General features: G+C 45.4%; 2 protein-coding genes across 4 annotated transcripts; both read right to left on the reverse strand.

Annotated features, from left to right (window-relative positions):
- Nucleotides 1-7,399: 7,399 nt before the first annotated feature.
- On the reverse strand, nucleotides 7,400-15,930 carry TSSC4 (tumor suppressing subtransferable candidate 4). Of its 2 annotated transcripts, none has more exons than XM_073658734.1 (3): nucleotides 15,743-15,930; nucleotides 14,106-14,178; nucleotides 7,400-9,540 (listed from the first exon to the last, which is right to left on the reverse strand). In XM_073658734.1, the coding sequence occupies exon 3, from the start codon at nucleotides 9,463-9,465 to the stop codon at nucleotides 8,584-8,586; it is 882 nt and encodes a 293-aa protein (XP_073514835.1). In that variant the 5' UTR covers nucleotides 9,466-9,540; nucleotides 14,106-14,178; nucleotides 15,743-15,930; the 3' UTR covers nucleotides 7,400-8,583. The 2 variants fall into 2 exon arrangements, with proteins under 2 accessions (XP_073514835.1, XP_073514836.1); XM_073658735.1 differs by having other exon boundaries at nucleotides 15,721-15,930.
- An 8,392-nt stretch (nucleotides 15,931-24,322) lies between these two features.
- On the reverse strand, nucleotides 24,323-100,756 carry ANO9 (anoctamin 9). 2 transcript variants are annotated; one of them, XM_073658736.1, is made up of 25 exons: nucleotides 100,317-100,756; nucleotides 65,606-65,662; nucleotides 63,867-63,980; nucleotides 60,952-61,088; nucleotides 60,080-60,129; nucleotides 54,346-54,404; nucleotides 48,887-48,972; nucleotides 47,474-47,608; nucleotides 46,146-46,242; nucleotides 43,545-43,605; nucleotides 42,790-42,872; nucleotides 38,628-38,732; nucleotides 38,364-38,528; nucleotides 36,659-36,695; nucleotides 34,633-34,744; nucleotides 32,127-32,184; nucleotides 31,949-32,046; nucleotides 30,649-30,803; nucleotides 30,401-30,553; nucleotides 29,043-29,187; nucleotides 26,638-26,745; nucleotides 25,824-25,914; nucleotides 25,495-25,607; nucleotides 24,630-24,707; nucleotides 24,323-24,472 (listed from the first exon to the last, which is right to left on the reverse strand). In XM_073658736.1, the coding sequence occupies exons 1-25, from the start codon at nucleotides 100,320-100,322 to the stop codon at nucleotides 24,445-24,447; spliced, it is 2,331 nt and encodes a 776-aa protein (XP_073514837.1). In that variant the 5' UTR covers nucleotides 100,323-100,756; the 3' UTR covers nucleotides 24,323-24,444. The 2 variants fall into 2 exon arrangements, with proteins under 2 accessions (XP_073514837.1, XP_073514838.1); XM_073658737.1 differs by lacking the exon at nucleotides 24,630-24,707.
- Nucleotides 100,757-144,179: the final 43,423 nt, after the last annotated feature.

Consider the following 144,179-nt stretch of genomic DNA (forward strand, 5'->3'; position numbering starts at 1 on the left):
GACCCCCGGCTGCTGCCAGCACTTGTCGTGACGTCAGCGGATGTCAGTGCTGGCTGCAGCCAGGGGTCACGTGATGCCTGTGAGCGGCCAGTGATAGCGCCGCTCACAGGCAGTATCTGCAATGTAAGCCAATTACAAAAATCCTTAGAGGCCCCGGGGGATACATTGGGAGAGTAATCTAAACTACTGGACAACCCCTTTAATTGAAACCAGATCGTGATAATGTTTTTATAATACGTATTTCTGATTGCAGAATTATTGTATTGTTTTCTGTACATTTATGGAAGCTGCTCTTTTGCCTGTTTGGAGGTATGGACATATGCATGTACAGTGGGTACAAAAAGTATTCAGACCACTTTAAATTTTTCACTTGTTTCATTGCAGCACTTTGGTAAACTTTAAAAAGTTTCTCTCATTAAAAGTACACTCTGCACCCCATCTTGTCTGAAAAAAACAGAAATGTAGAAATTTTTGCAAATTTATTAACCCCTTCGTAACCCTGGGAAATTCCGTTTTTTGCATTTTCGTTTTTTGCTCCCCTTGTTCCCAGAGCCATAGCGTTTTTATTTTTTGGTCAATATGGCCGTGTGAGGGCTTATTTTTTGCGGGACGAGTTGTACTTTTCAACGCCATTACTAGTTTTACCATATCGTGTGCGGGAAAAAAATTCCAAGTGCGGTGAAATTGCAAAAAAAGTGCAATACCACAGATTTTTTTTAATTATTTTTTTTACCACGTTCACTGAATGCGAAAACTGACCTGCCATTATTATTCTCCAGGTCATTACGAGTTTGTAGACACCAAACATGTATAGGTTCTTTTTTATTTAAGTTGTGAAAAAAAATTCCAAAGTTTGGTAAAAAAAAAATGAAAAAATGGCGCCATTTTCCAAGACCCATAGCGTCTCCATTTTTCAGGATCTGGGGCTGGATGAGGGCTTATTTTTTGCGCACTGAGCTGACGTTTTTATTGATACTATTTTGGGGTAGATCCGATGTTTTGATCACCCGTTATTGCAATGTTGCGGCGACCAAAAAACGTAATTCTGGCGTTTAGAATTTTTTCTCGTTACGCCGTTTACCGATCTGATTAATTCTTTTTTTATATTGATAGATCGGGCGATTCTGAACACGGCAATACCAAATATGTGTATGTGGGTTTTTTTTTTTACTATTTTATTTTGAATGGGGCGAAAGGGGGGGGTGATTTAAACTTTTATATTTTTTTAAATATTTTTGAAAACTTTTTTTTTCACTTTTTGCTTGCTTCTATAGTCCCCATAGGAGACTAGAAGCAGCACTTGTCTGATCGCCTCTGCTACAAAGAGATGATCAGCAGATCACCTGTATGTAGCAGAAATGGTCCTGTGCTATGAGCGCGGACCACTAGGTGGCGCTCATAGCGACCAGCTCATGACAACCACTGGAGTCTGCAGCAGACCCAGGCTTGTCATGCCCACCCATCGGTGACCCGCGATCACGTGACGCGGTCACCGATGGGTGGGGTAAGTGATGCGCTTCCGGCGCGGCGATGTTAAATGCCGCTGTCAGAGATTGACAGCGGCATTTAACATGTTAACAGCCGCGGGTGGATCGCGATTCCACCCGCGGCTGTTGCGGACACATGTCAGCTGATTCTTACAGCTGACATGTGCCCGGATCAGTGCGGGCTCAGCGCCGGAGCCCTCACTGAACCGGGGGTTACAGCCTGTGCGTACAAATACAGCACAGGCTGTAAAGGGGTTAAAAAAGAAACTGAAATATCAAAGTATTCAGACCCTTTGCTCAGACCCTCATATTTAAGTCACATGCTGTCCATTTCCTTGTGATGGTTCTACTCCTTCATTGGAGTCCAGCTGTGTTTAATTATACTGATAGGACTTGATTTGGAAAGGCACACATCTGTCTATATAAGACCTCACAGCTCACAGTACATGTCAGATCAAATGGGAGCTCAAAAGGAACTGCCCAAGGAGCTCAGAGACAGAATTGTGGCAAGGCAAAGATCTGGGCAAGTTGACAAAAGAATTTCTGCATTACTCAAGGTTCCTAAGAGCACAGTGGCCTCCATAATCCTTAAATGGAAGAAATTTGGGACCACCAGATGTCTTCCTAGACCTGGTCATCCAGCTAAACTGAGCAATCGTGGGAGAAGAGCCTTGGTGAGAGACGAACCCCAAGATCACTGTAGCTGAGCTCCAGAGATGCAGTAGGGAGATAGTTGACTTTGTGGAACTTTCTCCTATCACTACAGCCCTCCACCAGTCGGGCCTTTATGGCAGAGTGGCCCGACGGAAGCAAGACATATGAAAGCCCACATAGAGTTTGCTTAAAAACACATGAAGGACTCCCAGACTATGAGAAATAAGATTCTCTGGTCTGATGAGATGATAGAACTTTTTGGTGATAATTCTAAGCGGTATGTGTGGAGAAAACCAGGCACTGCTCATCACCTATCCAATAGGGAAACATGGTGGTGGCAGCATCATGCTATGGGGGTGTTTTTCAGCTGCAGAGATATCCTAGATGAAAACCTCTTCCAGAGTGCTCTGGACCTCAGACTGGGCCAAAGGTTCACCTTCCAAGACAATTACCCTAAGCACACAGCTAAAATAACAAAGGAGTGGCTTCAGAACAACTCTGTGACCATTCTTGACTGGCCCAGCTAGAGCCCTGACCTAAACCCAATTGAGCATCTCTGGAGAGACCTGAAAATGGCTGTCCACCAACGTTCACCATCCAACTTGACGGAACTGGAGAGGATCTGCAAGGAAGAATGGCAGAGGATCCCCAAATCCAGGTGTGAAAAACTTGTGGCATCATTCCCAAGAAGACTGATGGCTGTACTAGCTCAAAAGGGTGCTTCTACTCAATACTGAGCAAAGGGTCTGAATACTTATGACCATGTGATAGTTCAGTTTTTCTTTAATAAATTAGCAAAAATTTCTACATTTGTTTTTTTTTTTCAGTCAAGATGGGGTGCAGAGTGTACTTTAATGAGAAAAAAATGAATTTTTTAGAATTTACCAAATGGCTGCAATGAAACAGATTAAAAAATTTAAAGGGGTCTGAATACTTTCCGTACCCACTTTATATATTTCACAAGATATTATAGGGGACTCTATTTCCCTGGGAGTTTTCTATTCATGTTCTCATGTTTAGTGACATGCAGAAGTCATTGTGCAGGAAGGGGGAAGAGGAGAGATGTGACACTACCTACTGTGAATGGTGGATTCTGTTATTTCTCATGGTAATCCTTGTTATGATGAGGTGACTGTTGAAAAGGGATCTCTTCTGGACGTGTTAAGTCTATTACAAAAGCAGTTTCTGCTTATTTATTATTTTATGATATAAGTGGTGACAAAAACTATAAACTATGATTAAAAGGATTGGCCATTTTCAGGTTATTGTTGACCAATGTGTTTGAGATGATAAGGCACTTACTAATATGGCCCTTCTTGAATTTCAGCACTAAATATAAAAGGGGGTGGGCAAATGGGAGATTAGATGGTGAAAAGGGAGGTCAGGCAGGCCCTCAACTCCTGCATATAATGTGCCGCAAGGGCCCAGGGCGGGCCAGCAGCTTAGGAACAGAGGGCGGGCCAGCAGCGCCTGACATCACTAGTGTCAGACACGGCCGGCCCCATGCGGCAGCTAAACAATGTACGTAGCTGCGGCTGTGAGTAACTGGGCCCCCTGGGCTTAATAAAGCAAAGTAATTAGCCCAGGTCCCAATGTGCCACGCAGTTTGCCAGGTCGTTCAGACAGTGGCTCGCCTGTGCCGCCTCAGCGCAGGCTGCGCAGCATGTCTCATCCAGTCCGAGCCCCTCCTCTTTGCTTCTGCTCACCGAGCCCCATACACCAGTAATAGCCGGATGGTGGCCCTGATTGTAATCATATTATAGCACTGTGTAGTTACAATTGCTCATTTTGCCCTTCTACCCAACTAATTCTTCTCCTTTCTCTGCTCTATGTAGAAACAGGAAGTCTCTTGTCCCTGCAGAAATCATTCCCCTCTAACGCCTGACCCAGCTGCTCCACCCCCCCACTCCACTAGTGACTTTTGCTGTGACTCATTAATCATTCAAGAAAAATTGACCTCCTGTTTCTACATGGAGCTTAGAATACTTCAGCTAGTCAGTTTTAAATCACATGTCATAGTTCTAATGGAAACGAGACGAATAAGCTGGATAGAAAAGCAAAAGGAGCAATTGTAAGTACACAGTGCTATATAATATGATGACTGCAATATTTTAAGAGGATAAAAAAGTTGATGGGGAGAGGAGTGCTTGTTTAAAATATAATTTCTCTGAAACGCTGGAGCCTTTCAGAGCAGTGTACCTGGCGGCAACCATGCAGGAAGGATCGGATTCATGCGGCCCACAGTTTGGGCAGCATTCAATTTTCTAAAGTATATTAGAAATTATTTAACTTCGGGTTATTCTGCAAGAAGGGGCCGTGGCATCTTGTAAATGGTTAATTTAGAAAGGAAGGAATCAGCTACCTGTAATCTGAATTTCTCAATATATCCTGTTGACAGACACATATAGAAGTCTATGATAAGATTTACCTGTTGCTGTTTCTACCTTCTCCTCCAAAATACACAGGAACCAATTTTATGTTGTCTCTTTTTAATATTGACAGCAGCACACATCTACCCTGTGATTCCATGCTGCACGCTCCCAGTCTCCCCCACACAGTGGTATCTATCAGCTCAGATGCAGGAAGTCAAAAATATTTCAAAATAGTGAGACAGCAGAGAGCCTGACTTCAGTTTCGCTTCCTTATAGGACAAGAGCTATTATCACTAAATTAAACATGAGTTTTTTTCAGAATTACATTCAGTGTATTTGAGAACATTTTTAAATTTTGGTCTTCGTTTACATCATTCATTCAGTTTTCCATGTGATAGGTGCTCTTTGTCAATCTTCTGATTTAAAGGGGTTGCCCAGGTTTGTCACAAAAGTCTGCAGTCACTATGTGACTGCAGCCTTGTGACTCCTCACATCACATACAGCTCACTGAACCCTGAGGTCATCAGAGGACCTCAGGCTGATACCAACTATCAAAGGGAGCAGATAGTGTCAAAGAGGGAGTCCTCTCCCTCTTTTAACCATTTAGATGCAGCTGTCACGAATCACAGCGGCATCTAAAAAGGTGTAATTGGGTCCCGATTAGCTCCAAAACTGATCTGAACCGATGACGAAGTGTCAGCTGTCATATACATCTGACACCACACGGCTTTTTTGCCCGTTGGGGGGGCGCTATACACTTCTTCCTGAGCGCTGTGAAACAGTGTCATTGAGGAATAAAGTCCTTTGATGGCCGCTGTGAAAAGGCGCATTAGTAGTTAAGGGTTTAATAACTGTGTTTAAGAAAATGTTTGCTACAGTGGCAAAGGCGTGTTTTTATGCCAACTGCTGAGCTACATACAGTACAGACCAAAAGTTTAGACACACCTTCTCATTTAAAGAAATTTCTGCATTTTCATGACTAGGAAAATTGTACATTCACACTGAAGGCACCAAAACTATGAATTAACACATGTGGAATTATATACTTAACAAAAAAGTGTGAAACAACTGAAAATATGTCTTATATTCTAGGTTCTTCAAAGTAGCCACCTTTTGCTTTGATGACTGCTTGGCACACTCTTGGCATTCTCTTGATGAGCTTCAAGAGGTAGTCACCAGAAATGGTTTTCACTTCACAGGTGTGCCCTGTCAGGTTTAATAAGTGGGATTTCTTGCCTTATAAATGGGGTTGGGACCATCAGTTGTGTTTTGCAGAAGTCTAGTGGATACACAGCTGATAGTCCTACTTTATAGACTGTTAGAATTTGTATTATGGCAAGAAAAAAGCAGCCAAGTAAAGAAAAAACAAGTGGCCATCATTACTTTAAGAAATGAAGGTCAGTCAGTCCGAAAAATTGGGCAAACTTTGAATGTGTCCCCAAGTGCAGTTGCAAAAACCATCAAGCGCTACAAAGAAACTGGCTCACATGAGGACCGCCCCAGGAAAGGAAGACCAAGAGTCACCTCTGCTTCTGAGGATAAGTTTATCCGAGTCACCAGCCTCAGAAATCGCAGGTTAACAGCAGCTCAGATTAGAGACCAGGTCAATGCCACACAGAGTTCTAGCAGCAGACACATCTCTTCAACAACTGTTAAGAGGAGACTTTGTGCAGCAGGCCTTCATGGTAAAATAGCTGCTAGGGAACCACTGCTAAGGACAGGCAACAAGCAGAAGAGACTTGTTTGGGCTAAAGAACACAAGGAATGGACATTAGACCAGTGGAAATCTGTGCTTTGGTCTGATGAGTCCAAATTTGAGATCTTTGGTTCCAACCACCGTGTCTTTGTGCGACGCAGAAAAGGTGAACAGATGGACTCTACATGCCTGGTTCCCACCGTGAAGCATGGAGGAGGACGTGTAATGGTGTGGGGGTGCTTTGCTGGTGACACTGTTGGGGATTTATTCAAAATTGAAGGCATACTGAACCAGCATGGCTACTACAGCATCTTGCAGCGGCATGCTATTCCATCCGGTTTGCGTTTAGTTGGACCATCATTTATTTTACAACAGGACAATGACCCCAAACACACCTCCAGGCTGTGTAAGGACTATTTGACCAAGAAGGAGAGTGAATGGGGTGCTACGCCAGATGACCTGGCCTCCACAGTCACCAGACCTGAACCCAATCGAGATGGTTTGGGGTGAGCTGGACAGCAGAGTGAAGGCAAAAGGGCCAACAAGTGCTAAGCATCTCTGGGAACTCCTTCAAGATTGTTGGAAGACCATTTCCGGTGACTACCTCTTGAAGCTCATCAAGAGAATGCCAAGAGTGTGCAAAGCAGTCATCAAAGCAAAAGGTGGCTACTTTGAAGAACCTAGAATATAAGACATATTTTCAGTTGTTTCACACTTTTTTGTTAAGTATATAATTCCACATGTGTTAATTCATAGTTTTGATGCCTTCAGTGTGAATGTACAATTTTCAGTCATGAAAATACAGAAAAATCTTTAAATGAGAAGGTGTGTCCAAACTTTTGGTCTGTACATCGCAGTGTTTTGTCTCATTCCTATCTCGTCACTTGAGAAATTGACCCTTTGAGCCCTGAAACGCATTGTCTTTGGAAAACAATTGAAGAAATACTATCGTTTTCTATTTTTACTCAGGACATCACCCATCCTTTGCGCCTAATACAGTCCATTTTTTAAAATTTTTTATTTAGAAACGCTGGTCCTTGATGCAAGATTCACTAAATTACAGTAAAACAAGGACCTCTCTTACAAAGGTAAGAGGCACAAAACAGGTTCATCCGTATGAAACGCTTATTGCTGGATCAATGTGAAGGCTGCATTCATACCGACTTACGTACTCAATAAAGGCTTAAAGATTTTGTCAAGGTTGCCCTTTAATAGTAGTTTTCACGAAACACTTAACAAAAAAGAAGAAGAGCCTTGATAGAAGTTCAAACTCTTCACATCTACACAAATTTCTTTACCGAACACACCAATCCTATTTGTACTAAAGGGAGGTGCCTGGTTATTCCTAAATTTACTAGTATGGTCCAGGAAAGCAATTTTATTTGGCCATATTGGGTTTTCCTGGGTGGGCAGTTACCAAGGGATTACACTAATTCTGGGATTGTTCAGAAAGACGTCCTGGAGGGAATTACACGTACACATTACGAATGCGGTAGGTCCTTGGGCCGCCTCTTCCTTTCAAGCCTTTTCAATGTTGAAGATCACCTGCCCTAGTAGTGGGATACACAGCAACTTAGGCCACTGGTATATGTACCATAGAGGGAACTCATTTGGCTAGGAGTCCCCGGGAAAGAGAAGTTCGATCTTTACTACTGGGTGGGGAGAGCTTGTGCAGGACTCCTTTTACCAGAAGAATTGCATTACTAGCAAACAAGAAGTAGGGAACGACCTTAAATGGAGAAGAGAGCAGCAAAAAGGTGTCGCAACACGTCATCATAAAAGGTGCCCCCCCCCCCCAAAAAAAAAAAAAAAGTTCTTCTTTAAGGAGACTGGGCAAACTGATACTATGATGGATGGAAAGGGTTCTACGGGAATCTGTTTAAATCTTTTATAAAGCAATCCAGTCCCCAAGAGCAAAAACCGTCACATAAGTTCTTCTTCCATGGAGGTATAGGATGTAGACACAGATGTCATTACGTAGGGCATGAAGCACACATTGCAATTAAAAACAATGCACTCATTTAAAAAGGACCACACCTAATCTAAAAAGCCCCCTCTAATACAAGGAAGGCTTATATAAAGAGCTGCTGGTTTTATTCACATGTATGGATGTGATTGCATCAGGAGGGTCTCAGATCTTGAGGTGTGGGACACATTATGATCATAGTAGGAGACATTTATAAGTAAGTCAGGTTCAGTGTCTCCTTAACTCTTTCTGGAAATAAGGTTTGATGAGTCGATGGCATCAAGTTGGAACTACAGCAACATGCACGACGTTACTAACTTTTTCATTACATGACTACATGAGAGATTGATCTTTGATGAGGTTTTCTCTTCGAAACCCCACCAGTCCAACCAATCATCTTCAACCTCTTTAAGAAGCGTCTCCTTCGTCTTCATGAACAGTTTTAGGTCTGATATTTTTTCGGACTCGTTTTTTAATTCCGTGGAACCCCAAGGTTTCACCCTCCGACTGCTCCGCTGGCTCCTCATCCTGATCTTCATCGATCAACGCCTCAGACTTGTCCAGAGATCCTGAGTGCGAGAAACTTTTTTCACTGCTCTGCTGCACCTTTTTGGTGGGCTTTGAAAAGAGAATTCGGCCCTCTCCAGAACTGGAGGAGTCTTGGTTGTAGGAGCGTTTGCTCGTTTCTTTGGGGCCCTCTTTAGATTCCTTTTTCTGCTTTAGCTCTGTTAGGAAGGTTAGAGCGGTATTGCGATTTGTGCGATCACTGGTGTCTGGAACATTCTCCAAGCTGTATTTAGTCCAGCGTTCTGGATGTGCTAAATAATCTGGAAGTCGTCCACTTGGAACCAAGGGTTTTGCACTGGTCGTTCTCTTGCTGGTTGGCTTGATAGATTCTGCTTCTACACCAGTACTAACTTGCTCCGATTTCCCCCCTTTTGTTTCATCCGGTGGACTATCTGCCACCTCACATTTTCTATTTTGCTGGCCAAGAGGTGAATTCTTCTGTAAGTCAAGTAGACCTCCAAAGATACCATGGCTGCGCTGGGAGAAACCTGCATTGGTTCCCTTCAGGGTAAATGGAAGCACTGAAGGTTTTTGACCTCCTTCCTGTCTAGCATCTTCTTCATCATCCTCTTCTTCTCCAGGACTTAGAGACGTCACCTCTGCCTCATCTGACAAGGCAGGGTCAGAATCACTCAGCGAGAGTGTGTCAGGATCATTTTGGGATTCATAAGCAAAAGCACTGAAAGGTTTTGGGGGACTGTCTTTTTCTTCTGACTCCGACATAACTCAAGAGGTAGGGGGCGGTGGTGGTCCGGCAGCAGAAAACAGTGTCTTCCACACGGATAAAGATTCGGATGCCTGGAAGCAAATGTATAATTATTACGTTAAACATCTTAGGAATGAGAATTTTTTAATTTGACAAATGCAGTAACACCTTTGCTGCCTGGGCAATTAAGAAGCCAATAAAACCTCAATTTGAAAAAATAAATTATTCTGCCATACCCAGACACATTTTCTGGAACTAAAAGTCTAACACTTCATAATTTTGCATCAAAGTATACAATTTTGTTAAATATGCATTAAAATTCAGGTGGCTGTCCACTTCTAGATAACCCCCCCCCAGCTTAACTGGCCCAGATAAAATGAAAAAATAAAAACTCCAAAAATACACACTTACCTTCAGGACCGGCTCCGTTCCTGCCATGTCATCATGCAGTCGAGGAACGTCTGCAGCCGTTCAGTATTCTGTCAGAAGGGATGTCGGATTTGATAGAATAGTGAAGGCTGCAGCAGATCAGCGCCCATCGACTGTCTACAGCGGTCACATTATAAAATAAGTCTTGTGACCACCAGGTGACAGAACACAGATTGCAGGAACAGCACAATTATGAGAGGCGGGGATGTGTATTTTTTTTTCTGAAGCACTTTATCAATTAAGACAGGGTTGTCCAGTAGTGAACAACCCCCTTATGTTTATGGCTAAAAGTCTGACCCAAGCGGGGCATGAGACACACAACACCTCATAAAGATTCAGGATGTGTAAAGTGTGACTTTGGTTTTTTTTACATTGCGTTCTGTGTTCCCATCAGGGCATACGTCCGAAATCCCCCGGGAAACGGTGTCCAGACGGGGCCATAGACTATAATGGTGTTGGCATAGTGAGCGTGGGCTCTGCCGTGCATCATTTTCAAGCATGTACACCTACTGAAGATGGACACCCAGATGAAGTCCACTACGTCAACAGTGTCCGCTCACTGTCAAGTAATAAATTCACTACCTTATAATACCAAGAATTCACCATTGATCATTAAATACCATTATGCAGATTTAGAATTAAAATATAACTTTTAATAAATAATTAACCCCTTCGCAACCCTGGGATTTTCGTTTTTTTGCCCCCCTTGTTCCCAGAGCCATAGCGTTTTTATTTTTTGGTCAATATGGCCATGTGAGGGCTTATTTTTTGCGGGACGAGTTGTACTTTTGAACGACATTACTGGTTTTACCATATCGTGTACGGGAAAACGAGAAAAAAATTCCAAGTGCGGTGAAATTGCAAAAAAGTGCAATACCACAGATGGTTTTTTCTTATTTTTTTTACCATGTTCACTGAATGCTAAAGATGACCGGCCAATCTTATTCTCCAGGTCATTATGAGTTCATAGACACCAAACATGTATAGGTTCTTTTTTATTTAAGTGGTGAAAAAAAATTTCTAAGTTTGCTTTAAAAAAAAATTAAAAAATGGCGCCATTTTCCAAGACCAGTAGCGTCTCCAATTTTTGGGATCTAGGGCCGGGTGAGGGCTTATTTTTTTTGCACGCCGAGCTGAAGTTTTTATTGATACCATTTTGGGGTAGATCCGATGTTTTGATCGCCCGTTATTGCATTTTATTGCAATGTTGCGGCGACCAAAAAACGTACTTCTGGTGTTTAGAATTTTTTCTCGTTACGCCGTTTACCGATCGGATTAATTCTATACACAAATATGTGTATGTGGGTTTTTTTTTTTGAATTTTATTTTGAATGGGGCGAAAGGGGGGTGATTTAAACTTATATATTTTTTTAAAAACATTTTTTTTTTTTTTTTACTTTTTGCTTGCTTCTATAGTCTCCATAGGAGACTAGAAGCAGCACTTGTCCGATTGCCTCTGCTACATAGAGGTGATGAGCAGATCACCTCTATGTAGCAGAAATGTTCCTGTGCTATGAGCGCCGACCACTAGGTGGCGCTCATTGCGATCAGCACATGACAACCACTGGGGTCTGCTGCAGACCCAGGGTTGTCATGCCCACGTATTGGTGACCCGCGATCACGTGACGGGGGTCATCGATGGGCGGGGTAAGTGCCGCGCTTCTGGACTGGCGATGTTAAATGCCGCTGTCAGATTGACAGCGGCATTTAACATGTTAACAGCTGCGGGTGGAACGCGATTCATGTTGCAGGCATATGTCAGCTATAATAATCAGCTGACATGTCCCCGGTTCAGTGTGCGCTCACCGCCGGAGCCCGCGCTGAACAGGAGGTGACAGCCTGGTACTAATACGTCCCAGGCTGTAAAGGGGTTAATAAAATACAACAGACAAACCACCCAAGTGGAAAACCATATGTATAAAAAGAACTATAATGTCCCTATTAACCACTCAAACTCGCCCCTGCCTAACAGCGGAGGTTGGCACCCTTATTCCTACACCAGTGGCGCCCCCACTCCTCAGCGGCTCTCCCTGCTAGCCCTGTAGCTAGATAGAAAAAAAACAGTCAATATCACATATGCCTAGTGCAGCTGGAAAGAATGCTTATAGGTGCAAGAGATGCTTGGGATGTAGGTGCAATCCCTAGTAGATATATATATACCAGAGTAGCAGACCAAGAGATTAGGTGTCACTCTGTCACAGCAAAATGTGGTTAATTTGCCTTCATATAGGGATATAGTACACCCTAATGTAGTGGGAACACACGTAGGTATAAACTCCCAAAAATGATGCACAACAGAGCGCACGCTCGCTCTGTCTGCATATTTACAGTCTATGGCCACGTCAGCACATACGTCCGGACCCCGTTTTGGGGGGATTTCGGACGTATGCCCCAACAGGGACACAGAATGCAATGTGAAAGCACCCTGTGTCTACATACATACTTTACTCATACATACAATATTTACATCGGGAACAGAACATATTCAGGTGCCACCAGGCAATTTATCGACATGCATAACAGTAAGGCCGGTTTCACACGTCCTGATTTTTCCGGTACCGGAAAAAAACAGTACCAGCATATCCGTGTGTAGCAACCACGTGCCGCATCAATAGCGCACATACCGGCACCTGGGAATCAGTGTACAGTTAGCGCTGTTCCCAAGCGTCGGGTGCTGAACACTGCCCTCATCATTGTCCCATTGTTGGAAGTAGTATTCAGCTCTCGCAGTGTCCATGTGTGAAAATAAGAATAAAATCCTCACCTGTCCGGAGATGTCCCCCGCCGTAATCCTCTGACTCTGTGGAGCATGAGCTGCTCCAGAGAGCGGGCCCCTGCACTGAGCGGAGCTCAGAGTGACAGGAGACCGCTCCTGAGCTCAGCGCAGCTCCAGGGCCCCGCTCGCTGGAGCAGCTCATGCTCCACAGAGTCAGGATGACAGCGGGGGACATCTCCGGACACGTGAGTATAAGGATTTTTATTATTTTATTCTTATTTCTACACAGGGACACAGTGGGAGCAGACTACTACTCCCAACATTGTCCTTTGCTCGTGCTGATAACAGCGCGAGCAAGGGACAATGATGAGGACAGCATTCAGTACCCGGTGTTTGGGAACGGCGCTAACTGTACACCGATTCCCAGGCGTCAGTACATGTCACACTGATGATACACGGATGTCATGCGTGTGTTCAGCGTGGAAAATTTTGCAGACCGAGCAGTGTGTAAAAAACAGACATGTCAGCGTGTGGAGCACATGGACACACGGTCCGTGGAAACACACTGACACGTGCGCAAACCCATAGATTTGAACGTCAGTGTCTCCAGTACGTGTGGAAATTGTCATCACACGTACCGGACACACTAACGTGTGAAAGTGCCCCCAATACTAATTGTTTTTCATTTTTTAGTCTTGAGAAAGTCACTTCACCAAATGGAGGAGACTGGAAGAATTAATTATTTCTTAGGGAAGCCTTTTGGATCATCAAATTGGACTCTAAATTTCACAAAGGTATGAATTACAAGAACGATACAATGTTTATTTAGGGGGGTCAGGTCAGGGTTGGACTGACCCACCAGAGAACCGAAGAATCTTCCGGTGGGCCTTGGCTTCTCCTTCAGGAGAGTTCATAGTGCATAGGGCCCTCAAAATCAAATCTTCTGGTGGGCCCAATGTTCTTCAGTCTGACACTGATTGAGATCATATGCTGTTCCCATATTCATATAATATTACAGTACTATTTTAACATCTTTCTTCATTGTTATAATTTTGCCTAAGGATTTGCGCATTTTGTTTTTTTTTTGATAAAAAAAAATGGCTATTGATGTTGACGGTGTGAACCATGTTTCACGTTGGTCTTTTTACACTTGCACTTTATGGTACATTAGGTGGTTTAAGGTAATGACGTTTAGTGATGTTTTGCAATCATATCCTATATATACACACATGGTGTTGTGTTTGTACACACGTGGTCAAAATTGTTGGTACCCCTCGTTTAATGAAAGAAAAACCAACAATGGTCAGAAATAACTTGAATCTGACAAAAGTAATAAATTAAAAATCTATGAAAATGAACAAAATGAACAATCCTTATATCCTACGACAATCTGCCAGGGACAGTCGGAAGGACGCCAGAGACATTAGAAGTTTGGCGGATCCCAGTTGGCAGATTGGGCTGACTTATCTAATGTGCATGAGGGGGGCCTCAATTCACGTATGACAAGCTTACCTGGCTGTGGGCTTTTACCAGCTCTCCTTTTTCGGGGTCTGTGAATTCCACCAGTTGTCGGAGAGACTGGACTCTACAGCAGAAGAAAAATACAAAGTATGAAGGTAAGACTGAGCAAAGCAAAGGTGCACGAGAGCAAAGAGTCTCAAGTATTTAGGGCTTATGTAGACATCTGTGCAGATTGGTCCCGGCACGGACTGGCAGCGGGTCTCCTGATCTGAGTATGACAGCCTCATAGTATTATACAAAGTCATCACTGTCAGGTCAGGAACAAGGCGGCCAGTCCGTGCCGGGACCAATCTGCATGAGCCTTTATAGAGTATTACGAAGGGTGGTCTTATTATGGATCTCCCTTTCCGATGATTTTTGGGCAAAACTGCGGCTGGCAACACAATTCTACAGGCCGAGCCTTTTTCACCTATCGGTGGCGTCTGCAGCAGCTCAGCCCACTCTCCGTATTCAGAACACAGGCGCGCCCGCCAAGCGTACATGTACTAGCGTAGAACGGCCCGACGGGGGGCAGCCTTGTGAACGAGGGCCTAAGGATACATGTTTCACGTGTGTGTGAAAGTAGCCTCTGGGCAAGTAGAAAAAGAGATCATCCTATAGGGCAAACGACACAACAGGAGAAAAAAAAATTGCAATCGCCGGGCTTTGGTCACCTTGTCTCACCCCCTCCAAAAACACAATAAACATTACAGCTCCCCCCGCACAAAAAAACAAGTCATCATACAACTATCTCCAGAAAAAAACTAATGGCTCCGAGGATAAGGCAACTAAAGCCAAGTTATTTTATAGGTTTTAAATAAAATAAAAAAACCCTATATACAAGTATAGCACAGAACAAAGTCACCACAAAGTGAACATAACCCAAAATACAATGGAAGAATAGGGCTCTGTGCACATGGGGAGTACTTGAAGCAGATTTCAGGAAAAACATTCAGTAAAATATCTGCATTTTACATTTTTCAAATGCTGAAAGAGTCGACACAATGCAGATGGGAAAAAAACGCTCTGACGCTTCAAATCTGCAAGGAAAAAATAAGCCGCGGGGGCAGAAGGATTCACAAATCTCATGCACTTTGCTGCTGCTGGGAAACGATTTTTTTCCCTATGTTAAAACTGCAACGTGTGAACAAGCCCTGGCTTTTTTTTTTTTTTTTTTTTTTTTTTTACACACTTGGATTTTTTTTCCCGTTCGACATGAGGTAAAATACATGGCGTCCTTCACAAGTACAACTCGTCCTGCACAAGACAAGGTCTCACACCGAAAAATAATAATATTACAGCAAATGGAAGAAGGCGCGGGAAAGGCAAAGAGCAAACATGGAAAACTGGGCAAAATGGCTCTCTAGATGGCAGATGTGTGAGGAAACCGCGCACTACTGCCCAACTACTACCCCCTGGTGACATGCTGGGAGTTGTGGTGCCACAGGCCGTACATGGCAGCCATTCTCTCCTCGGTTCCACCTTATACTGTGCTCTGGGGTGTATCTACCTCAGGCACTAGGAAGATACTGCAGAACTACAATCCCCAGCATGGCCTGCGGGGTGCAAGACTGGGACTTGTATTTGCACCGAAATGAAATGGCGGCTTCACGGGATTTACTCGTACTTAGGTGAAGATGGAACCTTACAGACTGTCCGTGCTGCTCTGGATCGCTCTCAGCTCAGCGATAATTGCTTCTCTCTGCTCAGCCTCCATGCCGCAGGGTGAAAGGTCACCGATTCCCGGGGTTCAGGGCGCCTGCAGGAAAACTACATTTCCCGCAGTGCAGTGCGGTGGCCGAGGAGGTTCGCGTCACCTCCGCTTTCTGCTTTATAACGAGCGCCACCTGCTGGGAGAATGATGGTAAATGCACCTCGTGTTTGGTTGACGTACAGGGGTGACAGCCTACTTTGATGCTCTGTAGTGCAGAGGCGGGCGCTGCTTTTTAGTTAAGTTTCACTTTACCTCAGGCAAAAAAATGAACCGTATTTGATCATTTGCTGTTTGCACCGATCATGGTCGGCTCGTTTGTCAGCTTTCCACCCATTTTTCTATTTTTTTTTACACAAATTTAATTTCAATTTTCGTTTGGGTGAATGTGTCCTGTACAAGTTACTGACTAAGGCTACGTTCACACGTGTTTTTGCTGCGTTTTTTTCTGCTGTGTTTTTTTTCTGCAGGCAAAAACCTGCTGTCTTGGCAAAAGAGGCTGCTTGGAAAAAGCAGGTTTTGTTGCGTTTTTGCTACATTTTTTGGGTCAGATACCATGTGTCATTTGCCTATAATACATGTTCATTCATCAAACATTGCACTTTTCCCCCGTGTTTTTGCACTTTTTCATTGCTTTGTACGGTGAAAAAAACGCCAAAAGAATTGACACGCTGCAGATTTAATAATGAGCAGCTTTTAATTTGCATAAAACAGCAGCAAAAACGCATCGTGTGAACAAAGCCCAAAGTTTACAGTTGAAGCCCAGAAATCATTAGTCCCCTCGCCTCCTCAGCCTATTTTCCTTTTATTACATTGTCGTTTCTTCCTCCCTTTTTCCAAGAACCATAACTTTATTTTTTCCCGCCATCGTAGCGGTATGAAGGATTGGATTTTTTTTTCGCCATACAATATACTGAAAAATGGGAAAAAAAATTTCAAGTGAGGTGAAATTGTGAAAAAAAAAACACCCAATCCCACCATTGTTTTTTGTGTTTTGTGTTTATTGTGTTCTTTGTGGGGTATTAATAACCTGGAAAGATGATTCTCCGGGTCAGTGCCATAAAGGCAAAACCAAACCTGTTCAGTTTGTTAAGAAGTTTGTAAAAAAAAAAAAAGAAATATACCGCATTTTGCAGACCATAAGACGCACCCCAAATTTTGGGGACGTAAATACGAAAAAAAAAGTTTTTAATAAAATGGGGGTCCGAATTTATGGTAGCTTACCGGAGAGAGGGGGCGGCGGCGGCTGCTGCAGGAAGGTGGCAGGAGGGCGATGCAGCGGGCCCTGGGCTGGGAGGAGGGGGTGTCCTGGCAGTGTGAGGCAGCGGGCCCTGGGCTGGGAGGAGGGGGTGTCCTGGCAGTGTGAGGCAGCGGGCCCTGGGCTGGGAGGAGGGGGTGTCCTGGCAGTGTGAGGCAGCGGGCCCTGGGCTGGGAGGAGGGGGTGTCCTGGCAGTGTGAGGCAGCGGGCCCTGGGCTGGGAGGAGGGGGTGTCCTGGCAGTGTGAGGCAGCGGGCCCTGGGCTGGGAGGAGGGGGTGTCCTGGCAGTGTGAGGCAGCGGGCCCTGGGCTGGGAGGAGGGGGTGTCCTGGCAGTGTGAGGCAGCGGGCCCTGGGCTGGGAGGAGGGGGTGTCCTGGCAGTGTGAGGCAGCAGGCCCTGGGCTGGGAGGAGGGGGTGTCCTGGCAGTGTTGGGCAGCAGGCCCTGGGCTTGGAGGAGCGGGTGTCCTGGCAGTGTGAGGCAGGGGGCCACGGGCTGGGAGGAGGGGGTGTCCTGGCAGTGTGAGGCAGCGGGCCCTGGGCTGGGAGGAGGGGGTGTCCTGGCAGTGTGAGGCAGCGGGCCCTGGGCTGGGAGGAAGGGGTGTCCTGGCAGTGTGAGGCAGCGGGCCCTGGGCTGGGAGGAGGGGGTGTCCTGGCAGTGTGAGGCAGCAGGCCCTGGGCTGGGAGGAAGGGGTGTCCTGGCAGTGTGAGGCAGCAGGCACTGGGCTGGGAGGAGGGGGTGTCCTGGCAGTGTTGGGCAGCAGGCCCTGGGAGCTGGGAGGGTCCTGGCAGTGTGAGGCAGCGGACCCTGGGCTGGGAGGAAGGGGTGTCCTGGCAGAGTGAGGCTGCAGGCCCTGGGCTGGGAGGAAGGGGTGTCCTGGCAGTGTGAGGCAGCCGGCCCTGGGCTGGCAGGAGGGGGTGTCCTGGCAGTGTTGGGCAGCAGGCCCTGGGAGCTGGGAGTGTCCTGGCAGTGTGAGGCAGCGGGCCCTGGGATGGGAGGAAGGGGTGTCCTGGCAGTGTGAGGCAGCGGGCCCCGGGCTGGGAGGAGGGGGTGTCCTGGCAGTGTGAGGCAGCGGGCCCTGGGCTGGGAGGAGGGGGTGTCCTGGCAGTGTGAAGCAGCGGGCCCTGGGCTGGGAGGAGGGGGTGTCCTGGCAGTATGAGGCAGCGGGCCCCGGGATGGGAGGAGGGGATGTCCTGGCAGCGGGCCCTGGGCTTCAAGAAAATGTCCGAGACAGGTGCGGAGTCCATTGATTTCACGGCAGTGGGCTTAAGGAAAATGGTCACCGGAGGCGGGGCATGTGCAGAATGAGGTTTCGGTTGAGCCTTGGACATTTTCTTGAAGCCCAGGGCCCGCCGCCTGGCACCGCAGGGATGCCCCATCCTTCCAGCCCGGGGCCCACAGCATCGCCCCACTCCTGCCGCCACCGACTTCTTCCAGCAGCAACCCTGCCTCCTGTGACTCTATTCCATCGCCGCCCACCCCCATCTTCCTCCCAAATTTTTTGGGGAAAAAGTGCGTTTTATAATCCAAAAAATCTGATTATATATATATATATATATATATTTTGTGTTGCCATTTTCTGAAACCCGTAACATTTTTATTTTTCTGTCGATTGAACTGTGGGAGGGCCTTTTTTTTGCTTGGTGAGATAATGGTTTTATTGATATCACTTTCAGCACGTGTGACATTTCGGTCGCTTCTCATTTCATCTCTTTACAGGTGTGGTAATCGGAAGAGATGCAATTCTGCCATTTGGACTTTTTTCTCTTTACAGCATCTATTGTACAGTTTAATTCATTTTGTATTTTGAAAGACTGGAGTTATGTGGACGCGGTGATAACAAATATGTTTTTGGTATACATAAACTGTATATACTAGCAAGTAGCAAGTAATGAATATACTGGACACAGAAAGTCAGGGTGGCCCATAATATGCATAAGGTTGAGGCAATGACATTTATCACAACAGATTATAAGGGTAAACATACACACTGACATACTATATGCAACACAGAAGTTTATTCGCATTTTATACATTTAAATTTGTTTAACGCTGTTTACAAATGTCTTCCATCAATGCTGCAACATTCCTCCAACCTGTGCAGTACACTGACACACTGTACAACATATGTTCTGGTCTGCATCAAAATCCATAAATTCTTTTAATGCATTCATTGTATGAGGCTTCTTCTCAAAAACCTTATTCTTTATTACACCCCCAAAAAGAAGGCCATAAGGCCATCGGTGTTAAGTCAGATGAACGCGGTGGTCATTCAGTCCTACCACGTTGTTCAATCTAATACTGTGGGAAGGTGTTGTCAAGATAGTTCCTTACTGCAAAAGCGTAATGAAGAGGTGTCCCATCTTGATGGAAGTCTGCCACCCTCTAACAAAAATTGAAGACTTGTGCTTATTAATTTTCAGTGAGTGAGTGATCCCGGCAGCTGTATGGAGAAGCGGCAATGGCCCCATAGGTAAGTATGTTTTCTCCCCTCTTTTTTTGCCTCACTTTGGGCCTATAAAGTGTTTACATGTAATGGAGAACCCCTTTAACTATATTGTGTGGTATGGCTATCTTTTTTCAATGCAAAAAAATGAATGTTTAAAAGCTGCAAATTTTTCCAAATTTTTGTATATGTATTTTTTTCTATAACTACATATAATTATATTCGCAAAGCATATTACCCAAATTTACTATTATTGTAAAGTACAATGTGTCACAAGAAAATCTCAAAATACATCCAGGTATTTTTTATGCACCACTCCATATTTCGTGCTGACTTGGTACAACCCTCCACAAAGTTGTTAAGCTGCAGTCAAACCCAAAATTCCAAGGCACCGATAATTTGATAAAGGCCCTGAGTGGCCGAAACGTCACATGTTTTTTCTGTATGATTTGTCACTTATGTGTACACTGGGATCAATACAGTTTTTGTGAAGGAAGATCATAGGTACGTTGGATTTTTGAATTTGACAAGAAAATCTCAAAATTACTAGGATGAGTAGATGTATTCTAAAGTCATATTTGACAAAGGGGGCTGTGTCCACCAGGTAAACGCTGTCTGTCATTAAAGGAGTTAATATTTAATAAAAATAATATTTTTTATTTATATAGCGCCAACATATTCCTCAGCACTTTACAATTAAGCTTGGACATGTACAGACAATAAATTCAATCTAATTTAACTGTTTAAACTGTCTTAAATTGTGAGTGAGGTCCCTGCTCGCAAGCTTACAATCTACAAGGGAATGGGGGGACACAATAGGTGAAAAGTGCTTGTTATTTCAGGTCTGGCAATTATAATAAATAGGGATTTTCATATAAAGCTGCATGATCCGGTCATCAGTCAGTATGCTTAAGTGCAATAATCAAGTATCAAGTGCAGTTATCTTGTGCATGGAGGGTGTGGAGACAGATGAATAGTAGGGAGCAGATTCTGAATAATATCTAGAAGGAGGGAACAGGGGAAAGTTAGTTTACTGAGTAGTTGAGGTGGTAGGCTTGTTTAAAGAGATAGGTTTTTAGCGCGCGCTTGAAGACGTGGGGGCTAGGCATCAGTCGGATCGCCTGGGGTAGAGCATTCCAGAGAACTGGCGCAGCACGAGAGAAATCTTGGAGACGAAGGTGCGAGGTTCGGATTATGGGGGATGTTAGTCTTAGGTCATTTGTAGAACGGAGGGCAACGTGTAGAGCGATAGACAGAGATGAGAGAGGAGATATAAGGCGGTGCAGAACTGTGGAGAGCTTTGTGGATGAGAGCGATGAGTTTATATTGGACCCTGTAGCGAATGGGCAACCAGTGTAATGACTGGCACAAGATGGAGGCATCGGTGAAGTGGCTGTACAGAAATACGACCCTGGCTGCCGCATTCAGGATGGATTGGAGAGAAGTTGTTATAGGATCTGTTCTTCAGCTCCCGACAGCAGCCACTACCAGTGCAGATCCATTAAATATGTTTACATCTGCCCCCTGCCAAAGATTGCAGAGGTTGATCAGAGGGGGTGCCTTGGTGTTAGATCCACACTGATCTGATATTAATGACCTATCCTAAGGATAAGTCATAAATATATTCTGATCGGAGAACCCCTAAAAGGTGTTAAACTTAGGGCAATTGTATCATACATTTAAAAGGGGCATACCCAATCTACTTCCCTCCACGTTTTATATTTCGGATTAAACAGTTATCTTGATTGACCTCCTGCTCAACCAGTCAACATGCTGATTGTGACGTCAATCGGCTGAACAGTAGACATGATTGAACAAAGGCCATGACTGTTCAGTATTACGCTCCCCACTGCTGAACACAGTCCAATTCTAAGTTTATTTTGTATCACATAGACGTGATCTAGATGCAGTTTATTCCCCCATCCCGCACTGCCTTTATTTAGATAGGGAATTATGACCTGACAGGTTCCTGTTAAATGCCCTGAATTTTGCATTCCCAATAGTGTGAGTATATGGTGAACAGGTGCATAAAATCAAGCACACAGTCATGCTGTCTCCATGAACGTTGGGTATTATGGAACGTATAAGAAGCTCAGAAAGTGTAAATCTGGCACAGAGACAAGACGCCACTTTTTCCACAAGACAGTGTGTAAATTACTGATCTACTATATTTGCCAGATTGTATCTGTTGTTACTTCTGGATGTCACCACTTCACAATAACAGCTCAAGCTTGAGGCCACACAAATCTAGGCCTGTTTCACACATCTTGATATTTCCGTTACTGGAAAAAACAGTACCGGAGACATCAGTGTCCATGGGTACCTGTGTGGCAGCCGTGTGCCGCATATGGATCACACGTATCGGCACCTGGGTATCAGTGGTACAGGTAGTGCTGTTCCCAAGCACTGGGTCTTGAAGGAATCTCTCTACATTGTCCCCTGCTGACATTACAATCAGCACCATCAGGGGACAATGTTGAAAGTAGTATTCTGCTCCTGATGTCTCCAAAAACTGTAAAAATAAGAATAAAATAAAAAAATCATTATACTCACCTGGCTTGAGGCGACCGTACACACTGAGGAGCAGAGGAGAATGACATGCTGCAGTGAGTGGGCCCCTGAAATGTGCCGAGTTCAGTGAGTGACAGGACACCGCTCAGTGAGCTCAGCGCAGTTCAGTGAAACACACTAACATGTGTGCAGACCCATTCATTTGAATGGGTCTATGGTGTGTATGTGTCTCCAGTATGTGTGAAAACTGTCACCACACTTACTGGATACAGTGATATGTGAAAGAGGCCTTACAGAGCGGGATCCACCAGTGCTGAAGAAGTGAGGGCTCATAAAAATCACCTATCCAGACTACACTGTGTTGTATAACTCACTACAGATTTGCAAACTGCCTCCAGACGTCAGCACATAAACAGTTCATCAGGAGCCCAATTGCTTTCTATGATTAAGTGACAAGCCAAAAAGTCAACATGCTCCATGTCAAGTATTGTCTGGACTGGTGTAAAACACTTTGCCACTGGACTCGAGTGCAGATGTGATCTCTGAAGTGATTCATCACGTTTTACTATTTCTCAGTTTTATGGATGAATCACAGAGAATGTTACTCGCCAGTATGCTGAGAATTTGGTGGAGTAGAAAGGTTTGGGTTAGGACCATTTTGAAGGGTAATGTTAATGGTTCAACATACCAAGATATTTTGGGCAATTGTATAATTCCATCTTTATGGCAACAGTTTGGGGAAGACCCGTTCCTGTTCCAGCATGGATTTATGCAATGTTGTAAGAAACAGAATTCGTTCAGAATGATGTGAGAAAGTCATACAGAAAATGATTACTTCAAGTTATTACTGCTAAAGGTGGTTCTACAAGCTATTAATTCATGGGTGTACTTAGTTTTTAACATACTGCTTCTGCATTTTGGCCTAGTTTTTGTTAAATATGTAATGAGACGGTGTAATTTGTCATGTGGGATTATTCATGTGAGGTTGTATGTACCTAATATTAAGATCTTCTAAGGACCAGATGCTTTTTTACTATGTCCTGATACATAAAGACATAGAATTCAAAGAGGGTGTACTTAGTTTTTCTCACAACTGTATTTATTTATATGCATGCCGCACAAAGCTCACATATATTTAATTTTGATGTGAGGAGAATATGGGGCACTCACAACTGCGAATGAAAATAAGCTTTACTTATGGTTCCAAACACAGATTGTGGAGACAATGTGGCTGACAGCCATTTCGCGTGTAAGTCACGCTTCCTCAGAGCCATCATGATGGCCACATTGTCTCCACAATCTCTGTTTGAAACAATAAATCAAGCTTATTTTAATGTGCAGTGATGAGTGCCCCATTTTCTCCTTACATTACTATTGGACTATTTCCTGGTGAGGATCATCGAGAAGGTTAGTGTAATCATTGCTGGTTCAATGCACACAATATGAATGAAAGCAGTGCCGGATCCGTGTTTTTCTACAATTAGTATATGTAATTTTGATTTCACTGATGCAATAAGAAAGACAAGAAGTGGAAAAAAATGTGTACAAGTTATACACAAGTGCCTTGTAAAATGTGTGTTAGTAGCAAAGGTCTTGATGTGATGCTCCGCTATGGAGCCTGTTTAGCTTCTTTTTGATAAGTTAGAGTCTGCTGATGTTTAATGGTTAGAAATACACTTATTAAGGAATCCCTTGGCTTGAGGAAGTAGCACAAGAATCATACATTTATGTATTGTGGATTCTCCACCAACTTACGGAAGATGAACCAACACTCACTCATTAGCAGGATCTAAAAGTTTTTAGTTTCCAATTGATATACATCTCCAGTTGACAAGCAATGCAGACCGTGGCACTCTAAGCTTCAATAAGGTCAGTGTCAAATGGTCTTGCTGTGCTCTAGTTTATCCATGTACTTTTTGAAATGAAAACCCACGTGTGTCCTTCTTTTTCTCACCATTATCCTCTGGGAAGTGGGCATTCACAAGGCCTCTAAGCACATAGGATCATCAGCCAATCCAGGGTTCTGATGACTTATCTTCTATATGTGGTCAACGTAATGCTGAACGAGCACAGTTACGAGTGCATATATGTCTATTTAAACTACGGATATGAATATATGTGATTCCATGTGGCACATTATGTTGCATAGGCCTTTGACGTTAAACAGCTGTTGACATGACAGGGATCATTGTCATGTTTTCACAGGTTTTGACCGGGTGATCATCAACCAGTGTAAATGGAGGGCCCAAATCAGACTGTTGTACTCTTTGTTTATTCTCAATAAAAATAATTGATATGAATATTGCTTGTTTTTTGATATCAGAAAAATAATTTTATTAAAAAAAAACAATATTTACAGCTGAGTAAATGTAATACACCTCTACACATCTTCAGGTTGTTATTCATTGTCCAAGCACTTTGGTTGGAATTAAACTTCTGTTGAACGCTCGATCATACTGAAAAAAACAGAGCAAAATAAAGTTTAAAATGCCAGTATATCTCATAACTCTTGTGAGTAATGCCATTGTGAAATAAATAAGCAAGAAAAAAAAGTATTTAGAGGGGCATTTATAGCTCTGTGTAAGTGGGGGCTTTACGGTCATGGAAAATTACCTGAGGTCCACTAGTAGGTTTCTGTAGGGGAAGGGAGATCTGTCATGGGATAACTCATCCTCCTCCTCTGGCATCTCTCTGTAGGATGGATGAGGGGAGAGTTAGTTGCCCTTGCAAGGGCTATAAAGTGTCTTCTTTGTTGCAAGGAATTCTTATGTGGGGATGGTGGGGTTAGGCTACTAGCTGGGAAACTCAACTTAAATGCAACATTTCATTTTTAATATATGAAGCAGATGTGAGCTCAGACTAATGCCAGGTCCCAAAAGAAAGGGGCCACCTAGAGTCTGCAGAAGCTGCACTTGGCTTATATATGACCTAGGGCTTCTACCACCTTGGGGACAGGAGACCACTGTGACTCTGATGAACATTCATTGATCTTATCCAACAGAGAAAACCTTCCGAGTCCCCCCCTTTTTTTGAAGGCTTAGAGAGTCTCTGCCATAGCTAACTCCATTGCTGGGATTAACTGCAGCAGTGTCACTGGAGCAAGGAGTACAGACATTGTTGGGAGACTGGGTTGTGTTGGGAAACCGTAAGAGGAGTAGGGCTTCTTTTGTTATTCGACATCCTTTTAAACAGTTTGAAAAATTGTGGTTGAACAACCCCTTCTTTAAAACAGGGAGACTAAGTCCTGGATGTATATGTCGGCTTTGGGCCTACAGGAACCATGTTCAGGCCCTGCTGGTGAAAGTCTACTTTTGCTAAAAGATGCGAAACTTATTGTAGGTCACAATAAAGCAGTCCGTTATTAATGAGGCTTTGTAGGAGATGCGTGTCATTTTGGCTTGGGATATTCTGGTAAACATGACATCTATTGGCTATAATATGCATTATTGTACAATCTTGGGGACTTCTGGAAAATTACCCGAGCTCGTTCAAAAGATCTTGATGTTTCTTCTCTAGGCTAGTATTCTTCACTGACTGAGGGATATCTGGTACAAACCAAGCAGCAATAAACTTTATGCATACAGCCACGTGCTGAAATTGTGACAAGAAACAAATCAGCACAAGATTAAACAAAGGAAAATGAGATAACATAATAACAAAGTAAGATATAGAATATCTTAGTTATTTTCTGAGGGATAAACACTGAAGGCCTATATTTAGGTTAGGACATGACTCCCAGAAAACAACTTCCAAAAATACACAGCATAAATCCAGATCCACAGAAACCACATATTACACACTGCTCACCTCAAATATGATGACAAATGCAAGACGAGCAGCAAAGATATGCCAGAACTGCACAGAAAATGAGTAGTCAGTATTACGGTAATCACGATATCTGAAGAAAAAAATTGTAAAATTAAAAAAAGTGCAAATTGGGTAGATGAGATGAAAATACTATACCAATATAATAAAAGAAGTGTGAAGAATATTACTTTAGTCCAATACGACAATTGTTTTACAAAAATGTTGGTTATGAAAAGGGGGGAGGTGTTACGGTATTTAGTGTTATATTTTAGACCAGCAAAATGAAGGGGTGTTCAAAATGGCAAACCCTGTTTAAAAGGAGGCCTTCACTCCCAAAATGCATTTTCAGTGGGCTATACAGTGTTGTAGGTGACTTAGCCACTATAATAACCTTACTAGCACTGTACCTGTTACTCATACAGTGCCTGAGAAAATAATTTTAATTCTTATGCAAATGAAAAGTTTATTACTGTCTGTGCCTTCTTGTCCACTGTATACACAGCACTAAACAAGCATTGTGTATACCATACACATTAGACTAACACAATGTAATGTGTATGGGGCCTCCGGCAGATGATGTCAGGGAAGATAAGGGTCCGACGGGTCCAATTTTGGACTGCCAATCCTTACTATAAGAAATGAGCCACCAGAGATGTCTGGCAGCGTCTCTTGCATACAGAACACAGGAGTGCTCGGCAGAGCAAGTGTTCTTGTATATGGGAAAGTCTGATGAGAAAGCTGCCAGCCGAACAATCAGCTGAACCATCGTTCATCCGACAGCTAGGTAAGTGTATGGGGTAGGCTTTAAATGTACCTGCACTCTGTGGTGTTTGGGTAGATGATTTCTGACACTTGTGTCCGCCTGTCAAAGTCTTGTGTACGAAATACTGATAGACTCTGGTTAATATATCCGGTCAGACAGCTGAAAAGGAGAGGGAAAAACCATTACTAAACAAATTGGCATCATTCTATTAATGGCAGTCTGCGACTATTGTAAATGTATGGCTATATAATGGCTTGTAGTATGATACTTATAGTGGTGCTTGAAAGTTTGTGAACCATTCACCATTTTCCATATTTCTGCACAATTTTGATGTAAAACTACATCACATTTTCTTACTAGTCCTAAAAGTTAATAATTGGAACCAAATCAAACAAAGGAGTCAAAAATATTAGACTTTGTTCTTTTTTATTGAGGAAAATGATCCAATATCACATGTCTGTGTGTGGCTAAAGTATGTGATCCTTTGCTTTCAGTATCTGGTATAACTCCCTTTTGCAGCAATAATTGCACCTAAATGTTTCCAATATTTGTTGATTAGTCCTGCACATCGGCTTGGAGTAATTGTGTAAAAATGTTCTTGAATTTCCTCAATTTGTACACAATCTGTCTGACTGTGGATTGCTGGAGTCCTAAGTCTTTAGAGATGGTTTTGTAACCTTCTCCAGCCTGAAGAGCATCAACAACTCTTCTGAGGTCCTCAGAAATCTCCTCTCTTCAGCCCATTATACACTTCCACAAATGTGTTGTAAAGATCAGACTTTGTTAGATCCCTGTTTAAATAATACATGTCACCTACTCAAACGTGATTGTAGTCCCATTGATTGAAAACACCAAACTCTAATTTAACCTTCAAAATAATATCTAATTCTAAAGGTTCCCATACTTTTGTCAAACTCAGACATGGGATATTGAATCATTTTCCTCAAAAAAAAAATAAATTTTGTACTTATTTGTTGGATTTTATCTAATTTTAGGACTTGGGTGCAGAAACATGGAAAATTCTGAAGGGTTCACATTCAGAGCCTTTCATGCACCACTATACAGCCTCCATGTATCTAAAAAGCTATTAATGAGAGTCAATTGGTGCTTGTTAGGTATGGGCATTACAGGCTATGTCTCTACCAGCTTTGCACCTCTATGGGCTGAAAGTTTTGCCCTCTCTTCTTTGCACACGCGCTCTAGCTCAGTGCGATTGGATGGAGGAGTCTGTGAACAGCAATTCTCAAGTCTTGCCACAGATTCTCAACGGGATTTAGGTCTGGACTGTGACTGGGTCATTTACACACATGAATATGCTTTGATCTGAACCATGTTTAGGGTTGGTGTCCTGCTGGAAGGTGAACCTATGCCCCAGTGTAAAGTCTTTTGCAGCCTCTTAACAGGTTTTCCTCCAGGATTGCACTGTTTTTAGCTCCATCCATATTACCATCAACTCTGACCAGCTTTCCTGTCCCTGCTGAAGAAAAGTATCCCCACAACATGATGCTGCCACCGCCATGTTTGACAGTGGGAATGGTGTTTTCAGGGTGATGGCAGTGTTATGTGTTCTGCCACACATAGCACTTTTCATTTAGCCTTAAAAGTTTGGTCTCAGCTGACCAGAGCACCTTCTTCTACATGCTAGCTGTGTCCCTTTCATGGGGCATAGTTTCACCTTCCAGCAGGACAACAACCCTAAACATACTGTCAGAGCTACAATGGATGGCTTAGATCAAAGCATATTCATGTGTGAATGGCCCAGTCACCGTCCAGACCTAAATCCCATTGAGAATCTGTGGCAAGACTTGAAAATTGCAGTTCACAGACATATCCATCCAATCTCACTGAGCTAGAGCTATTTTGCAAAGAAGAATGTGCAAATATTTCAGCCTCTAGATATGAAAAGCTGGTAGGGACATACCACAAAAGACGTGCAGTAGTAATTTCAACGAAAGGTGGTCCTACAAAGTATCAGTCTATAGGGCGTTGAATTCGAATGCACGTCACAATTTGCAGATTTTTTTAAAAAATAATATTTAGAAAACCCTGTATCATTTTCTTTACACTTCACAAATACTTACTACTTTGTGTTGGTATATCACATAAAATCCCAATAAAATAAATTTAAGTTTGTGGGTGTAAAATAAAAATTTTTGGAAAAGTTCACATGATATGAATACTTTTTCAGAGCAGTGTATATCATATCTTTGCATGTCTATGACAGATAAGCAAAAAGTCTTGATTACATAGTTTCAGACTACAGAGAAACCACGTGTGGTCTGATCCAGCTGCCATATTCCCATTCATCTATCTTCTTGATAACATGCATTTGATTTATTGCAAAATTGTGCAAACCTCCTAAGCATAGGAATGGAAATGTGTGTACATGAGTGTGATTAGAGGGAAAGGGTAATAAATAATACATTTAGAGAAATCATCACTGTACTATGTCTTACTCTATTTCATTTTGCCCCTGTGCACAAGGTCCATATGCATATTTATATATAAGCCTGGGGATGAAGTCAGACGTAATTGCAATGACCAGACCATTAGTGATGACCGCTAAAACACCCACTGCTTCTAAAACTTGCAACCAGATACCTGAAAAACAAGCAAACAGCCATTGTCACAATACTTTACTGTACTAGATAAAATGGACAATAAACCTAAAGTTTTATCTATAGTTAATTCAATATATCCTACACTGCTATCAACAAATTTAAGCTGGAGAGGGCAATTGTGTTTTTTTTTTTTTTAAACAGGACTTTTCATGATCTTTCCTTAGTCTACTACTATATCCTCCTCCAAGAGCCCAAGTGTGGATTTAGACAAGCTCACCCATGGCATTGAATGACCCGGCAGTCATTTGATAGCCTGTTTTAACAGGCCGACCACTCTACCACACGCACAGAATGTACCGTAACACAATTGTTCTTTGCACATTGACTGTCATTGGACTCGGCAGCACATGTTGTGTTTACACAGGACAATGTGCCACCGAGAACGGTGATGTTTAAGGAAGCTTAAAATTAATTTCACCAGATGAACGAATGTTTTGTTCATTAATCTATTCATCGGCAGCCTGGTTACACTGCCTGATTATAGCGAGATGAGCATTCCTAGGAATGAGCATTCTACTCTTAAGATCCATAGGTATCGGCTACATGAGCAGCTCTTTTTTTTCTAGAGCGCAGCCCATACTTTATTCAAGCATGCACCACATTCTATTCTAGAATAGATTAAGTGATAACTACTATGAAGGAAGTGCATGCTATAATGAAGCATAGGCTGCACCGTAGAAATGGAAACTATTCATGCAGCCGAGTGATATATCTGCAGATGCTGCAGCTAACTTTGAAGTAAAAACACAAGTGTAGGTTGGAAGTGTTGGAAGGACAGAAACTGATGACCCATTTGGACCCACCGCTCCCCTCTGCCTGGTAGTCAAATGGTATACTTGGCAGTTCTCCTAGAACATCTGGGAAGCTCCTGGAAAAAGAAGAGATCTCTCCTACTCCCAGAAGATTTTTTGTACCAAGCAATGGAAGGAGTGGAGAAGGACTTGTAATAGGGATCTTTCTACAGTTTCTGAAAGTTACTCATCTCCATGAAGCCACATGGCTAAATATAGCAAGTATGCACATCAGGCAGGGTAAATTCCCACCCATCAATCAAGAAGGACGAAAAGGAGCCACATCAGGGAGAATGGGGCACCAAACAGGTCAGACTAGGTGATCCTTCAGTAAAAACTCATGCAAGTATATAAATGTATAAAATAAGAACCATGGTAAGTCCAGCCCTTTAAACATCTCACCAATGTCATTTGCTTTTCTTGGCACCATGCGGCGCTGTAAGCGAGTCATTTTAATGGCATCAAGACGGATTTCCAGCACATTGTTGATGAAGGCAAGGAGTGGGGCAAGAGGGAAGGCAGCCACAAAGATGGTTGTGAAACTGTATTGGATGACTATTGAGAGTGGCACAAGAGATTGATCACATGTTACAAAATGCAAAACATAGGGCAGACAACATTTACTTTTTCATTACATATGCAAGGCTCACCCATTTCCAGAAATTCATCAAACAAACTGAAGATATGGACTTCACCCAGTCTGTAATTTGTTCTCCATGCTTCAGTTATATGGTCTTCTGATCCCTGCTCACTGTGCACCCGACTCCGCCTATCCTTCCATTTGCGGAACTTATATTTTAGGAATCTATAGAGAAAAGGTTAGTTGTTAGATATTGATGAGATCAATTATCCATATGGAATAACACTGCTGGGTATACAAATTCTAGTTTATGGACAATTATTTAGATTACTTTATTCTCTTCAACTAAAAGTTGACGATCTTCATTCAATGTCTAAGCATCAAAGGGAAAACAATTCTTACATAAACCTAAAAAACATGATCACTCAAATACAGTTAAACCTCTTCGAGAAGACCACCATTTATCCAGGCCAGTTTTACTGACACATATTTTCATTTTCATCATAAATGATGCATACTTGCCATCTTCTTTGAGAAGACCACATCCTAGAAGACCACTTTACAATGTCATTTTGGGTGGTTATCTCAAAGAGGTTTCATTGTATGTACTGGATCTCCCACAATTATACATTCCTGGTGTTGTGACATAAAGGGATCTTGGGTTTCTCCTAGACTCCAAAACATGACACCTTGAGCCTTTAAAGTGAACCCGTCGAGTCATTCATGCTGCCTGAACCATGGGTAGCAAGAAACAGGAGGAGGTTCCAATGTTTTACACTAAAACACTAAGTCATTTCAGAGAAAACTGTTTAAGCAGAAACAAGGTGACCAAGAAGACTAGTCACTGGTGTGTGTTCCAACAAGAAGACTGGGGTGGCACCAAGACTAGTCACTGGGGGCCACCCTCCCACCCGCTGTGGGTGAGCCACCCTCCCACCCGCTGCTATCTGCAACACTCAACTAGATTGATAAGTCTCTCCCTATACACAATTAGGGAGGGACCTGTCACTCTAGTAGAGACTGGTGGGGTTAGGTCAGCGGGGACACATCCCAGAGACTTGTCTTCTTGTTCCTGGCCCGTGTTTACATTTTTTTTCCTCTGAAACACCACATAGGATCAGTGGAAAATATACGCGTTTGCAAGGTGAAAGACTGTCCCTGATTCATACTGCTGACCACTGAGACACCAGACTGATGTATTATGTATTATGGACCCTGGAAGGGGGGGGGGTATTAATTTATACTGAAGGTGCCAAGTACTGGTAATGTCATAAAGCCAGACACAAGGACCCCAGAGATCTCTACATATCAGGGCTCCAACAACGAAAGGTTTCACATTACATCTTGCACAAGTGATGGCTTATACTCACGGGGACAGAAATTCCATGCAATTACTGAGCGTCTGTTTAAGGATCATGATAATACACATCTGTATAAACAGGTCGGTGATGCATCCACTTGGGTGACACTGAGAGAGTCATGAGAGATGGATGTTAGAAACTACACAGATCCTCTGACCCAACAAATCCCAAAGATAAGTGCACTCACTTCTTCGAGCCTCCACTCTCCAGCAATACGAATATAGTTTCCTGGGTATCCATTAATTCTGTTAATGAAAGAAAGGTTTTAGTTAAATTTCCATATTTATTTAGGAAACTCAAAAGTCATATTGGGCTAAAGGATTAACTTTAAAGGGGTTACATGATTAGGACAATCCCTTTCTGCTTGAGGGGTCCATCAAAAGTTAAATTGTAAGCAGCTACAGACCTGTCTCTAACCTGCCCTACCTATGGAAAGTTATTAAAAAAACTGTTACTGTCCAACTAGCTACCAGATTATTAGGCGATTGCATCTATGGCCCTTTCCGATCTGACATGAGGAAAAAACAGCAGAATCAGCACTCATACGAGTAATAAAAGATCGGCTCATGGCAAGAGACAAGGGTGACTTCACCATCCTGATCATCTTAGATCTCTCTGCAGCCTTTGACATAGTTGACCAAACATCTTAATAAAAAGACTTAAACCATCAATACAACCTTTTTTTTCATTTTAGCGCTGGACTGGTGCTACTATTCTAAGTCCCCTGAGCCTAGCATTATACTCACCAGCTGCCATTTTCAGCTCTTCCTGGTGCCGCTTCGTTCCTGCGCCTGCAACTTATGTATGACCGGTAGTCAGAGGTAGCGGTCACAAGCTCTCAATGCAAGTCTATGAAAGCCTTCTTCTAGCTCTCATAGACTTACATGGAGTTGTGACTGGAGCGATCAGCAGGTCACAAACTGCTGGAGGCCGACTGCAGCGGCACCGATAACAGCTGAAGACGGTGGCTGGTAAGTATGAGACTGGGGACAGGGAAATTAGTTTAGTAGCACCACTCCAGCGCTGCAATAAAAAAAAAAAACGCTAGAGAGGCGCTTTAAAGGGTACCTGTCACCCCATTGGAGCATTTTTTGCTAATAATATGGGCATACAGGTCGTATAAAGCTGAAACTAGTCATACCTGTATGCCTCCTTGATGATGCCTTGTTCATTAAAAATCATCTTTTTTAGTTTTGTTCTTCCAGGCAATGCGGCGTATGCTGCCCAAAAGATAACACTGCCTCCTCTCTCATTATACTAGACTTCTCCTCCCCCTCTTCGCTGCTTGCCTTTGATGTCAGGTGCGCGGCAGGAAATCCTGCACCTGACGTCAAAGGGAAGCAGGGAAGAGGGGGAGGAGAAGTCTAGTATAATGAGAGAGGAGGCAGTCTTATCTTCTGGGAAGCGTACGTCATAGCCTGGCAGATCAAAACAAAAAAAGATGATTTTTAATGAACATGGCATCATCAAGGAGTCATACAGGTATGACTAGTTTCAGCTTTATTCAACCTTCATGCCCATATCATTAGCTAAAAATGCTTAAATGGGGTGACTGATACCCTTTAAGGAATTCTACTGAATTGATGACATAGTTCTTCATTGGGTCAGTTTCTTCTTGGCTGAAAGACCCAAAGAGTGTCTATTGGTGCCTCATCCTCTTCACTAGGCCCTTCAAAATACAGAGTACCACAAAGTTTGATTTTGTCCTCAATGAGGTTTGTAAATTACATGCTTCCATTAGGCATAATATCCTAGAACTATGGATCTGGCATACAACTGCTCTGCTGATGTTTCCCAGTTATACCTGACACAACCCTGAAGCAAGAAATCAAGGACTCATTGCCAGCAGTACAGCCCTGCTTAGCTTAATTACAAGAATTGATGAATGCCTGCTGACTACAACTGAACAGGACAAAACCGAAGGTCTTTTTGTTGGAGATCAAACCCTAATAACCCTTCAAAGCTCAGATCAGGCATGCAATTTGAGTGTAGTTATAGATGGGCAAGTTTCTTAGAAACCAAATATTAACCACTTTTAAGCCTTCATTTTTCTGCTCTCTGGTCCACGAGACGTGCAAATTTTATCAGAAGACCTATCAACACTGGTATATGCATTCATAACCTCCCCCGCTGGACTACTAAAATGCCTGTTGGCCTGTTTAACAGCATAATTTTTATGCAGTTCGGACTTATGTTTATTGCTAGAAGTAAAATCAAAGAGCCCGAGTATAAGGCCTGTTTTCAAGTTTCCAATTTCCAGAAAATCCAGCAGGGATTAGATTATGAAACAATCTGAACTATTATTAATATTCAAGAAACGTATCATGTACTGAAGACATAGCTATGTCAGCATAATCACCATGTGATTAATACATGTATAAATTAAAGCTTCATGACCAATAATTAGTTCCTCAACCTCTAATCTAAGAAACAGACAATGGTATTTAACTAACAGATGTAAAAAATACCCAACCTACTCAATGTATATTTTCATCAATTGCTATGGTTCACATCTAGGAGTATTATTATAGTCATATTCCATGAGGTGACCAACATAAGACCACAATATAGCACATCATTTATTTCTAAATTCAAAAGATACCTAGAATTTATGGCAAAGGACACTTAGCGTAGGAAAAGCATCTTTCAAAGATAATATCACCCATCACATGGTGGTAATAATAGTCAGTTACCTTCCCAGGAAGAACGCCACGTAGAAGAGGGACGAGAAGTGGGTGACGAATTGAAATGTAAACACTTTGGATGTGAAGCTGTTTTCTCGTTCAGTAAAAGTCCGAGGTTTCTCTTGAGATAGAAAAGGAATGTTATCTTGCAAATGTGATCTGTATAACCGCACCTTATTTTATAGCGTCAACGTCATCATTGCCAATACTGATATTTACAGTATTTCATAGCCATCCCAAAAACTTTCTGTTCCTCTTACAAGCAGTCATAGATTCCCGATATGTTGCTCGGTTTTCTTGTCAGTAGGGAGAACAGTAACATGAATGACCTGGCCATAGGTATTAAATATTTATTCTGCTAGATAAGGATTTCTTTAGCCCATGTGATAATTCCATCACCTGCACAGGCAATTATTCCATCACCTGGGCAATACTTAGGAAATCCTGAAAACATGACCTGTTGGTGGCTCTTGAGGACTGGAGTTGGGGAACCCTGTAGTAGAGCAACAGGTGACTTTGGGTTTTCTGCTACAGAAGAAGAGAACTAAAAAGAGCTCTCTAATAGTGAAATTCTAGATCCATGCATAAGACTGGATTTTGGATCTGTGTCAAACAAATCTTGAACAATGCACCCACTGAAAATCTATTCTCATACTATGCTTATGATTTTACACAGAGCCCACCAAGGTTTTTTTCTTCCCAATTCCGTGAGAATTAGTGAGTAATAATTTGTGTCATGATGCCACACATGCCAATGCCTCATATTGTGGTGTAGGGCAACGTACCTCAACTCTAGTCCTCAAGACCCGCCAACAAATCATATTATCTTGATTTATTAGTATGGCACCGATGATATTTCCAGACATGATCAGTTCGGTTTTTGCACTTGCACTTTATTGATTATTCCTTTCGATCATACATTTTTGAACACCTTACTCATTTTTACATTTTTTTGTATTGATTCACTTTTTACAAAGTCATCATGTATTCCCTTTTGCAATTATGATTATATTCTCCTCTTCCGTGATGTTTTTATTTATCATATGACTCATTTTTAATGTTGCCATTTTTATATGGATACTAATTAACAAATATTTTATTATGACATGTGTAGCATCGACGTCTCTGCCTCCTGCCGGACAGAAACGCCGTTCCCCTCACTGCCACGGCCCTGCTCTGGCGTCTTCCGGCTCCGGTCGTGCAGCTTCCCGGGCACTATACTTAGGGCGCGCGCTCCCTCCCTCTTAAAGGGACCGTGCGCGCCGTCCTAAGAAGTCCCCGGCCAATGGCCAGAGGACTTCCCCTATTTAAAGCACCTCCTCCAATATGGAGGTGCCTGTGCAAGGTTGTTGTTCTGTGTGCTAACACTTGCTTCATCCCTCAGGTCCCGCTGCCTGTCAGTCCTGCCCGCCAGTCTGCCTGCCAGTTACCTGCCGTGTCCGCCAGCCTGCTTACCTGGAAGCACCTGCCTGTTACCTGTAGTGCATACCAGCCTGCCTACCTGGAGCACCTACCTGTTACCTGTCGTGCCTGCCAGCTTGCCTACCCGGAGCACCCATCTGGCTATCTGCCGAACCAGCCTGCTTATCTATCCAGACCACCCGTCAGCCTTTCTGCCGTGCGCATCCGCTGTACCAGTCAGTTCCTGCCATCTGACCCATGGGAGTCACCTGCTCTCACACAAGGTCGGTCCCAGAGTGGCACCTGGTCCCCCTGCTCGGTCCATCCCTGGTTCACGGAGTCGATTGAGCCGCCGTGCGACCTTGGTCAGGGCGAGTAGGCACTTAGTCACGCCCCTCTAGTCCCTCCTTGCACTGCAGCACAGAGGTTCCACCACCCGGACCGGTAACAACATGCATTAATTGCTCATTTATTTTGGTTTTAGATCCATATTAGGCTTATGCTTTACTTCCATGCACCATTTGGTGGACACACAATTATGGTATTTCTCTTATGTTTCTTACATTTATGTGTAGTGTTGTTATATTGTCTATTTTGTATTACTTCAAAGGTAGAGTAAATTCAAGCAACTCACCCAAGTTACATAAATGAGTGGAGATTACACGATTCACCTGCAAAGATAAAATGGATCTCAGATAAGAAGTGCTAACATAATTAAACTTTTACTAAAAATCTCTACAGTAACCTCCCGCCAAACTAAAATGTCCCGAGTTCCTGGCACACAGATTTAATAGGTCTTTTTGGCCTGATACCTAAGAAGAATAGAACGAAGCCCATTTAGATGAGCCAACAATTGTCAAAAAATGTTTGAACGCTGGTTGCCGACTATCAGTCCATTTAAACAGAACAACAATCAACCTAAGAATGAGCAAAACACCTGTTCGTTGGGTGCATTCATAATAATCAGCATTATTGGCAGCATATCGCCCTGTTCTGCTGATAACATGATATTCCATGTGTACAGAACGATTGTACTAACAATTGTTCTGTGTCTGTAGATTGTTTGTTTGCTTGTCAGGCCAGAAGATGACCGCTGATCGGCTTGTATGTAGCCAATTTTGATGCACTGCCTGATCCCAGCCATTGAATGATCACTGATTGATTATACCGAAGTTGTTTAATGTCCTTTATAGACAAGCTGACAAATGTTCTATGCATGTAGAACGATTGTTAATACAATTATTTTGTGTGCCCACAGAAAAATAATGATCCCACCAGATCATTTAAAAAAATGTTTCCACCAGATAAGCTGGCGATTTTGCTCATTTGTTGAGTAATCGCCAGTCTGTTTAGATGGGCCGAGAATTGGGAGCAACCATTATTACCAAAATCTTAATACCCATCCAGTTGGGTCATTGATTGGGGAACGAGTGTTCATAAGGACACTTATTCTCAATTATCAGCCCATCTAAATGGGCCTTAAGATTTTGGTTGTGAAAGCCATATATACATATGTACATATTTGGGTTAATAAATTTCGTATTGTTATTCAACAAGCAGCTAAACTACAGCAACAGTTTTAGCTGTACGATGGCCGCCATAATTCAAAAGTGCCACACTTGATGACATGCACTGCTTTTTCCTTTCCATAGCAGTCAATAGAAAGTGGATCCATTAAAAGGCAACTCCTGTCAAGTGCTTTATCGAGGCATTACAGAAAGAGGATCCATGTTCTAGATCAGCGTTCTCCAACTCCGGTCCTCCAGAGCCACCAACAGATCATGTTTTCAGGATTTCCTGAGTATTGCCCAGGTGATATCTGCTCACTTGCACTGGCAACAATTTCATCAGCTGTTTAATACTAAGGAAATTCTGAAAACATTACCTGTTGGTGGCTCTGGTGGTCCGCAGTTGGGGAACAGTGATCTAGATCCACCTCTGAGCCAGAATTGGGAGCCATTCTGTACAAGCAACTACTATTCTGGTAGGCTCAAGCAGTCTTTGCTTTCTATGGATGGGCATTCAACAGAGTAGTATACTTCCCAATGCAGAGGGATGCCTGGCTGGCCCTGGCATCCCTTTGCAAAATGTGCGTTTTGCTGGGGTTGCCAGTTTGGTACCTGGGGGTATCAGCTAATCTCCCCAAGTCAACACATTTTAAATGACAACCTCTGATACTTGTAGTGTGCAAATGATATAGCAAAAAGTAATTTTTCATGGCTGACACATCACAAATACATCAACCCCACTCATTGCCGTGACTTTTGCATGGCAAAGATCATCAACTATGCACTAGCCCAACCCTTGCAAGATCTACATTGTACTTCTGAACCAGCTACCTTAGTCATGATGACAATAGTGAGGTAATGAAGGACAGCTCCAGACATGACAGAAGCAGTATTGGCATGATCGCTTAGCCATTGCCAAGATGAACGCATGAAGAACACAGTCGCTACAACTCGGTATACCACTAGAGCTTGTGCGATGCCAATCAGAATGGCTATCTGGAGGACAGAGATGAAAAAAAGCACAGGTTAGGCCAATGTTACTGGCACAGATCAATGCCTATATTGGCTTTACATATAGTAATGTGAAATCCATACCACAGCAGCCACTCCCAATAGAACTAAAGTAGAGCGCAGATAAGAATGCTGATGTGTCTGAATGCTGCAGTCTGGATCATTGATCAGCTCCAAAGCCAGCTCCTCCTGCACAAAAACAAGCGGTGCTTACTATGTACAGTATGTGCTAAAGGAACTACAAAAAGTTTATTATAAAAACACATTTTAATGAAATTCGTGAGATTAGAGGATTATCTGTTCTAACTAGTGATGAGCGACCATGCTCGTTACTCGAGATTTATGAGCATGCTCGTGTGTTTCCAGAGTATCTTCAGCGTGCTTGGGTGTTATGTTTTAGTCAAGCTGTGTGCATGATTTGCGACTGTTTGACAGCTTTAATACATGTGAGGAATGCTTGTTTCTTAGGCATTCCTCACATGTATAAAAACGGTCAAACAATCGCAAATCATGAGCACTAAGTGACGAAAACATAACACCCAAGCACGCTGAAGATACTCGGCGAGCACCCGAGCATGCTCGCCGAAAGGGTTGATAGAAAGGTTAACTACTGCTAACATTACAATAAAGTTATTGCTGGCAAATAGGGATGCCTTATTAATAACCATGTGATCTCTCATATCATTGTTTGGGCAACCGCTCATTGGAAATATACTATAAATTATTGTAACATGTTAAAGGTAGACTGTCAGCACAAAATGACTGTTCAGTACAAGCACATGCGCTTGGTGTGGCCAAACAGTTCAATACACCTTCCCACTTATTTGTTTTCCCATCTATCACTGTCCTTTTCCGGCTTCTGTAAAGCCAGAGCTGTCAATCAAGGAAGAGGGGTGGAGATCGATGAAAAACATGTAGGAGGGAAAGTGTACTGTTTTTTTTTTTGCCATTCCAAGGCTGCACCGAACGTAAGTGCTTGGTTTGAACAGTCATTTTGTGCTGACAGATTCTCCTTAATGATAGCAAACGAACACCAATCAACTTGCTTGATTATCAATTGGTGCTTGTCACGGGCATGAGAAAATTATGCTTACTTTTTTTTTTTGTAAATCAGATAATTTTTATTCGCTACCAAGAACATTTCACAATTTCAACAACATAAAAAAAGACATTAAGACAATTCGTATAGACATACAGTACAGACCAAAAGTTTGGACACACCTTCTCATTTAAAGATTTTTCTGTATTTTCCTGACTATGAAAATTGTAAATTTATACTGAAGGCATCAAAACTATGAATTAACACATGTGGAATTATATACTTAACAAAAAAGTGTGAAACAACTGAAAATATGTCTTATATTCTAGGTTCTTCAAAGTAGCCACCTTTTGCTTTGATGACTGCTTTGTACACTCTTGGCATTCTCTTGATGAGCTTCAAGAGGTAGTCACCGGAAATGGTCTTCCAACAATCTTGAAGGAGTTCCCAGACATGCTTAGCACTTGTTGGCCCTTTTGCCTTCACTCTGCGGTCCAGCTCACCCCAAACCATCTCGATTGGGTTCAGGTCTGGTGACTGTGGAGGCCAGGTCATCTGGAGTAGCACCCCATCACTCTCCTTCTTGGTCAAATAGCACTTATACAGCCTGGAGGTGTGTTTGAGGTCATTGTCCTGTTGAAAAATAAATGATGGTCCAACTAAACGCAAACCGGATGGAATAGCATGCCGCTGCAAGTTGCTGTGGTAACCATGCTGGTTCACTATGCCTTCAATTTTGAATAAATCCTCAACAGTGTCACCAGCAAAGCACCCCCACACAATCACTCCTCCTCCTCCATGCTTCACGGTGGGAACCAGGCATGTAGAGTCCATCTGTTCACCTTTTCTGCGTCGCACAAAGACACGGTGGTTGGAACCAAAGATCTCAAATTTGGACTCATCAGACCAAAGCACAGATTTCCACTGGTCTAATGTCCATTCCTTGGGTTCTTTAGCCCAAACAAGTCTCTTCTGCTTGTTGCCTGTCCTTAGCAGTGGTTTCCTAGCAGCTATTTTACCATGAAGGCCTGCTGCACAAAGTCTCCTCTTAACAGTTGTTGTAGAGATGTGTCTGCTGCTAGAACTCTGTGTGGCATTGACCTGGTCTCTAATCTGAGCTGCTGTTAACCTGCGATTTCTGAGGCTAGTGACTCGGATAAACTTATCCTCAGAAGCAGAGGTGACTCTTGGTCTTCCTTTCCTGGGGCGGTCCTCATGTGAGCCAGTTTCTTTGTAGCGCTTGATGGTTTTTGCAACTGCACTTGGGGACACTTTCAAAGTTTTCCCAATTTTTCGCACTGACTGACCTTCATTTCTTAAAGTAATGATGGCCACTCGTTTTTCTTTACTTAGCTGCTTTTTTCTTGCCATAATACAAATTCTAACAGTCTATTCAGAAGGACTATCAGCTGTGTATCCACCAGACTTCTGCACAACACAACTGATGGTCCCAACCCCATTTATAAGGCAAGAAATTCCACTTATTAAACCTGACAGGGCACACCTGTGAAGTGAAAACCATTTCCGGTGACTACCTCTTGAAGCTCATCAAGAGTGTGCAAAGCAGTCATCAAAGCAAAAGGTGGCTACTTTGAAGAACCTAGAATATAAGACATATTTTCAGTTGTTTCACACTTTTTTGTTAAGTATATAATTCCACATGTGTTAATTCATAGTTTTGATGCCTTCAGTGTGAATGTACAATTTTCAAAGTCATGAAAATACATAAAAATCTTTAAATGAGAAGGTGTGTCCAAACTTTTGGTCTGTACTGTATATATAAGAAAATACAATTATTCCGTAAATCGCCCCCAACATATCCCCCCTTTCACTCCCCACCCCTACCAGAATACCAAATACATAACATTTTCACTGTCCTTCCACTTCCAATCCAGAGTCCAATTAATCTTACAGGATTTAGGTATATTCTTGGTACTTCATACCCCACACTTTGGACATTTGTTATCCGATCTTAGTCCTATTCTATGCCGAAAATAGTGAGTTCTGGATTTTCTGTGTATAAGGTACAGTTGTGGTAACCTTTGAGCTTCACATAGTGGATAATTGTGGGGTGAGTTCCATAATGTTACTCCGTTGGCCATCATCTAGTTCTCCTACATCTTCGGCCCATTTATTTTGGATGTGCATAGGAAAGTGTTTCAAATATTCTGTTATTAGATACCTATAAGTAGTGGCTATCTATCCTTTAGATGAATTTGCCTCGATGACAGCCTCAATAAAAGAATTACTATCTATGGTCATGTTTTGTTTCTTTATTTGCATACTATAAGTGTGCCTAAATTGGAGATATTTATAAAATTGATTATGTGCCAAGTTAAAATCTACTTGAAGTTGTTCAAAGCTTTTAAAGGATATCTTCTATTAAAGCATTATTCACTGTAATAATGCTCTTCTTTTCCCAATCCTTAAAATTAAAGAGGTTGTCCACTGATGGATTGCACGCCCTCCTTACCAGCGCAAGTCTTTTGCCATGTCATGGCCACTTTTGCCACACGGTAGAGATTTGGTACCAGATGACTCCACTCACCCTCCGGATTTAGGATAAGTTCGCAGAACTATAATGCGGTGACTTTTTGCAGGATTATGACCGGATCTAAGCAGAAGATCTGCAACGGCGCGTCCTCTCACATCCCCCATGAAGCTTACTTTTAAGTACAGTCCTGTTTTAAAATGTTTCATAGCTGAAATTTTGACTAAAGTCAATGAAAGGGTCACTAAACTAAGAAAATCACATCTCTTTTTTCCCTATGTAATATTATCTGCAATCTGTTGTCTGAGGGGCAGCAATTCCAAGCGAGTGAGAGGCTGAATGTAGTATTTTTTTAATTGGAAAACAGATAAAAGGTAAAAGGATCACCACCCAAATGATCATTCGAGAATTCACATCTTTCTGGTTCTGAGAAAATGTACATAGAATGGACAAAAGTTAGAAATATAGTATGAATTGTGGCCATTCAGAACTCTGGCTATCCATGTAGTATTTGGCAGACTGGTATGGCAGAGTGAGAGTCACTGCTAGTTAGCGACTGTCTATTCAGGCTCAGAGTGGTGCCAAGTGGAGGGACCTTCCTCTATAATGCCCAAATATCCTAGTGGGCATATGAAAAGAGGTTGTCGATATGACCCCTTTACCATAATTACATTGTACATCACCTGAGGATATTTCCTAAGAAAATCTAATACTACCTCATCCTCATCCCAGCTATACAGGTTCCACCATGAGACATCTCTTGCTCTCTGCCTCTTCCAGAGCTCCAAGAATATAGTAGCTGAAGGGAAACACATAGATCATAATGAATCTTTACATAGAAAAAAAATCAAACTTTTTTCTAAAGGTACACGGGAGAGCATGTATAAATATAAAGGTGTCCATATGCAACAGATGAACGTTGGCCAAACCCAACCAGATTTTGGCGAGCCAATCCAGACGATCATTTATTGTGTAAAAGGGTTTCCCAAATCTCCCACAACGGGAGATAAGAGAAATAAGGTATGTTGTCTGGCCGTGACTTATTGCTCTCTTTCCATTGAGAACACATGGATACTTGACTAAGCCAAGAGGGTATGTGTAAGGGAAGTATAGCCGCCTGCCGAATGATGAATTGTCTCTCCTTTCATCTAAACAAGTGGCACATTAGGAAGTGAACTCTTTTTTACAGTATCCATTGAGACTTAGGGCTGTTCTACACATTAGCCCGATATCAATGGGTTCGGCAGAAAGTCTAATGTGTATGGGAGACCCCAACAGATAATTGTCGGAGGAGATAATGATTTAGCATGTCCGATTTCGGACTGCCAATCCTCTCTCGATCTGTTCATTTAATTATCAGTACTTGTTTCTTATTGGAAGGTGTAATATTAGTTTTCTCCTGTACCAATATTGGCCCCATTATTCACGTTGCAAAACTTTCACACAATCAATTCATAGTGATTATTCTTACCCCACACTGCCATTATCATAGCAAAGAAAACTGTGCCCTCGTTGTCAAATAAATGTGTAACCTGCACATTAAAGAAAATGAGAAAATTGATTTTATTTTATGTTTTCATTGAATTATCTTTATCAAAAAGTCTCGACGCAAATGAAAATTTCTTCTAAAATAATAATAAAAAACAAATCACCAGTAAATTTAAGTTTCTCATAAATAGTATCCGTTTCTAGCATGTCAATAAAAAATCTTTTAAAGTGGACCTGTCACTGGATTTTACAATACAAACTGTAAACAGTATTTAATAACGCTCTTAGGACGCATTTACTCTGGCCGAGCGTTATTAATAAAGAGACTGCCATTTACCTGCAAAACGCTCATTTGTTGGATGGAATTATTTTTAATCTTGCTTAAAGATCACAGTATTCAGCAGCACATCACCCGGTGTAATCAGGACTTGTGCTATCAAGAACAATGATATTTAATGTGCACAGAAATATTGTTCTGTGCCCATGGAAGTGCGGACACCCTGTCTAAGCAGGCTATTAAAAGACCGCCGATTGGCTTGCATGTAACCGATCATTGGTATAACGGACACTATGGGGCTGTATAAATGCACCCTTAGGCTATGTTCACACATCATGGTTTTTTCAACGTTCATTTTCTGCAGCAAAACTTGATCAGGTTGTTCAGGATTTTTGTTGCTGTTTTCTTGCTTTTTTGCTTTTTTTTGGTGCGTTTTTTTCAGCATTTTTCTCACTTTCCTTTTGTCTGTTATGCGTGTATATAAAGTTCAGTGAAAAAAAAAAAATCTCATTCTGGTTTAGGCACAAAAAACACTGAAAAATCCATGATGTGTGAACATAGCCTTAGACATGAGTTGCTTTGCGTACTTACTTTCAAAATCCTTTGCCATAGTGGCTGTATAATCCTAATGATCCAGTGGGAGTTGGACTCATCAGTAGCTTATTTTAATATTTTTGAAAGTCCCTCTGCTTCTAAGGAGTATGAAGCTATTCTTACATGGATTTTCAACGCACCAACCACATCAAGTCTGGGAGATCCATTTAATAATGCCTGTCTGTTGACAGATCTTTCTTAATTATTTCTTAGCTATTTCAGTTTAAAAAAAAAACAAAAAACTACTTTTTTTATTGATGACCTATCCTTAGGATAGGTAATCAATGTCTGATCGGTCGGTTTCCGACATCCGGCACCTCTACCGTTCAGCTGTTATCAGTGTCGGTGGCCGCCGGCCGGAAGTACTCGCTTGCAGAGCTAGCCGTCTTCTGATAGTGGTCTCCGCAAGGTACTGCACATTGATTTGAATAGGAGGCGGATATGTAGTATCCAGCTGCGTCCACTATCAGAAGACTGCCAGCTTCGCAAGTGAGTACTTCCGGTCGCCGACACCGATAACAGCTGATCGGCGGGAGTACCGGGTGTTGGAACCTGGCTGATCAGACATTGATCACCTATCCAAAGTATAGGTTGTCAATCAAAAAGTAGTGGACAGCCTTTTTACTTTCATAAGTATCAATGGAGAGAACTATGTGCAGCCACCTCTCTATTGCAGTCAGCAGGGAATACTGCCTCTCTTAAAGGATTATTCTTATTTCTTTAATGCTTAAAATTGCAGTGTGTTTGTAAGAACAAGGTACTCTGAAATTTACTTTTTATTAAAAATTCCTCAAGAACAGAGGGATTTTCAAATGTATTGTTTACTGCTCATGGCCACTATTGTCTAGTGTGGTGGTCAAACATGTGCAGTGCTAACAAGCTCTTGTTAATAGAGCTTGTAAACGCAGCTCTGGAACTGCCTGCAACACACTGTTAGCTCCTGATGTGGCCAGCTTCAATGTAATTACACTCCTCTGATGCTGGCTCTGCTTGCTGTATCTGAGAGGGCACAATTCAGGCCTGTGGCACGATATTGCAGCTAGTCCAAACTGTCAATCCAGCAGGAGAACATCACTACCTGGCAAGCAGGAGGCTGGGAGCTAGGGGAGCTGTGTGCTCCAGAAAACTAGATGAGACAACCCCTTTAAATAGCATCCTCTTGTGTATATACGAAAAGTATAAATGACGCCTTCATAAATGGAGCTGAGATACAATACCAGATACAAAATTTACACTATCGATAGTATTTCACCTTAATTAAGCTGAGAGGTCGTACTTTACAGAGAAAGACAGAGCAGTATCAGGTAAAACTTAAAAGTGGAACATCACCGTCCTCTCATCCTCCTTATTGGTGGTTGTTCCAGTAGATTGATCACATTGTATCAAAATATTATTGGCTAATTCCATCAATTTTTAGTTCAGTTCTGAAACTTTTTTGTATTGGCACTTTATACATAATGATCCAGACTTTACTGGATCTCTGTCGTTAGCTATTAGGCTAATATATGACAAATGTGTGATACATTTGTCATATTCACTTTAAAACATCTTATTAGGAATAATGTGTAACGGATATGGATATCTGTAGATACTAGTATAAAAGTTCTGTGACCAATGTGGATGTATGGAACATGTCAATGCAATGGGCTTGACATTTCATGCAACCTACGAACCTTATAATAGATGAGCACTTGCTGAACGTTCAGATCTTACCTTTGCGTACGTACAAGTATCGGATAGTGGCCAGTATGGGCAATTCTGATCACAGAGAGGACACATCAACGTCGTGTTCGCAGAGCAAATCTCTTGACTAAAGGCAATAAGAGAATAAGATGACTGTCCAACTCTTCATTAGATTTGCTGATGCTCAGTCCAGTTGACCAAAATAAATGCCTGGCATCAAGAGAGTCTGACCTGCCAGGACCAAGCAAGGTCATGAGATCATGGAAATATCCAGTTGTGTGAGATCTTATTGGAGTGATCTGATGTTGTATGTGATTGTTGGGCAGTGAAGGAAGTCCCACAGTTTTTAACCACTTCTCCCGTTTTTAGCTCACTATATTCCCTGTTAAACATGAAATCCCACGCCTGCGCATTGATTATAAACTCCAGTGCAGGATCTTCTCCCTTAGTTCCCACTGCAATCATTTAACTACTACTTATGCTCCAGCGTGAGCAAAAGGCAGTAAGATTTTGATCTTGCGCACGAGTCTGTAATCAATGCACAGGTACAAGAATTCCTCTAACATTAGTGCATAAGTAATGGAAAAACAAATGGGTTAATTCTGCACTGCTGTAGAAGAAAGGATGATGGATGCCAATGCAAATGTAAGTGGTTTATTCGTCAAAGCGTTTCGAAGTATACAACTTCTTCATCACAACAATCACGATCGTTGCTAGGTGCAGCATGGACCAAACGTGCATGGCAAGGGGTGGCCAAATGGAGATCCCTGGTGGACATTCCAACAACGTCTGGAACCTAGGGCTCGGGCCAGGTACCATGGAGAAAGCCTGGTTTTCTGACATCACGAGTTTGGTGGACGTAGAGTTACACAGGGGGCAGGTGGACGGTCCCGGATGCACTGCCGGAGTGGACATCAAATCCCTGAGCCTGATGGAGTTAGTGAGCTTGGGGGTAGTCCAGAATGAACGTGTGGCAGAACAGAAAAGGAGTTGTACTAAGGAGGAAGGAAGTCTGAATTGCTGTACCCTATCCCACCTGTATCCATCTGATGAACTTGGACTGTTTAGTAAAAGTTTGACCGTTGCAAAGAACCTGGTGTCCCATGCAGTGTGTGTGGTGGCTCCTGAGGACGAAAGCCTGGAGGCAGCGGAGACCTGCGCCCTACAAGTGAGTGTGATGCACCCCACACCCTACAGCACACTGGGACTGGGACGAAGAGTTTCACTCTTTGTATTGAAGAACTGAAATGAAGTTTTTGATGATATTCTAATTTAATGAGATGCACCTTTATGCCTTCACAGACATTGCTAAGACTATAGATCGACACAAACATAAAACAAAAGTTAGTGAGTCTTACCTGATTTTGCTGGAATTGAAATGCACAAACCCATAAAAAAAGACTGCTAGTCCGATTACAGCTGCAGGACCCAGCATGAGGGTGTACCACCCAAGCCATGCAAAATATAGCGCCACCTTCTCTCCAAAATACTCTCTGCAAAAGAACAGGTTACACTTTAATCAACATGGCATGAGAAACAAAGACTATAAAAACAAAGCAAGGTTGTAGATGATACGTGTCCACATGTTCTTTATTTTTGAGAAATGATGGCAAAATTCATAATGCACATGGCTATATTGCAGCTCTAGGCAATGTTTAAGTTATATGGAGCCATAATACAGTGATCATAAAAGTGTGTCTGATTTACTATGGAGACATTTTTTTTCTGATGGTTTAAATATGAATCAAATAGGAAAGAAAAATGGATCTTGTATTGCAACATTATTATCAACTTGTACAGTGGCGCCATACATTGGAACACAAAGTGCTCGTGGCGATATTTTGCGTGTTATCACTGTGCCTCGTTAAAAGGGTTGCAATGCAATTGAATTAGGAATGTTGTGATTCAGAACCCAAAGGTCCAAAGTACATTCATAGACAAAGATGAGGTATGGATGCGGTTTATTTTGGCCACGCGTTTCAAGGTTTTCAGACTTCATCAGGACAAAATCACTATAAGAACTAAAAAGGTTGGTCACTACTTGGACAACCCTTTCTTAAAATACTGCATTCCTTTCTTTAAATAAAAAACACAAATCCTCCACTTCAGCATCTGTGCCATTCTGATCGGTTCCAAATTTATTTTGTATCAGGACAACGATCCCAAACATACAGCCAAGTTCAATAAGAACTGTCCACAGTGTAAAAAAGAATAAAGAGTTTTGGATATGGCCCCCCACAGAGCCCTGACCTCCGCATCATTGAGTCTGTCTGGGATTACATGAAGAGACAAAAGGATTTGCATTAGAGGCATCCACAGAAGATCTGTGGTTAGTTCTCCAAGATGTTTGGAACAACCTCCCTGCCGAGAGCCTTCAAAAACTGCGTGCAAGAGACAAGTGCCTAGAAGAACTGATGCTTTGATGTGGCAAAGGACGGTCACAGCAAATATTGATTTAAATTTTTCTTTTGTTCTTTCACTTTCTATTTTGTTAATTAATAAAAATAAACTATTAACACCCCTATTTTTGAGAGCATTCTACTTTGCAGCCTTTTTCCACAACTGTCTAAAACTTTAGCACATTATTATTTTGGTGGGCAAGGGATACCAGGGAGACAGGCTGTTAGTGGAGCAGGCAGGATTATTATATATATTTTGGATAGTTTACATGCTAGGAGAATGGAGTAAGCAATGTATTTCTCATATGTAATATTTGTGTTTGGGAGACTACAATGAGGATGGGAAGATAATACAGAACACCCTCAAATTACCTGATCTGTGGCACTGGCTGCTTGTAAATGACATCCCGCCATCTTGCCCACTTTTCCTTTAGATTTTTACCAGTTGTTTCTTCCAGCTGTAAAATAGAGAAAAATAAAACGATACACTTTAATACAGAGGGAGGTTAAAGAGGACAAATTACGACTCCTCACATGTCTTTTGTAATAATTCTGGAGCATCTTTCGTGCTACCAGCTGGCGGCAAGTCAGTAAACTGTTCAGGGTACCAGAATATGTTGGTACATGACCCTTTGAAAAGGAGAATTTTAACACTTCGTTGTCAATTTATTCCTTTTTGGAGGAATATGAAAGGAACAAAATTCAGAATATTTTTTTTTTTAATATATAGAGAATACAAGAGTTGGCAGGTGCTCTATAAAAGGGGTTGCCCAATTTATAAAACATTTTATATAACATGTTAGGTAATTCTAATTTAATAGAATAGGTTGCGCCAGGGGAACGCTGACGGTTAAAGATTGACCTAAACATATAACCCCTTTGAGAATAGACAAGCCTGTGTCTAATCATCTTTCTATCTATTTTGTTATCCATGCGTCCATTGATCCACCCTTCCAGCCTAAATTAGTCACATAGGTTCTATTCTTTTTTTGATATTCTTGTTACCAAATTTGTAAAAAAAAAAAAAGTTTCATTGGCTGCAAGATAGAGAAAAGTTTTTTTCCAACAAATTGCACACTCCAGACCAGCTGGCCACTTACCGTGTGTAGATATAGAAAGGAGGATTTTGCCCAAGGAGTGTGCATAACAAAGGGTCAGCTCTCTCAACCAAGGACAGAAAGACACCCTTTAGATAAGATGGAGCCCAAATTACAGGTAAGCTGAACACCAGTTTCACATGATTGAAATGTTTCCCCAGGAATAGTCTATGTACAGAAGAGAAGTTAATCTCCTCGGATTGAGCAAAGCAGGCTGGAAGAAAATAGAAATACTAACCTAAAATTAATAAACGTTATTAAAATGAAGCTGGAGAAACCCTTAAACCCCAAAACTTCCCAGATCTATGCAATTCATAGACACACCACATCGTCTTATAGTAAAATATCTTCCCACACAATCATTACTCTAATGAACAAATTGAATAAATGTCTGTAATTATTATTACCCCCTGCTTGTTATTATCCAACCTGTACTTTGAGGTGAATGATCCTTTAATGGACCTACGGCAATCTCCCGTCTAATCCCTCCCATTAGAAAGTCTCATACAAGCACGCCATTAAAAAGAAAGTAACAAGGGCTTGCAGGTCCTGTAAAACACCAACTACACGGCCTTAGGCCAGAGTCAGACGAGGCTATGAAAAATCGTCTGAATTTCATCCAGAAAACTCGATCGATTTTCATTCATATTGTCATCCATGAGACACAGGTTTTCAGACATCAATATTTAAAAGGTACATTATCAAATCTAATTTCCTACTTTAATAAAGGCAATGTATTTTTACAAATTGGATGCTACACAGATGATCCGTATGGGGTCCAATTGCTTTTTTGCGCACCCATAGACTTGAATTGGTAATTCTCATCCGATACACAGAAGAGAATACCGTAAATCTTTTTTCACAAAGAAAGTCTTATGACTATGAACCAAGGAGTTTAAAGTTTCAAAATGCGTAATAACTCATGTCTTATTGATCTTTTGCCTAATCTTTTTATGAACTATACACTGAAGAAGAGGTTTCTAACAATTTTGGAATAAACATTAATTTTATCTATTCATATGTGCTGGATTACCTACTACCTTGGCACCCATACAATTTTATAGGGGATTCTCATCCAATGTACAGAATAGAATAGGGCATGCTGTGATCTTTTTCACATGGAAACTCAGTCTGTGTGGAAAAAAAAACCTCATCTGAACAACCCTATTGAATCATATTATTCAATGTGGTGTGAGATTTTTACTCGGGCAACAATTGTCCATATTATACGTTCGTCTGAACAAGTCCTGGAGGCGACTTTACATTTCTATAGAAATTCTAAATGTGGTTTCAAAATCAAGATTATTGGGATCTGGATCTATACAACTGTGTCTGAATGACCAGCATGAATCAGGGTTTATGTATTTTTTGAATTGTAGTACATTTTCTATAAGGCTAGGTTCCCACTGGGCGACTTATTATACACCTGTCTCGGGTATCCCGGGCTTTGCTTCCTTCACCTTGGTCTGCTGCCCTTTGCTGTGCTCCACATTAGGTTTTCAGGTTTCCCAGCATGGCTCAGTGACGTCATCGCCCTAATCCTATTTAAGACCCATTAGGACACACACCTGTGTTTTAAGTTTGAGACTCTAGACTTCTGCTTTGTGTGCTCCACCATCTGTATACACTGTGCTTTAACTTCCTTCCATCTCTGCTGTGTTCCAATTAATCCGTCCTGCTGCTCCTGAAATTTCTGAGTGTGCCAAGTCCTTGCTTTTCCGCTTGCTGCACCAACGTCCAGGGTCCATGTGTCCACCCGGACTTGAGGCTTAGAGAATCCACCTCACCAGGTGAGCCTAAATATGGCTGTACATGAATTTGCTGTAACATTGAGGTGTTACCTGCAAATTTGTGCACTTATCCATCCCTGCATGTGGTTGAGTATACTGCACATGATAGCGCAACTTTGAATGCAGCTGTGGCTGGTCTTATACAGTATGTCCGTGCCGAAGACCATGTGCACATTGTAAAATATCCCAGACAACCTCTTTAAAGGGAACCTAAGTGGCAGATACACCATATGTGTAACTTGTGTAGATGAATAGGAGCCAAGTAGATAATAGGGTCCTCTACCACTCTAAAAGCATATAGTGTAGTCTACTGTCTATTAGATTGCATGTGTAACACTGGGATTACAATTCAACTGCTCTGGACTTCAATTCCCAGCAGACTTTGCTCCTCTTTACATCCTGTATGAGGAGCAGTAGTAGGAGAAGCTGAGCAAGTTGGAGAAGTAGGGACGAGCTATCTAGTCACAAGGACATGTGATCCTCCATTGCAGACTGGGGAGACACTGACACAGGAGAGCAGAGAAAAGAGGCACAGAGTGAGTGCTGACAGCCCAGCAGCTCAATGTGTGGGAGGAGAAGACATTCCTGGAGCTGAAGCACATCTGCAGACCAGCCAGGTTACTAGATGTCCACCGCCGCCTGGCCTAATCTGTAGAAGGATGCTGCAATACATTCTCTGTGTCCCAGGCATCTGGACCCTGCAGCCCCAAGCTGGATCCTTGTGCAACTCCAGACCTGAGACATTGAGGAGTGAATAGCTTGTGCTGGGACTTGTGGTTCCACTGTTGAGGAGTTTATAACAGAGCTATTGCTAAGGGAGTGTTGTTGGGGCTTGTGGTTCCACAGTTTATAAGAGTACCATCCGGGAAGGGCATTTTTCTCTCATTGAGTTAAGTGTACCAATGGTTCCTGAAAGCGCATCATCATCCACGGCAATCGGGGCCCTTAGGCTGCGTGCCCACTATGTGTTTTTCAAGCGTTTTTGCCGTGGAATTTCCGCAGTGTAAACACTTAAAAACGCTTGGTAATACATGCCCCATGGTCCCCAATGATAATCCGCATGTGCTGTGCACATGCTGCGGAAATTTCCGCTGCGGATTATCATTGCGGAAAAATACGCAGCATGTCCACTAATTTTGTGGACACGCAGTGTAATTGCCGCTATTGACTTGCATTGAATCGCATAATATCCGCATGGGCACATGTGCCTGTGCAGATATCATACGGTTCAATGCGCGGATGGTACCTGGGTCTGGAAAAGAGGAGACTCTCCTCCAGACCCAGGTACCATAAAACCTGTTAAAAAAAAGAATTTACAATAAAAAAATAAAGATTACTTACCTGCCGATGGCCCCCCAGTCTCCTCAGCGATGCGTCCGGTCTGTTGTATGGGTTCCAGTGGTGTGAAAGGACCTACGGTGACGTCATTTAGTCATGTGACAGGTCACACGACCGCTGACGTCGGCGGTCGCGTGACCCGTCATATGACTAAATGACGTCATCGCAGGTCCTTTCACACCACTGCGAGACGTACAACAGACCGGACGTAGCGGAGAAAACACCGGGGGCCATCGGAAGGTGAGTATAATCTTTATTTTTTACCATTCTTATTCTTTTTTTTTTTTTAACTATTACTTGGTCACACTATATAAATCCATGCCGGTTGCATGGATTTAAATAGTGTAACCAAGTTGTCAAGCACTTTCCAAGTGATGCTAAAATCGCTTGGAAAAGTGCTTGATAACCCGCATGCACAAATGCATACAAAAACGCTTGACAAACGCTTCTACCTGGCAGGAAAAACTCATGTAAAATCCGCATGCGTTTTACCTGCCAGGGAGAAGCGGAAAAAAATATGCAGCATTTCTGCATCGTGGGCACTTAGCCTAACTTTGGCTTGCATTGCTGCAGCCATTTGTGGGTTAAGTGTTATTAATTAGGACTGTGTTTGCTGTTACTTAAAGGGAAATGGTCATTCTTAACTGTGGACCAGCACGTAGGTAGAATTGGGGAATTCAGCTATCACACAATGTGCAATCACAACATCCAGACCTGCTGCAAAGCACATCCTTTACCTTTGAGAGTGTCACCTATCTGTTGCATTTGTGTGATATCCTTTGTTAGCTTTTCCTTATTATGCCTCCTCCCTTTTACAACTTTAACCGCTGTATAATAAACCTATTGGGTTATTTTAATCTCTTGTGAGTGCGGATGGAGGGTTTCCAGAGTCGACCCCTGGCAGAAGAAGACGACCGTCCTGCACTCCCATAGAGCTCCCAGCAAGATTCGGTGGAGGCACTGTGCCATACTGAGATGAGAACTACCGGACACCCTGCCCTCTGAGGTGGCTTAAAGGGGTGTTACACATCCAAGGGACTGAGCTAATGAGACTGACATGATTTCTAAATTATTAGTTGTCAAAGTCAAAGGATTTTGCTGTCAATGACAATAATCATATACAGTTTACAGTCACAGTTTGATTTGACCCCTATGCCCATAAAATAACTATGGGTAGACCAGAGGATCCATTTATTAAACATTCTTCTTAAAAAGGAACCTGTCACCTTCCCAAGTTTCTCCAAACCGCCCTTATGTCTTTATTCAGCCCTTTATACTTTCAAACAAGTCTCTTTTGGTGGTTTATTGCTTAGTCTAACATCATAAAATCATTTTTATCAGTTGGCCAGTGATAATTAGTGGGTGACTCATCGTTGGGCATTGTTTTCCCTGGACTGATTGGCCCACTAATCAGGTTATCTTGCCCCTGTGGGCGGGAGTGGTATGACTTACAAGAGTGGTATCAGTGCTGGCTCTTTGCAAGTCTTTGTTGAGTTTTTTTTTAACTCTCTGTTACAAAGTTATATTATTAATTTATTTTATATAATTTATAAAATTAAGAATAAATAAAAACAATTCTAAAACATAAAAAAACACATATACTCACAGCGTGTAATGGGAACGTGGTTTCAAAAGCTCCAACTTTTATTAAATCATCCAAGGTCTCTAAAAAACAGAAAGACATCCCGATCAGTGGAGCCATTGATATAGGAAGCATTCATAATAAAAAGCATTATGCATTTATTACAGTGCATTTGTGATGTGAACCTGGCATCATAGAGGGAAACGGGTGAAACTGTAAAACTGAAGTCTCATTCAGGCGTCCCTGCAAATCAGTCAGAGAGTGGACCTCAATTAATGGACCGGCCGCAGGTCTTCCGATCCCAGCGTGACAGCCTCATTTACATGCTATTTGAAATATAATGTATATTTTCTAGTGAAAACTATATTTATTTTCAAGACACTAAATTGTCAGAGATTGACCATTTTATCAACATGTTAATGATTCAATGATTTATAGTCACTCCATTAAGCAAATCCAATATTAATGCAAGATTTATAACACTGGACTAGATGTACAGTAACTAGTGATGAGCGAGCATGCTCGCTACTGCTCGGTGCTCGCCCAAGTGTCTCACTGCTCGAGATGCTCGGCGCTCGCTGAGTATTTCCAGGTTGCTCAGGCGGGAACTCGGGTCCCCTCCCTGCATGTTTGGCGCTCTTTAGAGAGCCAATGAATATGCAGGGATTGCCTGCCATGCACTGTAATGCCGTAGCCATGTTGGTTGTGGGCATTACCGAGATTGGCTGGCCGCACAGCGTCATCAGGTGTATATCAGACCTGGCACCGCCATGCTCGTCATAGTCACTCCGGATCAGACAGTGTAGGGAGAGCGGCTGCTGCTGTGTCAGGGAGAGATTTAATCGTGTATTAGGTAGTGTAGGGAGAAAAACCGTACATTACACATATCCATCTTAACAAACAGTCCTTCTGAGGACTAATCCATCTGCAGAGATATCAGTCAGGCAGTGTATATAGGCAGGCAGTGTATATAGCAGACTGCAGTGCATATAGCACAAGAGGCTCCATTCCAATTCTGCTGCTGTTAGATATTTCTATACAAAGGCCCAGGTCTCAGGGGCCAGGAATGGTTTTCTTTGGATCTTAATCCTCATTATTTGCTTAAAAAGCAATCCAGAGAACACCATTTTTTCCTGCACCATTTGCTTGTTGGCACTGCAGAATACAGCCAGGTCCTTTCCATATTAGAGCGCTAGAAATCCAGCTATTTAAAACTGTGTTTTCTCCGTCACACGGATCACATATACGTTGTCAGAAAATACTGCCATTTCTGGCCTCCATTAAAAATTTCCTTCAATGTGTCAGTGAAGCCATTCACACCAGTTTGCTGATCAAACTACTTACCTACCTGGTGACGGAGAAATGACAGCCGGGGTAGACACGGTTTCCCTCTATGCCAGTCCTTTCACCGAGCTAAAGAATATGGCTGTGGTGAAATAGAACTCCCACTGAGAAGCTGTTTCAGATTGAAAAACATTGTGCCCACCAGAGGATTTGATTTTGAGGGCTAACCTTCTCACCCGCTCAAGAGCCCCATAGCAGCTGCAAAGTTAGCGCTATCATGAACTCTCCTGAGGTAGAAGCCAAGGCACACCAGAGGATTCTCTGGTGGGACCGTCCAACCCTGCCGAGAAGCAGTCCTGGCTAAGAAGTGTGTGGGAAGGTTCCCAGACTCTCTATGGCTGCTTTTCTACTGAGGTGGAAACCCACGCAAACACGGGGAGAACATATAAAGTCCTTGCAGATGTTGTCCTTGCTGGGATTTGAACCCAGGATCCCAGCGCTGCAAGGCTTCAGTGCTAACCACTGATCCAATGTGCTGCCGTTCACTCTCTAATATCTAATAGGCTGGAGAAACTTGCACCTACTGCCACTCTATCTTCAGCTCCTTTGTGAGAAAATGTATTTGGGCCGCCACTCAGTCTACCAAATAAAATTCCTGAGAAGGAAATTGGGGATGGCTTCGCTACTGGTACTGGGGGCAGTGCTAATACCATGGCGTAGTACCATAGTTTGCTGGAAATATTCCAGGCAGGTAGGAGGCAAGCAAATTCCCACAGAAAAGTACCAGCAGTAATGTTCAGGCCACATTTCAAGTGCAAGCAGCTTTAGAGGACTTCCTGGGAGAAATGACACGCAGGGTAGATACGGTTTCCCTCTATGCCAGTCCTTTCACCGAGCTAAATACAACTCTCAGCAAAAAAAGTTGTGGACTGGCTCCGTACCGTCCCTGGCCACATTCACCTGTCCATGTGTTTGTGGTTAGGCGGTCCTTCCCAGTAAGTGCACTGGGGAGGGCACGGGTAATGTTGTGGGACCCGTGCTTGTGGAAGGCGGAGGCGATACCGGGAAATATAGTGGCGGCTGGGGACCGGGTATGGACACCCGGCCGCCGACGGCATGAGGTTGTGAAAAGCTTCCGCCTTCACGAGCTTAAAAGACCATATTTCAAATGCAAAGAGCTGCCCAGAAATCTGGCAGTTTAGTGTTGCGGCCTGTGGGTGGGTGGGTGGCTGCATACTTGCACTTGCATTCCAAGTAACAGAAAACTAAGCAGATGGTGGCCTCTATCATCATCATGGCCTCACCTCGGCACTATGAACTCTCCTGAAGGAGAAGCCAGGGCCCGCCGGAGGAGTCTCCGGTTCTCTGGTGGGCCCGTCCAACCCTGCTGAAAAGCAGCCCTGGCTAAGAAAAGTGTGGGCGAAGGTTCCCGGACACTCTATGGCTGCTTTTTTAATGTGGATCGGCCATGCTTATGCATGTTATTTCTCAAACTGCATTACAGATCAGGCCATTGTCCAACTCTGTATTCAAGAAATTAAATACGCAAAGAAAGATGTGTGTGTGTGTCAAAGCACCACCGACAAGTGCGAGTTGATGTTGGACGGGCTGCCATTGCTTCTGCAACAAGCTCAATTACAGGACTTCCAGGGAGAAATGACACCCAGGGTAGATACGGTTTCCCACATTCACCTGTCCACGTGTTTGTAGTTAGGCTGTCCTTCCCAGTAAGTGCACTGGGGAGGGCACGGGTAATTTTGTGGGACCCGAGCTTGTGGAAGACGGAGGCGATACCTGGAATTATAGTGGCGGCTGGGGACCGAGTATGGACACCCGGCCGCCGCCGGCATGAGGTTGTGAAAAGCTTCCGCCTCCACGAGCCTAAAAGGCCACATTTCAAGTGCAAGCAGCTGTCAAAAATTTTCCAGCATAGTATTGCAGCCTGTGGGTGGGTGGGTGGCTGGCTGCATACTTGCGCTTGCATTCCAAGCAATGGGGTAGGGACAACTGAACGCTGCAGTGGGACAAGGACGTGGACGGTGATTGTTGCAAGTCTGCAACGACAGGTGCATGGCGGGAGGAATCTTCGCATGCGCCAAGGATCACTTATGATGGGCACACTTTTAGGCAGTGACCTGGGAGTCAGAGATGCATCCAGGGGTCTTCCCCATGCTGTTCTCATGTCTTTTCGGCACTGTATGCATGTGTCTGATGATGTGTCACACACCACATGGCCAGATAAGGTTGTAAAATGTTAAAATGACATTTCCTGGTGAATGCATTTGTCTTGGTTGAAAGCAATACAAAAGTGCAAAAATGCATCAAAAACGCTATGTGTGAACATAGCCCAAGGTGTGGAGGAGTATTTTTGTTTTTGGTTATTTATTTTGCCTTATATACAAGTCATTATCATGGAAAGGATGTTCCTTAACATATTTCCCAGGAAAATCCATTTTGGTTTCGTTTTTGTATGTTTTATTGTGAGTCAGTAAAAGTGGCGTAATACTCTGACAACGTTGCTGACAGCAGTGATCTGGGAGTCAGAGATGCTTCCAGGTGTCTTCCCCATGCTGTTCCCATGTCATTTGAGCACTGTTCCCATGGATTTGGGCAATTGTTAGGCCCTCAGCAGACCACCGGGGGGAGCCGCCTGAAAAATGCTCGAGTTTCCCATAGACTTACATTGGGCTTGTTGCTCGGGTCGAGCTCCCGAGTATTCCAATTTGCTCGACCCGAGCAACGAGTACCCGAGCATTTTAGTGCTCGCTCATCACTAACAGTAACATCTATATTTTGTATGTTTAGGTTGATTTTGCACCTAAATTTTGGAGAACATTTATGGTACAGATGTACTAGAGCTGAATTTGATAGTACATGTGTTTCTTTTGTGCACTGTAATAACTTATTATTTACATTGATTATTGTGTTTACACCAGTTTTGGACATTTCAAATCCATCCATCCAAAAGTGGCCTCCCAGGAATCATTGCTAAGGTCAAATTTATAAACTGAAGTGAGGGAAAAGAGAAGAAACCTTTGCTTGAAGAGGACACAGAAAGATGTTTTGCCTACCTGAAAAATGTTCCAGTTTTAATAAGGCGGTGCCTTTTTAGATTGACATAAAATATGCCAATATTGGTAATTATTAGCCATTAACCCTTTCACCCCCCAGCCTGTTTTCATCTTCCTGACCAGGCCAAATTTTACAATTCTGACCATTCTCACTTTATGGGGTAATAACTCTGGAACGCTTCAACGTATTCCAGCGATTCTGAGAATTTTTTTGCGTGTGTGTGTGTGTGTGTGTGTGTGTGTGTGTATGTGTGTGTGACACGTTGTACTTTACGTTAGTGGCAAATTTAGGTCAATATTTTTTGTGTTTATTTGTGAAAATATCAGAATTTTGGTGAAAATTTTGCAATTTTTCAACTTTTATTTTTTATTCCCTTAAACTAGTTATATTACACAAAATAGTTAATAAATAACATTTCCCATTTGTCTACTTTACATCACCATCATTTTTGAAACATATTAGTTTTTGTTGTTAGGAAATTAGAAGAGTTAAAAGTTTATCAGCAATTTCTCCAACAAAATTTACAAAACCATTTGTCTAGGGACCACATCCCGTTTGAAGTGACTTTGAGGGGCCTATATGATAGAAAATACCCAAAAGTGACACGATTTTAAAAACCGCACCCCTCAAAGTACTCAAAATCACATTCGAGAAGTTTATTAACCCTTCAGGTGCTTCGCAGGAATGAAAGCAATGTGGAAAGAAAAAATGAAAAATGTTACTTTTTCCCACAAAAATGTTGATTTAGCCCCAAATTTTGCATTTTCACAAGAGTAACAGGAGAAAATAGACCATACAATTTGTTACAGTCCGGCGTTTACAGGCCTATTAACAGCAGCCGGGTTAGCTCAGCAGTGAGGAGTGTGTTGAGACTGGAGAAAGGCATGGTTAGTTTGCTCTTCAAAGAGAGGTGTACTGGAACCAAACCGAGAGGTGTTTGTTTGGTGAACATGTTTAATACAAGTGTGAGCTGCTGCTGGGAATACCGAGGTTGGTGAGGCTGCTACATTAATGTTGTTTCATTCTGCCTGAAGAAGAGGACTGTGTATGTGATCCATTGAGGCTGAAGGAAGGCTGTCTTCATTTTGAAGCTGTAAAGTTTATGATGGACAATAAATTACATGTTGTTTTGATATAAAACCCTGTGCCAGGTGTATCTAAGACCCTAGAGCGTGAACCCCTGCAAACCGTAATGCTTAATCCAGTCGACCCTAAAAGAGCACATTTTTCCCTCTTGATCCAGATTGTCAATCAACTTTCAATACAAGGATTTTATACAATTACATAAGTATTTGTCATTTTCTTCTAAAAAATGGAGCTAAGCCATTTTTGAAACCATCGACTGTTCCAGCTGTAGCCAGCTCCTAAGGTAGGTTGTTCCACAGATTATATTTTCACTTACCTCCTGATTTAATTTTTATTTTGTAAAGAATAAAATGAACAATGCGAATCCTACAAATGACATAAAAAGGACACAGTATTAGCATGAGGAAAACAATTAACAGTACCAACAGGCTGCCAGTAAATGCATCCCTACAGATCTACAAAAAATTACACAAACAAAATCTGCAATATGACTATTTTGTCCTAAACTTTAAAAAAGTTGCTATAGTTGTGTATGGGACAAACGGAAATACACATACAGTTAGGTCCATATATATTTGAAACTCCTAAACCCTTCATCCAATTTTAATGTGGATAGCCTCAAATGAAAGCTGAAAGTCTGAACTTCAACTGCATCTGAATTGTTTTGTTTAAAATTCATTGTGGTAATGTCTAGAACCAAAATTAGAAAAATGTTGTCTCTGTCCAAATATATATGGACCTAACTGTAGACAATGTGGAGATTGCACATGGTGCACCTTTACTTCATCCAGGACAGGGCTGAAGACCCCCTATTCTCAGAGTTCTGGAGCCCTATCCTCAGGATCACTGGGGGTCCCAGTAGTCAGTCTCCCAGCGATTAGCAAGATACCCCCTATTCATTGGATAATGTAAAGTTTTTGGAACAACTAGAGATGAGTGAATACATTCGCAGGACCCTTGTTCCAGTAACAAGGTCAGTATTCCGTGAACGCTGGAAGAGAGTCCTGCGCATTGCCTTAAACCTTCTGGGAACTTTTGTGACCCCAATAGGTTTGCAAAGAACATTTTGTCAATTAAAACGTAACATTAGGAATATTCAGAGTGCAGTATATATTGTATATTTTCCTAAATCTATTCCAGGTGGGAAAAGTGGTATAAAACACAACTAAATTCATTGTATACTATTACCTGCTTGTTTCAGAGACATGTTCTTCATTTAGATTTGTGGTGCCTTGGTCTGGATTCTTGAGAAGTCTGACATATTTCCTGAAAATGTCGGGAGGTGCCCGCACCCCATAAAAAGTCTTCTTTCCATCTTTAGATTTCTGCAATATAATCAAACAAATTCTATGAAGACTTTTATAGAGAACATAGTTTTTAGGGTGATTTTCTTGTCCTTGCAATCATTGGTATGCTATTCTATATTGAACTCTATAGATTATCAGCTTCTATACATTTACCTGAAAAACTATCAAGTAACTGATGATTTCTTTTTTATTTGTGGTCTACGATATGTAATATTTTGAGTGAATAATTGTACAATGTATACTGTGGTAAATGGGTTGAGGGTCCTCAACAACTCAATCCAGCAACCTAATTTTTACCTCTTTACAAGTTGAAATGGTCACAAGTTATTGACTGAGCAAATCACTGTAAGGGCTCATTCTCACGTCCAAGTGCTCTCCGTGTTGTAGCAGTCAAAGCTGTGATAGTCTATGGAGCCATTCACATGGCCGTGATCGAGCCATCTGTGGAAAATCATGGAGACGCGTCCGATTCTGATCTGAGGGTTGGATCAAAATTGGCCCTGCAAGTCAATGAGTCTGTGGGAAAAAAAAAATCAGACTGCACTCGAATGACATCCAAGTGCAGTCCAATTTTCACAGACCGGAGAAGGTGGAGAAACTTTTTTTTTTTTTTTTTTAATTTCTCCTTGCAAGAGAAAAACAATGGACACTTGGACCTCGCTCTGATCATAGTCTGATCAGAATATTTGGGACATTTTTCTCGTACGTAGAAAAAGCCGCTGTGTGAATGAGCCCAAATGCTGCATAAGGCTGTCATTTTACCTTGTCTCATGGACGAATATGAAGCACCAGCCCAATACCCTTAAAAACTTGATATTATATTAATTGCGAGTATTGGGCTAAGTTCAATAGTAAATGTAAAGCCAAAATGTATTTTCCACCGCAGAATCCCGAGGTTGAATTTCCCAATTTTTAGTTTGCACTGCCGTCAATTCACACAAGGATTATAGTCATGTGAAATGTGACTAATAGGTCTCGGGAAGTGTGTCAAATCCTCAGAAAGAGGAAAGAGGTAGCATGCTACTTATTCTTGCTACATTTTTTTCTGTATGAAGATTTAATTTTTAAATACACATTAAAAGGGTTGTAAATACCCTATTCTAATGCTTTGGATGTGGATTATTCATGTATTTAGATGCAGAATCTGTAGTGAAATGCATGTAAAATCCGTAAGTGTGAACTTGCCCTTAGGTATTCATATATTAATCAGACTATGAAAATTATTGAGTATTATAGGGTTTGTCTGCTTATTACAACCCCTATTCACAGGGCGACCATCAGAGAATTGCTGAACGTACTGCAGCCAAGAGCCCAAAGAAAGAAGTAGTGAAGAGTGTACAGCCGGCATTAGTGTGGGAGCAGCACTTTGCTGGGAAGTGGTCGGGACTTAAGTTTCAGGTGGACTTGCTGCCCCAGTGTGATTAACTGGTCTTCCAAAATATGACCTGTGTGCTACGCGTGTCTGATATGTAAGTGGTATTTGTGTATGCTGTATTTGCCTAATATAATGAGATAGGCTAGGTTCCTTTTAAGAAATTCGTTTGTCTGTTCCATTATTAGGAACAGACAAACAGAATTTATGCCTAAAACGAATCCATCAAATAACTGATGCAGACAGAAGCAAAGTAGCCCTATAAATTATTATGGGGGTCATATGGATTTTATTTGTCCAAACAGAAAAAAAAACAAAAAAAATTCTGCATGATGTTCTTTCTTCCTTTTCTAGAAACAGACACCAAATGGAAACCAGACGGACCCCATAACAATCATTGGGATCGCTCTTCATCATTTGTGCAATGGATCCATTTTGGGCATTCTGTAAGTAGTGTGCACTGTGTGCATCCAATATGTGAGTGGTGTGTGCACTTCATGTGTCTAATGTGTTAAAACTGTGGGCCTAATTCATTAAAGCTTTTACACCAGAACGAGCGTAAAAAGCTTTGAAAACTCACAACGTTTTGGCACAACTCAAGAATGCGCTAAAATTTTGCACATTTTTGGCGTTTTAATGCCATTTTTGCAAAGGCCCGTCAAAGTGGGCAGAGCTGGGGCAGGACGAGAGCATGGTGATCACCGCTGGTCATGGGCTTACAGCAAAGGAAAATCTTATCCCACATCAGCTGAGAGATCTGTTTGTCTATGAATTAAACCAATGAGTGTATACACCCCTGAACTAATAAAGTACTACCAAATTACCCCAGTGGTAAATAAGCCCCGATTAAGGGATGTATTAAAACATGACTTATTATTTTTCTTAAAAAGTGGTAAATAGTGTTAAAATTGCACCAGTTTATCTGTATTATTTCTAGCCCCCTGAAGAAGCCAGTCATGGCGAAACTTGTTGGAGTGACTATGTGATTATTTTAGAGAGTATTAGTGAAATCTGTATATATCCTAGTGAATAATATTTCTGAGAAGCCGCTTATAATGTATGAACTCCAGTCATAGTGGAGATAGCATAGCTTTAGCAATGCAAATCAGATTGATGGATGAACTATTTAGGTCCTAGAGATTGATTACTATAGAAATAATACAGATACACTGGTGTAATTTTAACATTTTACCACTTTTTAAGATAAATAATAAAAGCCATGTTTTTTTTGTAATTTGGTTGTACCTGTTTGTCTATGGTTTAAGCGTAGCAGCACACAATATTTATATTTATTTTTAACAAAAGTGCAAAAAGTTACAATATTGGCATAACAGTTTTGGTGTGTGTCCCACCGGTGGCCGGCTTTGTGTCGACCGATCAGTTTGTTTTGTAGCTGCGATTATACGTTCTTGAGAAATTCTAACCTTTATCTTGAAGCGCTTCTGTTCCAGTACAGACATGTACTGCCGCCTCTTCTCTTCAGCCTCGCTGTCAAGAGATGTGCTTTCACACACCAGCACAAAGTCCCATTTCAACTCCTAGCAAAAATGAGAACCTGATTAACATCTCCCCCTCCTACAGCATACAGTCCGGATCTGACTAACAGGTGTGCCTCCTACATGCATTAACGTCAAATATTTTGGTTTCACGTTTTTCTATAGAACCCCAGAAATCAACAAAAGCCTCCTACAAAAGAAGTCAGTAACATTGTAGATAGTCACGCAGGTAACACCGTAAACCGGATCGAGCATGTCTGACTAGCAGTTGACAAATTACTTTCGTGCTCTGCACAGCACCTGGGATCATGAAACGTTCACATCACATTGGGGGTCCCTTTACTGTTGACAGCAATAATGCCTACATATTGTTGCTGGCTAAACTTTGGAAACCATCATGGGGCCCCTTCGGATCCATTCTAGGCCAATACGTCTGTTATAGCAGACAACTAGGAGGGTCCAGTTTAATGGAAAAGGTGGCACTGCCTATAGGGACATTAGATTCTGCTGAGATCTTCTAACATTAAGCGGGAATTTTCTTAACTATATGCCAGAAAACTGGCATGAAAAAGTTCACAAATTATGGTGCACGCATTATTTATTAAATATTTTTTTTCAAATTTATGCCACTCTCATCAAAATATATCCTGGGTTTAGCCGGGAGTGGTGTGGTCTCCCACAACCCGACACAGTTACTATATTTCAAGCCTAAATTCAGCATAAATTATGGTGCAAATATGCACTAGCACATGGGCTGGGATAGATTTGACTTTCCGTTGCGCAGACAGCCAGAGATGGGCCAAATTTTTAGCAAACCTGTGTGTCCCAACAAATTAGGCACATTTTACTTTACCTAGCTTGATATAAACAATGGCATAGGAATCAGCAGTCTTAATAAATACAACCCATTGGTATCTACATGACTGATCGCTATGGATGATCTCAAACTTGTTAATGGGAATAGTTCTGAATTTTCTTTCCAAAGACAGAAAAGGTGGCACTCACCATCCAGTAAAAAAAGGACGTGAGTGCCACTTTTTCTGTCTTCAGAAAGGAATCTACAGTATTACTTTTCGTAAGTTGACCACCTCGATGGCCATTTAGTCATATAGTTTGTGCTGCAAGTCTTACTTGGGGATCTCCGAACAATTTATTTTTGTGCTTTCATTGAATAGTTCTGAAATTTTGTCTACCACTAGATTTTAGTTTGCAGATAGGTTATATGTTCTTGCAGTGTTGGCTCTTAGATACTTTGGTTTATTTCAAGCATGTCTACTCTACTGGAATGTCCAAGAGACTCCAGAAAAAAAAATAGGTTAGTCTCCAAGATCACCACTAATAATAATATCATTGTCTGTTCTGCTTACACAGTATTGCTTACATGCAGATATTTTCTGATAGTGGCCCACATGAGGCTCAAACTTCTTGTGTGCTAATCACCGGCACAGGAAAGACAGATATGTGCCAAGAGGAGTTGGAAAGTAGAAGGAAAGTATTTAATATTATGGGTTACTGGGACCAGTTGCCACTAACTGCATGCATCTCATATACCCACATTTTTGTCAGTCTTCAAACATTTTGGAGGTATGCTGCAAAATATTTTTCAAAATTCCAAATCATAAACCATCTGAAAGTGTAAATAAAATACAAATTATCTGTACACTCACTGCGTATATCAGGGGATCCAAAAGTAAATGTTCCTGCCATGGTGTCCTCACAGGTTCCTGAGAAAAAATAGTTATCATTACATGCAAAGACTTGACAATATGTTTCATGGGTAAACAGAGGATGGAGATCAAACACCATGTTACTTCTTTACCTACAAACTTGCATATTTGTCTGTAGAAGCATTTCTTTCCCATACACCTCTCTCTACACTTAAAGGGGTGGTCCAAAACGAACACTGATTTTAATCCTATATGTCTACCTATTTAATGTAATAATCTAATCGCTTTTCTACATCCTTTCATTAAAAAGTCCCTACCCTTCCCTCTCTAATTTCACTTTATTTTTTTTAGCTACTTGTAGTTTGATAACTTTTCATTTCAAAATCCCCAGTACATTCTGGGATACTCAAATGGGACGTCATCTGGGTGCCCAGGCTGTGGTCACTGCCACAGTCTCTGTCCTCACCCTGAAATGAAGAGTCATCAGTGACATCTGTTTCAGGAGCTAGGCTAGACCCTGCTCTACTGAGCACACACCGGTTGTCAATTCCGACACATGCTCAGTACGAGCTCCCTTGTCACTGTGCAATATTCTCTTCAATGCACAGTGACAGTGCGCACCCTCATTGGCTCTAATGAGAAGTGATGAGCTGACAAGAGAGCGCACTGTCAGTGTGCATTGTAAGCAGAGAATGTGGCAAGCAAGGAGAGCCAATACAAGCCATGCCCCTGAAACAGACGTCACTTTCGGGGTCAGGGCTGGTCTCCGCTCGCCACATGCTCTCCTGCTAAAAAGTGAATACATTAACAATGAAATGTGTTACCTATACAGTCCCTATTGTGGCAAGGTAATGGTAATACCTAGTTGTCAATTTATATATTTCTAGTAATTTCAAGAAACAAATATATGGTTGTTTGATTGAAACATTGGCGAGGGGCGGCCACCGGACGAGATGTAGAGCAGCAATCAACAGACACATATAAAAATTAAATAATATAATATGAACATTTACTAACCCGTTAATAAAACAAAGGAAAGGATGTTGGGTAAACAGCGTATATATAACAAATACAGCGACAACAGTTACTCTAAATAACACCGGCTAAGTATACACATGTACAGTTAACAGAATTAACAGTTATATGCAAGCAAAAATACATGCTATTAACCCTTTCTATGCATATATCCATAAAACGACAGTGTTGTGCCAGTACTTTAGTAATCACCTACTTGGAGCAATTTTTTTGAAGTGTCTCTTACAGAAGAGGCCTTTTCTCCTAACTAACTAGACCGCCATAAAGTTATTTATATATACGCATATATACACTGCTCAAAAAAATCATGGGAACAGTTAAACAACAGAATATAACTCCAAGTAAATCAAACTTCTGTGAAATCAAAATGTCCACTTAGAAAGCAACACTGATTGACAATCAATTTCACATGCTGTTGTGCAAATGGAATAGACAATAGATGGAAATTATTGGCAATTATCAAGACACCCTCAATAAAGGAATGGTTCAACAGGTGGGGACCACAGACCACATCTCAATACCAATGCTGGCTGATGTTTTGGTCACTTTTGAATGTTGGTTGTGCTTTCACATTCGTGGTAGCATGAGTCGGACTCTACAACCCACAGAAGTTGCTCAGGTAGTGCAGCTCATCCAGGATGGCACATCAATGCGAGCTGTGGCAAAAAGGTTTGCTATGTCTGTCAGCGTAGTGTCTGGAGGCGCTACCAGGAGACAGGCCAGTACACCAGGAGACGTGGAGAGGGCTGTAGGAGGGCAACAACCCAGCAGCAGGACCGCTACCTCCGTCTTTGTGCAAGGAGGAACAGGAGGAGCACTGCCAGAGCCCTGCAAAATGACCTCCAGCAGGCCACAAATGTACATGTGTCTGCACAAACGGTTAGAAACCGCCTCCATGAGGGTGGTATGAGGGCCAGACGTCCACAGATGGGGGTTGTGCTCACAGCCCAACACCGTGCAGGACGCTTGGCGTTTGCCACAGAACACCAGGATTGGCAAAGTCGTCACTGGCGCCCTGTGCTCTTCACAGATGAAAGCAGGTTCACACTGAACAAATGTGACAGACGTGACAGAGTCTGGAGACGCCGTGGAGATCGATCTGCTGCCTGCAACATCCTTCAGCATGACCAGTTTGGCAGTGGGTCAGTAATGGTGTGGGGTGGCATTTCTTTGGAGGGATGCACAGCACTCCATGTGCTCGCCAGAGGTAGTCTGACTGCCATTAGGTACCGAGATGAGATCCTCAGACCCCTTGTGAGACCATATGCTGGTGTGGTTGGCCCTTGGTTCCTCCTAATGCAGGACAATGCCAGACCTTATATGGCTGGAGTGTGTCAGCAGTTTCTGCAAGATGAAGGCATTGAACCTATGGACTGGCCCGCCCGTTCCCCAGACCTGAATTGAGCACATCTGGGACATCATGTCTCGCTCCATCCACCAACGTCACGTTGCACCATAGACTGTCCAGGAGTTGGTGGATGCTTTAGTCCAGGTCTGGGAGGAGATCCCATAGGAGACCATCCCCAACCTCATCAGGAGCATGCCCAGGCGTTGTAGGGAGGTCATACAGGCACGTGGAGGCCACACACAATACTGAGCCTCATTTTGACTTCTTTTAAGGACATTACATCAAAGTTGGATCAGCCTGTAGTGTGTTTTTCCACTTTAATTTTGGGGGTGACTCCAAATCCAGGCCTCCATTGGTTAATAAATTTGATTTCCATTGATGATTTTTGTGTGATTTTGTTGTCAGCACATTCAACTTTGTACAGAACAAAGTATTCAATGAGAATATTTCATTCATTCAGATCTAGGATGTGTTATTTGAGTGTTCCCTTTATTTTTTTGAGCAGTGTATATTCAGATGTAAGATGGTACCGGTACATCCTAAAACTGAAGTGTCCTTGCTGGACTGAGAACCGAATAATCAGAAACGCTGACTTGAATCTCTTAGAGAATGCTGATCTCTCAAACGCAGGGCTTCTCTAAGTCCTTAGAAATAAGGCCTCACGTAGCCTAGTCCAAGATGCTGCGTCCTTGGTTGTCCTCAACGATTTGGTTCATGTCAAGCTGAACAACGTGTCCCAGAGTCACCAAAAACAGATCAAAGTCGCACCGCTCTATCCAGACCTTTTTCCAATAATGTGGTAACTTCACTCTCTCCTTGAACTCCCCTAGCAGGAGTCACCAACTGCAAAACCCCTGCTCTGCAACTCTGGCCTCTCTGCTGCCTTCTACTGGCCAGATCATATATTACATCACAAATCTCCAATAATACACTAAATTGCGATTAACCCTTACATGATGTACAGAATAGGATCATTAAAAAAAAAAAGGCTAGGAGGGGGAATGGTTGTTGCATTTTCATTTGAAATTAATGCTATGTACTCCAATGTAAACAAAGACTAAAACTGATCATGGACATATGCAGCAGCCAAATGAACCATTTCAACCATTTTGATCATTAGGGAAAATTGGGCCACAGTATATTGTGCCAACAACCAATAACTTTCAAATCTGTCAATATTTTGTTTTTTTCCAGCAGGTTATAACTTGCACTTAAAGAGTAACTTTTTTATATAATAAAATGTCTAGCTTGAAAAGTTCTGGAACTTTGCAAATTATTCTATTAGGGGATTGGTCTTCATTCCTGTAAACAAATTGCATTTAAGTCGCATAATAACCCCCGCTTTTCCCCAGTCTGTTTGCCTGCTTTCAGCTGCATTGATATCAAAGCATACTCACTGGGAGTGAGACATGCAGAAGTAGTTCTGTTTCCAAAGCATCCAGCAACTATTACAAATAACACAAGCACAGAAGACGGGAAGTGTTGTGCTTCAGAAGCATCCAGCAACTAGAGGGGTTAACACAGTCACAGGAGACAGGGAGTGTTTTAGCAGAGTCCCAGGGGGATTGTGGGGAACTTGTCATTGTAGTCTAGCTGAAGCCGAAGAGAAAGGTGGTGTGTTGTCTGGATCTGACAGAAGGCAACTGAACAGGATTCAGATCAGGAGAGAAACTAAATACAGGTCAGATAAGCTCCCTGAACTAACAATGCAGAGTATTATCAGGCAGGGATAAGGACTGGAATGAATTGTGTCACAGGGATCATCTCCCTCGTCAAACCCTCCCCCTCTCCATCTCCATGCAGGATAAAGAATGCTGTGCACTACTGTGTCCTTGTGAAGGAAAACCTGTGGTTGTGTATGCATAGAAGTGTGCTGCTAAGAGATCTAATATATGCTGAATTATGCTACTGAAGAGACTAATACTGTACCTTGTGAAGAAACTACTGTATTGTTACTGGAGCCGGTTGCTCAAGAAACTCAAACTGTACTGTAATATCCCTGAATTGCACTGGCCGTGCTTCAGATTAAATTCCACTGTTAAACTGTTGAAAAAGACTCTTGCCAGATGTGTTGGGTCAGCAACTGAATCTATCGTGTGCCTGAGAGAAGCTGCAGCCTATGGTCGCCCTGAGTTCCACCAGGATTCCAAAGAATTAATGAAACCCACCTCGACCCTATCTGAACCAGCGGCGTGCATGTAACAGGAGTACAGATGATGGCAGTGAAAAGGACAGCACCTGTCTCCTCCACTCGGTGTTCTGCTGATCAGAACAGTTTTCTGCAGTAGCTTATCTCCTGAGTGAAAAGCACCCGATTTGCAGGTTTAAACTAATCAGATGTTATTAAAAAGCTGTTTTTGTGTCCTACTGCATTTAACAATGCATTTCTAGCCAATATATGACCATGTGTATGAGCCCAAAGATCTAGGTAAAAAGGGCCAATGTCAATGCTGTGAGATGGTTGCAGAGCTAAAACTGCAAGAAACCACTGTAAAAGACCAGCTTTCCAAGTGATTTTTTCATTCAATGACAATTATAACATTTATAATTTTGCATGTTTGTTCTGTAATTAGGAGTAATTAACTGCACTTTTAATACAAGGAACAAGGGACATGTGCACTTGATTATTAGATGCGTGATAGTAGAACAAAGGAAAAGCAGCGGTCTGAACAGGGCTGATCAAGTGGTGAAGAAGGGGACAAACACTAAGAGTATAGTGTCCATTTTAAGATATGATCAGATATCAAAATCAAACATCAGAATGATGTCAGTTTGAGGCTAAATACCCTGTCTGACAAGTGACTGTGACAAGTGACTGTGACAAGTGACTTTTACAACTGTAATAATAATAAAAAAAATTCACTGTTCACTGATGGGACTTGAACCCAAAACTCAACGTCTAGAAGCCAGTGCACTGGCCACTGAGATATAAACTCAGTTAAGAAAAGCTAAGCGTTCTATTTGGTTATATGATTTTCGGTGAAAACCTTGTCTGAAACTGATTGGGACGTTACCATGCAAACAGACAGTGTGTTGTAGTGTGAGTAGTTTCAGAGACTGATGCCTTACCATTGAGCTATCCAGTCACGTGATACTGACTGGGAGCTTTTCTTGTCTTATGAGATTAACCATGAAAATACTCAGGGTGACTAAAAGTCATTGTGATTCTGATCAAAATCAATCCCCGTCCATACAATGCTCCGTCTTCTGGCGGCAGTGGGCGGTCTCCGGTTTTACCCGCTGAGCCCCTAGCCCATAACATGGCACCTCATGTGCTCGACTCCACAGAACCTGCGTCTCTTCTCCCTCTAGTCGGCTTGACTCCTCCGGTCCACTGCACTCGGCTCTTGCTCCCAGTACTGGAGCCAGGAGCCTGGACCCTCTCACACTGCTCTCCTGAGCGGAACTCTGCTCTCGCTTTCCCGCGCAAAAGTCCTCATCTCTCCCTCTCTCTAGCCATGACACCAGTTCTCCGATCACCTGACCTCCCAGCTCTCACTCTGGACACGCCCCCCCGCTTCCCAGTCACCTGACTCCTGTGTTGGAAGTCTGTCCTCCCCCTGCAACCAGAGGTACGGCCCCGGCAGTTCCGGATCCCTTGTTCTGACAGTACTTACACCCCGGTCTTCCCTCTTACACCGACATAGCCTGTCAAGAGCCGAGGCCTAGTCCTCTCTGCCCAGAGCCTAAGAGACTTTTGCCGACGGTCAAGCCGAGAAGACTGTGGAAGGATAGGCACGCCTGCAATTGCGGAGGAACAGCGAGAGTGAGCAGGACCGTCACTTCCAGCTGTCACCTATGGTAACGTGGTCGGCTGGGACTAGGATTTCAGGTTAGGAGGGGGCCGGTAGGTGCGTGGGAGGCTCAACGGGCTTTGATAGACTATGTCAGAGAGAGACACTAGCGGCCTAGCAGGAAAACCCAGTAACTCCCTCTAGGGGTAGATCGGGAGAAAGAACTTACATGGTGTCCCCCACAACTGTGCGCACCACCTTTGTGAAAAGAATATTACCGTTAATTAGTGAAAGACTTTGTTTGCTATTCCAAGATTATTGTTATTAGTTCTTCTATTGATTTGCCTTGTTACTAACACTAATTGCTTGCAGTGATCGCTGTATATAAATTGGGTTATTTCAATCCCTGACTGTTTCCGCCTCGTGATCTCTGTGTGTCGCATTCCGAAACCCGTATTACATATGTATCTTTTACGCTTTACTTTTTCATTATTTTCATTACTTTTTTCCCTGTTTTTCTGTTTATTGATTACCATTTTCAGACTTTTGGCTATCACTCTACTATCATTAAGTCCATTGATAGTACCGTATATTCCGGCGTATAAGACGACTTTTGAAGACTGAAAAATCTTCTGTCTAGTCTGGGGTCGTCTTATACGCCGGTAATGCTTTTGAACTTTCAGAAATTGACATGCGGGGATACTCTGGGGGTGTTAATAAGCTGCCGTGGCCGTATCCCTGCCATGTCGGAGTTAATATAAGGTGGAGGGAGTTAAAATACGGCGGCGGTAGGTCCAGACAGTCAGCGCTTCTGTGCTGAAACTGACACATCGCTGCGTATTCCCAGCTCCGGACACAGCGCAGGGCTTCTGTGCCGACAGCTTTCACTTGTCACAGAAGCGCTGCGCTGTGTCCGGAGCAGGGAAGTTCGCATCGCTTCTGTGACAATATATGAAAAGCCGGCAATTCAGCAGCGGCATAAGCCGGCACCCGACAATTTAGAATAGAAAGAATAGAGCTTCACACATAGATTAGATAGATAGAAACATGTCACTCACATATATATGAAGTACAGTGACAGTATTGCTTACTGTACTTGTCATTTAGTGTAAAGGATTTATTAAAACAAATAATAGTGTTTTCATGCACCGTCTCTTTAAAAAAGCCGGCCGGCATTTCAGCATCTGTACCCGACAATTTATAACAGAAAGAATAGAGCATCACACATAGATTAGATAGATAGAAACATGTCAGTCACATATATATGAAGTACAGTGACAGTGCTGGTTACTGTACTTGTCATCTAGTGTTAAAATAACGGATTTATTTAAAAAAAAATTGGCGTGGGGTTCCCCTTAATTTTAGTCTCTAGCGGAGGTTAAGCAGACGGCTGGGGCAGATGTTTGAAGCCTGGGAAGGGGGTAATACCCACGGAGCTTCCCAGGCTACTAATATCAGCCCCCAGCTGAATACATAGCCTTTACTAGCTATTAAAATGGGGGACCCCCCCAAAAAAATGACGTGGGGTCCCCCCTAATTTAATAGCTAGCAAAGGCTAGGCAGACAGCTGGGGGCTGATATTAATAGCCCAGGAAGGGAGCCATGAATATTGGCCCCCTCCCAGGCTAGAAACACCAGCCGTCAGCCGCCCCAGAAATGGCGCATCCATAGGATGCGCCAATTCTGGCACTTAGCCTCGCTCTTCCACGCTGCCCTGGTGCGGTGGCAGGGGGTAATAGGGCTGGGGTTGATGTCAGCTTATAATGCCAGCTGACATCAAGCCCAGGTTAGTAATGGAGAGGCGTCTATAAGACACCCCCATTACTAACCCCATAGTAAAAGTTAAAAAAAACACAAACACCCAGAATAAAGTCCTTTAATTGAAATAAACACACAATTCTTTATTGTTCTAAATTAAACCATACTTACCATCACGCCCATTCCAGCTGAAGCCAACGATCTCCTGCAATAAAAGTAAAATAATAAAGCAACCTCATCCTTACCTTTCCATGGTTCCCAGGACAGCTCCAGCTCTGCTACATCGAGATGACAGGCTGGACCGCAGCAGAACGCTGCCATCCAGCCTGTCATCCCGCAGACACTGAGAAGCGCAGGCATGCTTGCGCTCCTCAGTGTCTCGCTGTGACGGCATCCAGATGAGCCGACAATGAACTCAGCTCACCTCCTGGACGTCCGTCACTGACAGCGTGGGAAACTTCTACTGCGCATGCGGGGAGCAGGAGAATTTTCCCACGCTGTCAGTGACGTGCATGAGGTGAGCCGAGTTCATTGGACATGATCTCGGCTCATCTGGATGCCGTCACAGTCAGACACTGAGGAGCACAAGCATGCCTGGCTTCTCAGTGTCTGCCGCATGGCAAGCTGAACGGCAGCGTTCTGCTGCGGTGCAGCCTGTCATGTGAATGTAGCAGAGCTGGACCGGTCCTGGGAACCATGGAGAGGTAAGGATGATGTTGCTTTATTATTTTTCTTTTATTGCAGGAGATCGTTGGCTTCAGCTGGAATGGGCGTGATGGTAAGTATGGTTTAATTTAGAACAATAAAGGATTGTGTCTTTATTTCAATTAAATGACTTTATTCTGGGTGTTGTGTTTTTTTTAATTACTTTACTAGAAATTCATGGCGGTCATGTCTAATATTGGCGTGACCCCATGAATTTCGGGCTTAGGGCCAGCTGATAATGCCAAGCTGGCCTTAACCCCTTTATTACCCAGTGAGCCACCGCACCAGGGCCCTGGATGAGTTGGGTACAGCGCCAGAAGATGGCGCTTCTATGAACGCGCCATTTTCCGGGGTGGCTGCGGACTGCAATTTGCAGCGGGGGGGGGGGGCCAGAAAGCTTGGGCCTCCCTGCGCTGCAGATTCCAGCCCCCAGCTGCCTAGTTGTACCTGGCTGGACACAAAAATAGGGCGAAGCCCCACGTCTTTTTTTTTTAAATTATTTCATGAAATAATTAAAAAAAAAAAGGGCTTCCCTATATTGTTGTGTCCGGCCAGGTACAAATAGGCAGCTGGTGGTTGGGGGCAGCCCGTTCCTGCCTGCTGTACCTGGCTGGACACAAAAATATGGCGAAGCCCACGTCAACATTTTTGGGAAAAATTAATTACAAAATTAATAATAATTTAGGGACTGCATCTTTATTAACCCCTCAATTGTCATTTAGTGTTAAAATAAAGGATTTTTTAAAAAGAAAATTGGCGTGGGATCCACCATCATTATAGTCTCTAGCGGAGGTTAAGCAGACGGCTGGGGCAGATGTTTGAAGTCTGGGAAGGGGGTAATACCCACGGAGCTTCCCAGGCTACTAATATCAGCCCCCAGCTGAATACCTAGCCTTTACTAGCTATTAGAATGGGGGACCCCCCCAAAAAATGACGTGGGGTCCCCCCTATTTTAATATGTTTATGAGTGACAGTTTTCCTGCTATATACCTGCATGTCATAAGAATTTAAATTAAAAAAGGACCATGTTAAATTCAAATCTGTTTTTTTAAAATTTTTACCGGTGTTTGGTATGCGTTGGAAAAGGGGTAGTCTTATACGGTGAATATATCCTAAACTCTATATTTTAACAGGAAAGTAGGGGGGTCGTCTTATACACCAGGTCGTCTTATACGCCGGAATATACGGTATATTTTATTTATTTCATGCTACTTTACAAGCACTTTGCCTATAATAGGCTTAGTTCTGTGTTAGGGCTCATTTGATTTTTCTTTGTGTATGAGAAAATTGGACCGAACAATCTGATCAGACTCAGATCAGAGTTTAATATGCATGTGGTACGAGTGTCATCCTCTGACAGTCCTTGAAAATTGGACGGCACTTGGATGTTATTCGAATGTGGTGTGTTTTATTTCATGGACCCATTGAATTGCATGGCTGACTTTGATTAGACCCTTGGATCAAAATGTCTCCGATATATTCTGCGGACCACTCTGTTCAAGGAAGAAAATTGGAGAGGTGAATGGCCCCATAGACTATTACAGGTACGAGCGCTATCCGTGATACACACAGATAGTAGTTGTACGTGAAAATTGGATGTCTGAATGAGGCCTTAATGGCATTATTTGGCTAGTTGATTCATTTTTATGTGCCTCATTTTATATGTTTTAATAAGTTGTTAAAGTATTTTTAAATACTGTATTAATAAAGTGATTTTATATTTTTCTATGTTTTCTATTCCTGCACATTTGTCTCATTGGTGTATTATTATTATTATTAATATTATTATTATAGGGTCTAACTGATTTATTTTATGTCAATTTCTCGAACGTAAGAGAGTTCTTCATGATGCACTTTTTCTTCCGTTCTAAAAACGGACACATAAGGGAACCCATAATAATCTCTGTGGTGCCCCTCTGCATCAGTTATGAAATGTTTTAGAAAATAATTCCATTTATTTGTTCTTAAAAATAGAGCAGAGAAAGGGAATTTCAGAATGCAATTGTGAACATTCCAAAAGGCTATATTCCCACAATGAGTATTTGGTGAGTTTTTGATCTTGCAGATTTTCTGCACCTATTAGGTAAATTAGATTACTTGCCTTTTTTTTTTTTGTGTTTACAGGCGTTTTTATCATGTTTTTAACGCTGTAGTTTTTGTCTATTTTTTTTTTTTTTAAATAAAGTTGCTTTGTTTTTGACACATCCTGGTTGATAAATACTTATTCCGGGCTCCGCTTCCTTCCCCTGGGTCTGCTGCCCTCAGTTGTGCTCCATGTCGAGTTTTGCAGATTGCCTCACGTGGATCAATGCTATCATTAATTTCCCTAGACTAATTTTAGGCTCAGTGACACACCTGTGTTTTAGGATTTTGATTCTAGTGTTCCTTGTTTGATGTGATTAGATGCATTTTTAGTTTCCACTGCACTAAGAGCAGAATTAGTTTTACCTGTGGATTTTCCGCATCTAATATAATTCTATACAACTCAGTGTACTTGCAAGAGAAATTGACATGTTGCAGATTTCAAAAATGCACCACCGGTCAATTTACGCAGCGTTAAAAAAAAACAAACAAAAAAAACAAACATATAGGGAATGAGATTTTTATAAATGCCATCCACTTTTCTGGAAATTTAAGATACTGCATTTCTGACACGGCGAAAATACGCAGCATCAAAAATTCATCATAGGAACTTAACCTCAGATGGAAAATGTCTTGGCTTGCTTGTTGCCAACCTGCTTACCTCTTCTCTGCGTTCAGCACTTTGCCAAACTTATCTTTGAGCGGAACTACTGACCCCTGATGAAGCATTGGTGAAACGCACTTCGGATGTTTGGTGGTTGAGCCTCATTATGCCTTTACTCCTATATGCACTTTATTAATGTTGGTGCCTCAATTTGCATCACAATAAATTTTTAGGTTTGGATTCACCATTTTCTTAAAGGGGTTGTCCACTACAATGACAACCCCTTCTCAATATGAATGTTTGCCCCCTTTAAAATTAAAAACACCTATACTCACCTCCAGTGCTGTCGGCATTCGTGTTCCCGCAAAGCGCTGGTTCATTGGGTGGAATGATCTTTTGTGCAGCGCATTAAAAACTAAAAAAAATTATTGTTCTCTGCGGTGCATCTGTGGCACCCTGCTACCACAGGTACCACAGGACCCAAAAGGGTGCATGGACGGACTTCTCCACAAGAGGCCCTCACTACATAACAGACACCTCCACCCTTCCACCTCATACCACCAGAGGGAGCCCTGTTAGGGATATATATACTGGAGGGTGGACTTGGGCAGGCAGTGTGTGCTGGCACGTTAGATCAGTGAAGAAGCAGCATGTGAGCTGCTGCGCTGAGGGCCAGCCAGGGCTTAAAGCACGTGCTGAAGCCTTGGGGCCTAGAGCGGGGCCAGAGGCAAGGAGAAGAGTGAGAGGAGTTATGGGGGCAGAGGAGCATCTTAGGCTCACCCCAGAACACAAGCCGGACACCGGGTCCGCGCCTACAGGGTCTTCTACGCCCAGTAGGAATAACCGGTATACCAGGAGGATTCTAGACCCCTGGTCCACCTGAAGCTACAATCATTTAAAGAACTAGGAACCACGAAGGCCCCAGCGTCCAGGGATAGTGGTAGCCAGAAGAAAGTTCTTACCACCAAGCATGCAGGTGAGGAGAGTGAAAGAGTACAGAAGCTAAGCCTAGTTTCAGGCTGGTCAGAAGCTTCAGAGAGAGGAAGAAACAGATCAGGAGGCCTTATACCCGCTCACTGGGGAGAGTCCAGAAGTGCACCCTTCCTATCAAGTACCCTGGACCGTACCTGCCGTCTACACCAGTAAAGGTACTGAAGCGAACATCCCCCGTGTGTGTGTCTGTTATTCTCTCCTGGCCCGGCTGGGCCACCTCTCACCTGCATCCCTGATACCAACCCTGCCCCAGGGGGCCCGCTCTGCCTGTGGGGAGCCGAAGCATCCTAGCTGCCATCCCATCACCCCCAGAGGTCTGCAGCAGCACTGGTACCCATTACCAGAAACCACAGGTGGCGTCACAAGACAAAACTAATATCCATCCCTTCATGTAACAAAACCCCTTTTAAAGAGTGACCCCAGGGTACGGGCCCGGGAGCCGATTGCTGTGACATCCCACAGAAGGTCAAGGCCCGGGTACCGAGTCTCCCCCATATCTCCCCTGGGTCAGTCATACTCTTCCTGGCGTCACGAACAGGATTTCGTGCCCGTTGCCATCGGGTACTGTGTGCCGTATTTGAACTGTGTTAACTGTGGTGAACATCGCCGTCATTACCGCGTCGCTGCGCGGGAAGAAGAGGGGCGTAACCGCGGGAACCAGAGAGGCGTGACCGTTGATAGCGCGCGAAGCTCAAGCCCCGCCTCGCGCTCTGACGCAGCAACAGGAAGCGTCAGGTCCTGGAAGGAGACCGCCGTCTGCAGAGCTGCGGCCTACCTGATAAAAGCAAAGAAGGTAGGCTACGGTTTACTAGGGGGGCGCAACCACGGCCGACGACCAGCAAGACGCCGGAGCACCAGTTAACGCTCTTGATGCTCAACTCGTGCCCCGCGCTGCTCAGGCCGGAGTGACCGCCCCTCCAGCAGGGGTCGTGACTCCAGTGATACCCATAGCCCTGCCGTACGTCCCCGGAGCGAAATGGCTTCCCCAGTATGACGGCAAACCAGACACCCTGTCTGGGTTCAAAAGGAAAATATGCGGTGTATTGGACATGTACTCAATGACTGGTAAACAGAGAGCCGCTGTTGTGCTGGGACAATTGACTGGTGCCGCAGAGCGGGAAGTTGAAACCTGGCCAGACGCAGACCAGGAATCAGTATCTATTATATTTACGAGACTGCAAACTGTCTTTGAAAACCGCACTGAGACAGATCTTCGGAAGAGGTTCTACCACTGTACCCAGAAACCTGAGGACAGTGTCCGGGACTATGCCTGGCGTTTACAAGAGGCCCTGTGGGCCCTGAAACAGGTTAGTCCATCCAGCATACACGATGAAGACAAAATGCTGATAGAACAATTCATCCGGGGGTTAAGGTCCCAGGAGGAGAGCAGAACTGTGCGGTGGTGGGCCTTACATCATCCAAATGCCACCTTTGACGCCCTGAAGGACATGGCTATTAAAGGCCTTCAGCCCCTGGAAACATCAAATACTGCTATTCAGTGTTACCAGGGTGGGGCCACCCCAATGCCCACAGCACTCACTGCTCCTTCATTAGCGGCTGAGGCAAAAGTGCAAGCAGCGTCCTCTAGCGAGCTGGACAGCCTGCGCTCTGAAGTGCGTCAGCTAAGTAAAACCCTGGCCACTGTCCTGAGCGCCCTGCAGCTACAGACGGAGCCCGAGCCAGAAGGAAGGATCCTACTCGCCGATAGCCCTGAGGATGTCCCCTGGATGAGGAGAAGAAGAAGGAGGACAACGCCACCCCGTGGGAGGCCCAATGACCGACGTCACCCTCCAGGAGAACTCATCTGCTACCGTTGCCACAAGGCAGGCCACACCACACGGAACTGTCCTTTAAACGGGCAAACCCTGGGGCCAAGGGCCGACACCCAGGAGTAGATCAACCAGGCCCATCAAGCTGGTACGACCGGTTTGTAGGAGGAAGGCCTTTCCTGTCCATTGTGCTGGACGGCATCGCAACACCTGCACTACTAGACACCGGGTCACAGGTAACCATCATACCTGACGTTCTTTACAAAAGATACTGGTCCATAGATGAACTCCGCCCGCCAGCCCCAAACCTCTTGTGTATACCTCCAATGCCCTTCCTCTGAACCTAGTCGGGGTTAAGGACGTGACAGTGAAGGTGGGAAGGGTGGAACTAAAGGACTAAGGACTGATTGTAATAGAGTCTAACCCTGGTGATACAAACCCATATATGATACTTGGCACAAATGTTGTTGTTAACTGGGAGAAGTGTTGTTTTTACTCTAACAGATTGCTGACACTGCCAAACCGGGGCAGAGGAAGGTGCTCCAGAGAGAGATTCGAGCCCTCCTGTACCAGCAACAGGTAAAGCTAACAGGTGGTAAGATTGGTAATGTACGGGTGACAGACCCTATACCCATTGTGATTCCCCCAATGAGTGAAATGCTGATTTGGTGTAAGGCAGCAATAGGTCTCAAGGGACAGAACTACCAGGCGGTAGTTGAGCCCGTGAACTCAGAGCACAGACCTACACTCCTAACTGCTAGAGGGGTAGTTGATGTGCGCAATGGGAGGGTACCTGTACGTATCCTAAATTGTGAGGAGGAGGAAGTCAAATTGCCAAGATATGCCACTGTTGCCGGACTGTATACCGTGAATAATAATGCCATACACACCGTGGAATCCTTGACCCCACCAGATACAGTGGAGGACAATGACTCCAAAACCCAGCTGGAGGAATGGTGTCAACAGCTCCGTGTTGGAACTGACGCCACTCCTATCCATCAAAATCACGGTGTTTACAGAGTGGTTCAGGAATATGAACAGGTGTTTAGTAAACACCCACTTGATTTTGGAAGGGTCAAAGGGGTACAACACCACATACCCACAGGTAACCATCCTCCCATTAAGGAGCGTTACAGACCCATACCACCCGCACACTACCAAAAAGCAAAAGAAATGTTGCATGACATGAAAAAGGCAGGGGTAGTAAGGGATAGCTGTAGTCCCTGGGCAGCTTCCCTGGTCCTGGTCAGAATGAAGGACGGTAGCATGAGGATGTGTGTAGATTATAGACAAATTAATCGAATAACACATATATACCCTTTGCCCCGTATAGAGGAATCCCTGGCTGCACTAAAATCTGCCCAATATTTCTCCACATTGGATCTCACTAGCGGATACTGGCAAGTCTCTGTTGCTGAGGAAGACCAGGAGAAAACAGCCTTCACCACCCCGATGGGATTATGCAAATTCAACAGCATGTCGTTTGGACTCTGCAATGCACCCGGAACGTTCCAGAGGTTGATGGAGTGTTGCTTGGGACACCTGAACTTCGAGACAGTGCTGCTATAACTGGATTATGTTATCGTGTACTCAAGCATGTATGAAGACCATCTAAAGCACCTGGCGGAGGTATTTGAGGCATTGTCCCGGTATGGGATGAAACTAAAACCTTCCAAGTGCCACCTGCTCAAACGGAAGGTTCAGTACCTGGGACACGTAGTCAGCTCAGAGGGGGTAGCACCAGACCCGGAGAAGGTCACTGCCATCCAGAAGTGACCTGAACCAAGGAACATCAAAGAAGTACGTCAATTTCTGGGACTGGTCGGGTACTACAGGAGGTTCATTAAGGACTACACCAAAAAGGCAGCACCTTTACAAGATCTCCTAGTAGGACAGTCCAAAAGAGGTAAAAGTCCCCTATTCCAGTGGGGCAAAGAACAGACTGAGTCCTTTGCATTGATGAAGGAAGCTCTAACCGTGGAAGAGATCCTGGCGTCACGAACAGGATTTCGTGCCAGTTATCACCGGGTACTGTGCGCCTAGAGACTGTTTTTGCTTCACCGAAATTGGCGCCCGCCCCAGAATAACGGGCGCCATTATGTGCGTACTCAAGGACAACAAGGAATCACCTCCCATCGTGGGCCGGCTTCCAGAATGGCGCCAAAAGCAAGGCTCGCCCCAAGCAACAGTGACCATGTATGTAGATGTGTCTATCAAAGTGGGGGGGCCGCTCCTAGGAGTGACCGACAACAGGCTGCCATGGAACCACCCCCGAAAGGGGAGAGGAGGAGGAGAAAAGCAGTGGAGACAGGGTGTGGTCTTAACCAGACTAGACAGACTGCACCCGGCCGCCAGCATGGACGGAAGCCAGGATCAAGCCTCCGCCTCTGGCCTGCAGCAACAGGTGCCCCCCTTCACCCTGGAGGGAGCGACAAGCAAGCTGTCCCCGGAGGATGCCGAATTCCTCCAGGCCGAGGTGCAGGAGCCGAGCCAGCGTGTGGAGCAGGCCCAGCAAGCAGCAGTCGCGGGGTGGAAGGAGGAGCGGCTGGCAAAGATCACAGCCCGGCGGCAGTCAGCGCTGCGTGCCACCAGCGGCACCCCAGCCCCGGCGGAGCTTGATGAGCGCCCGGTGGCCGCGTGCAGCACAGGAGCAGGTAGGAAAAGTTCCCCTGTCCCGGGCGCTGAAAGCGCAGACCTGCTCCTGGGTCTCCTGCAGCACCCTCCGTCCCCGGCCACGTACGCCCTGGAGCAACTCCTAAGCCCGGAACCTCCACCCCCGGGCGCCGACTCCGCGGACCTGCTGCTCGGCTCCTTCCCGGAACCACCAGCCCCGGCACCCGAATGGGTGTACGGAGCGCCCTCTTTTGATTGGTCCGCAAAATACGAGGACCAGCAACAGCTTCCTTTAGTCCCCGCACCTGCACCCCCGACTGCCCGCCAAGGCGGAGAAGAATTTAGGTGGGACAACCGGGAGGGGGGGGGGGTACCTGATGGGGTTCCCGCAGGGGACCCAAGCTCAAGCTCTGCAGAGAGAGGAGTTCTGCAGACAGGAGCTCCTGCAGCTAGCACCCGGCGGGTGCGCTGGGAACAAATGGAGGCCAGGAACAAGGCCGCCAAAGTCCAAGTTCGCCAAACAGAGTCCGTCCGGCCTAGTCCCCGTGCAGAGGGACTAATAGTCAAATTTGATTTACAGGCCGGATGGGGCTTTATACGCGATCCGGAATTTCACAGAGACATCTTTGTCAATCGGCGGGATGTCGAGCCCCACCCTGAACAGGGCCATCCCGACCGAAACCTCTACCCTGGTGACCGTGTCACCTACACCAGGCACCATGGGGAAGGTGGGTGGTATGCCCTCCAAGTGTATCGTGAGGTCGAGGAGGAGGACATGCCCCTGCAGCCTGAGGCTGATGACCCGGCTGGGTCAGTCGGCAAGAATCAGGCATACCCCCGGCGGGGACACCACCACTAAGTGAAAGTGAATGGACACCTTGTAAAATAGTTACCCGTAAGGGTATTACAAAAGGCTATATTTGTGTGTGAACTGAAAATAATGTATGTGCCTTTAGCTACCTGTGAGTATAGAGACTGTAGGTTATGGACGGTGAATAACCGGAGAACTGTCCCTTGTACATAGTTGCACTTATTAAAGTGCCCTCTATTGGTTTTATATCTGCAACCAAAGACCTCAGAACAAAAACCCGTTTGGCGTGGCCGAAGACATGGTCCACCACCTAGATCACTTATGCCCTGTAGCCACGCCCAGGGCCTACGCTGAGGGTTTTCAGGCGGGTCCCTCATGCTGCTCATTTTGCGCCTTTACCAGTGAGATGGACACCTGGCATTGGGACTCACTGTAACTGTGACGCCCTGCAGCCGCAGGCTGTCACAGAACTCCTTGGTGTTGCATAGATGGGATTCTCCCCAGTGGCCTCAATACATGCAGACACCTCCACCCAAGTCCACTAGATGGAGCCCTGTCAGGTATATATATACTGGGGGGTGGAGTTCAGGAAGTCAGTCAGTGGGAAGCAGAGAGTGTAACACGATGCTGTAGCACCAGACAAGCTGAAGTCTGTGTGGCTGAAAGCCAGGCTAGGCCCAAGCTGCGGGCTAGTTTGGCCAGTGAGAGCCTAGAGTGGGCTAGAAGGCAAGAAGGAAGAGAAGAGCCATGAGGGACAGAGGAACCACAGAGGGTTCGTCCCCTGTTGCAAGCCGGGCACAGTGCCCGAGCCTATTGGGATCTCTATGCCCAGTAGGGAATCCGGCATACTGAGGAGGATTTCATATCCCTCAGTCCACCCGTGAATAGCGCACACTCAGAGGACTAGGTACCACGAAGGCCCCAGCGTCCAGGGATCGTGGTAACCAGTGGGAAAGCCCTCGCCGCCAAGCAAGACGGGTGAGAGAAACATCAAGGGAGCTAGACCCTGTTCCAGGCAGGTCAGAAGCTCCAGGTAGAGAGACAGGAAGATACAGAAAGGAGGCCTTACACCCGCTCACTGTGGAGCAAGACCAGAAGTGCACACCACCTACAAGTGCCCCGGACCGTACCTGACTACCATCTGCAGTAAAGGTACTGAAACTAGCCCCGGTGTGTGTCTGTTCTTCCTTTGACCCGGCTGGGTCACATCTCCCCTGCACCACCATCCATTACACCCCACACTGCCCTGGAGCTAGCTCTACCTGTGGAGAGCCACACCATCCCTGCTGCCGTAACACCAGCTCCAGAGGACTGCTCCGCAGCGGCGGCACCCCTTAGCCGCATTCCACAGGTGGCTTCACGAACACTTTAAATCCCTTATAAATATTCCCCCTTTTACTGACCGCCCTGGGTCACGGACCAGGCCAGCCACTGTGATATCCCCCAGCAACCAGAGGCCCGGCTGCCGAGTACCCCACAGCCCTGGGGGCGCGTCATAACTTTAAGAGAATGTTTTATATATATTTGAAGAAAGTATTATAATGTTTTGCTAAATGTAACCAGTAACGTTTAAGAAAAGGTGCCTCCCATAAAGGGAAGAAATGTTTTGTTTATAATATTCTATGCGAATGCATTCTAAAAAAATTGCAAGTCTGTAATATACCGTGTTTTACTCTGTTCCAGCCCGTGGACGTGCTGTGTTTTGCTGGGGGGGAATGTGGCGACCCTGAGGGTTCAGTCGCCACAGAGGTATTGCACCTCACCCAGAGGTGTGGCACCTCGCCCAGAGGTGTGGCATGTCCTTCTCTCAGGTAAGGATGGAGTACTGCCCGGGACCCCAACACCTGCACTCACTACACTACTCCAGGCCGGCAGGAAGGGCATTATGCACTTCTTCTGCTGCCCTGTCCCTGGCTGGAGTGGGGGGAACCAAAGAGAGGGGGAATCAGTAGTTGGTGTGGGTGGAGGATGTAGAACAGGGGAGCACTTAGAGAATAGATATATATAGGGAGCCATTTTAGTTAGTTCAGTGGTAGTGGGTTCAGTGAGTGATGCAGTGAGAGGAAGGAGGAGGCGAGCAGAGTCTCTTCAGGAGCTCTGCTCCATAGTGGGGCCTAGTAAGAGAGGCCCAGGAGTGAGAGGGGAGTCAGGGAGGAAGGCTCCGTTACAGAAGGGATCCCAGGGGTACGGTGAGTGCAGGACAGCACCCGTACGCCCGAATCTGCCGAGCGTCAGAGGGATCAGGCCGCAGGAAGGGAACCGGTCCCTGGCCCAGCCATGTTACTCCAGGTCTCGGCTGGAAAACCGGAGGCTTCTGCACTTCCATGGTGCAGTTGCCACAACCTCACCCTAGCTGCCGTGAAGGGGCACCAAGTAGGTCAGGGAACTCCAGGTTGCCCAGAGGGATCTCAGAGTTCTCAATCGGGACTGTGAGTGGGGGAGCGCATGGCAGGAGGGAGAAGACCCAGCGCGGGAAGTCGGTCAAGGAAGGAACATATAGAAAGGGGGTCCCGTTAAGTGCTTCTAATATACCTGAAGGAGTGCTGAACCCCTGCCTGGCAAACGCAGTGCGACGCGGGAGTCTGACACCTGGACAGTGTACCTAAGGAACCTTAAAGAACTGTAAGTAAACTCGGATGATTGCACTCCGCTGTCTCTGTCAGTTATTTCCACCCCGCTACGGCTCCTGCACTACAACGTCCAGCATCACCAACTGCACCTACACTGCCCCGGGGGTCCGCTCCGCCTGTGGGGAGCAGCTGCCATCCCATCCCCCCGGAGGTCTGCAGCAGCGCCGGTACTCATTACTGGGAACCACAGGTGGCATCACGAGACAAAACGCTTAACAAAACCCTTTTTAAAGAATGACCCCAGGGTACGGGCCCGGGAGCAGACTGCCGTGACATCCCACAGAAGGTCAAGGCCGGGGTACTGAGTTTCCCCCCATATCCCCCCTGAGCGAGTCACATCATTGTGTGTAAACAGGACTTGTACTGACAAGAATGAGGCTATGTGCCCACGTAGCATTTTTGTAGCGTTTTTGCGGTGCATTTACGGCCGCGAAAACGCTTGTAAAACAGTCTGCCATGCAAAGCAATGTGAATTCGGATGTGCTGTGCACATGATGCGCTAATTTGCGCGCCGAATTCGTATTGCTTTGCAAAAAGCAGCATGACCATTTCTACCGCGATTACGCTGCAGAGTAATCGCGGTGCGTGTGGTACCCGGGATGAAGACTACAACTCCTCTTCATCCCGGCAACCACACGGTGAAAAAAAGAAATAAAAAAGTTAAAAAAACAAACAAAACCTGTATATTCACCTCTCCGGCGGCCCCCGGTCTCCTCCGGTCTGCTCCCGACCGCGCCTTCTCTCTTCGGCGTCCCGCAGTGTACTGTCAGGACCTGCGGTGACGTCATTTAGTCACCTGATCGTCACGCGACCGCCGACGTCGGTGGTCAGGTGATGGTCGCGTGACCATCAGCTGACTGACGTCACAGCAGGTCCTGACAGTACACTGCGGGACGCTGAAGAGAGAAGACGCGGCCGAGAGCAGACTGGAGGAGACCGGGGGCCGCTGGAGAGGTGAATATACAGGTTTTTTTTATTTTTAACGTTTTAATTCTTTTTTTATTTTTACTATAGATGCTGAATTTAAAGCATCTAAGTTGTTCACACATTATAAATCCATGCCGGTTGCATGGATTTATATTGTGTGATCAACTTGTCAAGCACTTTCCAAGTGATGCTCAAAATCGCTTGGAAAAGTTCTTGGAAAAACGCATGCAAAAACGCATGTAAAAACACTGAAAAACAGCTTCTCTCTGGCAGAAAAAACGCATGTAAATCTGCATGCGTTTTTTTCTGCCAGAGAGAGGCAAAAACGCTCTGCATCAAATCTGCTACGTGGGCACATAGCCTAATAGTAGTCTATGCGCACTGAGCAATCTATCATAGATCATTCAGGGCGCATTGTTTACTTTGGTCTGCTTGTGTAAACAGGTACTTATATGACCATTGATTGGTTAAGGTTTACTGATCAAAGGTCACATCAGTCGTATCATGCCACCGGGCAGTCCATGTAAACGGACCCTTAGCCTAAGAGATTGTGCGCATTACCGTAAAAATCGGACGAGTGCTGTCCTTCGTTTTGATGGATTGCACTTGTTCCTAGGTTACTTTATGGGGGTCATACACATGTATGATTTTTTTCCTTGAATCGGATGTCCGAAAAAAAAATTTAAAATCGCAGCATGCACGAGTTGTATCCGATTGGATTGCACTCAGCCATTCATGTCTATGGGTATGTGGAAACGAATCGGACTGCACTCAGATGACATCTGAGTGCGGTCCGATTTTTTCACGGACTGACCGAATGGAGAACTTTTTTTTTCTTCTTGTCCACATCTGAGAAAAATAAATCAGAGTCTGATCACCATAATCGGCCCGATTTTCTCGGATGAGAGAAAAATGGTCTTGTGACCCCAGCATAAGGAGAGAACCAGAAAAGGGGAATATCATTAGCAGTTTAGCAGGGCCCATTTTGACTGCTATGCCAAACACCCGGAGGGATATCTTTTTGAGCTGTGGGACTATCAGCAATTTAAGACAATAGGGATGAATTTACCAGCAGCAGAAAAGCAGATAGTGATCATCTTATATTGACTGAACACTTCTTAAGGCCTCCTTCACATGTTCAGTATTTGGTGAGTTTTTTACCTCAGTATGTGTAAAGGCCCCGTCACACTTAAGCCCCCGTCTTACATAGCGAGATTGCTAGCGAGATCGCTGCTGTGTCACGGTTTTGGTGACGCAACAGCGACCTCACCAGCGATGTCGCTATGTGTGACACTTTGCAGCGATCAGGCCCCTGCTGTGAGGTCGCTGATCGCTGCAAAGTGTCCTGGACCATTTTTTGGTCGTTGCTCTCCCGCTGGTCAGCACACATCGCTGTGTGTGACCAGCGGGAGCAGCGATCAGACTGGTAACCATGATAAACATCGGGTTACTAGGGGCACACGCGCACCTAGTAAACCGTTGTTTATCATGGTTACGAGCCTGCTAAAGTGAGCGGTAACCTCCCGCTCACTGTAGCAGAGTGGTAACCATGATAAACAGCGGGTTACTAGGTGCGCGTGTGCCCCTAGTAACCCGATGTTTACCATAGTTACCAGCCTGCTCCTGCTTCAGCAGGCTCGTAACCAGGAGCAGGACATGGTGGAAAGATGTCGCTGCTCCCCTGATCGTTGGTGAGCCTGCCTGTTTGACAGCTCACCAGCGACCACATAGCGACGCAGCAACGATCCCTGACAGGTCGTATCGTTGTCGGGATCGTTGCAGCGTCGCTAAAGGCCCCGTCACACTTAGCGACGCTGCAACGATCCCGACAACGATACGACCTGTCAGGGATCGTTGCTGCGTCGCTATGTGGTCGCTGGTGAGCTGTCAAACAGGCAGGCTCATCAACGATCAGGGGAGCAGCGACATCGTGGAAAGAATCTTTCCACGATGTCCTGCTCCTGGTTACCAGCCTGCTGCTGAAGCAGGAGCAGGCTGGTAACCATGGTAAACATCGGGTTACTAGGGGCACACGCGCACCTAGTAACCCGTTGTTTATCATGGTTACCACTCTGCTACGGTGAGCGGGAGGTTACCGCTCACTTTAGCAGGCTCGTAACCATGATAAACATCGGGTTACTAGGGGCACAAGCGCACCTAGTAACCCGTTGTTTATCATGGTTACCACTCTGCTACGGTGAGCGGGAGGTTACCTCTCACTTTAGCAGGCTCGTAACCATGATAAACAACGGGTTACTAGGTGCGCGTGTGCCCCTAGTAACCCGATGTTTATCATGGTTACCAGCCTGATCGCTGCTCCCGCTGGTCACACACAGCGATGTGTGCTGACCAGCGGGAGGGCAACGACCAAAAAATGGTCCAGGACACTTTGCAGCGATCAGCGACCTCACAGCAGGGGCCTGATCGCTGCAAAGTGTCACACATAGCGACATCGCTGGTGAGGTCGCTGTTGCGTCACCAAAACCGTGACACAGCAGCGATCTCGCTAGCAATCTCGCTATGTGAGACGGGGGCTTAAGCCAAAACCAGGAGTGGAACAATCAGAGGAAAAGTATAATAGAAACACGTCACCACTTCTGTATTTATCACCCACTCCTGGTTTTGGCTTACATATACTGAGGTAAAAAACTGACCAAATACTGAAAGTGTGAATGTGGCCTTTGTATGCGAAAACCAGAAGTTTTGGCATACAGAGAAAGACTATAATTGAAAGGCCACAGCCCCACAATCAGTATTCGGTCAGTATTTTTTCTCAGGAGTGGGTGATAAATGCAGAATTGGTGACTTGTTTCTATTATACCTTTTCTCTGATTGTTCCTCACCTGGTTTTGGCTCCCACTCCTGAGAAGAAAATACTGATTAAATACTGATAGTGGGGCTGTGGCCAAAGACTAACATCTGTACTGTGTCTTGGAAACACTCCTGATTTTGGCAGACAAATACTGGTAAAATACTGATGTGTGAAAAAAACTCAAGTAGTACTTCCATCTTATAAAGTGATGGCATATCACTAGGATATTTGATTGCTTTATGATTCATGGGGATCTGTCACCTGCGGATGAAGTAGATCCAGGTTGTAATTACTGGCATAACTTTTGGGCGCCAATGCAAAATCGCGGTAAAGGCCCCCAACTACCATGGGTCTTGGTCTTCTCCTATGTGCCAAAGGGACCTTTTGGTGTAGGAGAAGGAAGTCAGAGATTGGAGCTACTATATTCCCAGCATTGGAGCAACCTAAGATATTGCAGTTTATTTTCCAACGTGTATAGACCGAACAAGTCTCTTTCTCAGGACCACTATTTGGTCCCAATTGTTTTTCCCTGCCCCCCAGCTGCATAAAGAACTGCAGCTTGTCCCATTCTTTTTAATGAGGAAGTGCTGCAGTTCCCCTACACAGCTGTATGCCATACCTCTATGAAAAAAAATCCCCTTTATTAAAGGGCTTGTCTAATATAAACTTGAAGTTAATCAAAGGTTTGTAAATGTATAAAATAATAAATGGAGCCGTTACTCATCTCCCACCTCACCCTCTCAGCTGCAGTCATAATGTGACGTTGACAGATGATGTGACCTCTGCAGCCAATCACTTGACTGAGCTGCTGGAACCACAAAACATGTATCTGCAAATTAAGTTTCAGATTTGGCTTCTTATCCTAAGTCACATGACAATGCTTGTTAAAGGGTCGATATTGATTTTTAGGATTGTTGCATCCAATAGGTGGCACTACAGTTCTTGTCCTCTTTCTTTCTGAAGAAGATATTTGCATACTTGGTGAACAAAAACATTTAGAAAACAAAGATTAAATGATCTTCAAAAAAGGAATATTATGTCCAGCTAGGAAAATTGAACACTAAAATCTTGTATCTTTATGATCACAATTAATAGTTCATCTTATACTTTGGACTTTATCAAAGGCACAAAAACATTTGCAAACCTACGTGTTTCGGGGTTATGTTATAGTCATACCATAAGATGGACTTGTGATAATAAAGATACAAGTTTTTTTATTTTCTTAGCTGGACTTTTTCACCAAGATTGATCCAAATGCCGCTCTGACCTGTCCGAGCATTCAATCTAAGATGGTGATCACTATTTACTAGAGATGATTGAGCAGTAAACTGCTTGAGTGCTCGGTACTCGAATGGAGAAAGTCGGATGCTCAGATCTGCTTGACTCGAGTACCGAGCATAATGTAAGTCAATAAAGGACTTGAGCATTTTTTCCAGGAGACTTGTACTCGATGGCTGGGTAGGCGGACGAGAGATAGGTAGACAGATGATTCAAATGGGCTTCTACAGCGAGAGAGAATGAACACGTGTAAGGGGGTGACAAGGACAGTCACATGCCTGTTCTCCTGTAAGATAACTGTTAAAGAATGTTCGGAAATCTGATTATATTATAACTGTGGTTTTATTGTATGTTTTTATGGTAATGTGAAATATTGCATAAAATCTTATAGACACTAATATTATGTGGTTAATGTGCAAGGTTAATGCATAGGGAAAGATACAGTTGTGGGTGGAATAGGAAGCAGCATTTAGACTAAAGACAGACAGTTACTGTAGATACAGTAGGACATGGCACAGTTAATATGTTTGGGACCAGCCCAGCATGGGGGGGAATTTAAAAAGAAAAGGCATTTCCTGGATTAGTCAGTTAGAGTCAGAGAGTGTCTAAGACAGTGAGGGGTCCAAGCGGAAGTTCGAGTACAGTCTGCAGCGGGCACCACAAGTGCATATCATTCTGGTATCATGAGGAAATTCCACAAGAATCTCTATGAGGTCTAGGGCCTGCGGCCCAGGGTGGACTCTGGAATGTGTGCGCCATTCTCTTTGATGCGGATGAGGTTGGACGAGGAAAAGTGAGAGGGAATGGTGGCGAGTTTCAGAGAAGCTGTGGTGCTGGATAGGGAGTCCCTAGGACCAGCAGAGTCTGTTGAGATAGGGACAGTCTGGGCGAAACAGAGACTGAGTCTCACGATGTACTATGTGAACGGAAGCAATTGGATTGTGCTGTGCCCGGTACTGCATACTACTGTATCTGAACTGTCCAGTAAAATTAACTTTGTTGAAACAAATCAAGTGTCTCCTGATGTGTGTGACTGATCCTGGACCCATAGAGCTGGATGCAGTGGGTAGACCTCAGGCCAGAATGTGAGTACACAGCACAATATGGATGGAAACGGGCACTGTATGTTAGTGGGGTGTCAGGGTGAAGAGAAGCAGCACCAGCCCACAGCGCCAGCCCTGAGCCCTGCTTCACATGTCCCCAGAGCTCTTCACCTCACAAAGAGTCCGTCTGACAGAGGAGTTCCTGCGATCTCAGGAGGGCAATTCCCGCTTCAGTACGGCGCGCGGCTCAGATGAGCTTATTACAGGGACCTAAGCATTCAATCAGCATGCAATACCACGTTGAGCACACTCACCCATCACTACCATTTACTAGTAAACTGACTCTTCCCCTCAATTGAGATCAAGTGATGTATATTAAATTTGAGCATTTGCAAGATTTACCATGAAATAAATTTTTACACTGATCACAATAAGGATCTGTTCACAGACTGTTTAAAGGGGTTGTCCGGCTGCAGGCTACAAGTCTGCAGTCACTCCAATGTGACTGCAGACTTGTGAATCCTCACATGGTATGCACTGCGCGTTGTGAGGATATGCTGTTAGCGGCGTTTGTGTGTGATTTACATACATGCGGTCATGTGCCGACTAGATGGGCACGGCCTCACTCGATGCAACTGTACTGCGCGAGGCTGGACTCCATCTAGTCATAATTTGGCTGGAAGTATGCAAATCGTATACTTGCGGTAACGTGGCCGTCCACCCTTGGCACGGAACCGGAGAATCCTCACAGCGTGCAGTGCCTACGATGTGAGGATTCACAAGTCTGCAGGCTTGTAGCCTAAGGCCAGACAACCCTTTAAGCCTTTTATCAGAGGTGTTTTTCAAACCTCCAACAGACGACTCCAACACACTATATAGACATATTGTTGCATATGTTGCCCATGGACTCCCTTGTTAAAAAAAAAAAAAAGAAAAAAAAAAAAGTATATTTTTTTTTACTTATTTTCCTGTACATTATTTTCTGCAGAAGTGTTAAGTATGGTGACATATACCAGAACACTCCAACATCCATCGGCTGAAAGGAGCTCTACAGGTACATTTCATGCATGCACCGGGATTTAAAGAGGTTGTCCACTACTTTTCCATTGATGCCTATCCTTACGATGGGACATCAGTGTCTGATCGGCCAGGGTCCGACACCCGGCACCCCCGCCGATCAGCTGTGATCGTGTCGGCGCCCACCGACCATAAGTACTTACTAGCTGAGCTAAGGATAGGACATCAATGTAAAAGAAGTGGACAACCTCTTTGAATAAGTGCGGATCCCAAGACAAAGCACAAACACCTTACATGAACGTAGTGTTAGTGCCATAAAGTAGAATGCTGAACATCCTTAGCTGCTGTCGGCCACATGAACACTAATTATTGACTTTGCTCTATGTTTCATGGGTGTGTATATTACAGCCACTGTTTATTGCAGTTAAGGGGAATTCTGTCATACGTCAATGGAAAACTGTAGTTCTTAACTAATTCAATACCAGCAATAAGTCAGTTCTGTATGGCCGACCATCGACATTACATTACGGAGGATTGTTGGTTAATGTGTTTATTTTTACACTCTTCTAAAAATGGTGTAGAACTTTTTAGAAAAATTGTGGCTGAAATGACCGTATTTATGTTCAGTCCCACATTGGCCCTGTGAATACTCCTGCCTGTAAACCTGGAAGGTGCCATCATCAATGCCAGTCGTTTAGATTTTTTTTTTTTTTTAAAGCAGGATACATGACATTTTATAAAGTTGCTATAATGCTGCAATGAAAAATGTTTAAATAAAAATAATGTTGCATATATGCAATGCCAAAACCAGTATTAGGCTAAAGTCACACATCCATGTGTTATCATCCAACAGAAACAGGACCATTTTTTTTCTCAGGTGTCATCCTAGTTGCTTCCATTTTTTTCCCTTTCTTTACTGAAGAGGTGTGCTCACTTCCAGGCCAATAAAAAAACTCTTTGGAAAGTCATGTGTTTTATTCAAGCTTATCGGTAAGCAACAGATCAGTAATCTCACGGATCTCCATATACTTGAGTGGCCAAGTCAAGATCACATATTGGATCAGTATAGGACCTGCCCTGAGTCTCACGGATCTCACTCTAGGATCCGTGATTTTAGCGGATGTGTGAATAGATCCGTTCTACTCTAGGGGTCTTTTCATTAATTAAGCGGACACACTGATGGAAAACACTGATGACACTGGTACCAGTTTTTCACGGACATCTGAAGAAGGTTTAAAGTTTCATTCAGACACCAGTTTTTCTCATAAAAGTTCTATCCATGTTTTTCATAGTTTTCTTGCGAGCTGAGTGGTCCGCACAAAGTGGTCCCATATTGATCAGAGTCTCGAATCAAAGAAAAAAAAAAAAATCAGACTGCACTCTGATACCATCCGTGTTCTGTCCGTATTTCACAGACTGTGTTATGAGAAGCTTGAGAAACCTCCATAACTTTTTTTTTCCATCCTAGAAAAAGGACCAAACTCTGATGGTAAAAAATGACACAATGACCAAACTCTGTTGAAATTCGGAACGTTTTTTTGCTTAAAGCTACGTTCCCTCGATTAATTTTTAGTGAGTTTTTGATGTTGTAATTTTTCAAAAAAATGCAAGAAACTTATCTTACTTAACGGTGCAGAAATGCTGCTGAAAATCTGCAGCATCAAAAAGGCACCAAAAGCTCATAGCCTAAAAAGAAAAATCACTGACGTCTGAATAAGTCCTTAGATTGTGTTTTAATGTTGCATTTTTTTTCTGATGACTTTTATCCATATGTTTTCTGCATGTGTCCGCACCAAAATACGCAATAACAATCTTCTGTGATTTTTGCTATTTTGCTGCATTTTTTTTAATGCATTTTCTCCTATTTATATTTAAATCAGTGTTTCATGTACAGAAAAGTTTTGGTTCTGCACATCCTCACTCTGGCATGCCAAGCCTGGCTTGTCACTCTCCACAAGGAGAAACGTTAACCCTTAGACCCCAGTCTCAAGCCAAATCAGATCTCATACTTTGTACTGACGAGAGGCAATACCCTGAAACACAGTTTCTGCAAATTGAAATTCTGACTAGGCTTTTACACTAAGTCATGTGACAAGGCTCGTTAAAGGGTCAATATTGATTTTTAGGGTTGCTACTTCCAATAGTTGGCACTACAGTTCTAGTCCTCTTCCTCTCTAAAGAGGCAATTTGTATATTTAATTTCCAAGAGGAGCAGTGCATGGCCTATAAGTCTCCTCACTCTGACATGCCATACTTGGCTTGTCACTCTTCACATGGAGAAACGTTACCCCTTATATCCCTGTTCTACACATAAAAACACAACTACATTTTTTGCATGCATTTTTTCAGGCTCCACATAAAAGAATACTGAGAAAAAAAACACACCAAAAAATGCACAGATCAATGGCATCTTTCAATGGTTAAAAGAAGTGTCATTAAGACGGAATTGACATTGCTGTACCTTATGTTCATTTTTTGCTGAGATTTTTCAGGCAGAGGAATCTGTCTGAAAAAGATGACGTGTGCACGTACCCTCTGAGGGTTTCTGCTCCAAAACCTTCTAAAAAAAAAAAACAAAACTGTGTGAAAATACCCTAACGGTAAGTGCACACATTAAGTATTTACTGTAGAAAAAAGTGCCTCTTGGCAGATAAAACACTGTGTAAAACACAAGCGTTTTTTTAAAACTTTTTTGGTGCATTTGTTTCCCCATTCTGTATGGGGACGGAATAATCTCAGTGACAATCATTTGACCCTCATACAGTTTGCCATCACCGACAGCGGCATTTAAATGGCTGGCTTGACCGTGCCTAATAAGAATTTCCTCCGGTCAGCCCCGCGAAGCGATAGCGTAGGGCCAATGAGTGGCCTTGGAAGCGGGAAGCCTACTGAAGATCCACGTCTTTGTCGTCTCAGTCCTCTAAAGGCTGGGAATCATAGGAGAACATCAATTTTACTAGATAAAATCACACCCCTATCCCCTAGTCAAAAGTAATGAAGTTAAAAATAAATATATTTGTTACTGTCACATCCGCAAAAGTTCAATCTAGCAAAATATAAAATCATTTAGCCTGTATGGTAAATGCCATTAAAGCAACAACAAAAAAAGTCTAAAAATGGCAGAATTTTTGTTTTCAGATGCTGCACATCTTCAATAAAAGCATTCAGAACATTTTATGTACACCAAAATATAACCAATAAAAACTACAACTTGACCTGGAAAAAAAACAAACCCTCCTATGACTCTTGGAATTAGGAAAAAACAGCAGCGCAAAAACAAAAAATTGGTGGCTGTAAGGGGTTAAACAAGCACAATTGATTTGTTACATCATTTATCAGCTCTCGATTTGGCCATAAATCTGTGTAAACCCAACTTATTTTGATCAGAGTCTGATCAACTTTTTCTCGTATGTGAGGAAAATAAAAAGAAAGTTTCTCCCTTTTTGACAGTCCGTGAAAATCAGATGGTATCCGAGTGTGGTCCATAGACTTGCATCGCGGGATTTGATCCGACCCTCTCTTGAAAAATCACAGATATGTGATTGACCCCATAGACTATCACAGGTCTGTGAGCTATCCATGAAAAAACGGATGTCTGAATGCGGCTTAAGGTCAGGGTATGTGCACACAGTGTCTTTATTACGTACCTGATGAGATTTCCGAGGCAAAGACACATCAAAAAGATGCTGTCAGCGTTTATCCTGAAAAATCTATTTTGGTGCTTTTTCCATTGTTTTTTTGGCGGCTCTACCGTACCGCTGGCATATTTTTTTTGTAATTTAAACTTGAAATTTCAAGTGGAAGCTGCCCAAAGCATGAACATGCTACTTCTTTTAGCCGCTTCCTTGCTTTCAAATCCTTAAATGGCCTATTATACTGTATGGAGGACTACGTGGGGCCATTTTACAGTATGGAAGGCAATGAAGGACCCTGTTAGACTGCATGGAGGACTTGTTGTGGCCATTATACTGTGTAGAGCACTATGTGGGGCCATTATACTGTATGGAAGGCAATGCAGGGCCCTGTTATACTGTATGGAGGACTTTTTGTGGCCATTATTCTGTATGGAGGGCTATGTGGGGTCATTATACTGTATGGAGCACTATGTGGGGCCCATTATACTGTATGGAAGGCAATGCAGGGTTCTGTTATACTGTATGGAGGACTTGTTGTGGCCATTATACTGTATGGAGGACTACGTGAGGCCCATTATACTGTGTAGAGCACCATGTGGGGCCCATTATTCTGTATGGAGCACTATGTGGGGCCCATTATTCTGTATGGAGCACTATGTGGGGCCCATAATTCTGTATGGAGCACTATGTGGGGCCCATTATTCTGTATGGTGCACTATGTGGGGCCCATTATTCTGTATGGAGCACTATGTGGGGCCCATTATTCTGTATGGAGCACTATGTGGGGCCCATTATTCTGTATGGAGCACTATGTGGGGCCCATTGTACTGTATGGAGCACTATGTGGGGCCCATTGTACTGTATGGAGCACTATGTGGGGCCCATTGTACTGCATGGAGCACTATGTGGGGCCCATTGTACTGCATGGAGCACTATGTGGGGCCCATTATACTGTATGGAGGACTATGTGGGGCTCATTATACTGTATGGAGCACTATGTGGGGCCCATTATACTGTATGGAAGGCAATGCAGGGTTCTGTTATACTGTATGGAGGACTTGTTGTGGCCATTATACTGTATGGAGGACTACGTGAGGCCCATTATACTGTGTAGCGCACCATGTGGGGCCCATTATTCTGTATGGAGCACTATGTGGGGCCCATTATTCTGTATGGAGCACTATGTGGGGCCCATTATTCTGTATGGAGCACTATGTGGGGCCCATTATTCTGTATGGAGCACTATGTGGGGCCCATTATTCTGTATGGAGCACTATGTGGGGCCCATTATTCTGTATGGAGCACTATGTGGGGCCCATTATTCTGTATGGAGCACTATGTGGGGCCCATTATTCTGTATGGAGCACTATGTGGGGCCCATTATTCTGTATGGAGCACTATGTGGGGCCCATTATTCTGTATGGAGCACTATGTGGGGCCCATTATTCTGTATGGAGCACTATGTGGGGCCCATTGTACTGTATGGAGCACTATGTGGGGCCCATTGTACTGTATGGAGCACTATGTGGGGCCCATTGTACTGTATGGAGCACTATGTGGGGCCCATTGTACTGCATGGAGCACTATGTGGGGCCCATTATACTGTATGGAGCACTATGTGGGGCCCATTATACTGTATGGAGCACTATGTGGGGCCCATTATACTGTATGGAGCACTATGTGCGGCCCATTATACTGTATGGAGCACTATGTGGGGCCCATTATACTGTATGGAGCACTATGTGGGGCCCATTATACTGTATGGAGCACTATGTGCGGCCCATTATACTGTATGGAGCACTATGTGGGGCCCATTATACTGTATGGAGCACTATGTGGGGCCCATTATACTGTATGGAGCACTATGTGGGGCCCATTATACTGTATGGTGCACTATGTGGGGCCCATTATACTGTATGGAGCACTATGTGGGGCCATTATACTGTATGGAGCACTATGTGAGGCCCATTATACTGTATGGAGGACTATGTGTTGTCATACTGTATGGAGCACTATGTGGGGCCCATTATTCTGTATGGAGAACTATGTGGGGCCCATTATACTGTATGGAGCACTATGTGGGGCCCATTATACTGCATGGAGCACTATGTGGGGCCATTTTACTGTATGGAAGGCAATACAGGGCCCCGTTATACTGTATGGAGGACTTTTTATGGCCATTATACAGTATGGATGGTTGTGTGGGGATTACAGTTGGAAAATTATACTGTGATGGGGTCACCCATCTTTGCTGGGCGTTTGGGGGGGATACAGTAGGGTCCTCACACTATGCATGTGGAGGGTACTGCGGGGGTATCATACTGTGTTCGGGGACACTTTTGTTTGCATCATACTTTATTATTTAAGGTTTTTTATCCTTTGTTATTACATATTTAAATTAGGGCATTGGGTCATCTGCTTTTTACTGCTCTTATATAACATATTATATTATTCCAATATTTTATCCTAAGATATATTAATTAAAATGTACTTTGTTCATGAGACAACCCCTTTAAGTTTGTTTCCATATGAAAAAGTTCATTGTTATATTTGATCATAAGGAAAAATGTCCCCAATCGTAGACATTTTTCTTAATAAATATCAAGGTTGGCCCACGGCTTTGTCCACGCTTTTAATTTTGGCCCTCTGTGTATTTGAGTTTGACATCACTGGGATCCCCCGCCTGAGGGTGCTGCGGTAGCTGATATGTCTTGATTCCTCACTTGTGGGTGAAACAGCCCCATAAGGTGAGCAGTTCCCTCTCCCTCACCTAGATTTTCCTCCATAGGATAGGACCCTATTGCTCTTGGTGTCCTTTTTTCTTCTATCCTTAAGAAACACAGAAAGAATATGTATGTGTAAAATGTCTGGCTGAGACCTAATGCTGGTAGTAGTTTATCATTTTTCTTTCTCATACGAGAATATGGTATGACTCAGTCATCAAAGAGTGATTAAAACATATAGTAAAATAAGTCTAACACGCCTTACTATTGTCAGGTGCAATCACGATACTAAAGCTTCCCTGCTGTATGTGAAACCACCCTTAATTCTCCTTTTTCTGAATCCCCCACTTGCTTAGGTTGAAATTTGACTGCAACAAAAGTACCGTGTGAGAATAAGGTCCTATTCTAAGTATATTTAGTTACAAAGTTTATGATAAGTAGAAGTTTTACCCACTACCAACTTATCAAATACAACCTGTTTTAGGTCTTATTCAGATGGACGTGTTCTGTGTTTTTCATGGATATAACACCTCTCCATTATAGGTCCCAAAAAAATAAAAGGAATAAAAAGTGTGTGTGTGTGTGTGTGTGTGTGTGTATATATATAACTTTTTTTATTATGTTTAATATATATATTAAATAGATAAGAAAAATATTATATACTATATGATCATATATTTTATATAAAAATATAATATAAAAAAAAATATATAATATATATATATAAAAAATTATATGTATGTTTTTATATAAAATTTATATATTTTATACAAAATATATAATATTTGATCATATATATTTTTATATTATATATTTGTTATATAAAATATACAACATGATCAAATATTATACATTTTATATAAAATATATACATATAATGAATTTATATAATTATATATATATATATATATATATATATATATATATATATAGGGACACAGTAGCTTTTCATCCATGGGCTGTCTATTTTTTTTACTGTTTAATGGATAGGAGATACCCTGACTTTTTTTTGCATAGGAGAAAACAAGATGCCACATTGATGGTGAAAAACAGACACAGAAAAAAAAAAAAAAGGGGTGAAAAGCAGATCCAGCGCTCGGAAGAAAAAAACTGTCCATTTTCTTGTACACACAAAAAAAAGGCACATCTGAATGAGGCCTAAGAAAAATAGGTAAACTTTGCGTCAGCCCTTACCTGCATCTTGCTGTGTCCGGCGTCCTACGTGCCTGGAGCTCCTTCAGGAAACTCCGTCTACTCCTGACGATCAGAATGAAGTCCGACTCCCACCGACCTATACGTGCGAAGGGTCTGGCCCTTCGTACATGTCTGTAGTGACTGTCGTCTGTGGTTACCAAGTGACTTCATTACATGTCACCATACTGATTGGGCTTTCTGGTCCATAGGAACATGAAGTCCTTGGCGTGCACCAAGGGACAGGTCCCTATATTGATTGGAGACCTATAAAAATTTCCAAATTCTTTGAGTTGAATGTCAAATATGCGCCCAATTCCATAAGAGCCCAGGCCTCCTTCCCAGGTGAGTCTGGTATGAAAACTGTGTCTGGACAGAGCTGACTTCCGTGATTGTTTCTCCTCCCTGTGTGCCTGGGGCTGAAGGTGGAGGAGACATAGGTGTCTGAAGCAAAAGAAATGCACAAGGGACACTCCCAGAGTCTCAGGACACTGATATGTATCTCCTCCTATTTCAGCATTAACAGTGGTAAGGCCACACGTACCTCCATACTAACCCAATTTTCAAGTCAGACAGTTGTATGTATCGGGTACATTAACATGGCGGATTTTTACTGTCTAAAAAAAATTATCTGTCATTGGCCACGTTCACACATTCAGTATTTGGTCAGTATTTCACATCAGTATTTGTAAGCCAAAACCAATAGTGAGTGAAAAATGCAGAAGTGGTGACGTGTTTCTATTTATTTATTTTACTCACATTATCCGCACTGTCCCCATTGGGGCTCACAATCTAGATTCCCTATCAGTATGTCTACTTTACTTTTCCTCTGATTGTTCCCCTCCTGATTTTGGCTTAGGAATACTGATGTGAAATACTGACCAAATACTGAACGTGTGCACGTCGCCTTTGCAGAGAAATCCGCAAAGTTATCCGTCCGATTTCTGCTGCTGGTTTGAAGTTAGAATTTCCGGGGGTCCACATGCGGATTTAGCCTGCTTTACTGTAGGAAGATGAGATTGGATTGTTTAAATCTATTCTGGAAAAATATGCAGCTACCAGTATATTAACGCATTATGAGGGTTTGTTAAAGGGGTTGTCCGGTCAAAACTGATAAGTCTGCAGTCACTCTGTGTGACTGTAGACTTAGGAATCCCACCAGCGTATGCACTGTGCGCTGCAGGGATTCGCCGGTTTCAGTCCCGGTAACGGAGGGTGTGTATGAGTTAGTGGGTGCAGCCTCGCTCTCCGTACTCCGTAAACGGCAAACCCCCGGGATTCATAAGCCTTTAGTCATACAAAGTGACTGCAGACTTACTGGTTTTGCCCGGACAACCCCTTTAAGTTTTTAATGTTGCAGATTTTCTTCAGTATTGATATAGTTCTGCAGATTACATGATTATTTTAGTGTGTTTTCGCAGCTGAAATGCACTAATAACACATATGCATTTTTTACCTGCAGATTTTCAACGTCTATTGCAATTCTATGGGAAAAATCCACACAAAAAACTCAGCGTACCCGCAAGAGAAATTGGCATGTTGCATATTTCAAACACCGCAGGTCAGTTTATGCTGCATTAAAAACAAAAAAGCACAGTGGGCAGGAGATTTCTATAAGTTTGAACTAAAAAAAAATATTATGTTATTTATCATGCACTATAAATGGCAGAATAAAAAAATTCTAAATACTATAATTGCTGTGTTTGATCATCCTGCCTCCCCCAAAAAAGGGAATAAAAAGAGATCAAAAAGTCATATATGCTCCGTTATGGATTAGATAAATAAATCCACCATCACAGACACCTGGCAGCCCCTCTCCTGTATATACTGTAGATAAAATAAATTAGAGAGTAGCTGACAGTTTCTGGAAGGGCAAACTTTGACTGTGTACATCCTTATTAGCAAAAAGGTGTTAATAAACGTAAGGGGAGATAATTGCCCCTAAGGCCGGTTTCACACGTCCTGATTTTTCCTGTACCGGAAAAACCCATACCGAAGATATCCGTGTCCATGTTTCCATATGTGGCACATGTGTGGCAACCGTGTGCCGCATCAGGAGCACAAGTTCCGGTGCCTGGGAATCAGTGTACAGTTAGCGCTGTTCCCAATCACCGGGTGCTGAACGCTGCCCTTATCATAGTCCCATGCTGGCGCTGTGATCAACACATGCAAGGGACAATGATGAGGGTAGTGTCTGCTCCTGCAGTGTCCCTGTGTAAAAATAAGAATAAAATAATAAAATCCTTATACTCACCTATCCAGAGATGTCCCCTGCTGTAATCCTCTGACCGCTGACACCGAGGAGCCGGGGAGAATGAGCTGGGCCCCGGAGCTGCGCTGAGCTCAGGAGCAGTGTCCTGTCACTGAGCAGCTCATTCTCCCTGGTTCCTCGGCATCAGCGGTCAGAGGACTACAGCAGGGGACATCTCCGGACAGGTGAGTATAAGGATTTTATTCTTATTTTTACACATGGACACTATGAGAGCAGACTACTACTCCCAGCATTGTTACTTGCTCGTGCTGATCACAGCGCGAGCAAGGGACAATGATGAGGACAACGTTCAGCACCCGGCGCTTGGGAACAGCGCTAACTACACTGATTCCCAGGAGCCAGTACATGTCACATGGATGACACACAGATGTCATCCGTGTGTGTTCAGCGTGGTGGGACATTTTGCAGCGTGTAGAAAATGGACATGTCTTCGTGTAGAGCACATGGTCCATGGAAACACACTGATATGTGCACAGACCCATAGATTTGAATGGGCCTGTGTGTCAGTGTCTTCAGTACATGTGGAAACTGTCACCACATGTACTGGAAACACTGACATGTGAAAGATCTCTAAGGCAGTATGTTTCCCACTCACATGACACAAATAGTAATGCAATATTTTCCATGCTATATCTAAAATATCCAATGTCAAAACTATTGATGGATATATTTGTGTGGAGTCCTGCAATGTCAGGAGTCACAAATATCTGTGAACTCTGATGGTGTGAGAAGTCAGCTCTTCAGCCATTTTTACACACACACCTGTAATTAGTGTAAGGGCTATTGTGAAGTCTGGTGGGTAGCAGCCCCTGCAGGAGCACTACTAAGCCCAGGAGAAGCAACTGTGCTCCCCTGGGGTTGAGTGGTGCTGGAGATCAAGGAGGCCATCCAGTGCCTTTGTTGTGGTCGTTGTTGGGACTCCAGCGAAATCTGTGCAGCCGGATGGGACATGGTGTCCTGCGGGGGTCAAAAAGTGCCCAACTCCCAGACGACGTCAGTAAGGGGTCAGGCGAGGGATGTCTATGGAGAATCCTAAGTTGTCAGCGGTGGGAGGAGAGCCGAGGTACTTTCCTGTAAGACTGAGGTGCCGTGGATGCCAAGGTCCAGGCTGAGAGGAGAAGTTTAGTGCTATATGCAGCGGGAGTGAGGAGAGCTGCTACACATTGCTGGAAAAGAACCAGATTCACCACCATGAGGGGCTGTTGGCTCAATGTAATCAGGGGTGGATTAAGAGTTGCAAGGGGCCCGGGCAGTTTAGAAGGCGCGGGCCCCCCCCACACACACCTGATTTATCACGTGACATGTCACATGATCCCCTGTGATAGATCATGTGATAGTTCACGGGAAATTAATTTGGCACAATATTAATTGTGCTGCCTCATCTGAGAGCAGCACAATATTGGGGCAGATACCCTGATTCCAGCGATGTGTCACTTTTTCAGCTGCTTGTTGTCATTTTGAGAAAATCATCGTTTTATCTGCTGCTGATATAGCAGCTCTCTGAATGCTGCGCTCTGTATAGCCCCACCCACACCACTGATTGGCAGCTTTCTGCCCATGCTCAGTATACACAGAAATCTACTGATCAGTGATGGGGGTGGGGTCCTACAGAACTTACTAGTCATCTAGTGATAATTACCTTCTGACAAATCAATGATTTTATCAAAACAACACTAAGCAGCCCAGTAAGTGACACATTACTGGAATCAGTGCCTCTAACCCTACATTATGTTGCTCTCAGATTAGGTGGCAAAAACCTGATGACAGATTCCCTTTAAAGGAGCTGTAAACACAAAAAGGTTTGTATTAAAAAAAATACAAGCCATTTGTGAAATTAACTTTTTTTCATTGTTAATTCACATTAGACTGTATCTTCAACACTTTTGTCAGCAGGTCTTATTACAGACTCTGAATAGGGCAGCTCTCTCCCTTTCCCTCAGCAGAAAGTCACAGCATGGTTAAAAAACAGGATCTTTTATGATTTTCTCATAATAAATAAAAAAGGACATGCAAGTCCTCCAAACTATTTTCCGTTTCTCTATAGGGGAGGTCCTAAATCTTTCTTGTTCTTTAGTTGATCACATGTCAAAAAGGCAAAGCATTTACTATGAACTCGCCTAAAAAAATATACACTTGGAGAGTAATATCATCTGCATGTAAATATTCCTTGACTCTAAGGGCTCTCTCACACTGTTGTATAACACGGCCGAATGCTATGTGATGTTTTATCGGATAGGACTCGGTCCTATGTTATACTATGGGACAGTGCAGATCTGCGATTATTGGCATGAGAAAATAATCTCATTCGATATTCGGACCATGTGCACCCATACAAGTCTATGGGTGCACGTAAAACATTAGACTGCACTCGGATGTCATCCAAGTGCAGTCCGATGAACACTCACAGAGACTATGGAGAAGATGGAGAAAGTAAGTTCTCCATCTTCTCCATATCTGTGCTGCGAGAGAATCGGATCACACTCAGTTGAAGCTCTGACAGAGTTTGAGCCGAGTGTCATTAGCATAATTGGCCCTATTCTCTTGCATGAGAGAATATATGGCTTAGTGAGTGGACCCTAAAACTGAATAGTAGTGACGGACAGGCACCTCACAAGCGGGATCCATGTAGCTCTCAGATGTCATGTAGGTAGGGCTTCATTCCATGGGGTAGGGCTTAATTTCAAGGTATATTAAAAAAATGGACTTCAAATAAAAATTAAATGAACACAAAAAGCACTAATTGAATTATTTTTTTTGTATTTATGTTTGCAGCCCCTTTAAAAACCCTTTGAGGACCAAGGCACATACAGTGCCTACAAGTAGTATTCAACCCCCTGCAGATTTAGCTGGTTGACACATGCGGAATTAACTTGGCATTGTGACATTTGTACTGTAGATCAGCCTGGAAGTGGAAAATGCACTGCAGCAAATTTTGTTTTTGTTTTTTTTTTAAAAACGTTAAAAGTTAATTCAGAATGTCATTTATTATTCAACCCCTCAAACCACAAGAATTCTGTTTGGTCCCCCAAAAGTATTAAGAAGTAGTTTAGGCACCAAGAATAATGAGCTTCACATGTGTGGATTAAAGATCTCTTTTGCCAGCCTTTTCTGACTATTTAAGACCCTCCCCAAACTTGTGAACAGCACTCAGACATGGTCAACATGGGAAAGACAAAGGAGCATTCCAAGGCCATCAGAGACAAGATCGTGGAGGGTCACAAGGCTGGCAAGGGGTACAAAACCCTTTCCAAGGAGTTGGGCCTACCTGTCTCCACTGTTGGGAGCATCATCCGTAAGTGGAAGGCTTATGGAACTACTGTTAGCCTTCCACGGCCAGGACAGCCTTTGAAAGTGTCCTCCCGTGCCGAGGCCAGGCTTGTCCGAAGAGTCAAGGCTAACCCAAGGACAACAAGGAAGGAGCTCCGGGAAGATCTCATGGCAGTGGGGACATTGGTTTCAGTCAATACCATAAGTAACGTACTCCACCGCAATGGTCTCCGTTCCAGACGAGCCCGTAAGGTACCTTTACTTTCAAAGCGTCATGTCAAGGCTCGTCTACAGTTTGCTCATGATCACTTGGAGGACTCTGAGACAGACTGGTTCAAGGTTCTATGGTCTGATGAGACCAAGATCGAGATCTTTGGTGCCAACCACACACGTGACGTTTGGAGACTGGATGGCACTGCATACGACCCCAAGAATACCATCCCTACAGTCAAGCATGGTGGTGGCAGCATCATGCTGTGGGGCTGTTTCTCTGCCAAGGGGCCTTGCCATCTGGTCCGCATCCATGGGAAGATGGATAGCACGGCCTACCTGGAGATTTTGGCCAAGAACCTCCGCTCCTCCATCAAGGATCTTAAGATGGGTCGTAATTTCATCTTCCAACAAGACAACGACCCAAAGCACACAGCCAAGAAAACCAAGGCCTGGTTCAAGAGGGAAAAAGTCAAGGTGTTGGAGTGGCCTAGTCAGTCTCCTGACCTTAACCCAATTGAAAACTTGTGGAAGGAGCTCAAGAATAAAGTCCACATGAGACACCCAAAGAACCTAGATAACTTGGAGAAGATCTGCATGGAGGAGTGGGCCAAGATAACTCCACAGACCTGTGCCGGCCTGATCAGGTCTTATAAAAGACGATTATTAGCTGTAATTGCAAACAAGGGTTATTCCACAAAATATTAAACATAGGGGTTGAATAATAATTGACCCACACTTTTATGTTTAAAATTTAATAAAATTCAACTGAGCAACATAACTTTTTGGTTTGTAAGATTTATGCTTCTGTTCATAAAACCTACTCTCGTTTGCAGTTTGATGGCTCTAACTTATTTGCATCTTATCAAACCAGCTAAATCTGCAGGGGGTTGAATACTACTTGTAGGCACTGTATATGTCCCATAGTTTTGAACTGGAAAAAAATTTGATTGAATAAAATTTAAGGTCCTCGAAGGTTTAAGTAGGTCATAAATTCCTATGAATACTTGCTCATACAATTGCACATGCCAAAAGATGAAGAAGAACAGAATCAAAAATATGACATTAAGTGGAGCACTTACAGGTATTCAAGGTGAAAGAGACCAGCAAAGGCATCGTCTCGAATGACAGTAAATGAGTTAGAATTCAGCAAGCTGAAAATGAAGACAGCAGTTTAGAAGCGAACCAGACTTTATGGTGCTCAGAATTAGTCAAGCAGAATTTATTGACTGCTCTTGCAAAGCACTGAGACTCCCGCTGTGTATTGATGGCGCCGTGCGGCCTCCCGCTGTGTATAGATGGCGCCGTGCGGCCTCCCGCTGTGTATAGATGGCGCCATATAGATGGCTACGTGCGGCCTCCTGCTGAGTATATGTGTATAGATGGCTACGTGCAGCCTCCTGCTGAGTATAGATGCCGCACAGCGCCCCCCCCAGAGACAGCAGGAGGCCGCACAGCGCCATCTATACTCAGCGGGAGGCCGTGCATAGCCATCTATACACAGCGGGAGGCCGCACGGCGCCCCCCCCAGAGACAGCAGGAGGCCGCACAGCGCCATCTATACTCAGCGGGAGGCCGCACGTAGCCATATATACACAGCGGGAGGCCACACGGCGCCCCCCCCAGAGACAGCAGGAGGCCGCACAGCGCCATCAATACACAGCGGGGGGCCACACGGCGCCATCTATACATAGCGGGGGGCCGCACGTAGCCATCTATACACAGCGGGAGGCCGCACGGCGCCCCCCCCAGAGAAAGCAGGAGGCCGCACAGCGCCATCTATACTCAGCGGGAGGCCGCACATAGCCATCTATACACAGCGGGAGGCCGCACGGCGCCCCCCCCAGAGACAGCAGGAGGCCGCACAGCGCCATCTATACTCAGCGGGAGGCCGCACGTAGCTATATATACACAGCGGGAGGCCGCACGGCGCCCCCCCCAGAGACAGCAGGAGGCCGCACAGCGCCATCTATACTCAGCGGGAGGCCGCACGTAGCCATCTATACACAGCGGGAGGCCGCACGGCGCCCCCCCCAGAGATAGCAGGAGGCCGCACAGCGCCATCTATACTCAGCGGGAGGCCGCACGTAGCCATCTATACACAGCGGGGAGCCGTACGGCGCCATCTCTACACAGCAGGGGGCCGCACGGCGCCATCAATACACGGCGGGGGGCCACACGGCGCCATCTATACATAGCGGCGGGCCGCACGTAGCCATCTATACACAGCGGGGGGCCGCACGTAGCCATCTATACACAGCGGGGGGCCGCACGTAGCCATCTATACACAGCGAGGGGCCGCATGGCGCCCCCCCCAGATACAGCAGGAGGCCGCACGGCGCTAACTATACTCAACAAGAGGCCGCACGCAGTCACGCACACACACAAACATATACATACACGCATAAACACATTTGAAACACAAAAATACATATAAACAGACATGACACAATGATATCTGCCCACACACACACAAACAGACATCACACAATGACATCTGCCCCCCACACACACATACAAACAGACATCACACAATGACATCTGCCCACACACACACAAACAGACATCACACAATGACATCTGCCCCCACACACACACACACACACAAACAGACATCACACAATGACATCTGCCTACACACACACACACATCACACAATGACATCTGCCCACACACACACAAACAGACATCACACAATGACATCTGCCCACACACACACACACACAGACATCACACAATGACATCTGCCCACACACACACACACAAACAGACATCACACAATGACATCTGCCCACACACACAAACAGACATACAAACAGACATCACACAATGACATCTGCCCACACACACAAACAGACATCACACAATGACATCTGCCTACACACACACACACACACAGACATCACACAATGACATCTGCCCACACACACACACAGACATCACACAATGACATCTGTCCACACACACAAACAGACATCACACAATGACATCTGCCCACACACACAAACAGACATCACACAATGACATCTGCCCACACACACACACACAAACAGACATCACGCAATGACATCTGCCCACACACACACACACACAAACAGACATCACGCAATGACATCTGCCCACACACACACACACACACACAGACATCACGCAATTACATCTGCCCACACACACACACAAACAGACATCACACAATGACATCTGCCCACACACACACACACAAACAGACATCACGCAATAACATCTGCCCACACACACACACACACACACACAGACATCACGCAATGACATCTGCCCACACACACACACACACACACACACACACAGACATCACGCAATTACATCTGCCCACACACACACACAAACAGACATCACACAATGACATCTGCCCACACACACACACAAACAGACATCACACAATGACATCTGCCCACACACACACACAAACAGACATCACACAATGACATCTGCCCCCACACACACACACACACACTATACATACACACTCACCATCCCCTGGCTCGGCTCCAGTTCTCAGGCTCTTCGGTGCAGCACTGCCGGCCGCGTGCGCACTGCGTGACGTCACAGCTAGGAGACACGGCCGCGCACAGGGCCGTGTCTCCTAGCAGTAACGCGGCCGGGCCAGCACAGGGAAGTTAACTGCTGCAGTGCTGGCCCGGCCGATGAAGAAGTAGCGGCGGCCGCTGCTGGGGGAGCGGTACGGGGGCCCCCTCCCGCCACTGCTACCGGTATGTGCCGCGGCGGCCCGTACATATAATGAGGGCAATCCGGCATTAGACACCCCGCCCGGAGCCGCGGGCCCTCTGCGGGCTCGGGGCCCCGGGCGGTCGCCCGGATTGCCCTCATTATAATCCGCCTATGAATGTAATGAATAACTGTGGAAAGCTGTAATCCTGATCATCAACTGCTCCAGTAAAAGTGAGTTGTTCATCCTGTTGCACCTGAGGTCTGGACATTACTTATTGAGACAGGCTGATTCTGCATCCCTTCCACAACCTTCCCCTTTTTATTCTGCTGAGGACGGCCTGATGGCTGGCAAGACCACGGGGGCCATTGGCCGCCATTACGCCCCGGCTCGGTGAAGGCTGACCCAGACATTTGTGTTCGGGAACACTGGTGGACACAGACAAAAAAGGGCCCTTGTGCAAGAACAATATATGGGCCCTTTGCAGCACAAGAGCTCCTAAAAATACAAAACTGCACCTGTGTTGGAGGTAGAAATGGGCCCCCTTACTTCTTGGGCCCCTGAGCGGCCGCACATGTTGCACCAATGATATGTTTACCCCTGGTCGGGAACCTAAATGCTTCTGTGGCTGCAAACAATGTTTTCGTTGATGGCAAACCACAGTGATCCAATATCGCCCCTAATTATGGATATATCATAGTTAGCATAGTTTGGAGAGGTTAGGATGGTAAAAATATGATTGTAAATATGGCTGTCATTTTATTCCTCTAGGAGTTTCCTTTGGTGAAATATGACAAAGCAGAATTAGGCTTTAGGCCACGGCCCCACTATCAGTATTTGGTCAGTATTTTTTCTCAGGAGTGGGAGACAAAACCAGGTGAGGAACAATCAGAGAAAAGATATAATAGAAACAAGTTACCAATTCTGCGTTTATCACCCACTCCTGGTTTTGGCTCCCACTCCTGAGAAATAATACTGACTAGGGTTGAGCGAGTATGTTCTGTCCAAGTATGCTCGGGCGAGCTCCGAGTATTTACAGCTGCTCGGTGATATGGTTATATCGCTCCCGTGTGCATGATTTGCAACTGTTTGACAGCTTTATTACATGTGAGGAATGTGTAAGAAATAGACATTCCTCACATGTAATAAAGCTGTCAAACAGTTGCAAATCATGCACACGGGAGCGATATAACCATATCACCGAGCAGCTATAAATACTCGGAGCTCGGCCCGAGCATATGACGCGCCCCCTGGGCCAGTGCTGTTTGGGGATTACCCGGAGCCGGATCTGATGGGGGTTGTAGTCTCCGAGTGGCGGCGACCCGGTCCGTGCCCAGGGTGTCAAGCTCAGTGTGTGGCAGTCTTTACAGATGTTATTAGTTGTTCTTAGTGTCAACTACGCCACCCGTTGATTTGCGGTCAAAAGGCCGCCGCTGCAGCAGGGTCCGCTGAGGCTGGTGGTATATGTGCAGCTGTGGTAGTATAACCCCCAACGGGAGGGGTATAGCCTCAGGGGGTCAGGTGTAGAGGATGGTGGTAGTGGTGGTGCAGTGTGGATGGTAAGAAGACTCAGAGTTGGGCTGTGCAGTTCAGGGTTTTTACTTACTGCTGTTCTGTTGGTCACTCTGGCCTTGAGTGACCGCCCGAGCCGTGCTGCGTCCACCAGGTCCTGGACTCGGCCAACCCCCAAGCAATTCTGGAGCGTGGTCCTGAGCTCCCTTTCTGACTGTCCTCTCTACTGGCCGTTCCCACCAGAGGTCCACTTATGTCCGGCTCCCTCGGGTCTCCTGTTGGGTGAACCTTCTTTGGCTTCCCTGACCCTATGCTCGGTGTGCCTTCTTAGTGGACTTGGTGAGGGGCTGCTCCACATGTAATGTCGCAGCCTCCGGTTCTTAGTTGAGGGTAGTTTCTCTCCTCCACTAATTTGGGATCCGGTTCCCTTGCGTGCCAACCCTTCACCCTTCTGGTTGTATACTGGGTTCTTGGGGTTCCTTCTTCTCCCCCTCTGGGTCCTTCTGTTCTCCTCTCTCTCTTCTCTCTGCAGGCGCTCCTGGACCTCTCTTAGGACTGACTGACCCTCTACAGAAGACTGACCCTGATCTAAGATGGTGCCCACCTTATATACTCCCTCTATGTGTGAGCTCAGGTGACCAGCACCCAATGAGCTCCTAGCCTTACCCAGACTGCTCCCCCTATCTGCCCCTACACTACTGGGATGTTCCACCCCCCTCCCACTCCAGCCAGGGACAGACACTGTCGTACCTGCACATATACTGGTGGGAGTACCGTCGGTCTGTCCCCCGGAAATGGGATGTATGTAGTGTATGCAGCTATCTGAGCTCAGTCCCACACTCCATCCTTACCCGGGAGTGGAATACCACACCTCTGGCTTGAGGCGTAATACCCCTGTAGCAGCCGAGTCCTCAGGGTGCTACATTCCCCCCTGGTAAATCACAGCACGTCCTCGGGCTGTAAGAGAATAAAACATCCATAAACATACAATTTTTTTTCATAACAACATAAACATATAAAACATTATATATATATTTCTGCAGCATAAAACTTTTTCATAATAAACATTCTTGTAAACTTTTTTGTTCCTCCGGCCACGGTGCAACTTGTGACCGGGTAAAGTGCGACAGTCTCTTGTAGAATAACACAGCTTTCCTATAAAACCATTAGGGGGCGCCTTAAAAAGCGCAACTATATACAAGGGGAAATATGGCCGCTCTCAGTCCTCGGCCAGGTATTAGGAAAGGAATGACTGCTCTCAGTCCTCGGTCAGTGGGAATAGGGACACACGGGTTTCAGTTCAATTTGCTGGTCCCAACGGGGACTATATTTTAACTAGCAGCAGTAACAGTTCTTATACCCTGACGGGTAACTATGTACAGTCTCTTTACCGTACTTTAATGACGGCGTACTCCTGCTCCTCCTTCAGACCCGTCCGTGTCCTCTTGCTCCTCTTCACACCGTAGCTCCTCCTCCGTCAGCCGGTGTACATGGAGGGCGTAGGGTCCTTTGGCACACTTGTGCCGGGTGAACGTGACCTCGTCCCCTACATATAGGTCACGACCTCTGTGTCCCTCCGGCAGATGGGACTCCACGTCTCTTCTGGTCACCAAGACGTCGCCGGGGGTGTGGTGATCCCTGATGAAGCCCCACCCGTGCTGCAATTGAAACTTAATCACAGTCCCGGTGGTACGGGGACCATGAGCTGCACGGGGGTCTCTCCTGGTCCTGCTCTTCTGCCCTGCGCTCTGTTCCTGCAGCCGCTGCTCACGGACCCGCCTCTCTCTCCGTTCTTGCTCGAAGACTGCCAACTGCTGGCGGCAGCACTCCACACGCTCCGCTGCGGCTGCCCGAGTTTCCTGAGTGAACCCCATGAGGTCTCCTCCGGTGGGGTCCCACTCGAACTGCGCTTCTTCCAGCGGGACCGGGGTCCTCTTAACGGGCTTCGGAGCCGGAATCAGGGGCTCGCACAGGGGCCTTGCTTTTTGGAGTTCCAGTTGGTAGTACTCCGGTGGCCATCTAAAGGGCTGCCCATCCGGGCACGTATACTGGGCAAATAGGTCTTCACCCAGGTGTGGCGCTGTGGATGTTGAGGGCGCGGTGGTGGTAGCGGCGCCCGGGTTCCCAGGCCTTGCGACCAGGCCTGGGGTACCCTGAACGTAAAGGGCACCGTGAAGACGGCGGTGCCCGGAGTTACTTGGCCCAGCGACCAGGCCGGTGGCTCAGTGGAGGTAGAGGGCGCTGTTGGTACTGCGGCGCCCGGGGGTACTAGACCTTGCGACCAGGCCGGTGGTGTTTCCTGCTTTGCCGCGCTCAGGGTTGAGGCGCGTGACGTCACAGGGGTCGCGGCCGCGGCTTCTGCTTGAGGCCTTGTCTGGAGCGGTGACGATGCAGCGACGGGCACGGCAGGGGGAATTTCGGGCTCTGCGACGGGGAGCTGGGGCAGGCACGCGGTTTCTCGGCTCGGGGTAGTGACGTCCCCTTTACCTGCCTCCATCTGTTCAGCTCCCTCTTCGGCGCCGTCTCCGGCCTTCACTCCTCCTGCACCATCCTCAGAGGCGGTCTGTCTCCTCGTCTCGGGTGGCGTGCTTCGCTGGCGGGTTCTTGCCTGCAGGGCCATCTCTCGGCTCCACTCCGTCAGCGTCTCTCGCTGCACCTGGGCCATCCTCCATGCGAGGCGCTCCAGCGCGGTCTGCGCACACTCCCGGTCTCGGGGGAGCTGTGCCAGGATCTCCACTAAGCCTAGTGGGGTTGTTGCTTGCAGCAGGCTCCTGACCACAGGGTCGGTGCTGCCTGACTCTCCTTCCATCTCCGGGTACGACTTCTCCGGAGTCCTCTCCAGACTTCTTGTCTCCGGGTGCGCTCTCTCCAGACTCCTCCAGGCTGCACCCATCTTCGCTCTCTTGTTCTGTCTCCGCCCACATTGAAGGTGGTCCCGGGGCAACTTTGTGATTGTCAGTTCCAGGGGCAGTTCTCTCACGCTGATGGACATCTCTAGCATCACAGTCTCCGTTGGTGGGGGCGGTTTCCGCTTTTGGCGCCATTCCTTTACCTGGCCCACGATGGGAGGTGACCTCTTGCCACCCTCTGGCACGCCCATAATGGCGTCCGCTCTTCCAAGGCGGGAAATCTTCTGGAAATGGCGGGAATCGTCTCCCAGCGGCGGGAAACTCCGTGGATGGCGGGAAAAAGCTGCAGATGGCGGGCAACCGGCGGGAAACGATCCGTGATGGCGTCCCATGGCGGGGACCCTCTGGAACCGGCGGGAGACTTCTTCTTGAGGTAAATTTGAACTTTTCTTCAGGCACGCAGTACCCGGTGGTTGCGGGCACGAGATCCTGCCGACTACGCCAAAGTTGACGCGCCCCCTGGGCCAGTGCTGTTTGGGGATTACCCGGAGCCGGATCTGATGGGGGTTGTAGTCTCCGAGTGGCGGCGACCCGGTCCGTGCCCAGGGTGTCAAACTCAGTGTGTGGCAGTCTTTACAGATGTTATTAGTTGTTCTTAGTGTCGACTACGCCACCCGTTGATTTGCGGTCAAAAGGCCGCCGCTGCAGCAGGGTCCGCTGAGGCTGGTGGTATATGTGCAGCTGTGGTAGTATAACCCCCAACGGGAGGGGTATAGCCTCAGGGGGTCAGGTGTAGAGGATGGTGGAATTGGTGGTGCAGTGTGGATGGTAAGAAGACTCAGAGTCGGGCTGTGCAGTTCAGGGTTTTTACTTACTGCTGTTCTGTTGGTCACTCTGGCCTTGAGTGACCGCCCGAGCCGTGCTGCGTCCACCAGGTCCTGGACTCGGCCAACCCCCAAGCAATTCTGGAGCGTGGTCCTGAGCTCCCTTTCTGACTGTCCTCTCTACTGGCCGTTCCCACCAGAGGTCCACTTATGTCCGGCTCCCTCGGGTCTCCTGTTGGGTGAACCTTCTTTGGCTTCCCTGACCCTATGCTCGGTGTGCCTTCTTAGTGGACTTGGTGAGGGGCTGCTCCACATGTAATGTCGCAGCCTCCGGTTCTTAGTTGAGGGTAGTTTCTCTCCTCCACTAATTTGGGATCCGGTTCCCTTGCGTGCCAACCCTTCACCCTTCTGGTTGTATACTGGGTTCTTGGGGTTCCTTCTTCTCCCCCTCTGGGTCCTTCTGTTCTCCTCTCTCTCTTCTCTCTGCAGGCGCTCCTGGACCTCTCTCAGGACTGACTGACCCTCTACAGAAGACTGACCCTGATCTAAGATGGTGCCCACCTTATATACTCCCTCTATGTGTGAGCTCAGGTGACCAGCACCCAATGAGCTCCTAGCCTTACCCAGACTGCTCCCCCTATCTGCCCCTACACTACTGGGATGTTCCACCCCCCTCCCACTCCAGCCAGGGACAGACACTGTCGTACCTGCACATATACTGGTGGGAGTACCGTCGGTCTGTCCCCCGGAAATGGGATGTATGTAGTGTATGCAGCTATCTGAGCTCAGTCCCACACTCCATCCTTACCCGGGAGTGGAATACCACACCTCTGGCTTGAGGCGTAATACCCCTGTAGCAGCCGAGTCCTCAGGGTGCTACACATACTCGGCGAAAGGGTTAACAGAACATACTCGCTCAACACTAATACTGACCAAATAGTGATAGTAGGGCCGTGGCCTTTAACTGTGTCTAGGCATATGATTAGCCATCCTCTTTTTACCTTAGCAGAGGGAGGGGAGAAGGGTGGGGATAAGACCCTGTATCAGGGGGTCGCAAACACTTACTCGCAGGCAACATGCAGGCCCTGAGGCAATTTTTGCAGCCCACTGCCAGGTCTTGGCCAGGTGGCAGAAGGGCAGCAATTAGCTGAGCTGGAGCCTTGTCTTTAAATGTGCTGGTTGCCATCTTGTGCTCATCATAGAATAGCAGACATGACTGTGCAGCACACTGTGCATAGCTGCTTTTGCTGAATTTCGCCACGTGCATCTGTATGCGCCAGTAGGGATCTCCAAGAAACTGTGCGGGACGGGTGATGATCCGCACTGCAGGAAGCAAGCCTTATACTCTATATAGGGAGCTGTGGGGCCATTGTACTTTGTATGGGGTTGTGGGGCCATCACACTGTATGAATGGTAGCTGTGGATCCATTACACTGTATATAGGGGAGCTGTGAAGCCATCCTACTGTATATAATGGACTTTTGGGCCATCATACCATATGTTGGGGAGCTGTGTGGATATGACACTCTATATAGAAAGTGTGGGGGGCATTTTAATGTACATTAGGAGCTTTGGAGCCATCATACTTTATATAAGGGAGCTATGGAGACATGATACTGTATATAGGGAGTGTGAGGGCCATTATAATATATATTGGGAGCTGTGGGCCAACATACTATATAGAAGGGGAGCTGTGGAGACATGATACTGTATATAGGGAGTGTGGGAGCCATTATAATGTATATTGAGAGCTGTGGGGCCAACATACTATATATAGGGGAGCTGTGGAGATATGATACTGTATATAGGGAGTGTGGGGGTTATTATAATGTATATTGAGAGCTGTGGGGCCAGCATACTATATATAGGGGAGCTGTGGAGATCTGATACTGTATATAGGGAGTGTGGGAGCCATTATAACATATTGAGAGCTGTGGGGCCACCATACATTATATAGGGGAGCTGTGGAGATATGATACTGTATATAGGGAGTGTGGGGGCCATTATAATGTATATTGAGAGCTGTGGGGCCAACATACTATATATAGGGGAGCTGTGGAGACCTGATACTGTATATAGGGAGTGTGGGGGCCATTATAATGTATATTGAGAGCTGTGGGGCCAACATAATATATGTAGGGGATGTGTGGGGGCATCATACTGTACATAGGCACAGTGAGGACATCATACTGTATATAGGAAAACTATGGAGCCATCATATTGTGGATAGAGAGCTGTGTGGACATCATATTGTATTTTTGGATCTGTGTGACCATCATCCTTTTTATTGGGAGCTATGTGGCCATCATACTGTATGTAGGGGACCTGTGGGACCATTATACTTTGTATAGAGGTGCTATGGGCCAAGATAATGCATATGTGGGATATGTGGCCATGAGGCCATCATACAGTATATGGAGGACCTATGGGGCCATTATTCTGTATCTAGGGAGCTGTGGAGTCGCAGTACACTAGGCATCACCATGCAACACATTTACTTGTCTGACACCGTGATGTAGCAGCTACACAGAGCGAATTTTGACCGTGTGATTTCTGTCCTGCTGTGTCTAAGTTTATCAATGTGGCCCATACACTAACAGGATTTTTATAAGTGGCCCCAGACCCGATTTTAGTTTGAGACCCCCACCCTATATAATATCTCATCAAGAGAATCTCATGGCCAGAAGCAACGTGTTTGGCAGATCTGTCCATATTTTCTGACGTGATCTACCATATTTTCGGACTATAAGACCCACTTTTTTCCTCCAAAATTTTGGAGGAAAATGGGGGGGTGAGTCTTATAGTCCGAATGTTGGGGGGGGTGTATATATATGTGGGGTGTGGGGGGAGCGGCAGCGGTGGAGGAGCGGGTCACAGGAGGCAGCAGTCGCTCGCTGCAGCCTACACTGTCCCCGCTGCTAAAGAAAATGAATATTCACTGCTCCCCACGCCCATGGGGCGTGAGGAGCACTGAATATTCATGCTCCTTAATAGCAGCACACAGTGTAGCCGCAGCGCGGCTCCTGCTGCTGCCGGAATCGCCTGTGCCCGATGTTGAAGGGCATGACTATTCAACCTCTCTCCATGCCCATGGGCGTGGGGAGGGGGTGAATATTCATGCACTTTAATAAGCAGGCACACGCTATAGCCCGGCAGCAGCAGGAGCCGCAGCACTCCTATGAAGGAGCATGAAGTCACTGCTCCCCGCGCACACAGTCCCGGCGTGGGGAGCAGTGACTTCCGGCATCTGATCTCTCCTTGTGAACCGCGCATGATAGTGACGTCATGCGCGGCTCACATGGAGAGATCAGTGCGGGCAGACAGGACGCACCGCTGGAGGAGAGAAGAAAGTTGAGTAGGAGTGTTTATTTTTTTTTATGTGCAGCATGATGGGGATTAGGGGGACCATGCATACTAGGATAAGGATGAGGGGGCCATACATACCAGGGTAACGCTGAGGGGGGCATACATAACAGGATAAAGATGAGGGGGCCATACATAACAGGATAAAGATAAGGGGGCCATACATAACAGGATAAAGATGAGGGGGCCATACATAACAGGATAAAGATGAGGGGGCCATACATACCAGGATACGGATGAGGGGTGCCATGCATACCAGGATACGGATGAGGGGTGCCATGCTTCCCAGGATAGGGATTAGGGGTGCCATGCATACCAGGATAGAGATTAGGGGTGCCATGCATACCAAGATAGAGATTAGGGGTGCCATGCATACCAGGATGGGGATTAGGGGTGCCATGCATACCAGGATGGGGATTAGGGGTGCCATGCATGCCAGGATAGGGATGAGGGGTGCCATGCACACCAGGATAGGGATGAGGGGTGCCATGCATACCAGGATAGGGATGAGGGGTGCCATGCATACCAGGACAGGGATGAGGGGTGCCATGCATACCAGGATAAGGATGAGGGGTGCCATGCATACCAGGATAAGGATGAGGGGTGCCATGCATACCAGGATAAGGATGAGGGGTGCCATGCATACCAGGATGGAGGGGTTCCATGCATACCAGGATGGAGGGATGTCAGGCATACCAGGATGGGGATGGGGACCACGTATAAAAGGAAGGGGGGGACATATATACCAGGATGGGGGATATTGTCAGAATTGGGGGACATTACCCCTACACCAGTGTCAGCAGAAGACCCCCTCCCCCTTAAAAGTGCATCATGAACACATTTTTTGCTTAAATATTTTTTTTTTATTTTCCAACTCTAAAACCTAGTTGCGTTTTATGGTCCAGTGCGTCTATAGTCCGAAAAATACGGTACTCTGCCAGAAGCTCTCTCAGATACAATCCGCAAGACGTTTCTGTATTTAACTGTTATTTTTATACTTTGCTTGCTTGTGTGTATGTGCTTTTATTATTTCATCTTTTTGTATCCTTTTAAGCAGTGTACATTATTTTTCGGATATTAAATCTAAAACGTAATAAGTTTGTTCATTGCTGCTCTAAACGTCCTCAAAACTTTAAAAGAAGAAAAATGCAGCCTGGTTGTTGTTTTACCCTGTGTATGCCAGAGTGCAAGAAGTGTACCTGTCAGGTGCTTGGGAAAGCTGAGTGGCGTGTGTACTAGTGTATTACTCAGTGTAGGCGTCCCATTGGCCTTGCAAAATGTTGGTTGGTGGCAGTGGAACGTGTGAGAGGTGCGCTTAGCTCATTGTTGGGCCTCATTCAGACGATTTTGATCAGAGGGTTGGATCAAAATCTGCAATGCAAGTCAATGGGTCCGTGAAAACATCAGTCCACACTTGGATGACATAATAATAACAATAATAATAATAATCTGAGTGTGGTCTGATTTTCACGGACTGTCAGAATGGAGAAGATGGAGACATTTTTTTTTACATTTCTACATGTACGAGACAATCAGATGACACTCGTACCACACACTCTGATCAATCTCTGATCAAGCAATAATCAGAGTCTGATCAGAATAATCAGTCCGATTTCCTTATACATGGAAAGATCAGACGCCTGAATGAGGCCTTAGCCTACAGAGATAGGTGAGTGGACAAGTCAGTGTGAGAAGCGGAGTCCCCTTTTACAGTCACAGCTGAGTCACATGTGCAGTGATGTGGCACGTTTAGGACATACCAGTGAATGCTATAGCCCTTCCTGCAACTAAAAAAATAATTAAAAGTAATAATAATAAAAAGAAAATAATGAAAAAATATGTCGGCACAAGCCAAATTTGTATTTTTAAAGACGTTTTTAATTTCTTAAAAGTGTTATAGAATAAAAAAAGATCTTTCGTATATACATTATTCACCTGGAGAATACAGTTACGACGTCATTTTTACCAAACAGTGAACATTGTAAAAATAGAAAAAAAATAAAAAAGAGCAATAGTGAAATCGTTTTGTTTTTCTTTTTTAATTTAACCGCACAAATCTTTTCCGTTTTCCAATACATTATATGGTAAATGTAAAAGTGACTTCTGGATCTACAGCTGAAACAAACCTTCATCCAGCTACAGTGCAGGAAATAAGTATTTGATCCCTTGCTGTTTTTATAAGTTTGCCCACTGACAAAGACATGAACAGTCTATAATTTTAAGGGTAGGTTAATTTTAACATTGAGAGATAGAATATCCAAAAAAAAATCAAGAAAATCACATTGTATAAATTAGATAATTTTTTTGGCATTTTGCAGTGAGAAATAAGTACTTGATTCCTCTGGCAAACAACACTTAATTCTTGGTGGCAAAACCCTTGTTGGCAAGCACAGCAATCACACATTTTTTGTAGGTGATGATGAGGTTTGCGCACATGTCAGGAGGAATTTTGGTCCACTCCTCTTTGCAGATCATCTCTAAATCATTAAGATTTTGAGGCTGTCGCTTGGCAACTCGAAGCTTCAACTCCCTTCATAAGTTTTCTATGGGATTAAGGTCTGGAGACTGGCTAGGCCACTCCATGACCTTACTGTGCTTCTTTTTGAGCCACTCCTTTGTTGCCTTGGCTATATGTTTTGGGTCATTGTCTTGCTGGAAGACCCAGCCATGACCCATCTTCAATGCTCTTACTGAGGGAAGGAGGTTGTTGGCCAAAATCTTGCAATACGTGACCCCATCCATCTTCCCTTCAGTAGGGTGCAGTCGTCATGTCGACTTTGCAGAAAAGCACCCCCAAAGTATAAGGTTTCCCCACCATGCTTCACGGTTGGGATGATGTTCTTATGGTTGTACTCATCCTTCTTCTTCCTCCAAACACGGCGAGTTGAGTTAATGCCAAAGAGTTCAATTTTTGTCTCATCTGACCACAGCACCTTCTCTCAATAGCTCACACAATCATCCAAGTGTTCATTGGCAAACTTCAGATGATCCTGCACATGTGCCTTCTTGAGTAGAGGGACCTTGCGGGCACTGGAGGATTTTAAACATTTAAAGCGTAATGCGTTACCAATGGTTTTCTTGGTGACTGTGGTCCCAGCTGCCTGGAGATCATTAACAAGTTCCCCCAGTGTAGTTGTGTAGCGTTGGCGTCACCGCCGCAGTCCCGGTCTGGCGTCCTCCGGCTCCCCTCATGCGTCTGCCTGGGGTGCTCACATGGCACACAGTTCCACGGGCACTGTATTTAGGGCGTGCGCTCCCTCCCTCTTAAAGGGGCTGCGCGCGCCTAAAGAGTCCCCAGCCAATGGCTGGAGGACTGTCCTTATATAAGGCACCTCCTCCAAAATGGAGGTGTCTGTGCAAGGTTGTCCTCAGGCCTCAGGTTCCAGTGCCCGCCAGCTTGTCTATCAGCCATGCCCGCCAGCCTGTCTGTGGCGCCCCTGCTGGTTCAGTCGCCTCAAAAGTACTGCATCTCACCTAGAGGTGTGGTAGCCCACACTCAGGTAAGGAAGGAGTACTACCTGGGACCCACACACCCACATACAATACACTCCACTTCAGTAGGGAAGGGCGAGATTGCTCCTAAGGGAGAGCACAGTCTCTGGTCCCTAGCTGGAGGGTGGAACTAGGTGGAGGAGGTGGGTGGAGGAAGTAGATCAGGGGAGCACAGACAGGAAGAGTATAAGAAGAAGGGGAACCAGATAGAAGCAGTCAGTTGTGCGGAGACAGTACATAGGAGAGAGAGTTGGGAGCAGGAGCTCTGCAGGATCTCTGCTCATGAGGAGTGGAGAAACGAACAGGGCCCAGTGAGAGAGGCCCAGGAGCAAGAAAGAAAGAAAGAAAGAAAGAAAAGAGGAGCAGTGAGAAGGGCTCCAGGATGAACAGAGGGGATCCCAGGGGCACGGTGAGTGTGGATGCCACCCGTGCGCCCGAATCCACGCTGACGAGGAGGGATCAGGCCGCAGAGGGGACAGGCCCCTAACCTAGTGGAGAACAACCAAGCTGAGCTAGATAACTGGAGGCTGCTGCATTTTCAACGTGCTGCAGCCAACAGCCACAATTATATCACCAAAAAGGTGGCCACATATTGTCCAGGGAATTGCAAGTCGCCCGAAAAGGCCCAAGGTCACTGGCTTGGGACACTGATTGTGAGGCGCAGGGCAGGAGGGAGAGAGCCAGCGCAGCGAGACGACTGGGAAAGGTACATAGAACGTGGCCTGTTAAGTGCTCCTGAAGTGCCTGAGAGATTGCTGGATCCCTACCCCAGAGGACACAGGACGACGTGGGCGGTTACACACCGGTAACTGTAACCTAAAGTCTTGAACAACTGTGACTAAAACCTGAAGACTGCACCCCACTGTGTCCTTGAATAATTGCTGCGCCATCACCAGCCCTGCACTACACTGTACCAGCAACATCTACCTCATAACATCACTATATACTGCCCTGGAGCTAAGCTCTGCCTGTGGAGAGCTGAACCAACTCTGCTGCGTCACCATCAGCTCGAGGGGATCTGCACCGCAGCGGCGGCACCATATAGCCGCATACCACAGGTGGCGTCACGAACATTATCTCCTTAAACTTTATTCCCCTTTTACTTTCCCTTTAATTGATCGCCCTGGGTCACTGCCACCGTGACATCCCCCAGCATTGACTGGCCCGGCTACCGAGTACCCCACGGCCCAGGGGGCGCCTTATGTCTATCAGCCGTGCCCGCCTGCCTATCAACCATGCCCACCTGCCTGTCTATCTGCCGTGCCCGCCTGCTTGTCTACCCGCATCACCTGCCTGTCTACCAGCCGTGCTCATCTGTTGTGCCTGTCGGCCTCGGCCATAAGTCCCATGGGAGTCGCCTGCTATCACACAAGGTCGGTCCCAGAGTGGCACCTGGTTCATCTTCCCAGTCCCTCCTTGGTTCAGGGAGTCAACTCAGCCGCCGTGTGGGGAGGGTCGGTCTGGGTAGGCACTTAGTTACGCCCCTCTGGTCCCTCCTTGTATCACAGCACAGAGGTTCCACCACCCGGATCCGTAACAAGTTGTAGGCTGATCTCTCACCTTCCTCATGATCAAGGATACCCCATGAGGTGAGCTTTTGCATGGTGCCCCAGATCGATGTCGATTTGGCAGTCATTTTGTATTTCTTCCATTTTCGTACTATTGCACCAACAGTTGTCTCCTTCTCACCCAGCGTCTTACTTAAGGTTTTGTAGCCCATTCCAGCTTTGTGCAGGTCTATGTTCTTGTCCCTAGCATCCTTAGAAAGCTCTTTGGTCTTACCCATGTTGTAGAGGTTAGAATCTGACTGATTAATTGAATCTGTGGACAGGAGTCTTTTATACAGGTGACTATGTAAGACAGCTGTCTTTAATGCAGGTAACGAGTTGATTAGGAGCGTTTAACTGGTCTGTAGAGCCAGAACTCATAATGGTTTGTAGGGGATCAAATACTTATTTCTCACTGCAAAATGCAAAAAAAATATATCTAATTTATACAATGTGATTTTCTTGATTTTTATTTTTTTTGGTATATTCTATCTCTCAATGTTAAAATTAATCTACCCTTAAAATTATAGACTGTTCATGTCTTTGTCAGTGGGCAAACTTATAAAAACAGCAAGGGATCAAATACTTATTTCCCCCACTGTATGTTCATTAAAAAATAAAAGTTATGGCTTTTGGAATGCAGGAATGAAAACTAAATATGGTGGGTTAATAATAAACCATTAATCTATATTTCTCGGGAGTTTTATCTCTTGTCACCGGCTGGCACTCGGCTCTAAATTATTTATTATAGGAAGTAGTAAAACAGAAAGTCGTTCTTGTCCTGGAATATGTGAGTGTTATTCCAATGAAGCCTTTTTATGCTATGCAGTAAAATAACAATGTACAAAAATGTCCCATTGTACAAAAAGTATCACTCCAATGTAGTTACATGTGAGCATTCCTAAACATCACAGCAGAACCCCCAACCTGTAAATGCCTATGCTGGTATGCTCTATGTATGAATCATTATAAAAATGCCTTTCTATAATATGTGACAAAAATGGTCTTCCTCTAGACCTGCATTGCAGTGTCACAGAATGTCCACATGTGCCAGACATTATGGGCACAGTCCCCACTGGGGCACATAATCTAAATTCCCTATCAATATGTCTTTGGAAGAAAACAAACATGGGGAGAATATACAAACTCGTGACAGATATTTCCTTGATGGAATTTGAACCCAGAACTGCAAGACTACAGTGCTAACCAGAGAGCCATCATGCTGCCCATTACTTAATATGAGATTGCAGTTCCCTTTTTGACTGTAAGGAGTAGAGATGAGAGAATTGAGTCGATTTAAATTTAATTCATATTCAAATTTTAGGCATTCGCCAAACTTGGTGACTTTGAACAATTTGAGAATTGTAGCAAAATGCATCAGCCAGAGGAAAATGACATGACCTTGGGCACATCCAGGCGAGCTTCCCAGCTATTACACCACATGGTATAGAAAAACCAATCAGGAGGGACTATCCTAGTCTGTATGAAAGCAGAAGCAGGAAATTCAGCTATTTTGTGGTGACTCTCAATAGTGATGTTACACATCTGCCCCAGCTCAGCAGGGCTTCTCCTATGGGCGCTGCTCTCTGCTTTGCAAGTGGTAGGCTCCCATGTGATTATCTGCCTAGGCCAATATAAGGCCCACCAAGACACACACCTGCTTTACGGTGCCCTGTCCGCCTGTGACCTCCAGTGCTTCTAGTCCTTCTTTGACCTACCTGCTGCATCAACACCTGGGATCCATGTGCCCAACTAAGCCTAGGCTTAGAGGATCCACCTTACCTGGTGAGACTATAACAAGTGAGAAAAATCTCACAGCTCCCAAGCTTAGGCATAGAGTTAGGGAGATAAACCCATAAAGCACTAAAGAAGCATTAAAGAAGATGTGAGAGGGAAAGACAATAAAAAGGAGATTTTTGTGTACTCACCGTAAAATCTCTTTCTCTTAGCCTCTAATTGGGGGACACAGGACCATGGGTGTTATGCTGCTGTCCACTAGGAGGCGACACTATGCATAATCTGAAAAAGATTAACCGTGGCTCCTCCTCTGCAGTATACACCCCTGGACGGCGTCAGCCTTCTCCAGTTTTGTGCAAAAGCATTAGGAGGAACGTAACATGGATAACATAACCATGCCTATAAGAAGGCAACTATGTACGATCTCAAAAAAAAAACCAATATGAGAACTCAACATAACGGCCCGGAAGGGGCAACAGGGTGGGAGCTGTGTCCCCCATTTAGAGGCTAAGAGAAAGATTTTACGGTGAGTACATAAAAATCTCCTTTACTCATTGGGGGACACAGGACCATGGGACGTCCCAAATCAGTCCCTGGGTGGGAAGCAATGGACGAATATTGTGTAGACAGGCCCCTACAATTGGGGTACCGCCGCCTGCAGAACACGTCTATCCAGGCTCGCGTCTGCTGAGGACTGGGTATGAACCCTGTAGTGTTTGGTAAACGTGTGTAGACTAGTCCAGGTGGCTGCCTTACACACTTGTTGTGCCGAATGGCCCAGGAGGCCCCTGCCGCACGTGTAGTGTGCGCCGTAATACCTGCTGGAAGAGGAGAATTTTTGAGGCGGTAGGCCTCTTGTATGGTGGATTTGATCCACCTGGCAAGGGTAGCTTTGGAAGCTGGCAGACCCTTGCGGCCGCCTTCCAGAAGAAGGAAAAGAGAATCAGACTTCCGGAAGGGCGCAGTCCTAGACACATAGATACGCAATGCCCTGACAAGGTGAAGCGCATGCAGAGCCTTCTCCACTCTATGAACCGGGACCGGACAGAGGGATGGCAGTGAAATTTCCTCATTGAGGTGGAAGTTGGACACAACCTTCGGAAGGAAGGATGGGACCGTACGGAGAACTACCTTGTCCTGGTAAAAAGCCAGGAAGGACAATCTGCAGGAGAGTGCTGTCAGTTCTGACACCCTGCGTAGCGAGGTGATTGCCACCAGGAAAACCACTTTCTGGGATAGAAGGCGGAGTGGGACTTCCCTAAGGGGTTCAAAGGGTGTTTCCTGCAATGCTTTCAGCACCAGGTTGAGGTCCCACGTTTCTAGTGGTCGTCTGTAGGGGGGAACCAATTGGGAAACCCCCTGAAGAAATGTCCTTACTTGCGGCTTGCTAGCAACGCACCTCTGAAAAAGCACTGAGAGAGCTGACACCTGGCTCTTAAGGGAGGCCAGGGACAGTCTGGCCTCCAGACCCGATTGGAGAAACCCAAGTACCCTGGGGAGGGAATAAGGGAATCGGATCTGGCCATGAGATTCGCACCAGATAAAGAAGGCTTTCCAGGTACGGTAATAAATCTTAGCAGAGGTTGGCTTCCATGCCCTGATCATGGTTCCAATGACGTCGGCGAGAATCCTGACTGGGTTAGAACCCAGGTCTCAATGGCCACGCCGTCAAATTGAGGGCCCCTGAGTTCTGGTGGTAGAACGGGCCTTGTGACAGAAGATCTGGGCGGTCGGGGAGACGCCAGGGAACGTCTGCTGTGAGCTGTACGATGTCGGCGTACCATGTACAGTACAGACCAAAAGTTTGGACACACCTTCTCATTTAAAGATTTTTCTGTATTTTCTTGATTATGAAAATTGTACATTCACACTAAAGGCTTCAAAACTATGAATTAACACATGTGGAATTATATACTTAACAAAAAAGTGTGAAACAACTGAAAATATGTCTTATATTCTAGGTTCTTCAAAGTAGCCACCTTTTGCTTTGATGACTGCTTTGCACATTCTTGGCATTCTCTTGATGAGCTTCAAGAGGTAGTCACCGGAAATGGTCTTCCAACAATCTTGAAGGAGTTCCCAGAGATGCTTAGCACTTGTTGGCCCTTTTGCCTTCACTCTGCGGTCCTGGTCTTGGTCTTCATGTGAGCCAGTTTCTTTGTAGCGCTTGATGGCTTTTGCAACTGCACTTGGGGACACTTTCAAAGTTTTCCCAATTTTTCGCACTGACTGACCTTCGTTTCTTAAAGTAATGATGGCCACTCGTTTTTCTTTACTTAGCTGCTTTTTTCTTGCCATAATACAAATTCTAACAGTCTATTCAGTAGGACTATCAGCTGTGTATCCACCAGATTTCTGCACAACACAACTGATGGTCCCAACCCCATTTATAAGGCAAGAAATCCCACTTATTAAACCTGACAGGGCACACCTGTGAAGTGAAAAACATTTCCGGTGGCTGCCTCTTGAAGCTCATCAAGAGAATGCCAAGAGTGTGCAAAGCAGTCAACAAAGCAAAAGGAGAAGGTGTGTCCAAACTTTTGGTCTGTACTGTACGTCTGGGCCAGTCCGGTGCGATTAGGATTGTTGGAACTCCCTCTTGCTTGATCTTCCTCACCACTCTGGATATCAGGGGGAGAGGTGGAAAAATGTACAGGAGCTGGAACTGGGTCCAGTCCTGAACCAGGGAGTCCGCTCCTAGCGCCCGTGGGTCGTGTGTTCTGGCCATGAAGTTGGAGACCTTGGCATTGAAGTGGGATGCCATTAGGTCCACGACCGGAGTCCCCCAGCGATGGCAGATCTGTCGAAAAACTTCGGATGGAGAGACCACTCCTCCGATTCCATTCCTTGCCGGCTGAGGAAGTCTGCTTCCCAGTTGTCCACACCCGGAATGTGGACCGCAGAGAGAACCGAACCTGTGTCTTCCGCCCAGTGGAGAATGTGTGTCACTTCTCGCATCCCCTGGGCACTGTCCGACTGTACTCTGATGTGAGAGGCTGCCAGTAAGTGATGGAAGGCTCTCAATGCCAGGAGGATGGCACAAATTTCCAAGATGTTGATGGGCATGGTCGCTTCCGCTGGGGACCACTTGCCCTGTGCTCTGTGATGTAGGTGTACCGCACCCCAACCCGTCAGGCTCGCGTCGGTGGTCAGAACCTTCCATTGACCTGTGAGAAAGGATTTCCCCTTTGTTAGTGAGGTTGGCTTGAGCCACCAATGCAAGGACCTCCTGGTTGACGATGTCAGCTGGAACTCCCTGTCGAGAGAAAAAGGGTTCCTGTCCCATGACTTGAGGATGGCTAGTTGGAGAGGCCTGAGGTGAAGCTGGGCAAATGGGACCCGCTTCTATTGCCGCCACCATCCTACCAAGGACTCTCATGGCAAACCGGAGAGATCGAGGGGGTTTGCTGAGGAGAGTGCGAACTCCTAGACGGAGAGGCAGTGCCTTGTCCTTGGGAAGGAGCACTAGACCCCTGAAGGTGTTGAATAGCATTCCCAGGAAGGTCAGAGACTGACTCGGGGTTGGTGATGACTTTTGTCAGCCCAGGCGACTCAGAGTGTCGATTGTGATTAAGACGCTGAGCTCGCAGTCCTTGAAGGTGGGAGCCTTGATAAGGAGATCGTCCAGGTATGGAAAGACTACTATGCCTCTGGAGTGCAGGACGTCCATGGTGGCTGCCATGACTTTGTTAAACACTCTGGGAGCCGTGGCGAATCCGAACGGGAGAGCCACAAACTGGTAGTGGTCCTGGTCGATTGCGAACCTGAGAAATCTCTGATGGGCGGGTGCAATTGGTATAGGTTGGAAGTGAACTCTATCCTGTATCCCGAAGACACCAGTTCCCTGACCCACCTGTCTTCTGTAATAGGCAGCCAGATTTGATGAAAGAGCAAAAGTCGGCCGCCTACAGGTGGGGTGTCTTCTGGAGTCCGTGAGTCATGATGAGGAGGAAGTATGAGATTTTCCTCCTTTGGACTTTGACTGGCCTGCTTTTGACTGCCAGGTCTTGTCCGCCTTTTGCGTCGACCGCGAGTTGTCCCTGCGTGGGGAGCTGCTACTTTGTGCTGGCCACGAGACGGACCAGCCCGAAGAGTTCCGAAAGGATCGGAATCGAGTTTGGTTACACTTCTTGTAAATGCATTTGGGTTTCAGCTGGGGGAGAGAGGTACTCTTACCCCCGGTGGCGTTGGATATCATCGTGTCCAACTGTTCACCAAAAAGTCGACCACTGAGGTACGGGAGGTGCGTGAGGGACTTCTTTGAGGCTGCGTTTGCTTTCCATTCCCGCAGCTAGAGGATACGCCAAATCGTGATGGCGTTTGATGCTATCCCCGCTGCACCCCTTGCAGAATCCAGAGCTGCATGAAGCATGTAATCTGCTACAACTGCTATTTGAGCCGCTTGGTCCGACAGCTCAGGAGCAGATACTTGGAGGCCAGCTTGTAAATTTTGGGCCCAAGCCAGGATGGCCTTGGCAGCCCAAACTGAAGCGAACCTGGGAGCCAGGGAGGCCCCTGCGGCCTCGAAAATTGAACGAGCCATGCGTTCTACGTGCAGGTCTGCTGTGTCCCTGAGGGTTGAGCTATCTTGCAGTGAAAGGAGTGACTGCTGCTAGCCTAGAGACTGGGGGATCCACTTCGGGTGGATCTGTCTATTCCTTGGTGGCCTCCTGTGGGAAGGGGTACCGCGCCTCCAGATATTTGCGATAGGTAAACTTCTTCTCAGGCTGTGAGAACTGCTTTTTAAGGATCGACTTAAACTCTGGGTGGTCAAAGAAAACCTTAGGTGGCTTCAGAACTCCTTCAAAGGAAATCTTGTGTTGTGGTGCCTCCGGGGGCGGATCAGAAACGTCCAGCACCCGATGGATGGACAAGATTACGTCCTCAACTAGCGCTGTATTGCTAGGGGGGATTGGGATCAGGGACCCTTCAGTTTCCTTGTCTGAGTCGGAATCACAGATGCCTTCCGAATCCTGTGTATCGCTAGGGCGTCTCCTGCTGGGCCTTCTCTGGTCGGGGATCACTGCGGAGAACTGCATTGTCTGTCCCTGGTGGGGGATGGTCTAGATGACCTGGAACTATGGTGTCTCTCCCTAGAAGGGGATGACCGTGTGCTATGGGATGACGCAGATGAACGTGACCTGTGGGCCCGCTTGCGTCCTGATCTAAACGTGAATGTGCCCGGGTCGTCATGTCCCTGAGTCGAGCCTTCCCTTTGCTGGGTAGTGTTCATAGACATGACTCTGCAGAGCCTGAAGCGATGTGGAGGTTAGGTTATCTATAGACTGCATCATAGATTGCGACATCTGAGTGACCCATTCCGGCATGGCATTAGACACCGAAGCATTGGCAGGGGCTTCTTGGGGCGCTGGCACAGTAGTCTGGATGCAGTCCTGGCAGTGTGGGTACGTGCTGCCACTGGGGACAGTATTGCTGCAGGCTGTACAGAGTGCATAATAGCAGTCCTGCCTGGTTCTCTTGGACCTTGAGCCTGGCATAGTGCACTGGGGTGGGTAAGGAATAATGGACTCACAGCCGAGGAAGAACTCAAGCTGTGATCTTATCCCACCAGTGTGCCCCTAGTTCCAGTGCCGAAGATCCACAGTCCTGTGCCCCCCGAAGACTGGCTGGTCTTCCCTTATCCTGCAGCAGATAATGGCCGCTGGAGTAAAGTTAAGAAAGAAGGGCGGCGGAGAGCTGAAAAGGGCGGCAGAACTGTGTGAAATTGCGCCCTTTCAGTCTTGATCCGCCCCCTCTATGACACTGTAGAGTGTCATATTTGTCATCCGGTGGCGGGCCGGGGAGAGGAGGTGGCGGCTTCGGCTAGGCCGAAGCCTAAATTAGATGCCTGATGCCCAAAGGGACTCCAGGCCGGCGCGGAAGTCCGGGAGGGGGCCGGATCTGAACCGGACACCCCCGGATTTAAAGGCAGGATAGCGGTGGGGTATAAGCGGAAGGGGGAACCTGTGAAGAGTCCCCCTGAGGCACCATAGAGCTGGTGCTGCTGCAGAAACAGGGCGTAGGGAGGCCTGTGCCTCTGTTGTGTCATGCCTGCCTGCATTCCCCCCGGCCCCGACAGGAGCCCGCAGCAGGGCTGGGGTCCCTGGATTCAGCCGTAGTGTGCTGGCTGCTGGAAGCTGCTGCCTGTACAGGCCCTACCTGAGGCGTTTCAACCTAATACCCCCAGGGGGGGATTAGGGAGGTGCTGCTGTCACCGTCAGGGGGCTATATCCTCACCTCGACCTCAACCCAGAAACCAAAAGGAATTGGGGAAGGAGGGGGGTCTCGACTTCGAACCAGCACCCGAGGGGCTGGGGAAGGAGCGACATGGGGAATAGCCATCTTCAACCGTGCACAAAGTAATAAGGGGCCGAGGAAGGAGCCATGCCGGGAGTCTCGCAGTAGACCCACTTTTCTTTATCTGTAATTCCGTCGGTGAAAACGGAGTAAAAGTTTTAGGTGTGCCTCCTATGCGACACTAAGCAAAAACTGGAGAAGGCTCATGCCGTCCAGAGGTGTATACTGCAGAGGAGGAGCCACGGTTAATCTTTTTCAGATTATGCATAGTGTCGCCTCCTAGTGGACAGCAGCATAACACCCATGGTCAGGGGTGGATTAAGAGTAGCAAGGGCCCCGGGCAGTTTAGAAGGCGCGGGCCCCCCACCCCACACACACACACCTGATGTATCACGTGACATGTCACATGATCCCCTGTGATAGATCATGTGATAGTTCATGTGAAATTAATTTGCCACAATATTAATTATAATAATTTTTTTTAGGCTGTGTGCCCACTACGCGTTTTTTAAGCGTTTCCGCAGCGGCAATTCCGCTGCGGAAACGCTTATAAAACGCTTGGTAGAAGGTCTGCCATGTTCCCCAATGATAATCCGCATGTGCTGTTCACATGCTGCGGAAATTTCCGCTGCGGATTATCATTGCGGAAAAATCCGCAGCACTAACAATTATTTTGCGGAAGTGCTGCGCCATTGACTTTGCCGCCATTGACTTGCATTGGAACGCATGTAATCCGCAAGACTGCATCTGTACATGCAGAATCCATGCGTTTCAATGTGCGGATGGTACCCGGGTTTGGAGAAGAGGAGACTCTCCTCCGGACCCGGGTACCATAGAACCTGTAAAAAAAAGAATAAAATAAAAAATAAATATTATACTTACCTTCTGATGGCCCCCGGTGTCTTTATCCGATGCGTTCTGGCTTGCCGGCAGCTCACGATGGTCTGAAAAGGACCTGCCGTGACGTCATTTAGTCATGTGACGGGTCACGCGACAGCTGACGTCTGCAGGCCATCAGAAGGTAAGTATATATTTATTTTTTACCATTCTTTTACGGTCACACTATATAAATCCATGCCGGTTGCATGGATTTATATAGTGTGACCAAGTTGTCAAGCACTTTCCAAGTGATGCTAAAATCGCTTGGAAAGTGCTTGTCAACCCGCATGCGGAAATGCATGTGAAGAACGCTTCACATCCGCATGTCCCTGGCAGGAAAAACGCATGTACAATCCGCATGCGTTTTTTCTGCCAGGGAGATACAGAAACGCTCAAAAAAAATCCGGAGCATTTCTGCATCGTGGGCACATAGCCTTACATTAATTGTATGACTCAATATTGAGCACACGTAGCCATCTATACACAGCAGGAGGCCGCACGGAGCCATCTATACAAAGCGGGAGGCCGCATGGAGCCATCTATACACGGCAGGAGGCCGCACGGAGCCATCTAGACACAGCGGGAGGCCGCACGTAGCCATCTATACACAGCGGGAGGCCGCACGTAGCCATCTATACACAGTGGGAGGCCGCACGTAGCCATCTATACACAGCGGGAGGCCGCACGTAGCCATCTATACACAGCGGGAGGCCGCACGTAGCCATCTATACACAGCGGGAGGCCGCACGTAGCCACCTATACACAGCGGGAGGCCGCACGGCGCCATCTATACACAGCGGGAGGCCGCACGGCGCCATCTGTACACAGCGGGAGGCCGCACGTAGCCATCTATACACAGCGGGAGGCCGCACGTAGCCATCTATACACAGCGGGAGGCTGCACGGTGCCATCTGTACACAGCGGGAGGCCGCACGGAGCCATCTATACACAGTGGGAGGCCGCACGGAGCCATCTATACACAGCGGGAGGCCGCACGGAGCCATCTATACACAGCGGGAGGCCGCATGGAGCCATCTATACACAGCGGGAGGCCGCACGGAGCCATCTATACACAGCGGGAGGCCGCACGGTGCCATCTATACACAGCGGGAGGCCGCACGGAGCCATCTATACTCAGCAGGAGGCCGCACGCAGTCACGCACACAAACATATACAGACATATACATACACGCATAAACACATTTGAAACACAAAAATACATATAAACAGACATCACACAATGATATCTGCCTGCACACACATACATACATACACACACACACACTCACTGTCACACATACACACTCACCATCCCCCGGCTCGGCTCCAGTCCTCCTGGCTCCTGTTCCTCTCCGGTGGTAAGTAGCAGTGCAGGCCGGGCGCGCACTGCATGACGTCACAGCTAGGAGACACGGCCGCGCACAGGGCCGTGTCTCCTAGCAGTGACGCGGCCGGGCCAGCACACAAGGAAGAAGCAGCGGCCGTGCACCGCTGCTGGGGGAGTGGTCCGGGCCCCCCTCCCCCCGCCACTGTCTGCCGGTATGTGCCGCGGGGCCGCACATATTATGAGGGCAATCCGGCCATAGCCCCCCGGAGCCCCGGGTCCCATAGAGACCCGAGGCCCCGGGCGGTGGCCCAGATTTCCCTCATTATAATCCGCCTATGCCCATAGTCCTGTGTCCCCCAATTAGGCGACAGAGTAAAAAGATTTAACTGATCGAAGACCTAGGAGAGCAGGCAGTTTCTGCTGCTGCTTGCTTGATCACTGTGGTTATAGTGCTTCGGCAATTAAGTACAATAAATGACTACTTATTGGTAATACAAACTCAGCCCACTTGAGTTTCTTTATTGTTCCTTTGTGTCTTTTTTCATCTGTCTGTCCCTCAGGGCATCCAGCATCACATAGCTGAATGGGTGGTCCTATTCTTGCACTGCTAAAGCAACAATGGTGAAAACCCGCCCCCCCCTCCTGACTTGTCCCTCCTCTCTGAATTATTATCAACCTAATCTAAGTATAGCATTCACCTTATGCCCCTGTGCACTCTCTGTTCCTGTACAGTACTCTGCCTGCCCGGTTTTATCTTTCGCCATCTCATCTACATCAGTATAGCTGCCAATGTGCTAACATCATTGTTTGATGGTTTCTAGCAGAGTTCAACTCTCCTGCACTCCTCCACTACAGGGCTTGTAATTAATAGGCAGTGCAGAGCTGAGCTGTTTTTGTTGCCTGCTATTATGAGATTAGTGATGTAAAATCCACCCAACCACAGATGTTCTGTATGATGTAAAAAATGTCACATTTATCAAAACTGCGTAACAGTAAAACTGTCTTTGTTGCGGATATCAACCAATCATAGTGAAGCTTTAATTTCTAAAGCTGCTGAGGAAAACAGTAAATCACGCTGTGATTGGCTCTTTTAGGGTTGATACATCTGCTCCACAAGTGAGTGAATAACCGAAAATGTACTGTACATATTCACAACTAAAAGGTGTGGTAGGTCGACTCACTTGGCTGCTTCCAGAAGTAGATTCAAGAACAAGGTTTTCTTTGCAGGCTTTATTATATGGCATAAAGCCCTGTAACTCCAACAGGAGTAAACATGGCCTTACTGGCAAAACAACAAAACAAAAGATAAATGATAGCACAGTCCATATATGTGTGTGCGGTTCGCCCACACAGGTTATGTCCAGCCTCCAGCTCCTTCCTTAGCTATGGCTGTCCAGTCTGGAGACCTTGCCTCTCAAAACACAACACAGAGAAAAAAAACAGGACTGAACATTTAAAGCTTGCTCAGCCACACCCTGAGGTGGAGGTATGGGAAATGACTTCCCTCCCATTTCTACGTCCTTCCCATAAAACCACACCCTTTAAAACAGTTCACCCCCAGCATATAACATTAGTATTGAGCGAGCATGCTCGACACTGCTCGATACTCGCCCGAGCATCTCACTACTCGGGATGTTTGGCGAGCACCGAGCATATCCGGGTTACTCGGGCGGGAGCTCGGGTCTCCACCCTGCACGTTTGGCGCTCTTTACAGAGCCAATGAACATGCAGGGATTGCCAGCCAGTCACTGTAATGCCACAGCCATGTTGTTTGTGGGCATTACAGTGATTGGCTGGCCGCACAGCGTCACCTCGAGTATTTAAAACCGGGCGCCGCCATCTTGGACACAGTCGCCCGGGATCAGACAGTGTAGGGTCAGTGCTGCTGAGTTAATGAGAGATATTTAGTGCTAAATAGGTAGTGTAGGGTCTCTAAAGCCTGCCAAATCAAACAAACAGTCCTTCTCTGGACTAATATCCATCCCAGATATCAGGCAGGCAGGCTGTAAAGGAGAAGCAGTTGTTATACCAACAAACACTGCATTACAGTCCTGTGTGCTCCTGCTGGTCAAATTGCTAGACTTATCCCCCGGTCTCAAGGGCCAGGAAAAATCCTTTTTTTTCTAATCTAAATCCTGTTTTTTTTTTACCTCAGTCAGACTGTACAAATGCACGTCTTATTAACCTTTTGGTATTTCCCCCCCCAAAAAAAAAATTGAGTGTGTCTGTGACTTGTTCAGACACCAATTTATCTGTTTAAAAGATTCTGTTGTAGGCCAGATAACTAGAACTGTGGTTTTGCAGTTCCACGGTTCAAATCTCTGTATTATCCTGCTTTTGGCATTTTTTCCGTAAAAAAAAAACACTAATAGTGTCTCCCTGACAGTTCTGACACAAATATATCTGTTTAAAAGATTCTGGTGTAGGCCAGATAACTATAACTGTGGTTTTGCAGTTCACGGTTCAAATCACTGTATTATCCAGCTTTTGGCCGTTTTTCCGTAAAAAAAGCAGTAATCGTGTCTCCCTGACTGTTCAGACACAAATATATCGGTTTAAAAGATTCTGGTGTAGGCCAGATAACTAGAACTGTGGTTTTGCAGTTCCATGGTTCAAATCACTGTATTATCCACCTTTTTGCCTTTTTTACATAAAAAATAAAAAAATTTAGTGTCTCGCTCAGTGTTCAGACACAAATATATCTGTTTAAAAGATTCTGGTGTAGGCCAGAGAAATAGAACTGTGGTTTTCCTCTTCCTCGGTTCTAATCTCCTTTTTATTACCCTTTTTCCATTGATAGTGCGAGTATAAGCTATTTTACTACATTTACAATGGGCAAGGCGCGTGACAAGGGACGTGGAACTGGACGTTCTGGCGATGGTGCGTGTAGAGGACGGGGCCATGGCCAAGGTGAAAATGTGCCACAACCAACAGCCACATCTTCTCGCTCCCACTTCTTGACCGAATTACTAGGAAAGCACACTACAACACCAGTATTGCGAACTGATCAGTGTGAACAGGTTATTAATTGGATAGCAGATAATACTTCCAGTTACCTGGGCGCCGCCACCTCCGGTCTGTCTTCCACACGGTCAAGTTTTAGTAGCCGTGAGCCTCGACCGCATACTCCTCCTCACCCTGATGCTCCTTCCTCCCACCATGCCGAGTGTCGTCAGACAGCAACTGATCCCACACTTGGACACTCTGAAGAGCTGTTCACTGGTCCATTTCCATATTTGTGCCCCTCGCCTGCTCTGCTTGAAGTGATGGAAGAGGAGATCCCATGTAGCGATGCCCAAATATTTGAACAGCCACAGGAAGTCGACGCTGGCAATTTGTCACAAGAGGTGGACGATGACGAGACAATTGCCACGAAGTAAGGAGGAGGATCGTGGTGCACAAGTGGAAGAGGAGGAGGTGGTGGATGATCTAGTAACTGACCCAACGTGGCAGGAGGACACACAGAGCGAGGCCAGCAGCACACAGGGGGAGGGAGGCAGAGTACCCCAACAGGCAGGAAGAAGCAGTGTGGTGGCCGCACACAGAAGGCGGGCAACCATTCCCGGTAACACCAACACGAGGGACGTTGCCAGTACAACCGGTAGGTCTTCCAGAGTCTGGAATTTTTTTAAAGACTCTGCTGATAACCCAAAAAAGGCCATTTGTACCACCTGCCATGCCAGCATCGGCAGGGGTGACAAAACTACCAGCCTGACCCCCACCAGCATGATCAGGCACATGTCAGCAAAGCACCCGACTTTGTGGGGCGAACCCCAGGGTCCACGACCAGTGTCAGCGGGTGTCACCACTGCTTCTTCCGCTGTTGGGCGTGTAAGAGAACTCCCTGTTGTGCGTGCAAGGCAATCCCCTGTCCATACTGCATGCAAAGATGCCCCCTCCTCTCAGTCTTCACTTGTTACGCAGTTTCTCAAGAAACAGCATCAACGTCCACGTCCCACTGCAGCGTTCAATTGTCCATATCCCAGACCTTTGAACGAAAGCGCAAATTCGGAGACAACCCCCCACAGGCCACAGTCCTAAATTCGCACATTTTACGACTGCTTGCGTTGGAAATGCTGCCTTTTAGGCTGGTGGAGACGGAATCCTTCCACAACCTTATGGCGGTGGCCGTCCCTCGGTACTCGGTCCCCAGCCAACACTATTTTGCCCGGTGTGCCATCCCCGCACTACACAAGCACGTGTCACAAAACATCTGCCGTGCCCTCAACAACGCAGTTACTGGGAGAGTCCACCTGACAACGGACACGTGGACAAGTGCTTGTGGCCAGGCACGGTACATCTCCCTGATGGCACACTGGGTAAACATAGTGGAAGCCGGGACCCAGTCGGACCTTGGGACGGAACACATCCTCCCCACACCGAGGATTGCGGGCCCTATGTCAGTCAGAGTTGCCCCCACAGTGTACAGCTCCTGCGCATCATCCTCCTCCTCCTCCTCCTCATGTTCAGCCTCCATCTCAGATATCACCACATCAGTTACAAGCTGGAAGCACTGCAGTATTGCCTCAACCAAGCGGCAACAGGCTGTGCTGAAATTCATAAGCTAAAAACCGCACACTGCTTGTGAGTTGTGGACAGCTGTGAAAGAGCAGGCAGATCTGTGGCTGAGACCGCTGAACCTACATCCAGGCATGGTCGTGTGTGACAATGACCGTAACCTGGTGGCGGCTCTGAGGCGAGGCGAGATCACACACGTACCATGCCTGGCTCATGTGCTTAACCTCGTGGTTCAGCGGTTTCTCAAATCGTACCCCGAGTTGCCAGATATGCTTGTTAAAGTACACCGCCTGTCAGATCATTTTCAGAAGTCGGCTACAGCTTCTGCCGCCCTTGCTGTGTTGCAGTAGTGTTTGCAGCTTCCAGCACACCGACTGGTGTGTGATGTCCCCACACGTTGGAACTCTACCCTCCACATGTTGCAAAGGATTTGTGAGCAGAAGAGAGCAGTTGTGGAGTACCAGATGCAACAAGGCCGTCGATATTCAGGTCAGACTCCACACATAAGACCTTAGGAGTGGACCTGGATGTTTGACATATGTACCATCCTGACAAACTTTGAGGAGTCCCCCAAGATGGTGAGTGGCGATGACGCCATCATTAGCGTCAGCATCCCACTTGTCTGTCTTTGCAACGCTCTCTGCAGAGAATTAAAGGGGAGGCATTGCAGCCAGAGTATGATGAGAAGGATCAAGAAGCCGTAATGGGTGATTGCACACAGCCCAGCCTCATCTCATCCCAACGTGCATTGGGGGACAATGAGGGGGAGGAGGAGGAGGAGGAGGAAGAACAGGAGCTGGTATCATGCGCTGTAGATGGTAGTACCTGTACAACTGTTATACCGTTGCTTCAGCGTGGGTGGCCTGAGGACAGGGGGGAGGAGGAGGAGAGCATGGTCAGTCGTCATCTTGGTGAGGACACGGAAGTCTTGCCCGTTACCAGTCTTGCACGCATGGCTGACTTTGTTACGCTGCCTTAACCGTGACCCTCGCGTTGTCAAAATGTTGGGTGACAGTCATTACTGGTTGGTGACACTTTTAGACCCCCGCTACAAGGAGAACTTTCACTCTCTTATTCCTGAGGTGGAGAGGTCTACAAAAATGTGGCAGTACCAGAAGGACCTTGCTGCAGAACTGTTAAAAAAATGTCCCATCTGAACACGCAAGCGGCAGAGGTCACAGTTCGTTGACGAACCAAGGTGTATAGGCGAAAAAGAGACGCAACGCCAATCCAGCAGAGACAGGAGAACACTGTCAACATTCTGGGACAGTTTTCTGAGACCCGCCCAGCCTACAGGCCCTGAGGCGCGGGGTACTCTCACAAGGAGTGGAAAGTTTCAAAAGATGGTGAGGGAGTACCTTGCTGACCGTACCAGCGTCCTCCGTGATTCCTCTGTGCCTTTTAATTATTGGGTATCCAAGCTGGACACTTGGAATGAACTCGCTCTGTACGCCTTGGAGGTCCTGGCCTGCCCTGCCACTAGCGTGTTATCGGAGCGTGTTTTTAGTGCCGCTGGGGGAATTATAACTGATAAGCGCACTCGCCTGTCAACTGACAATGCTGACAAGCTGACCCTTATCAAAATGAACAAGGGCTGGATTGGGCCAGACTTCTCATCACCACCAAATGACAGCAGAGTAACATACTGTCAAATCCACTGTGTTATTTCGGGAGGTGTATTCCCATGCACTGCTTCACACCCACACATGGGTATACACTTCCTCATTTCGGCTGTATTTTGCTCTTCTCCTTATCCTCAGCCTCCACCACCACTATACCACCAGGGTGACCGTGGTCCGTGTTGCCAGAATTGCAAGTTCCTCCGTCCTAATTTTTGGCAGCTTTTGCTTGGAAGGCATAGGCAAAGACTATGGGAGACCAACTCCCCAATAATGGGAATAATGTTTTTAATATGCTATACTGCATGGCTCTTGTTTGCCAGCATTGCAAGTTCCTCCGTCCAAATTTTTCGCATCTTTTGTTTGGAAGGCATAGGCAAAGATTATGGGAGACCCACTCCACAATAATGGGAATAATGTTTTTAATATGCTGTACTGCATGGCTCTTGTTTGCCAGCATTGCAAGTTCCTCCGTCCTAATTTTTGGCAGCTTTTGCTTGGAAGGCATAGGCAAAGACTATGGATGACCCACTCCCCAATAATGGGAATAATGTTTTTAATATGCTGTACTGCATGGCTCTTGTTTGCCAACATTGCAAGTTCCTCCGTCCTAATTTTTGGCAGCTTTTGCTTGGAAGGCATAGGCAAAGACTATGGGAGACCCACTCCCCAATAATGGGAATAATGTTTTTAATATGCTGTACTGCATGGCTCTTGTTTGCCAGCATTGCAAGTTCCTCCGTCCTAATTTTTGGCAGCTTTTGCTTGGAAGGCATAGGCAAAGACTATGGGAGACCCACTCCCCAATAATGGGAATAATGTTTTTAATATGCTGTACTGCATGGCTCTTGTTTGCCAGCATTGCAAGTTCCTCCGTCCTAAGTTTTGGCAGCTTTTGCTTGGAAGGCATAGGCAAAGACTATGGGAGACCCACTCCCCAATAATGGGAATAATGTTTTTAATATGCTGTACTGCATGGCTCTTGTAAGGGGCATGAAAACCGTCTTGTTAAGCTACTGTGACCTCCACAGCTCTTCCAAGGGGCATTAAAACTGTCTTGTTAAGCTACTGTGACCTCTACCACTCTTCCAAGGGGCATTAAAACCATCTTGTTAAGCTACTGTGACCTCCACCACTCTTCCAAGGGGCATCAAAACCATCTTGTTAAGCTACTGTGACCTCCACCACTCTTCCAAGGGGCATTAAAATAGTCTTGTTAAGCTACTGTGACCTCCACCATTCTTCCAAGGGGCATTGATATTGTCTTTTTATTCCACTGCGACCTCCACCACTCTTCCAAGGGGCATTAAAACCATCTTGTTAAGCTACTGTGACCTCTACCACTCTTCCAAGGGGCATTGATATTGTCTTTTTATTCCATTGCGACCTCCACCACTCTTCCAAGGGGCATTAAAACCGTCTTGTTAAGCTACTGTGGCACCCCAGGGGTCTGGTTGCCCCAGTGACACTGCCTCCCTCAAAAGAGGTAATGCCATGCCTGGAAGCAAGCAGAGATCCCCTAGTCAGGTATACTAAACATGCAACACTTTCTCGGCTCCAGACCAGCAAGGGGAGGCACTCCCCTTAGCAACTGGGATCTGGGGGCGGGGTTAGTTAGTCTTAGTGTGAGGAGTTGAAGAGAGGACGTCGAGAAGAGAGGAGCTGGGGACTGGAGCTGCGCGGCAGCTCACCCCAGAAGGAACAAACACAGAAGAACCGGACACCGGAGTTCGAGGCTGTGGGGCACCGAAGGCCCAGCAGCAGAAACCGGAGGGCGGGAGACTGCAGGTCTGCTGGCCCCATCAGATGCCCGGAGGCTCAGCAGCACAGAGGGCCCAGCACCGCCACGTGGGAGCGACGTACCAGCAAGGCCCGAGCTGTCTGCCATACGGGTGAGCACAGAAACGTTACACTCAGGGACGAGGGCCACCGCACAGCTACAAGCAGCAGGGCCAAAGAGTTTAGTGGAAAGGGAAGGCCTCCAACTTCACCTGGCAAGGAGGATTCTTTACTTGCTTCCAGGCTGCCCGGACTTCCACTTCTAGCCAGTACCCTAGTCCCGGCTTGTCTAATCACCACCAGTAAAGACAAGCGTAAACTGCCATTAAGTTGTGGACTGATTATTGCTGCGCCATCAACCCCTGCACTACAATGTCAACTTGGCGTCCCCGAACAGGATTCACGAAGCCCGGTATAACCGGGTCCTGTGTGCCATAGACTTTATTGAACTGTGTTATCACGTGGTTTGCCACCCACCAAGGGGGAAGAAAGAAGCCCCGATCCGGAACCGCCGGGTAAGAGATCCCTCCTCCTGCGGAGCAGCATACTGGTATGTCAGCAGACGCCCAGGACCTGGCTGAGGTTCACTAGGGGGGAGGAAGATGCCCAACATGGAGGAGGGTTCAGCCACAGGCGCGGCCGCTGCCACTGTAATGCCGTTATCAATGCCAAACATACCGGGGGCGGCGTGGTTGCCCCAGTACTCAGGAGAGTCACACACCCTGAACGTCTTTGAGGAGAGACTGCGCAGTTTGTTTAAAGTGTACCCCCTGTCGGAGGAGCAGAAAGTCAGCATCCTCATAGAACAGCTAATCGGTGCAGCCCAGAGAGAAGTGAAGTCCTGGCCAGGCAGAGACAAAAGCACTGTAAAAGAGATATTGGCCCGGTTAAAGGATACCTTTGACACCCGCACTGCAGCAGAAATTAAAATGAAGTTTTACGGGTGCAAACAAAGGGTGCAGGACAGTGTACGGGACTATGCTCTAAACCTGCAGGAGGCGCTGCGGGCCATCAAACAGGTAGACCCCGACAATGTGCGAGATGAGGACAGATTGCTGACTGAGCAGTTTATTGAGGAGCTCCTGTCCAGCGCTCACAGGACACAGCTGCGCATTATGGCTCTGCAAAATCCTGATCTGGACTTTAAAGACAGCCATCCAGGTGCTGCGGGAATCAACACCAGGAGGCGCTGCACCCCACCGGCGCCCAGCTATCACCTACCACCAGGAGGTGGCATCCTTTTCCCAAGAACCTGTGGAGGCTGACGCGCAGACTCTGGACAATGACCCGTCTGCAGACCGGCGCCTTCAGGTCCAGGAGCTGACCAAAAGTGTGGCTGCACTAACCAAAACCGTGCAGACCATGCAAGTGTCTTCAAAGGAGAAGATCCAGCTGGCTTCCAGTCCAGATGACGTCCCGTGGCGACGACAGAGAAGAATTCCACCGATCAGAGGGAGGAACAGCGATCGCTACTACCAGGACGGACAACCCATCTGCCGCCTCTGTAAAAAGGTGGGACACTACGCAAGATTCTGCAATTTAAATGAGCAACACCTGGGGCAGAGGGCCAACCCCCAGGAGTAAGACGACCAGGCCCACAAAGTTGGCGAGACAAGTATGTGGGAGGACAACCGGTCCTACCTGTCGTGCTTGATGGCATCCCAGTGAATGCGTTGCTGGACATTGGGTCCCAGGTGACCACGATGCCACATATCCTTTATAAACAATACTGGACTGATTCAGACGTTACCCACAGTCCAGATGAACATCTTAGTATCTATGCCAGCAATGGTCAGCCCTTGCCTCAGGTGGGGTATAAAGAGGTGACCATAAAAGTTGGCAAAGTAGAATTGCCATCACAAGGAATGATTATTGTTGATATTGATTGTCGAGAAAGTCATCCCATGATAACCTTAGGCACTAATGTGATAGAAAATTGCTTGGAGAAATTATTGTTTTGTTACAACAGGTCGCAGAGACTGCCAGTTCCAGTCAGCAGCGGGTTCTACAGAAAGAAATCAGAGCCCTGATGAAAAGACAACAGGTAGAACTGTCTGGTGGAGAAATTGGCAGTGTAAGGATGAGTGATCCGTTCCCCATTGCAATACCCTCTAGGAGTGAAATGTTGAAATGGTGTCGAGCAGCAATTGGTCTCGGGTCAAGATTATCAGGCCCTGGTAGAATCTGTATACTCTGACAGTAGGCCCACCATCTTGACAGCCAGGGGGGTAGTCGATGTCCGCAAGGGGAGAGTGCCGATCCGCATCCTGAATTGTGGGGAGAAAGAGGTCCATTTACCCCGGTATGCTACTCTTGCTAAGTTATTCACTGTCAGTAACAACTCAATAAAGACAGTGGAACCCTTGACTCCATCCAAACCGGCGGAGGATAATGGCTCCAAGGGGCAGATGGAGGATTGGTGTCAGAAGCTACAAGTGGGCACTGACTCCACCCCTTTGCACCAAAAGCATGGAGTATACCGGATGGTCCAAGAGTATGAGCGGGTCTTCAGTAAACACCCATTAGACTTTGGGCAGGTAAAAGGGGTCCAACATCATATCCCCACGGGAGATCATCCACCCATTAAAGAGAGGTACCGGCCTGTACCTCCAGCTCACTATCAATGTGCCAAAGGAATGTTACGGGAGATGAAGGAGGCTGGGGTGAT

The sequence above is a fragment of the Phyllobates terribilis genome, unplaced genomic scaffold (genome assembly GCF_046119375.1).
Source record: "Phyllobates terribilis strain yellow unplaced genomic scaffold, ASM4611937v1 Scaffold_13__5_contigs__length_258822181, whole genome shotgun sequence".
Lineage (NCBI taxonomy): Eukaryota > Metazoa > Chordata > Amphibia > Anura > Dendrobatidae > Phyllobates > Phyllobates terribilis.

What these genes read in the sequence shown, in the direction of transcription:
- TSSC4 (XM_073658734.1), bottom strand. Translation starts at nt 9,465, where the DNA reads ATGTCGGAGTCAGAAGAAAAAGACAGTCCCCCAAAACCTTTCAGTGCT.
- ANO9 (XM_073658736.1), bottom strand. An exon ending in TGGATCCCCTGATATACGCA is followed by an intron (nt 63,981 to 65,605) that starts GTGAGTGTACAG and finishes CATTTTTGCTAG; the next exon opens with GAGTTGAAATGGGACTTTGT. An exon ending in AATAAAAATTAAATCAGGAG is followed by an intron (nt 54,405 to 60,079) that starts GTAAGTGAAAAT and finishes TCTGTTTTTTAG; the next exon opens with AGACCTTGGATGATTTAATA.